This window comes from Notolepis coatsorum (assembly GCF_963971535.1).
Source record: "Notolepis coatsorum genome assembly, chromosome: 11".
In the NCBI taxonomy this organism is placed as follows: Eukaryota; Metazoa; Chordata; class Actinopteri; order Aulopiformes; family Paralepididae; genus Notolepis; species Notolepis coatsorum.
The window spans coordinates 4,494,718-4,638,896 of NC_140175.1; the positions used below are offsets into that span (position 1 = coordinate 4,494,718).

Here is a 144,179-nt window from a genome sequence, read left to right on the forward strand (position 1 = left end):
ACTCCTGCCACGGTGTGGGGTAGTAATGTCGTATGCGAAAGTTTAGCTTCCCAGTATAGTGCTTAGGGTACGTTTGAACCAAGAAGAAGACGTTCGACTGCCGGACTGTACTGTCGATATGCCACGCGCTGCGTTTAGGAATGTATAGGCGAAAGACTAGGGGGTCGCACTGACCACAGCTTAGCTTCAAGTATAGGACTAGTAACCTGGTTAGCTCCACGCGTCGCCACGCCGTTTCCAGCCCTCGAAGCAGACGCCGCCGCCCGACGACACGGGGCTCTACTCGCCTGCAGCCTGCACCTGTTTACCACCAGCCCAGCCAGCTCTCCTGTGTATCACGCGGGGGCGTTTGGCGGCCAACCCACGCCCCAAACATTCGTTGTGGGGACGGAACAGCACTCGGTTGGTACACTCACACCAGGTACTGTTTTAAGCGCTCCGAGCGCTCTGGAACATTATCGGCGGATATTCTCCTTTTCGAGAGCGTGCCCTCTAAGGGCGAAGAGAATAAATACATTGAACTGGCACGTGCACCAGTGACTAGGGGCACCCCGACGTTTGTTGTTTTGTGTAATGCCGGCTTAGATAGGCTTTTTGTTTCAACTGTGGGCCCACTGTATTTTCTGGTTACATGTGTTGTGTGGTTAAGTTGTGCAGACAGCACGTATGCTGGGTGCGAATCATGGGGGAGCTCGGTGAGCCATGGCTCCCTTAGATCAGACATCAGCTCCCCTGAAAACATGATTTGTGAATTTTTGGGGGGTCTCTAAAATACTGACAATAAATGCTATTTTTGCCATGCATTTCAAATTTTTCTGTAATTTTCGGTATCGTCATCATCGTGTATAATAATAAAATTAGGCTATTTTGATGTATTAATGATTTGCGCACAAATTCACCGTAATAGACAATAGCATAAATCTATGGGGTTGCGGCACTGCAGATATACCCTACTCGTAATACGCATGCAACATGCATGCTATTCTTGCGTTTACCATTCGGAGCGTGGCGGCGCTGCACTGCAGTCTGCACTCTGCAGGCACAAATAGACGCATACAGGATAATGTCGAAAGTTAAACGGAATATCAAAGAAGTAAGCCTTCTAACCAATTTTGATTTTACAAAGAAGGCGAAGCAACTTGCTGCGGGGACTACTTCTGTGACATGCAGATTTTGAGAATTGGGCAGACCATCAGGACAGGTGGGTGGCGATAATGTTGCATTTTTTTGCCTACTGGAGATGAGGAGTGACTTTTAATAAAACTGCAAGAAAAACAAATGTAATTCTCTCCGCGGCAGTGAGCTGGAGTCTCTCTCTCTCTCTCTCTCTCTCTCTCTCTCTCTCTCTCTCTCTCTCTCTCTCCGCGGCAGTGCAGTGAGCTGGAGTCTCTCTCTCTCTCTCTCTCTCTCTCTCTCTCTCTCTCTCTCTCTCTCTCTCTCTCGCGGGCGTCTCTCTCTCTCTCTCTCTCTCTCTCTCTCTCTCTCTCTCTCTCTCTCTCTCTCTCTCTCATGCGAGCCGCGGCAGTTGCGAGACTCAGGGAAACGCTCTGAGATTTTTATTTTTTTGCCCCCCCCCCCCCATAGAAGCATGTGAAACAGGAAGTGACAACTTTGAAGTCTTTTGGAGAACACAACACCAGAAACAGGCAAGTAGCTACCTCATTGTACTATGTTTTCAGTCATTTATCATGTAATATTATGGTAGTCAAGCATAATTACTCAACACCGTTACTTGAAAAAAATATAGCAAACTATTACTTGTGAATATGATCTTTGTTATAAAACATTTTTAGATGCTTTCTTAATATCATGCATGCCATGTGCTCTCCTGGTATTCACCACATGTGGAGTAGCAACCATTTTGTGCAAAAAATCACAACCCTGTTACACTCAACCCCGTTACGTTTGAATGTAATGTTTGAATGTAACAGGGTTGTGAGATTGTAACAGGGTTGTGATTTTAACACTGATTTTGAAGTTATACAATAATAGTTCAATTAATTATTGAGCTTTTTCAACATGCTTATGCCACATACATATTAATTGTAATGTGCATGTTGCTGTGTGTGTGTGCTCACGTGTTACCCTAGACTCAACCCTGTTACAGCTACATGTTTATTATTTTGTATTTTTTTTGTATTTTTGTATTTTTTTTATATACATAACATCAAATTAGACACACAAGCATTAACAGTAAACATCCAATGAAATCACCATTTGAATCATTATAAATGTAGTATACGTATATTAATTATTTCTTTAAGTTTATGAAAAACAAATTCAACTTTTGAATAATTTTGTCTGAAACATTTAGAGCAAACATAAGAATATCGAATATTTTAGTTCAAAATCTGAGGTCAAATCACATTTCTGATGAAAGAGCTTGTGGCCGCTGTCAAAAAAAGGCAAATTTCAGGGTTCAGAATAGCAAAAGTGTAGGATTTTACGTAATTTTTAGACGAGCAATTATAGAAATGGTGTGAAGGACATCTAATTATTATGGAAATGTTGACTTTAGCACAAATACATGTTTTTTTTTTTATTGGTCTTTTTCCCACTCCATTTTCCTCCGATTTTTTCTCCCATCCCAATGTTAGTCGTATGCCAATTCCCAGTCCCTTCCTGGTCGCTGCGCACTTACCCCCCACAGTCAGATCATCTGGGAGAGTGGAGGCTACCACGTGCTTCCTCCGACACACGTCCAGCCAATCACCGCTTCTTTTCACCTGGCAGCGCGGATTCTCATTGAGAGGGCGTAGCGTGTGGGAGGACCACACTATCCCCCTCACGTCCAATCCGCGCTTAGCAGGCGCCCCGACCGAACTGTAGGAGTCGCTGTTTACAACGACCCGGACCCACCCCGCCAGCTTCTCCCACCCTCTGATACAGCCAATTGTATCAGTGCAGACGGCCAGCCAAGCTGGTGACAACCCCGGAGCTGTGAGCTGGATTCGAACAGGCAAATCCAGCTCAGCTCCGGGGCTGGTGACGAACGCAATCTCCGCTCGGCCACCTAACCGCCTGTACAAATACATGTTTTAATCTTATTCAGAGAGCTTCCAGAGTGTCCGTAACGGGGTTGAAGAATAATGGTGTCCATATCATACAATAATGACCAAAAATAATAGAGATTTCATGCCTGAGATGGGAAAATATATTTTTCTGGAAGGTAAATATGTCATTCATCTTGAGGGGTGTTCAGAAAAGTAATACCTCTTGGTAAAAAAAAATCCCAAAGTCCAAATCGGACTGGATTGGTGGAATCAATAACTTATGTATATTAATAATCTTTCCCATTGAATAGCTCGCGGAGCTCGCCATTATCCCCTCTCTCTCCCTACGGGTGAATGAAAAGTATATTAACCCTTACGGGGACCTGTTTCATTACCGTAGAGTGTAAGATCTAAGTGCCATGCATTGTGCCGTGTATTGAATGCATGCCCAACTTATATAAAAGGAGAGGCGTACAAATGGGATCACTGTGTGTGTGTCAATTAATGTGCATTATTGTTTAACCCCTTTCTTTCGATTAATGTGCATTACTGCTTAACCCCTTCTTATCCACAGCCTATGTATCATTGGGGCAGGTGTTCTGGACAGGTCTCCGCTCGTTAACAAGGAAAGGTACTGCTTTGGGGAGAGATTATATCATCTATCACTACTGCCACCGGGTGTGAGAGGGTGTGGGAAGTATTAGGGGAAGTGTGGGTGTTTGGGGAATGACTGTAAGTCGCCCTGGAGGGCAAGAAGGACCAGCGCATCACCCCTAGGTTAGTAAACCCTAGGGCCCATTCGCTCCCTCTGCTAAATCCCAATTATAATACTCCTACACTACAGTCGGGGACTCAGCCGGACCCAGATCTGCTGTGTTCCCACTATCTGGTGACAGTTCACATCTACTCTCATGAAGTAGGGATAATCCACCCTTCTACATATGGAAATAGTCTTTGACTATTTACCTTTTTGTTTTTTAAACTTGTTGTTTTATGTTTCTATGTTCGAGACAAATAAAAAATCAAATAATGGAGAAACCCCGGTCTCTCTGGGAGACACGGTGGAGTAAAGGGAAGAAGCCCATCGCGTTCTTGGGTATGGTCTTTGTGGTGAACTCTCGTGGTGCGTTCAGGCGATCCTCGAGAACTTGGAGACTGTTGCCTGAACTTCCTGAGTGTACCACCACCGCGGTCGCGTTCAGTAGAACTGGGAAGAAAATGTCAGTGAAATGGGTGAAAACGTATTAAACGAGGGAACACTGAGCTCAGCCATTAGGTCAGAACCCTGTTTCCACTGGTCATGACATGTGTCATTTACTGCTAGTCAAACTAGCTGTACTACTATACTACTACTATTACTACTACTACTACTACTACTACTACTACTACTACTACTACTACTACTACTACTACTACTACTACTACTACTACTACTACTGCTACTGCTACTACTACTATTACTACTACTACTACTACTACTACTACTACTACTACTACTACTACTACTACTACTACTACTATTACTACTACTACTACTACTACTACTACTACTACTGCTACTACTACTACTACTACTACTACTACTACTACTACTACTACTACTACTACTACTACTACTGCTACTACTACTACTGCTACTACTACTACTGCTATTACTACTACTACTGCTACTACTACTGCTACTGCTACTACTGCTACTACTACTGCTACTGCTACTGCTACTACTACTGCTACTACTACTATTGCTACTACTACTACTACTACTACTACTACTACTACTACTACTACTACTACTACTACTACTACTACTACTACTATTACTATTACTACTACTACTACTACTACTACTACTACTACTACTACTATTACTACTACTACTACTACTACTACTACTACTACTACTACTACTACTACTACTACTACTACTACTACTCAATCAATCAGATTTATTTATAAAGCACATTTCACATGACGCGTGTCAACCAAAGTGCTGTACAGAGGGTATATGATACACAAGATACATATAGACAACAATCACACTCCGTTTTATGGGAGGGCACACAGGCAAACACATAGAAAAACAGGGCATGAGTCAGTGAACGGGAAAGGCTAGTAGGTAGAAGTGGGTTTTGAGCCTCGATTTGAAGGCATCTATCGAGGGGGCGAGCCTAATGGAGGTACTACTACTACTACTATTACTACTACTACTACTGAAGTGTTATCGAGACAATGAAGACACTTAGTTGTAGACTGGACTCAAGTTTACTCCCTTGACATAACCGCTTACATACATACATACATACATACATACATACATACATACATACATACATACATACATACATACATACATACATACATACATACATACATACATACATACATACATACATACTGGTGCACCCACATATACATACTGGTCTGGTGCACCCACATATATCGTCCGGGTTGTGCACCGGCATTATATAGTCCCTACTGCATATCACTACAACTACTACTACCACTATTATTAATACTACTACTACTAAGATAAGATAAGATAGGCGGCTGGGTGGCGCAGCGGACTAAGCGCTTGTCACCAACACAAGAGACACTGGTATCGAATCCGGCTGTCAGCGTTGCCTCCAGCTTGGCCGGCAGTCACACTGGCTCGATTGGCAGAGTGAGCGGGTGGGAAGCCGGTGAGGGTGGATCCTCCTGGTCGTTGTAAACAGCGACTCCTACAGTTCGGTCGGGGCGCCTGCACAGCAAGGGAAGGATCTGGGAGAGGTAGTGTGACCTTCCACACGTTACACTCTCCCAGTGAGAGTCCGCGCTGCCAGGTGAAAAGAAGCGGTGAACTGGCTACACATGTGTCGGAGGAAGCATGTGATAGTCTCCGCCCTCCCGGACCGACGGTAGGGGGTAGAGTGCGCAACGACCAGGAAGGGGATTGGGAATTGGCATAATGACTAACATTGGGAGGGGAGAAAAACTGAAAAAGAAGGGGGGAAAAGATCATTCAAGAAGATAAGATAAGATATTCCTTTATTGATTACTATTACTACTACTACTACTACTACTACTACTACTACTACTACTACTACTACTACTACTACTACTACTACTACTACTACTATTACTATTACTACTACTACTACTACTACTACTACTACTACTACTACTACTACTACTACTACTATTATTATTATTATTACTACTACTACTACTACTACTACTACTATTATTATTATTACTACTACTACTACTACTACTACTACTATTATTATTATTACTACTACTACTACTACTACTACTACTACTACTACTACTACTACTACTACTACTACTACTACCACTACTACTACTACTACTACTACTACTACTATTATTATTATTATTATTATTATTATTATTATTATTATTATTATTATTATTATTATTATTATTATTATTATTATTATTATTATTATATACTACTACTACTACCACCACCACTACTACTACTACTACTACTACTACTACTACTAATAATAATAATAATAATAATAATAATAATAATAATAATAATAATAATAATAATAATAATAATAATAATAATAATAATAATAATAATAATAACAATAATAATAATAATAATAATAATAATAATAATAATAATAATAATAATAATAATAATAATAATAATAATAATAATAATAATAATAATAATAATAATAATAATAATAATAATAATAATAATAATAATAATAATAATAATATACTACTACTGAGTAGCCTACTGAGCTGTATAATTGCACTAGGCTACATACCATTAAATTATATGCTTTCTATATATTTTCTACAAATGTCTTTTTGTGTGTATGTTTTCCCTATTTCCAAACTTCGGACATTGTGTGTATACAAACTGGATTCACCACTGACCAGTCAGAGAATAGAACCCTGATCTATGGTGCCATCCTGTGGTGGAGACTGGAGAGACATGCATTCAGCCAACAGCCCCAACTACTGTTCACTTGACGGACTGCATGACATCACTATTGGGTGAATGATCCAATTAAATCACCATGCAGTGGACAATTATGACATTCCCCCTCCGTGTTTTACAAAGGGGCATTCCGTCCGTCGTGTCGGACGGTAAGCAGCCTCCTTATACTACATCATTATTGTACAGCAGCGTACAGAGTACAGCAACTTGCAATGGGCCTGGTCTACAAGATACACTACACCACACAGGTAGGCCTACCCATGTACATGTCTAAATACTTCCCAAAGGTCAGTGAATACCACGCCCACAACACCAGAGGGAGTTCCACAAATCATGTGCAACCCAGATTCGGCACAAACAAGGGACATTTCGCAATTATGCCACAACAATGTGGAACGTACCCACAGCCGTAAAAAGATGTGAATCCCTACCCACTTTCAAAACCGCTCTTAAAGAGCACCTACGGGAGGCTGCAATTCGAAACTGGCCACCGTAAATGTCCAAACCCCACCCCCTCCTAATAGACAGTCTCCTCCCCACCGTATGTATAAATTCTCTCCCCACCGTATGTATATATTTTTCTCCCACCCCCCCCCCCCCTCCTAATGTACAGTCTCCTCCCCATCATATGTATATATTCTCTGTTAGGATCTATGGGTAACAGTACTGTATATTTGCATATCATATATATGTAACGGATGGTATCGTGAAGCGCAGTCAAGAAGGGCTGGGGTGAGTAGCGGTGCTATGGGTTAAACTCACTCTCACATCCTCAAAGACAGATAGACACGTTGCAAAGTAGTGAATTCACCTCTTGGTATAGCGGTCTGTGTTGCTGCCTGTGGTGTGGGAGACCGGGGTTCGACTCCCACTCGGGGCATCGAAGTTTGAGGTGACGTTGTCACAACCGTTACATATATCACAAATGTAACAGTACTATATACCTGTATGTCATGTATGTTGTGTATGTCATAAATGTCACAATTAATTGAAAATGGGGGACCCTGATGTAAACAAGACAAACGTCTTTCTCTGGTCTGCATCCCCTTAACAATTGTGTGTATTGAGCCGTACTGTATTGTACCCATTCTGCAATCTCTTAAATAAAGTTTTCATTCATTCAATCATTCATTCATTGTAATGGAATTTTGGAACCTATGGAACTTGTTCTAGTGACTGGCTGGTCCTTAAGGTCCCTCGAGTTTGCTCAGAACAGGGTAAATCTGCATTTAGCTATGATGCCTCTAGCTCATGGAATGAACTCCAACAGTCCTTAAAGCTTGAGATTCTCCCCTCTGTTGCAGAGTTTAAAACCTTTATCTTCAACCTTCAAAGTTTTTTTTTTTTAAATATGTTTTTGGTCGATTTTTATTGGCTTTTTACTACCGGGCAGTCCGGTAGAGAGAGAGAGAGAGGAAGAATAGGAGATAGACAGGGGGAAGACATTCGGCAAAGGTCGCCGGGTCCGGGAGTCGAACCCGGGACGGCCGTGTTGCGACGGAGGCAGTACGTGGTGTGCTACTTGAGCGCCCGTACGTGTTTTAATTGATTTGTTATCCTTTGCTTTTTGCCTCGTCTTGTTGTTTTATTGTTATGATTTTCTATGCTTTTTTTTGTGGCTTATTTCTGTATGTATACTCTATGTGAGTGACTGTAAATGAGGGAAACCTCTGTTGCCTTTCGAGTTTAAATAAAGGTTTGAGAGATAGAGGAAGGAAGCATACTAGGACCTTTACTGTTCCTAATTTATGCAAATGTCATGTCGTCAGCTTGTGTCATGTCGTCTATCAGTGAGCTGGATGCAATCCTACCTGGAGGGGAGAGAGCAGATGGTGGAGGTAAACGGTACCCTACCCCCCCCCCCCCCCCCCCCTCACAGTAAGCTGTGGTGTTCCACAAGGAAGCATACTAGGTCCGCTACTGTTCCTAATTTATGCAAATGACATGTCGTCAGCTTGTGACTGCAACTTGTTCCTGTTTGCGGACGACTCAGCCCTGCTGGTCTCTGACATGAACAAGTTACAGGTTGAAAAAACCCTCAGCACGGAACTAGGCAAAATCTGCATATGGCTCGCTGATAACTATCATTACACATGGGCAAAACAGAGTCCATTCTCTTCGGTTCAAATAACAAACTCAGCAAGACCGACGGCTTCTCAGTTGCAGTGGGTGACAATATTGTCACAAGGAAAGAAGATATTACCTACCTGGGTTCCATCCTAGAGGCAAATCTGTCCTGTGACAAAATGGCATCCAATGTAATAAAAAAAAAGTCAACCAACGAACTCGATTCTTGTACCGGATCTCCTCACTGGTAAACAAGAATACCCTGAAGACTCTGGCAGGAGCACTCATTCAAGGGTACTACGACTATGCTTGCACCTCATGGTACCAAAGCACCTCAAAGGCGCTAAAAACAAAATTACAAACATCTCAAAACAAACTGGTCAGACTACTGCTTGACCTTACTCCTAGAACCCACCTGAATGAATGAATGAATGAAAACTTTATTTAACAGATTGCAGAATGGGTACAATACAGTACGGCTCAATACATACAATTGTTAAGGGGATGCAGACCTGAGAAAGACGTTTGTCTTGTTTCCATCAGGGTCCCCCATTTTCAATTCATATAGACATATATGACATACATGACATACAGATAGTCAGTACTGCTACATCTATACATTTATGACATACCAGATTTGCAAATACAGTACTGTTTGTGATACAGAAGGAGTCAAGAAAAGGGAGTATATACATTTGACGTAGAAACTGTACATTGGAGGTTGGGTGGGGGGGGTTGGGTACATTGGGATATTGACAACCATACTGGGTAATTTACATTGGAGGTGGTTGGGGGGGGGGGGGGGGGGGCGGGGGGCACACTGTATAAACAAGTAACACTGTACATTGAGGGGGGGGGGGGAGGAGACACTGTACAAACAAACACAATTGTACATTGAACTATTGACAAAACCATACTAGGTAAATGACTGTACATTGGAGGGGGTTGGAATGATTGGGTTAGGATATTTACAGGGGCCAGTGTTGAATTGCAGTCTCCCGTAGGTGTCCCTTGAGAGAGGTTTTGAAAGTGGGTAGTGATCCACATTCCTTTACAGCTTTGGGTAGGGCGTTCCACATTGATGTGGCATAATTGCGAAACGTGTTTAGTCCCTTATTTGAGCCGAATCTGGGTTTGACATGATTTGTGGAGCTCCCTCTGGTGTTGTGATCGTGGTATTCACTGACCTTTGGGAAGTATTTTGACATGTACATGGGTACCTTGGTCGTGTAGTGTATCTTGTAGACCAGGCCCATTGCAAGTTGTTGTACTCTGTCGTCTACTCTAAGCCATCCTAGGTTGTCGAAGTGGGCAGGGGTGAGGTGGGTTCTAGGAGTAAGGTCAAGCAGTAGTCTGACCAGTTTGTTTTGAGATGTTTGTAATTTTGTTTTTAGCGCCTTTGAGGTGCTTTGGTACCATGAGGTGCAAGCATAGTCGTAGTACCCCTGAATGAGTGCTCCTGCCAGAGTCTTCAGGGTGTTCTTGTTTACCAGAGAGGAGATCCGGTACAAGAATCGAGTTCGTTGGTTGACTTTTTTTATTACATTGGATGCCATTTTGTCACAGGAGAGATTAGCCTCTAGGATGGACCCCAGGTAGGTAATTTCATCTTTCCTTGTGACAATATTGTCACCCACTGTAACTGAGAAGCCGTCGGTCTTGCTGAGTTTGTTATTTGAACCTCACGAGTAGACGACAGAGTACAGCAACTTGCAATGGGCCTGGTCTACAAGATACACTACACGACCAAGGTACCCATGTACATGTCAAAATACTTCCCAAAGGTCAGTGAATACCACAATCACAACACCAGAGGGAGCTCCACAAATCATGTTAAACCCAGATTCGGCTCAAACAAGGGACTAAACACGTTTCGCAATTATGCCACATCAATGTGTTCAATCAATCAATTCAATTCAATCAATCAATCAATCAATCACCTGTACATTGTATATTACTGTTGCATTTTATTGTTATAGTGTTTATTTGCACTCTGGTTGGATACACAAACAGAAACAAATAAAACAAAAATTAGGTAGGGTATAGCAATGGCAAAATAAATGCATTATGATACAGTAACAGTAAGCAGAGAGGGAGTTAGGTGATGTTGGCAGCAGTCACTTTAGACACTTTAACACACTTTATATATATTGGTAAAGACATTTGCACTACAACTCATACCTCATTGCACCTTACCCTAAGTTGTACCTCATCCCATTTCTGCATTGTACTGTATATATTTTTTTTTAGTTTTTTTATCCACCTTTTCTCCTCTTTTTCAATTTTTCTCCCATCCCAATGTAGCTGTGCCAATTCTCCCCTCCCCTGTCTTGAACGTTGCTTGCATGTGCCCCCCACTGGCCGGTTGTAGGGAGGATAGAAGTCCATCGCATGTCCCCTCCCGGTACACGAGGAGGCAGCCTGTCACATCTTTTCACCTGCCAGCGCGGACTCTCAGTGGCGAGGTGTAACGTGTGGGAGGCTCACACTACCCCCGCCATTTCCTGTCTCTGCTGTGCAGGCGCCCCAACCGACCGGTAGGAGTCGCTGTTTACAACGTCCAGATTACCACCCATCGACTTCCCACCCTCTGACTCTGCCAATGAGTTTGTATGACGGCCGGCCCAAGCCGGAGGCAACGCCGACAGCCGGATTCGATACCGGTGTCTCGTGCGTTGGTGACGAGCGCAATGCCCGCTGTGCCACCCAGCCGCCCTGCATTGTACTGTATATTGTAACTCAGTTACTTTTTCTCTACTCTGCATTGTATATTGTATGCATATTGAACACTTTGTTTTGTTTACACTTGTCTACGTACGTACTTGACTTTCTATTTTATACTTATTTTATACTTATCTATTTTGTATCTAGCACACTCTCGGGAGCAAAACAGAAAGAAGCATTTCATATAGAAGTATTTTGTATTTTTGTACGACAACTAAATAAAGAAACTTGAAACTTGAAACAGTTGGGCTAAACGCGCGCTCTCACTCAAAAGAATTGTCCCTCGTCGCGTCTCGTCGTTAAACCCGTACGTGGCAGTCGCACAGGGAGGCGTGATGACGCGGGGATGACGCGGTTGTGTGACGCGATGTGATGACGCGGCGGGCGCAGCGCTGCTGTTGTTGCTCAGTAGTGAGAGGTGGCTTAGGTTAGCTAGCTAAGCTCCCATTAAAAAGCAGCAGAGGTTACCTGTCACAAACACAGCTCCATAAACAACCAGGTGTACTTTATATACCTTACTTAATCTTTTTTTTGGACCAAGGAGACTCTAAACGAACTAACTATAAAGTCAATTATCACGTAATTAAAGCGAAAAACAGCCAAGAAAGCATGTTTCGCGGCGCCGCGGAGCTGTGCGTGCTGCTGGCCGCCCTGTCGGCCCCGGCGGCCGGCTACTTCGTCAGCATCGACGCCCACGCCGACGAGTGCTTCTACGAGCGGGTCAACAGCGGCACCAAGATGGGCCTGATGTTCGAGGTGGCCGAGGGGGGCTTCCTGGACATAGACGTGGAGGTACAATAAAAAACACAACTGTAATAAGAGGGCGAACTAGTCGTCTCTTACGTGGTGTATCTGTGGAATGATGATGACTGGGGCCTGGTTAGCTGCTAGCTAGCTGTTAGCTTAGCTGGCTTTGCTATTGATTGATTGAAAACTTTATTAAACAGGTTGCAGAATGGGTACAGTACAGCTCAATAGACACAATTGTTAAATGGGGGGACCTTGATGTAAACGAGATGAAAGTCTTTCTCTGGTCTGCATCCCCTTAACAATTGTGTGTGTATTGAGCTGTACTGTATTGTACTGTACCCATTCTGCAATCTGTTAATAAAGTTTTCAATCAATCAATTAATACAATACAGTACAGTTCAATACACACAATTGTTAAGGGGATGCAGGCCAGAGAAAGACTTTCGTCTTGTTTACATCAGGGTCCCCCCATTTTCAATTCATAGTAGTGACATATGTTTGTATGCAATGGCGTTTAAGTTGGCCCCATGTTAAAATGCACCTTATTGCTTTCAAATGTTTGGGTTTTTCATTAAACAGAATGTTGTATTGGTTTTTAGCTACATTTGGAGAAATGCTCTGCTAGATTTGACTGATTAGTTATTTCTCTCTGTAAGGTTGGACAGAAACAGGAAGTGGAGTGTAAGTGTCAGCAAGCTGTCAAACACCAGCTCAGCTTAATTATTCGAACCAGGAAAAGCCCGGGGTTTGTTGAGTTGCATTCAGTGTGAATGAATGAGAACTTTATGTAACAGATTGCAGAATGGGTACAATACAGTACGGCTCAATACATACAATTGTTAAGGGGATGCAGACCTGAGAAAGACGTTTGTCTTGTTTCCATCAGGGTCCCCCATTTTCAATTCATATAGACATTTATGACATACACAACATACATGACATTTATGGCATAGGGACATATAGGTATTTAGTACTGATACATTTGTGACATAAACGGTATTCAAATATACAGTACTGTTACCCCTAGATCCTGACAGAGTATATACATATGATGGGGAGGGGACTGTACATTAGGAGGGGGTGGGTGGGTGGGAGGGAAATATACATACGGCGGGGAGGGAATATATACATGCGGTGGGGAGGAGACTGTCTATTAGGAGGTGGTGGGGGTTTTCTCTTCCACTGTGTTTTCTCTTCCACTGGATATATAGGCTATATTCCAGAAATTAGCATGTTACATTATGCCATATGTTACCAACACACACTCGTGAAACGCACTGCTGCAATAACATTTGTATTCCATCAAATCAAATGTATTTGTAGGGCGGCTAGGTGGTGTAGTGGGCAAGGCACTCGCCACCAACGCAGGAGACGCTGGGTTCGAGCCCAGCTCTCTGCGTTGCTACCAGCTTGGCTGGTCGCTCATACTAACACAATTGGCTGTGTTAGGGGTGGGAAAGCAGTTGGGTGGGTCCTGGTCGTTGTAAACGGCGACTCCTACAGTTCGGTCGGGGCGCCTGCACAGCGAGGGTAGGATCTGGAGAAAGGTAGTGTGACCTTCCACACGTTACACTCTCCCGGTGAGAATCTGCGCTGCCAGGCTGGCTGCCGGCTGGCTGCACATGTGTCGGAGGAAAGCATGTGATAAGTCTCCGGCCTCCCGGACCAACAGTAGGGGGGGGGGGGGGGTGCGCAACAACCAGGAAGGGGGTTGGGAATTGGCATAACAACTAGTGGGATGGGAGAAAAATCGGAAAAAAGGAGGGGGGAAAAGATAATGGAAAGATTTTTTTTTTTTTTTTTTTTGTAGAGCCCCCAATCACATGGAACTGCCCCCCCCCCCCCCCCCCCCCCCCCCCATGGGCTTTACAAGTCAAGAAGAAACATCACAATAGATCCAGAACAAAAAACACCATAAAATCCACATATGCAACACCCCCAGACTTGAACAGATTTAAAACTGTGTCTGGCACTGAAATGTGTCTCCCCCCCCCGCCCCTACAGATAACGGGGCCTGACGGCAAGCAGATCTACAAGGGCGACAGGGAGTCCAGTGGGAAGTACTCTGTGGCGGCGCACATGGACGGAACCTACAAGTTCTGCTTCAGCAACAAGATGTCCACCATGACGCCCAAGATCGTCATGTTCACCATCGACATCGGAGAGGCGCCCAAAGGCCAGGACATGGAGACGGAAGGTAGGCGAGGCGGCGGGCACAAGTTATCGGCCTGTGTTTGAGAGAGAGAGAGAGAGAGAGAGAGAGAGAGAGGGAGGGGGGGGGGGAAGATGGAGCGTGAGTGAGTGAGACTTCACAATTCATACCCTGAAGCCTTTTGTACCCGTCTTCTTTAGAAGAGCACAGTTTTAGTTTTATATTATTCTCTTTCCCATCCTTCCGTTGGTTTGTGTTGATCTTCTCTCTTTTCCTGAACTCTGTTCCTTGGCTTCTCCTCCTCCTCCACCAGGTGGCGACAGCTGGGATGGTAAGGCCCTGAGCAGGCAACGCCAAAAGACTACTTGTTTTTGTTCCATAGACTTTGGGCGTGTGATGCACAGAGCTTTATCTAACCAGTGTTCAGTTCCATCACCTCTGAAACTAAAAGCGTGTCCCAGTTGTTATATCTGTATGTCGGCGTTAAGCCCACATGTTGTTGCCTGTGAATGATTTGAGTATCTTGATGGAGATGTGTGTGAACAGCAATGGCCTGGTTTTCTTTTCTTTTTTTTGCCTCCGATACATTAACTATTCCCCAGAGATGCATCTTTCACACTGCATGCATGGTACTCTGCATTATAACGTACTTTTGTTTTGAAGTGTGAGAACATGTGTGTACATATGCTTTGCACTTTTATCCGCATGTTAAGTTGTTTATTGCACTAAGTCGTTTGCCGTGGGGTGATTATTTTTGATCGTCGTCCTTATTATGTTCTCTTCCTCAGCCCACCAAAACAAGCTGGAGGAGATGATCAACGAGCTGGCCGTTTCCATGACAGCCGTTAAGCACGAGCAGGAGTACATGGAGGTCCGCGAGAGGATACACAGAGCCAGTGAGTGGTTTAGGAACAGAACCTTAGAGGATATACACAGAGTGAGTGAGTGGTTTAGGAACAGAACCTTAGAGGATACACAGAGCCAGTGAGTGGTTTAGGAACAGAACCTTAGAGGATACACAGAGCCAGTGAGTGGTTTAGGAACAGAACCTTAGAGGATACACAGAGCCAGTGAGTGGTTTAGGAACAGAACCTTAGAGGATACACAGAGCCAGTGAGTGGTTTAGGAACAGAACCTTAGAGGATACACAGAGCGAGTGAGTGGTTTAGGAACAGAACCTTAGAGGATACACACAGAGCGAGTGAGTGGTTTAGGAACAGAACCTTAGAGGATACACAGAGCGAGTGGGTGGTTTAGGAACAGAACCTTAGAGGATACACAGAGCGAGTGAGTGGTTTAGGAACAGAACCTTAGAGGATACACACAGAGCGAGTGGGTCGTTTAGGAACAGAACCTTAGAGGATATACACAGAGCGAGTGAGTGGTTTAGGAACAGAACCTTAGAGGATATACACAGAGTGAGTGAGTGGTTTAGGAACAGAACCTTAGAGGATACACAGAGCGAGTGAGTGGTTTAGGAACGGAACCTTAGAGGATACACAGAGCCAGTGAGTGGTTTAGGAACAGAACCTTAGAGGATACACAGAGCGAGTGAGTGGTTTAGGAACGGAACCTTAGAGGATACACACAGAGTGAGTGGTTTAGGAACAGAACCTTAGAGGATACACACAGAGTGAGTGAGTGGTTTAGGAACAGAACCTTAGAGGATACACACAGAGTGAGTGGGTCGTTTAGGAACAGAACCTTAGAGGATACACACAGAGTGAGTGGGTCGTTTAGGAACAGAACCTTAGAGGATACACACAGAGCGAGTGGTTTAGGAACAGAACCTTAGAGGATACACACAGAGCGAGTGGGTCGTTTAGGAACAGAACCTTAGAGGATACACAGAGTGAGTGAGTGGTTTAGGAACAGAACCTTAGAGGATACACAGAGCGAGTGGGTCGTTTAGGAACGGAACCTTAGAGGATACACACAGAGTGAGTGGGTCGTTTAGGAACAGAACCTTAGAGGATACACACAGAGCCAGTGAGTGGTTTAGGAACAGAACCTTAGAGGATACACACAGAGTGAGTGGGTCGTTTAGGAACAGAACCTTAGAGGATACACAGAGCGAGTGAGTGGTTTAGGAACAGAACCTTAGAGGATACACACAGAGCGAGTGGGTCGTTTAGGAACAGAACCTTAGAGGATACACACAGAGTGAGTGAGTGGTTTAGGAACAGAACCTTAGAGGATACACAGAGCCAGTGAGTGGTTTAGGAACAGAACCTTAGAGGATACACACAGAGCGAGTGGGTCGTTTAGGAACAGAACCTTAGAGGATACACACAGAGTGAGTGAGTGGTTTAGGAACAGAACCTTAGAGGATACACAGAGCCAGTGAGTGGTTTAGGAACAGAACCTTAGAGGATACACACAGAGCGAGTGAGTGGTTTAGGAACGGAACCTTAGAGGATACACACAGAGTGAGTGAGTGGTTTAGGAACAGAACCTTAGAGGATACACACAGAGTGAGTGGGTCGTTTAGGAACAGAACCTTAGAGGATACACACAGAGTGAGTGAGTGGTTTAGGAACAGAACCTTAGAGGATACACACAGAGCGAGTGAGTGGTTTAGGAACAGAACCTGAGAGGATACACACAGAGCGAGTGAGTGGTTTAGGAACAGAACCTGAGAGGATACACACAGAGCGAGTGGGTGGTTTAGGAACAGAACCTTAGAGGATACACACAGAGCGAGTGGTTTAGGAACAGAACCTTAGAGGATACACAGAGCCAGTGAGTGGTTTAGGAACAGAACCTTAGAGGATACACAGAGCGAGTGGGTCGTTTAGGAACAGAACCTTAGAGGATACACAGAGCGAGTGAGTGGTTTAGGAACAGAACCTTAGAGGATACACACAGAGCGAGTGGGTCGTTTAGGAACAGAACCTTAGAGGATACACAGAGCGAGTGAGTGGTTTAGGAACAGAACCTTAGAGGATACACACAGAGTGAGTGAGTGGTTTAGGAACAGAACCTTAGAGGATACACAGAGCGAGTGGGTCGTTTAGGAACAGAACCTTAGAGGATACACACAGAGTGAGTGGTTTAGGAACAGAACCTTAGAGGATACACACAGAGCGAGTGAGTGGTTTAGGAACAGAACCTTAGAGGATACACACAGAGTGAGTGAGTGGTTTAGGAACAGAACCTGAGAGGATACACACAGAGCGAGTGAGTGGTTTAGGAACAGAACCTTAGAGGATACACACAGAGTGAGTGAGTGGTTTAGGAACAGAACCTTAGAGGATACACACAGAGTGAGTGAGTGGTTTAGGAACAGAACCTTAGAGGATACACAGAGCGAGTGAGTCGTTACAAGTCCATATAGGAACGGAACCTGAGAAGCAGTTTGTAAGATAAGATATTCCTCTATTGGCAGCTGGGTGGCGCAGCGGACATTGCACTCGTCACCAACGCAAGAGACACCGGGTTCGACTCCGGCTGTCGGCGTTGCCTCCGGCTTGGGCCAGCCGTCATACTAACTCAATTGGCAGAGTTAGCGGGTGGGAAGTCGATGGGTGGTAATCTGGACGTTGTGGACAGCGACTCCTACAGGTCGCTTGGGGGATGCCTGCACAGCAGAGACAGGAAATGGCGGGGGTAGTGTGAGCCTCCCACACGTTACACCTCGCCAATGAGAGTCCGCGCTGGCAGGTGAAAAGATGTGACAGGCTGCCTCCTCGTGTACCGGAGGGGACACGTGATGCAAGGCTTCTATCCTCCCTACAACCGGCCAGTGGGGGGCATTTGCGAGCAACGTTCAAGACGGGGGAGGGGAGAATTGGCACATTGGAATTGGGATGGGAGAACATTTTTAAAAAGTGGATACAAAAAAAAGTTTTCCTCTATTGATCCCCTTGGGGGAAATCTCGGGGGGTCATAGCAGCATGGGGGGGGGGGGGGGGGGTGCAGGTATGGACTGGGTACTAGCAGTAGAAATTAGGGCTGACCTTCGATTTTTTTTTTTGGAATTCGAAGCTTCGGGGCCGAGATTCGATTTTAATTTGAAGCTTTGAAATAAAATGTAAATCTTTTTTTTTAATAAAATATATATATTTTTAATTTATTTGTTTTACATATTTTTTTTTATGTTGTGTGACTTGTACAGCACTTTGTTCAACTTTGTCAGTGCTGTAAAGTTTAAACCTTTTTAAATCTTAGACAAACAAAACACTTTGCTTTCATGAAATATTGTAAGCCGTCATTTGAGGCTTTATAAAAGCAGCACAATGAACACATCTGTCAGTGCCGAGTCCGACCTCATCTTAAATAACAGACAGCATTGCTTGTTGTAGTTAAAAGAGAGGCAGAGTTGATTTTGCAAAAAAATAAAAAATATTCATATTTCTTTTTAATAAAATTTTATTTTCATATTCGAATCCCATGCCCATCGAACGAAGCTTCAAAGTATTTAAGACAGCCCTAGTAGAAATACCTACATATAGGCAATACAATTGGCTCTGAATGTGAAAATATGAGAAAGATAAACTGTGTAAACAATATAATTAACTCTGAAAGTCTGAATATATAAAGATATGAGAAAAACCCTGTACCATAACTGGCATGTTATACGTGGCACGTTGTGGTCCGTGCACCCTTTCACTGCCACACCACAGACTGTTAACCCTTTACTAGTGTGATAGTAAAGGGTTAACCGTTTGGTAGTGCGGCAATGAAACGGTTAAGAGTCCCGACGTCCCTAGTGTCAGGTGTTTGACTCCTGTTCTCTCTGCCCTTCCCTCCCTCCTCCCAGTCAACGACAACACGAACAGCAGAGTGGTGCTGTGGTCCTTCTTCGAGGCGCTGGTCCTGGTCGCCATGACGCTCGGACAGATTTACTACCTGAAGAGGTTCTTCGAAGTGCGGCGGGTGGTGTAGCGAGCGAGCGACGCGGTGGTGCGACGTCGTCAGTGTTCCCCCTCTGTGTAGCTCTTTGCGCTCCACCATGTTCTCCAAAACACAGAGACAGTTATTTACACCTTGGAAACGAGACCGGCAGTTTTCAGGAAAACTTCCACGTACAGTTGGATCTCCAATATTTTCATTTTTTTTTTTTTTTTTTTTTTTTTCTCTCTGCGGTTACCCTATTTGTTACAGTCTTTCTCAATGTGCTTGTCATGGTTGTGTGACGCTATGAACCGAGGGCCAGAGGGTCCTTGGATTGATGTCGGATTTGATTTAGCTTTATTTGTTTCTATTCTTTGGTCATTTTACTCAATCATCCGGTTTGTTTTTTTCTACACAGTTTGATAAAACAGTTTATACTAGCCAATCGCTCGCCAGTGAAGTTTTCTGTCCGCTTTTGATGACTGTCAGGCTCATAATATAAAGTCAAGCTACTGAGATGGAAATACTGTACACACGCACTCTGGCGTCACGGGAGAATGTAGACCAGATTTACCTATTTATGGAAGCCTTGTCCAATAACTAAAAATAACAAAAAAAAAAAAAAAAAAAGCAGAATGCAGCAGCTTTAATAAGCGAGAGATGCCAGGGGGCGGGGCTTGTTCCTGAGAGGGCGGGGCTTGGTCCTGAGAGTACTGACTCCGGTCGGTCCTCGCCTGAAATTGATCACATGACCAAATGGTAAATACAAGGTGATGGCGTTCAGGTGGGCTAGTTGGGTCATGAAGTCGGGACCCATCTGATGCAGGGCAGCAGATTCAGACGGGATTATTCAACCTTTTGCTTTCTGGATGCAGGCGGGTTGAGCGGTTTTTACTTAGGCATTCCAGCATGTTGGTTGGTTTACCACTGGTATTTACCACTTGTTTAGTTTACCACTGGTATTTACCACTTGGTTAGTTTACCACTGGTATTTACCACTTGGTCGGCCATTTGAGTGCAAGCTTCCTGGTTGTAGACTCGGAAAAATGTCCGACTTTACGAGTGGTCGAGGACCGACCGAACGCACCATCGGTTGAACAATGTCCACCGACCTAATGAATGGCCATCTCTAGACAATGTATTTTGGTCTGCGACGTCTCAAATGAACCCATCTCAAACCCCGCCCCCTCTCTCCTTGATCCTCCAATGAAGAAAAGAGGGCGGGGTTTGAGGTGGGTCAGTTGCGCTCCTGATGAATAAGCCCCCAAATATCAGTATCTGAAGAATTCGAATGAGGGAGGGTCTTGAGAGGAATTTTGACGAGCTTCTTTGTTATTGATTCATAGCACGCCACGCCACGCTTCTGGATGTTTCTGTTGATGGGTAGTGCCGGGGGAAATGGACGCACGTACATCTGTGTTTTAGTTGAGATGGATAACGGTAGGTCTTCCAGCCAAGGCCTGAGAATACACAAGTTGATAAGATAAGATTCAGACACCGGTTTAACCATCGTCTTCAAGTCCTTGCGGAGTTAAAGCAGAATATTAGTATTGGGGTTGGAAGTTAAATCTGCACTACTTGTGTTTTGACTCTTTAGAGCCACTGTAGGGAAGAGTACCGCAAAACATGTCAACAGTGAGGGTCTGGGGCTGACATTTTATGATTGCTGGTGTGCTTCAGTTGCTTTAAACTAATATAATTTTAGTTTTTTTTTGTGTTGGGTTAGGGGCTTTTAAGTTATGTGATGGTAAGCCGTTTTGTACTGTCGTCCGTCCCCCCCTCCCTCCGGGTGCATATCCAGGTGGATGCAACATTTGGACATTGAGATGCCTTGAGAATGAATCTCTTAAAACAAGCTGAAGAATTGTGTCCCGATGCATCATCATCTACATCTACACGTTCACCACACATGTCTGCAACGTCCTGAGTGTTGCGTCTCGTTGGATATGCCCAGGTGTTTGTACTTCCTCTGGTGAGCTCAGGCGTAGATGCTCGCTACACACGGCCTCCTCCTCACCCACGATTAGCCCTTTCACTGCCACACTACTATCACTACAGATGCTTCCGTCTGTAGCGTGATAGTAAAGGGTTAACCCTTGGTCGTGTGGCAGTGAAAGGGTAAACCCGTATTGTCGCAGTGAAAGGGTTAGGGCAGGTCACAGGTGACTCCTTGGTGTCGTCAAAACCTCTGAAAACGTGGATCTGTACAAATGTAGAATGTTGTCTGTGGAAAATGACCCAGGTTTCATAATAAATACAATATTCTTTAACATTTCGGTGGCTTGTTTCCAAAATGTAGGCTTTTTGTGTTTTGTTTTAAGTTTTTTTTTACGTGTGTCATATTGTTAATATGTACCATGAATTAAGATGCATTAAATGATCACCTGACTTTTAACAAGGAGTATTAAAGTCTGACATGTTGGTTCATATCTAATGTAGACGCGATATCTTCTCGTGAGAAAAACACCATCTGTGTTGGAAAGCTGCCATCTTGGTTTGACCCCAAATATAAGGTGCCACATGTGGATGCTTTTGCTCCTCTATACGGGTCTCGGAGGGGGGGGGGGGGGGGTGTTGCTCCTGGCAGTGTTTCTACCTGAGGACGAGTGGCGGGCTGCTCCAACACTGTTCTACCTGTACAGCGTCCTCCTGGGGGTCAAAGGTCAGAAAGGTCTTTATTGCCAAGTAGTTTAAACACATACATGGAATTTGGTTTGGTGTGACATTAACCCGTTCACTACCACACTACAGAATGTTAACCCTTTACTATCACACTACAGACGGTAACCGTCTGTAGTGTGATAGTAAAGGGTTAACCTGTTGTGTGGCAGTGAAATGGTTAACCTTCCGTATTGTCGCGGTGAAAGGGTTAACCGTTTGGTAGTGCGGCAGTGAAAGGGTTAACAGACGGACAATTACGGTCGAATAAAATAGAAGTACAATAGAATAATGAAATAAAATGGGTCAGGGCTGTACACACGATGTGGTCAGTATATATACACTAATTAGAATAATGATAACAATATAGTGCGATGGAATATTTTAACAGGGCTGTGCAATTGAGCATTTATATATAGTGCTTTTATCCAAAATGCTTTACAATTTGTTCCTCACATTTAACCCGTTCACTCACACATTCACACACCAATGGCAGAGGCAACCATGCAAGGTGCCAACCTGCTCATCGGGTGCAATTAGGGGTTAAGTGTCTTGCTCAAGGACACTTCGACAAGCTGCCTGGGAGGAGCGGGAATCGAACCGGGAACCTCCGGATTACCAGGCGACTGCTCTACCTCCTGAGCCACTGTCTCCCCCTAATGTGCAAGGAGTACGAGTAATAGTTATAGCAATCTGAAATCTAATGGTTGTAGAAACAATGTTGGTTTATCACTGCTGCTAAAGGGGAATTCCACTCATTTTAAGTATTCACATTATGTTATTCCTGTGTCCCAGGACGGAACCTGCGATTTCACCTTGATGTGGAATCTGTTGCTGCTCCACAATGAATGCAGCACTGACGCCGGTCTCGTAGTTGTTTGTTAGTTCTTAAAATCATGGTTAAAGACCTGTTAGTAATACTAGAATAGGAACCTAATTTGGGTGTAGACCTCGCAACCACAAAAGGACCTTGCATAATCAGATTAAATTAGATTAGATTCAAATGTATTGTCATCATATACAGCACAAGTACAGTACAACAAAAATAAGTTTGGCATCCAGCCAGAGTGAAAATGTAATATACAATGTACAGGTGATTAAACCGGGTATAAAATATATAAATTAGTACTACTGAGTAATAGTGCTAAATGCTAATCAGATGTATGTACAGAGTTGTAATATTAATATGTACAGTGACACAGGTATACAGACACTATGGTAGTAGTAAGTCATACTGGCCAGCAGTGTAACTAGTAAGAGTAAGGGATATGTAGATAGTATCTACAGATATGTAAACAGGATTGTATGCAGGTATGTACAGATGTACAGATGTGGATCTATATATATGTATTAAAAAGTCATTTTCACAGGTATTCAATTTTTGGGGATTAATTGATTGATTGAAAACTTTATCAACAGATTGCAGAATGGGTACAATACAGTACGGCTCAATACACACAATTGTTAAGGGGATGCAGACCAGAGAAAAACGTTTGTCTTGTTTACATCAGGGTCCCCCATTTTCAATTCATCATAGTCCCACGTCTAGTTCTTTGGTTTTTGGCAAGTTGTTCATATTGACAAATATTTATTGAACTGTCCCAGACTGCAGAAATAACTGCAAACGGTAAGGCTAGCTTTAAAAAAAATAAAAGTAAAACGTGTATTTATAAGACACTGTTTTTCATATCAAGTATTGTATGTAAGTTGCGTTCGCTGTTCTATCTATGTTCAGCGTTATAAATAATAAGAGGTTCCTCTCCGTCTCTGTTATAATAATCCCTACTGTTATATTATTATTAGGGCTGTCAAAATTTATGCTTTAACTTTGGAGATTAATTTAAATTATTTAAAGCATTAAAATAAATTAATCTAGATTAATCTATGGAGTGAAAAATCTTCAATCTTACCGCCGCGGATATAAGAAAGAGGTCTAGCTGAGTCAATGTTGATGGTTTTGTTGAACATTTGTATTTCACAGGAGAGAAACTGTATTCAAAGAAAGCTATTAAAATAGTCTTTGAATCGAAATATACTTTCTTTGTGTTGATTTTACATTAATTCCATGATTTTACTCAAGTAAATATCTGTTACAAGCTTCGGTTTTAAGTAGAAACCAATGCTATTTTTAATCTAGATTAATCTAGATGAATTACAGAAATTGTGAGATTAATTACTTTAAAAAATAGTCTATTGACAGCACTAATTATTATTAGTTATATTAAAGGTAGGCCCGACACTGCCCGGTGCTGCCGTTTCCCCCCGGACTGTAAACACCGATGTACCGGAAGCAGGAAGCAGCAGCAGCGCCAGCGTGGATCCGCAGCGAAGCTCAACATGGAGGACAACACAACAACAGAAGGAACGTGGGGTAGTTTACCTGTCAAACTCAACGACAACATTATGCAAACGCTCAGCGAGTTGAAGTTTACACACATGACTCCGGTCCAGGTAACGGCATCGTGTTTCGTGTAGTTTCTCCCTCCCTTCTACAACTATTACTACTACTACTGTACCCACTGTGTGCTCTGCTGTAGCGTCCCATGCTAATGCTGCTGTCTCTCTCCTCCCACAGGCTGCCTGCATCCCTCTGTTCATGAGAAACAAAGACGTGGCTGCCGAGGCGGTATGTGTACAACATGCTTTCTATAAAGTAGTGATATATTATAGTATTGTTGACTTTCAGATTATGGCCATTGATTGGCCAAGACAGCTGCTAAAGCAAAGCTCATATGATGACTTGAAAATGGGGGACCCTGATGTAAACAAGACGAAAGAATGAATGAATGAAAATGTTATTAACAGATTGCAGAATGGGTACAATACAGTACGGCTCAATACACACAATTGTTAAGGGGATGCAGACCAGAGAGAGACTTTCGTCTTGTTTACATCAGGGTCCCCCATTTTCAATTCATAGTGACATTTATGACATACAGATATCATGACATTTATGACATAGGGACATACAGGTATATAGTACTGTTACATTTGTGACATATATACGATATGCAAATATACAGTACTGTTACCCATAGATCCTAACGAAAGTCTTTCTCTGACGTTACCCTGTGTCGTTGTAGGTGACAGGAAGTGGAAAGACTCTGGCCTTCATCATTCCTATAATAGAGATCCTGCTACGGTGTGAAGACAAGCTGAAGAAGAAGCAGGTCTGTATGGAATCCCTCAGACTCTCAGAGCCAAGACTGCTGCTCTTTGAAGCGGTTGTTCTCCTTTTCTTTGGATGAAATAGCATCCTTTTGGAGATATAAAACTCCGTCTTTTACTAGTATGCACTTTGTTACTAAGTAATCTACCTTCCCTATACTACTAGCTACTATGCTAATATGTCTATACTACTACCTACTATGCTACTATACCTACTAGTAGCATCGTAGGTAGTATAGACATAGTAGCTAGTAGTATAGACATTGTCTATACTACTAGCTACTATGCTACAATGTCTATACTAATATCTACTGTACTAATATGTCTATAGACCACCGCAACACTTCCGGGATTCTGAAATCGGGGAGGAGATAGCGGGGGGAGCATATGAATGAATGTGGATGAGAGCCGTGATGTAAGTGGTTGCAGATACGGCTGTGGGGGGCGCTAGAGACATGATCGAATAGACTTTTATGCGCCTCAATCTCCTGAACACGGCGTGACCCATTCCTAATCGATCAGAACTAAATCGGCAGAGAAAAAGCCCATTTTAAAGCACCTATTCCGCATGGACATGCGCAGATTGCCCATGGAGTCTGGACGACGCGAGATGACGCACGAATGAATGTGGACTGTTCCATCAGAGGGGCGGAGCTTCGGTGACCAGTGTCCTTTCAGCCGAACAGGATAATGAAACAATGATCCCACTAAATGGCCAGACGCGTCTTATGGCGACATCTACAATTACCTCATTGAGTCTCCAGGTAGCCACTCACGTTACCACCGAAGCTCCCCCCTCTGATGGAACAGTTCACATTCATTCGTGCGTCATCTCGCGTCGTCCAGACTCCATGGGCAATCTGCGCATGTGCATGGGAAATAGGTGCTTTAAAATTGGCTTTTTCTCTGCCGATTTAGTTCTGATCGATTAGGAATGGGTCGCGCCGTGTTCAGGAGATTGAGGCGCATAAACGTCTATTCGATCATGTCTCTAGCACCCCCACAGCCGTATCTGCAACCACTTACATCACGGCTCTCATCCACATTCATTCATTTGCTCCCCCCGCTATCTCCTCCCCGATTTCAATGTAACGCGGAAGTGTAGTGGTCTATACTACTATTCACTCAAAGACTGTAGCGCTCAAGTTCAACACTGTTTGACAAACAATCTTACAGTACTACTACTTACCCTTAGCTGCCAGAGTTGTAACCTTCCTGCTGACTTGTTGTACAGAATTTATAAGTCTCTTTGGATAAAAGCGTTCAGCTAAATGACTAAATGTAAATATAAGGTCTTGTATAGGTCTCTGTTGATCTATGACAAAACTATCTATCTATCAAAACTAGGGGAGATGGAGCCTTTGCTGCTGCTCTGGAACAGCCCCCCCCCCCACATAAGATCCGCCCAGAGCCTAGAGGCTTTTAAATCCTTGCTCGAAACACACCTCTTCTCCCCCCTGGCCTTTGACCAGAGCTATAGCCCAGCATCTATACATGACGTCCGCCGTCACTCTGCACTTTTTATCCAATTTTCCTGTCTCTTTTTATATTGCACGTTGCCCTTGTTTTCTTATATGTACTGTACTATACCTTTTTTGTTGTTGTAATTTTAGTGTATTTTATTGCATTGTATGTGTTTTTATCACGTGAAGCACTTTGGTTTGGCTTTTAGTCATAAATGTAAATGTGCTATATAAATAAAACTGACTGGACTTGACTGTGGATGATTTCCCTGCAGGTGGGTGCCCTGGTCATCACTCCCACCAGAGAGCTGGCCCATCAGATCAGTGAAGTGATGGACCTGTTCCTCTCTAAGTTCCCACAGTTCAGGTAGGCCGTGTCTCTGCAAGTAGTCTGACTCGGAGGGCAATTCAGATGATGGCGTCAGTACAACCGATGATGTCACACACATAATGTTTACTATAGTTACTCTGCGCTCGTCGTCATCATCATGGAACTCTGTGATTATTTTCAACCTGTGTCTTTTTCAGGCAGATTTTGTTGATTGGTGGAAGTAACCCCGTAGAGGATGTGGAGAAGTTCAAGGAGCAGGGGTAAATAATGTTCTCACCTGTTGGCCCCAGAACGCGTGATTACACAAACAAGCCGCATTTCTCGGAGACGCTCTCTGATTGGCCGACGCCTGTTTCTACACTGGTTGAGCTTAGGCGACTCTTTCGAAGTTGGTTAAGGTTAGAGTTTGTCTTAGAGCGTGATGGCGATAGAACACCAGGTAGTTTGCAGGCTGTTTGACGTGGAAATGGGCAAAGACACAGCTCGTCACGGATTGGGCAAACGCGTCAGTGGCCAATCAGAGAGCGTCAGTCAGTGCCAATCAGAGAGCGTCTCAGAGAAATGCTCAGTTACTCATTTTTTCTACACTGTATTTATTATTGTATATATGTATATTGACTGAACATTTTTGTTTTACACTTTGTTTACGTACTTTTGACTTTCTATTTTATACTTGATCTATTTTTATCTAGCACACTTTCGGGAGCATAACTGAGAGGAAAAAAAGCATTTCATATAAAAGTATTCTGTATTTTTGTACGACGACTAATAAAGAAACTTGAACCCTGAACGTGCCGCTCTCCTCCTCCTCCAGCGCCAACATCGTGATCGCCACGCCGGGCCGCCTGGAGGACATGTTCCGGAGGAAGGCCGACGGGCTGGACCTGGGCAGCGCCGTGAAGAGCCTGGAGGTTCTGGTTCTGGACGAGGCCGACAGGCTGCTGGACATGGGCTTCGAGGCCAGGTACCACACCGCTAGAGGCCACTGGATGGAAACACCAGGGAAAACCCCCATGCTAGATTAAACTGTTAAAGCGGAAACCCACCCTGAAACATAATTTGCATTGTGCCAGTAAAGGTGCTATAGGTAACATTCAGCCACTAGATGGCGCACTTAGAGCACCAGCACGTCAGACCAAAGCGGTGGTGTGCTTAGTACACAGGATTACCAGGGTACTATAATTATTGTAACTACGCCTCGTCAGATGTCTGTTTCCGGGGCACAAGCCCCCTTTGGCCTCAAACACCACTCCAGGTCAGTTGAAATGGGCGAGTACTGCGGTAATCAATTACTCGTGCTGTAACGTGTCTGGCTGTGTGACGTCAACTTGTCAGCATGAAAGTAACCGTACCAGGATAGCTTAGCCTTAGCGGATACCGGTAGCTTAGCAAGTAACTTACCAGACTTTGTCGCTTTTTGGGATTTGGTACAAACCCATTTATTGTTCGCAAAACATAACTAAGTTTAACCCTTAAGACCGTCTGTAGTGTGATAGTAAAGGGTTAACCTTCTGTAGTGTGGTAGTGAAAGGGTTAACCCTTTGTCGTGTGGCAGTGAAAGGGTCAACCTTCTGTGTTGTCGCAGTGAAAGGGTTAACCATTTGGTAGTGCAGCAGTGAAAGTTTTTTTTTTTTTTTTTTCCACTTTTTCTCCCATTTTCTATATTTTCTCCCATCCCAATTTCGTATCATCCAATTCAACCCTCCCCTGTCACGGACGCTGTTTCTTGCCTCCCACAAGCCGGCTGCAATGTGGACTAAGTCATACATAGCACAAGTCCCCTCCGGTACTTGAGGTAACAGCAGTCGCATCTTTTCACCTGCGCGGCTCGATCTTTCAGTGGCGAGGAGTAACGCGTGGGAGGCTCACGCTGCCCCCGACACTTCCTGATTCTACTGCGCAGGCGCACCAACCGACCTGTAGGAGTCGCTGTCCACAACGCCCGATCCCCACCCATCAGTTTCCCTCCCCCTAATACGGCCAATGTGTATTAGTACGGACGACCAGCTAAACTGAAAGCAATGTGGAGCGCTGGGCTCGAACAGGCAAGCCCAGCGTCTCCGCATTCGTGGCGAGCGCCTTGCCCACTACGCCACGTAGCCGCCCCACAGCAGTGAAAGGGTTAAACAAGTTGACGCTGCTGTCGGGCGGCAGGTGGAACAGGAAGTGAAGTGAGTCACTGCCTCAGGTCAAATCATATTAAACCTGTAGCTACATCGGGTACAAACAATGGAGCGCCACTTGGTGACCAAACATGGCACTGCAACTAAATAACACCACAAAAATACAACGGGCACATTTGTGACTTGTTACAACGGCCATCCCGAGCAAACACGGCAACAAACCCCACGCCTAGTCAGCCGTGTCGATGGGTACTATCGCCGAGCAACATGCTAAAAACACGCCATTGAAACTGTATATAATGTGCCTCTCGTCTGTGTGTGTGCGTCAGTCTGAACACCATCCTGGGTCACCTGCCCAAGCAGCGGCGCACGGGTCTGTTCTCCGCCACCCAGACCCAGGAGCTGGAGAAGCTGGTGCGGGCGGGCCTGCGGAACCCGGTGCGCATCACGGTGAAGGAGAAGGGCGTGGCCGCCACCAGCTGCCAGAAGACCCCGGCGCGACTCTGCAACTACTACACCGTGAGTCGGGGGAGGGACGCCGTGAGCCGGGGGAGGGGCGCTGTGAGAATAATAATATATATATATATATTAAACTAAATAAGACTCGTGCACATCTAGTTGGACCCTATAGCACCTGAGGAAGCGGAAGCGAAACGCGTTGTGCAATAAAAAAGCAAAAACCAGTCCTAGGAGTGTGCGGTCCCTTCTTTCTTTTTGAAGGTTTTCTCCTTTTAGTTATATATATATATATAAGGTTACTCTTGATCAGTGTTGTGCTAGTTACTGAAAAATAGTAACTCAGTTACTTTACTAGTTACTTCATTTCAAAGTAACTTCGTTACTGTACTAGTTACTTACACCCAAAAGTAATGAGTTACTGTGAAAAGTAACTATTTAGTTATTTAAAAAAAAAAAAATTGCTCAAGTCCCATGCCCCATATACTCAAAATCGGTTGATCAACTTGACAGTTTCCATTCACATCACCGAACTCTGCTAAGCAATGTGGTCTAGAGCGTTTCATTATATATTCCCTCCCCGCTGTATGTATATTTCTCTCCCACCCACCCACCCCCTCCTAATGTACAGTCCCCTCCCCATCATATGTATATACTCTGTCAGGATCTAGGGGTAACAGTACTGTATATTTGAATACCGCTTATGTCACAAATGTATCAGTACTAAATACCTATATGTCCCTATGCCATAAATGTCATGTATGTTGTGTATGTCATAAATATCTATATGAATTGAAAATGGGGGACCCTGATGGAAACAAGACAAACGTCTTTCTCAGGTCTGCATCCCCTTAACAATTGTATGTATTGAGCCGTACTGTATTGTACCCATTCTGCAATCTGTTAAATTAAGTTTTCATTCATTCATTCATTCATCCATTCATTAATTCATTCATAACCATCTTGCAGCGTTGTTATCAAAGCATTGCAACGTTAGAATAGTTAGGATATCAATTGTGCATGAAAGGACTATATTTATATTGTTTGATTAGTATTATGAGATTCCCTGGCAGTCAAAATCCGTTGATCTTGAGTTTCAGTGAACACATTGCACTCACCGTCACCAGTCTGCGGTGGTCGAGATGTAACGTTAGTCCAGTTGACTCCAGCAGCCCTTCAAACATGTTCTTTATCTCGTTTCCATGTTGTATATTAATTATCTCTCCAAGTAGTTGCTAAATGGTTTGTTAGTTCGTTATTATTACTGCGTTCTTATTATGTAGATTCATAGCGAGCGTCCTCTTGTTGTTTACTGTAGAGAGCGCCTATTTCTTTCAGAACGTCAGTGGCCAATCAGAAGTGCGAAACCAGAATGAGGCTACGGAAAGAAATAATAATAATAATAATACTTCGTTTTATATAGCGCCTTTCAGTCTACAGTAAACAAAACAAACGCAGGCGAAATAAGGACGCTCGCTATGAATCTACATAAAAAGAACGCAGTAACGAACTAACAAACCATTCAGTAACGTAAGTAGCGTTACTGAATTTCAAAAGTAATGCGTTAGAGTACTAGTTGCGGCAAAAAGTAACTTCGTTTCTGTAACGCGTTACTTTGTAACGCGTTAGTCCCAACACTGCTCTTGATCAAACAAAGATGAATGTCCCTATTGGGAATAATAGTGCAATAACTTTCTTTTACACCAAACTTCACTTAAGACGAATAAAAGGTGCCTCTTGATCATCAAACAAGAATGAATTTCACCAAACATCACTTTTTGTAAAATAAACTCTCGGGAAGATTTTTTTTTTTTTTTTTTCTTTTTTTTTTTTTAATCGATTTTAATTAAAAAGAAAAATCACCCTTTACTTTGACTGCCGGGAGCCGTCTTTAGACGTCTTTGCTGGCCATGCTAAAGTTGCCGGGGGACGCTGTACGTCGTCTTTATATCAATATTTCAAAAATCTGCGATCGGATTCATAATGTCCCTCCGCTGGCCTGAGATCCACCAGCAGGACCCACTGAGCTCTCTGGCGGTTCAGGACCGCCATCTGGTGGCCGATCGGCGCAAGCGCTTAACAGGAAGCGCATTAGAGGTTTTGCTAGACGTCCGTATTGCTTCCGGCCACTCCGTACATGTCCCGTGACTCTAGCTCGTCACTCTACATAGCGATCGATTGCCAATAACTCGATAAACAACATGATTTGGACGTATATACCATTATACAAGCTGGAGATGGACCGGGTAATAATATATCCCATAATGATAAAATTTCTACTCGACGATGATCGCCCAACGGCGCGCGGAGACTGGGGTGAGTTTCAGCGTGTAACGTTACCGTCTTCGATAATAACTGATATTATCAACATTTGACCCACATTAGATGATTGGTATAACGCTGCCCACGGAATTATAAACGCCCCCTCGCCCATCCGGTCAACATCAGATGACTTGTAGTAACTTCTAGAAGTACGTCTAGTTGGAATTTTTTATATCGCGCTGATTGCCATCAAACTGTATTTCATCATCAATATAATGCATTTGGGGCTATATATCACGTTCTGGAGAAAGCTGCAGAAAGAGATGAAAACATACTTATACATTAGACCATACTTTACTATGAATATGTGAATGAAAAAGTTTAACGTTGCTACACAATGAACAATACATATAGGACTTTGAATGGGCCCTAATAATGGCAATGTAGCAATAGAATTTAAAAAGTTATAGCCCTGCAAAGAAGGGGACTTTCTCCATAGACAAATAGCGCTGGCAACCTATGGTATATCATGAATTTAACCTTAGGCAACCAAAGTGTTAATCATTAATTCGAATTAATCGATGAAATCTATTAATCGCCCAGCCCTACTATCTATTCACCTTGTTGTTTTGTGTTCAGATCTGCAGGACGGAGAACAAGTTCAACAGCCTGGTGGCGTTCCTCCGGCAGCACAAGCACGAGAAGCAGCTGGTGTTCTTCAGGTAACACAACAAGCACCGCCACCCCGAACCCCACATCTAGACACCTGAACAGTAGAGCTGAGCCCAAACGTTCTAATGTTCCGACCTTCGTTCATTACGTTGGCATTCGAATTCTAAATCAACATTTGAATTTTATATTTTTTATAAAAAAATATATATTATATTTAATATATATATTTTTATGTTTCTATTCATTCTGTTTAAACTAATGGGGGTTTTCTTCACAGTTGCAGATAAAGATTAGGCTACACTAATATTATAGTATTAAAAACTGATGAGTTATGTTCATTAAAGTTGATTTAATAAAAAAAAGACATTTAATCACATGAATCACTTTATTCAAATTGAGGATTTAGTTTGAGGATATATATAAAAAAAAAAGTTTTTTTCAAAAAAGAAAAATTGAAATATTTTATTTTCATTTAAAAATGAAGGTTCGAACGTCCGTTCGAAAAACCCTGACGAAGTTCAAATCCCAAAAACAGGCTTTGGGGAAACAGCCTTACTGAACAGGGTGACTCACCGGTAGGTTTCTGTGGTCCCCAGCACGTGTGCGTGCGTGGAGTATTACGGCCGCGCTCTGGAGAGCCTGGTGAAGAACGTCCCCATCCACTGCATCCACGGCAAGATGAAGCACAAGCGCAACAAGATCTTCGCCGACTTTCGGGCCTGTGGGGGGTAAGTGCGCAGCGACCAGGAAGGGGATTGGGAATTGGCATAACGACTAACATTGGGATGGGAGAAAATCGGAGAAAAAAGGAGGGGGAAAAAGATCAATTAAAAAATAAATTCAACTGTACATGGTCCTAAACGTCATGCCTGGTCATCTGCTGGTGACCGGAGGGGGGGGGGGGGGGGTCGTTTATAATTCAATGACCGACGTTAAATGATTAATGTAGTATGGGTGATATATAGATCAGAGCAGTTTGTATGGATAATAATAATCAAAAACGCTGAAACTCACGGCAGCTTCCTCTTAGCGATGGGGGATGATACTGGAGCAAAAAGATTGCTATTATGGGATGTTGATCTAGGTGATCCAGTTCCGGTTTGTATAATACTAATATACGTCCAAATAATGTTGTTTATTGAGTTATGGCAACGGATCGATATCCACGGTGTCTGGATTGAGTCTTGGGAGCGATAGCGAGTGGCCGGACGGAATAGGGGACGGACTAAGCACTTCCGGCCACTTCCGGTTTTGGCAACTCGTCGATCGGCCACGAGGTGGCGGTATTGAAGCGTTGCAGAGTTGAGCGGAGTCCTACAGCACCAGCCAAGACTCCGTGGGTGAAACCCATTGTTAATGACATTGACGGATTGTGAATTTTGTGATTGACTCTAATTATATTTATTTGTAAAAATAAATAGTCACTTTTATTTGTCAAAACTGTTCTCTTGGCTTTGTTTTGTTCATAGTAGTAACGCTCATGTCATGATAAATCTGGTTAGGTCAAAACTACAGGAATATACATACCAAAAAAAAAATATAATACAATAAATATATATATATATCGGTTATCGGTATCGACCTTGAGGAGCAGAAAGTTATCGATATCGGAGTCAAAAAATCAATATCGTGCACCCCTAACTGCTATATAAATAAAAGTAATTCATTCAATTCACATTCACTTATCCGGTCTTCTTCCAAGGATGGGACTCTGCATTGTGTTGGTTTGTTGATGAAGAAAAGCCACTCGAATGTATTCTCCCCCTGAGAGACCAGATACAGGCTCCAGTGTTCTCCTCCTGAGAGACCAGATACAGGCTCCAGTGTTCTCCTCCTGAGAGACCAGATACAGGCTCCAGTGTTCTCCTCCTGAGAGACCAGATACAGGCTCCAGTATTCTCCCCCTGAGAGACCAGATACAGGCTCCAGTGTTCTCCTCCTGAGAGACCAGATACAGGCTCCAGTATTCTCCTCCTGAGAGACCAGATACAGGCTCCAGTGTTCTCCCCCTGAGAGACCAGATACAGGCTCCAGTATTCTCCTCCTGAGAGACCAGATACAGGCTCCAGTATTCTCCTCCTGAGAGACCAGATACAGGCTCCAGTGTTCTCCTCCTGAGAGACCAGATACAGGCTCCAGTGTTCTCCCCCTGAGAGACCAGATACAGGCTCCAGTGTTCTCTCCCTGAGAGACCAGATACAGGCTCCAGTATTCTCCCCCTGAGAGACCAGATACAGGCTCCAGTGTTCTCCTCCTGAGAGACCAGATACAGGCTCCAGTATTCTCTTTAGAACAGGTTGGTCCTGGCGGCTGGGTGGCGCAGCGGACATTGCGCTCGTCACTAGGGCTGACCTTCGATTTTTTTTGGAATTCGAAGCTTCGAAAAGAAAAGAAAAAGTATTTAAAAAATAAAATTTCCTTTTTTTTTTTTTTTTTATGTTGTGGGACTTGTACAGCACTTTGTTCAACTTTGTCAGTGCTGTAAAGTTAAATTTTTTTTAAATCTTAGACAAACTAAACACTTTGCTTTCATGAAATATTGTAAGCCGTCATTTGAGGCTTTATAAAAGCAGCACAATGAACACAAATCTGTCAGTGCCGAGTCCGACCTCATCTTAAATAACAAACAGCATTGCTTGTTGTAGTTAACAAAGAGAGGCAGAGTTGATTTAGCAAAAAAAAAAAAAACATTTTTTAATTTTATTTTTTTATAATCGAATTTTATTTTCATATTCGAATCCCATGCCCATCGAACGAAGCTTCGAAGTATTTAAGACAGCCCTACTCGTCACCAACGCAAGAGACACCGGGTTCGACTCCGGCTGTCGGCGTTGCCTCCGGCTTGGGCCGGCCGTCATACTGACTCAATTGGCAGAGCCAGCGGGAGGGAAGTCGATGGGTGGTAATCTGGACGTTGTGGACAGCGACTCCTACAGGTCGGTTGGGGGACGCCTGCACAGCAGAGACAGGAAATGGCGGGGGTAGTGTGAGCCTCCCACACGTTATACCTCGCCAATGAGAGTCCGCGCTGGCAGGTGAAAAGATGTGACAGGCTGCCTCCTGGTGTACCGGAGGGGACACGTGATGCAAGGCTTCTATCCTCCCTACAACCGGCCAGTGGGGGGCATATGCGAGCAACGTTCAAGACAGGGGAGGGGAGAATTGGCACAGTGGAATTGGGATGGGAGAAAAAGAGGATAAAAAGTGGATAAAAAAAAATAACAGGTTGGTCCTCTGTGGCTCCTCTCTGTGAGCTACCTTACAGACGAGCGCACTAACGCAGGTCCTCTCTGTCCACTGCGCTACCCCAGCCGCCACCTTAATTCATAAGTAAAACTGAATTGTACTGGAGTCAGCTGTTCACTTGGGTCTCTCTCTGTGTGGATGTGCAGCAGTGGGATCCTGGTGTGTACAGACGTCATGGCCAGAGGCATCGACATCCCCGAGGTCAACTGGGTGCTGCAGTACGACCCCCCCAGCAACGCCTGGTGAGTTCATCCTGCTGTCTATTCACTTAGTTATATTGTTTACACCGTTTATTTCCCCTCATATTTCCATATATTTAGATCAAATCTTATTGCCTATATTTATGTCTTTCTACTATTACCCTGCCCCCATACCTGTACCTCCCCTCCCCCCTGCTGCTGTGACACCTGCATGTCCCCAAGGGGATCAATAAAGGAATATCTTTTCTGATCTTAAAATGAAGTCAAGGCACTGTGAACAAAATAAGCCTGGACTATGTTTGTGTACAAAATTGTGATCCATGCCTTTTACAATTTATTTCTAGGGGTGTAAATATTTGACCCCCACAACGATTACCGTAGATGCGATTACGATTCTTCAGGCAACGATTCAATGCATCATGAAATCTCTTCATTTGACCACGATTCGATTAGATGCGATTCGATTAATTTCAGTTAATTCCCCAAAACATTTTGAATACACAAATGTGGCTGGGGGAACTGATTCACTCAGCATGAATGGACTATAGGTCAATAAAAAATCGACATATTAAAATTTTTTATAATAATAATAATAATTGAAAGAAAAATTATATAGATTCTAACATTTTAAAATCGATGCAGTTGAATCGTCACCTTAGGACCGATGCATTGTTACACCCCTAATTATTTCTAAGGTATCTTTCTACCTTCAAGCAGTGTTCCAGGCAGGAACCCAAGTTCCAGTTTGATTATTCCGTTATGAAAATACACCATCGGGTTTCTCTTCACCTTTCGGACTCTCCCAAAGCCACAGTGCACCCTGTAACCCTTTCACTACCACACTACAGAAGTCTAACCGAACCGTCTGTAGTGTGGCAGTGAAAGGGTTAACCCTCTGTAGTGTGGTAGTGAAAGGGTCGTTAACCCTTTGCCGTGTGGCAGTGGAATAATTAACCTTCTGTATTGTCGCAGTGAAAGGGTTGTTAACCCTTCGGTAGTGTGGTAGTGAAAGCGTTAACCCTTTCACTGCCACACGACAGAAGGTTAACCCTTTACTATCACACAACCGACGGCGATGCTCCATCATTAGCATCATTAGCTCCGCATCCGCGGAGCTACTGATGCTAATGATGGAGCATCGCCGTCGGTTGTGTGATAGTAAAGGGCTAACCTTCTGGTAGTGAAAGCGTTAGACGCGCGTGTTTGCTCAGCTGTAGTGTTCCCTCTCTCTCTCTCAGCGCCTTCGTGCATCGCTGTGGGCGCACGGCGCGCATCGGTAACCAAGGCAACGCCCTGGTCTTCCTGCTTCCAATGGAGGAAGCCTACGTCAACTTCCTGTCCATCAATCAGAAGGTAAATCAACATTATATATATACATCTACATTTATACTTACCACATGTATTTATCCACATCTGTCTGAATATACCTGCATATAATTCTTCTATATACCTACTTATACACCTATATAACCCATATAGCTCTATGATAGCATGTACAAGAATGCTGTATATACTATATATATATTTATTCTTACCATATATATATACCCACATCTGTCTGTACATACCTGCATATAATCCTTTTTACATATCTGTAGATACTATATCTATATCTGTACATATCCCTTACCTACTCTTACTAGTTACACTGCTGGCCAGTATGACTTACTTACTACCATAGTGTCTTTATACCTGTATCACTGTACATATTAACACTACAACTCTGTACATACATCTGATTAGCACCATTATCCAGTAGTACTAATCAATATATTTTATACCCGGTTTAATCACCTGTACATTGTATATTACTATTGCAGTTTACTGTTACATTTGCACTCTGGTTGGATGCCAAACTTATTTTCATTGTACTGTATGATGACAATACATTGTAATCTAATCTTACATTTCTTTTTAACAAATTGCTTTGAAATAGTGTCATATTGTCGGCTTTTTTCAGTTTTATATCCTATAAATAAAGGTTTCGTGTAGATTTCAAAAGTCAGAGCTAGGGATGCACCGATCCGATATTGATATCAGATCCGATACGACTAAAATAGCTGGATAAAAAATTTAAATCACATATTTTTAATAATAATATAATAAGAAATAAAATAAGAAATAACAATTCAGTACATTTATATCTGTGTTAATTTGTTACATTTTGTTTCACTAAGTTAGGACGGTAATGTTTTAAGTCAAGCCTGATGTTGCCTTGTTGCACAACAGAATGACCCCAGTCTCTTCCACACAGTGAGGCATACAGTTTATTAACCCTTTCACTGCCGCACTACCAAACGGTTAACCCTTTCTCTGCGACAAATAATACACATAAGGTTAACCCTTTCACGGCCACACAACAGCAGGTTAACCCTTTCACTGCCACACTACAGAAGGTTAACCCTTTACTATCATATGTGTGATAGTAAAGGGTTAACCTTGTGTGATAGTAAAGGGTTAACCTTCTGTAGTGTGGCAGTGAAAGGGTTAATTGAACAATGGGTATAGCCAAAGGCCTATCGGGACTGAAAAAGTCGGATTGGTGCGTCCCTAGTCAGAGCAGCGCCCTCTCTCTTGGTCTTTCTCCAATTCAACTTCGGTTGATTTAAATGTGCTATATAAATAAAGTTGACCTTGACCTTTCTCCAGTGTGCTATATAAATAAAGTTGACCTTGACCTCTCTCCAGTGTGCTATATAAATAAAGTTGACCTTGACCTCTCTCCAGTGTGCTATATAAATAAAGTTGACCTTGACCTCTCTCTCCAGTGTGCTATATAAATAAAGTTGACCTTGACCTCTCTCCAGTGTGCTATATAAATAAAGTTGACCTTGACCTCTCTCCAGTGTGCTATATAAATAAAGTTGACCTTGACCTCTCTCTCCAGTGTGCTATATAAATAAAGTTGACCTTGACCTCTCTCCAGTGTCCTCTGGAGAAGATGGCTCCCGTCAAGGACGTGGTGGACGTTCTGCCCAAGGTGAAGCTGCTGTCTCTGGCCGACCGCGCCATGTTTGAGAGAGGCATGAAGGCCTTCGTGTCCTACGTCCAGGCCTACGCCAAGCACGAGTGTAGCCTCATCTTCAGGGTCAAAGGTGAGTACGAGTGTAGCCTCATCTTCAGGGTCAAGGGTGAGTACGAGTGTAGCCTCATCTTCAGGGTCAAAGGTGAGTACGAGTGTAGCCTCATCTTCAGGGTCAAGGGTGAGTACGAGACGTGTAGCCTCATCTACAGGGTCAAGGGTCAGTACGAGTGTAGCCTCATCTTCAGGGTCAAGGGTCAGTACGAGTGTAGCCTCATCTTCAGGGTCAAGGGTGAGTACGAGTGTAGCCTCATCTTCAGGGTCAAGGGTCAGTACGAGTGTAGCCTCATCTTCAGGGTCAAGGGTCAGTACGAGTGTAGCCTCATCTACAGGGTCAAGGGTGAGTACGAGTGTAGCCTCATCTTCAGGGTCAAGGGTCAGTACGAGTGTAGCCTCATCTTCAGGGTCAAGGGTGAGTACGAGTGTAGCCTCATCTTCAGGGTCAAGGGTCAGTACGAGTGTAGCCTCATCTTCAGGGTCAAGGGTCAGTACGAGTGTAGCCTCATCTTCAGGGTCAAGGGTGAGTACGAGTGTAGCCTCATCTACAGGGTCAAGGGTGAGTACGAGACGTGTAGCCTCATCTACAGGGTCAAGGGTCAGTACGAGTGTAGCCTCATCTTCAGGGTCAAGGGTCAGTACGAGTGTAGCCTCATCTTCAGGGTCAAGGGTCAGTACGAGTGTAGCCTCATCTTCAGGGTCAAGGGTCAGTACGAGTGTAGCCTCATCTTCAGGGTCAAGGGTGAGTACGAGTGTAGCCTCATCTTCAGGGTCAAGGGTGAGTACGAGTGTAGCCTCATCTTCAGGGTCAAGGGTCAGTACGGTCACTCCAAAGTACAAGTACAATAACCCATATAACTCTGTACGGTGGCATGTGCAATAATGCTGTATTATATTGTATATATATATTTATTCTTACCATATATATATATATATAAAGGTGCATCTCAATCAATTTGAATATCGAGGAAAAGTTAATGTATTTCAGTAATTAAATTCAAAAAGTGAAAATCATATATTGTATAGATTCATGACACACAGAGTGAAATATTTCAAGCCTTTATTTCTTTAAATTGTGATGATTGTGGCTTACAACTAATGGAAACCCCCAAATTCAGTATCCGAGAAAATCTTTATATTACTTAAGACCAATACAAATATATATATATATTACAGAAATGTCGGCCTACTGAAAAGTATACACACTCAATACTTGGTCAGGGCTCCTTCTGCATTAATCAATGCGGTGCGGAGGCAACCAATATTATGTCCTCAAGATTATAATTTATTGAGATGCACCGTCCTGTATATGTATTTATTCTTACTATATATATATTATATATACACCTCTGTCTGTACATACCTGCATATAATGGTTGGATGCCAAACTTCTTTTCATCGTGCTGTACTTGTGCTGTATGGTGACGACGACACATGTGAGTCTAATCTAATTCCGCCCGACAACAAGTGACTGGTCTCTGCGGCGCGTGTCATTGGTCAGATCTGGACTTCGTGGCGGTGGCCCGCGGCTACGCCCTCCTGCGGATGCCCAAAATGCCGGAGCTGAAGGGGAAAAACTTCCCGGAGTTCGCGCAGACGCCGGTGGACACGGACACCATCCGCTTCCGGGACAAGAACCGGGAGAAGCTGAGGCAGAAGATGCTGGCTGAGCTGCGGGCCAAGCCCCGGGAGCCCCGCAAGAAGTTCGACAAGAACAAGTCCTGGTCCAAGCAGACGACCAGGAAGGTCCGCAGGAAGAAGAACGCTGCCAAGAGGAGCCGAGACGAGGTACAGAACCACCACGAGCCACACCGCCGGTGTTTTCAGCTCGTGGGAGAGCGCGGGGGGAGGACATAGGGCTGGGTGATATAATGATAATTATCACGATATATTTTAATAATCGATATCGAAGAATTTTTTTTTTTTTTATTATTATTATTTTTTTGTGACCTGCAACAGGGCAGTTTTAAAACCAGAGACAGTGGACAGACTTGTCTTTCTTGCCTGCAACTTAAAGTAATGGCTTTGCTTGTCCAAATGACAATACTGACCAAATTGAGATTTCTTTTTCTCTTGTCCATTTATTTTGTTTGCTTTCTAATGTAAAATACAGTTTGAACCGTCTGTACACAGTAGGCTATGTGTGCTAGCAGAACTAGACTCCAGTCACGAGTCACGGTGCACATGTGCGGTGGTTTGTCCACCAAAAAAGCACCAAAAGATAGAAAATAAACGAGCAGAGCCAGAACTGTTCAACTCCCCTGGAGCCACAGCCAGCAGAGAAGCCGGTTTACTTTCGCTTTTAAACCAGCTGCAGCCTGAGAACTGGAGTGTGAGGGGATGTAACACTAAAGATGGCGGCAATGACAAAGAATTGCTGCAAAATAAACATACATCTGTTGTTAAAAAAAAAGATATATATATTTTTTTTACTTATAACAAATTTTGATAATTATCGATATAGAGTGATATGATAACATTATCATATCGTTATCGCGATATCATTTTTTGCCATATCGCCCAGCCCTAGGAGGACATGAATGAATGTTGATGAGAGCCGTGACCTAAGTGGTCGTAGCTACGGCTGTGGGGGCGCCGGAGACGAGATCCAATAGACGTCTCCTGAACACGGAGAGACAAAACGCCAAGTCGATCGGCACTTTCCCGGCCGAGCTATTAGTCACACAAGGCTCTAATCAACATTCGTTCATTTAATTTGATCCCCCGCGCTCCTCTCCCATGAGCTCCGTGTAACACAGTGGTCCATTGGTTCAAAGAGAAGCTTTTTAAAACACCTTCTAGTCTAATCTTGACTTCTCCCCCGTTAGACAAAGTGAACCAAGGAGTTAATAATCCTCACTGAAATGTTTCTAAAAACCTCATCTTGAAGAAATGCATAGTTTCTTTACTCAAATGACTCGATTGTACTCGGTGAATTAAGTGTAGGATTAATCGTTTAGCGGTCGTCACTCTCGTTCAACCTCTGTCCATCCTCGGGGCTCGGACAGACGAGGGAGACATGATTGATTGATTGATTATCTGCTGTCCTCCTAACGCTCTGTCTGTCCTCAGACGTCATCGAGGGAGACATGATTGATTGATTGATTGATTGATTATCCGCTGTCCTCCTAACGCTCTCTCCTGGTCCTCAGGGTGACGACATCGACGACGCGGACCTGAAGGAGCTGCTGAGCGACACCCGCCTGCTGAAGAGGCTAAAGAAGGGACAGATCACAGAGGAGGACTTTGACGAACAGATAAACAACGTCGGACCGAACGTCAAGCGCAAGACCGCGGGACCGTCGCACGGCTCGGGAGGCGAGGACGCGTGACGGACGGGCAGCGCTGTTTTCATCTAGTCTTTTTGTATAAACGGATCAGGACGAACCCTTTTAGCTAGTAGTGCCCAGTGCCTTGTTCACCATCTGGAGAGGGAGACGCTGCGGAATTAAAGCAGCTGCAAGTGGTTTTCTTTTCGTTAAGATATGTGTTGAATAGCTCTACATTCCGACAGCCATCACTGATATAGAGTGTCTGGTCAGTAACATGGGTCTCCCAGTCCCTCCACTCTGCAGTAAACAGTCATCACTGATACAGAGTGTCTGGTCAGTAACATGGGTCTCTCAGTCCCTCCACTCTGCAGTAAACAGCCATCACTGATATAGAGTGTCTGGTCAGTAACATGGGTCTCTCCCAGTCCCTCCACTCTGCAGTAAACAGACATCACTGATATAGTGTCTGGTCAGTAACATGGGTCTCTCCCAGTCCCTCCACTCTGCAGTAAACAGACATTACTGATATATAGTGTCTGGTCAGTAACATGGGGTCTCCCAGTCCCTCCACTCTGCAGTAAACAGACATTACTGATATAGAGTGTCTGGTCAGTAACATGGGTCTCTCCCAGTCCCTCCACTCTGCAGTAAACAGACATTACTGATATAGAGTGTCTGGTCAGTAACATGGGTCTCCCAGTCCCTCCACTCTGCAGTAAACAGCCATCACTGATACAGAGTGTCTGGTCAGTAACATGGGTCTCCCAGTCCCTCCACTCTGCAGTAAACAGCCATCACTGATATAGAGTGTCTGGTCAGTAACATGGGTCTCCCAGTCCCTCCACTCTGCAGTAAACAGACATCACTGATATAGAGTGTCTGGTCAGTAACATGGGTCTCTCCCAGTCCCTCCACTCTGCAGTAAACAGACATTACTGATATAGAGTGTCTGGTCAGTAACATGGGGTCTCCCAGTCCCTCCACTCTGTACTAGTGATGGCTGTTTACTGCAGAGTGTCTGGTCAGTAACATGGGCCCAGCCCCTCCACTCTGCAGTAAACACTAAATGCATTTCCTGGTATCCTTTTTTTTTTTTATCTGCTTTTTCTCAATTTTTTTCTGTATTTTTCTCTCATCCCAATTTAGTCGTTATGCCAATTCCCCCCTCCCCTTCCTGGTCGTTGCGCGCATTTACCCCCCACTTGCCATTCTAGGGAGCCCTGAAGTCTATCACATGCTTCCTCCGATACATGTGGAGACAGCCAGCCGCCTCTTTTCACCTGACAGCGAGGACTCTCACTGGGAGAGTGTAACGTGTGGGAGGCTCACACTACCTTCCCCAATTCCCTCCCTCGCTGTGCAGGCGCCCTGACCGACCTGTAGGAGTCGCTGTTTACAACGACCAGATTACCACCCACCGGCTTCCCTCCCGCTGACTGCCAATCGTGTCAGTATGACGACCGACCAAGCCGGAGGCACCGCTGACAGTTGGATTCGATACCAGTGTCTCTGCGGTGGTAGACAGATGCTTAGTCCGCTGCGCTACCCGGCCGCCAGTATTTCCTGGTATCCTGTTCCCTCTTTGTCCAATCAGGAGAGAGAACTCTTGACAAAAATAAGAAAATAGAAACTTGGAAATATGCGCTTGAAACAAGTAAAATAATCTACCAGTGCAGTAAGCAAATTTGGCTTGGCAATATTTCTTGAAATAAGTAAGATATCTAGTTTTAGTTTCAAGTTTCTTTAATAGTTGTCATACAGAAGTACAGAATACTTTCATACAAAATGCTTCTTACTGTTACGCTCCAGAGACTGTGCTAGACAAGATAGTATCAAATAACATAGTATAGCATGTAATTTAGAAGAAGAAAATGAGGTCACAGTGTTCGGTATAGACATATGTACAATGTTCTGAGTTACCATATAATATACAATACTATGCAGTGTACTTAATGTACAGTACTATATAGTGCAAAGCAGAAATGGGATGAGGTACAATTTAGGTACAATTTACAGTAAGGTGTACGAGTTGTAGTGCAATCCTTCATCAATAAATATAAAGTGTGGGGAGTGGGTGCTACAGTGTGTTTGTTTAAAGTGGGTGTGTGCTATAAAGTGTGTGGAGTGGGTGCTACAGTGTGTTTGTTTAAAGTGAGTGTGTGCGTGTGGATGTGTGTGCTATGTGCGTTTGGTGGTTGTTGTTGTGTAGTGTTCATTGTTCGTTTAGCAGCCTGATGGCCTGGGGATAGAAGCTTCTTCTGAGTCTTTCTGTGCTCGCCTTGAGACTCCGGTATCGCTTGCCTGACCGCAGCAGTTCAAAGAGGCAGTTGTTCGGGTGACTGGAGTCTTTAATGATTCTCTTAGCCTTGCCCTTGCAACGCTTGTTGTAAATGTTCTGGAGGGTGGGGAGCCCCCCTCCAATTGTGCGTTCGGCTGAACGTGTCACTCTTTGTAGTCTGCTTCGGTCTTGTGCAGTGCTATTCCCAAACCAGGAGGTGATGTTGCCAGTCAAGATGCTCTCTATTGTACATGAGTAGAAGTTCTTAAGGATCTTCTGACTGACTTGGAACTTCCTTAGGCGCCTGAGGAAGTAGAGGCGTTGTCGTGCCTTCTTCACAACACTGTCAATGTGTGTGGTCCATGTCAAGTCCTCGGATATGTAGGCTCCGAGGTACTTAAAGCTGTTGACTCTCTCAACCGGTGCCCCGTCGATGCTGAGGGGGCTGTAGTCCTTGACCCCCGACCTCCTGAAGTCCACAATCATCTCCTTTGTTTTGCTGACGTTCAGGGAGAGGCTGTTTTCCTGGCACCATCCCGCCAGGACCTTGACCTCTTCCAGGTAGGCCCTCTCGTCGTTGGCAGAGATCAGGCCCACCACCACTGTGTCGTCAGCAAATTTGATGATTGTATTGCTACTCCGCTGAGCCACACAGTCGTGTGTGTACAGGGAGTAGAGGAGGGGACTCAGAACACAGCCCTGGGGGGCCCCTATGTTGAGGGTGATGGATGAGGAGGTGCAGTTGCCTGCTCTCACCACCTGGGGTCTGCCAGTCAGGAAGTCCAAGATCCACTGGCAGAGGTCATAGTTCAAGCCCAGGTCCCTGAGCTTGGCTATGAGTATGGAGGGGACTATGGTATTGAATGCCGAGCTGTAGTCGATGAATAGCATTCTCACATAGTTCCCCTGCCTCTTGTCCAGGTGTGATGCTGCTGTGTGCAGCACATGGGCTATGGCGTCCTCCGTGGACCTGTTGGGGCGGTATGCAAATTGCAGGGGGTCCATGTTGATGGGGAGGGAGGAGCAGATGTAGCCCTTTACTAGCTTCTCAAAGCACTTCTAGGGTTCTCTCTCCTGATTGAATAAAGTGGGAACAGGGTACCAGGAAATGTATTTTGTGTTTACTGCAGAGTGGAGACCCACGTTACTGACCAGACACTTTATATCAGTGATGGCTGTCGGAATGTAGCTATTTATCACTTATTTTAACCCTTTAATCGCCAAGGACTTAACACGTCATTCTCCCCCATGCGTAATCTGCCAATGACGTCGTACAGCGTCTTTGAGATCAATATTTCAAAAATCTGTCATGGCAATCATATTTCACCCACGGAGACTTGAGATCTCCTGTAGCTCTCCTCTCAACTCTCCAACGGTTCAAGACCGCCATCTGGTGGCCGATCGGCGAATCGCCAAAACCGGAAGTGATGCGCCGGAAGTGGTGCTCGCCCATATTTCGTCCGGGCACTCGCTATCGCTAGCGGGACTCCATCTTGATACACTGGACATCGATCGGTTGCAAATAACTCGATAAACATGATTTGGACACATATAGTATTATACAACCTGGAAATGGATTGCATATATCAACATCCCATAATAGCGATCTTTCTGCTCCACGCTGATCACCCAACGGTCAGAGGAAGCCGTGGTGAGTTTCAGCGTGTCTGATTATTATTAACCGTATAATCTGCTCTGATATATATATCGCCCATACTACATGAATCATTTAACGTCAGCCACGGACTTATAACCCCCCCCCCCCCCCCCCCTCCAGCAGATGATGAGGCATGACGTTTAGGACCTTGTACAATTGAAATTTTTTATCTGACGTCAATCGGTATCAAACTATATTTGATGATCTAATTATGTATTTGTGGCTATAACTCACATTCTATGGAATGCTGCAACGATAAAACATATTTATACTTTAGACCATATTTTAGTATGAATGTGTGAATGAAAAAGTAGAACGTTGCTACATCCTAAACGATAGATACTTGATGTTGAATGGGCCATAGTAATGTCAATTTAGCAATACAATTTAAAAAGTTATAGCCCTGCAAAGAAGGGGAACATCTCCATAGACAAATAGAGCTGGCAGAGGACGGTATAAGATCAGAATAATCCCTGGCAGATAAAGGGTTAACAAGGAAATGCCATTTAAATGCATCATTACAACATCAGTCAGCCAACACAGTTGTAGTACAGTTTTCTATACGTTGTAAAGTTATACCTTTGACTTGCAAATATTAAATGTACAAAGATTATCAAGTTCCTCTTATTTTTTTTTTCCAGTGGTGTTTTTATTTTATGTGTGAATTGCGAGGCACTTGTTATAAATAAAGTTTGATGAGTTCGTCGCTGACGGCCGACGGCGTGAGGACGCCCAGGTCTGTGAAGAGCAGCGTGATGAGGGAGGGCGGCGTGTAGTCGATCATGGGGTGCTCCTCAGACAGGTTCTGGGCCGAGCGCAGGGTGTCGGCCTTGTACTGCAGAGGAGGAGGAGGAGGAGGGGGAGGGGAAATTAGTGCGGTCAATGGATAATAATTTTTTTTACTAATCTCACAATTTTCTGTAATTAATCTAGATTAGAGATAGCATTTTTCTACTTAAGACCGAAGCTTGTAACAGATATTTAGTAAAATCATGGAATTAATGTAAAATCAACACAAAGTATATTTAGATTCATGTCTTGTATGAACTACCGGTAATATAAATCATTAACAACAAAAATGTGTTCCATCTTCATGTCAGACGTTCAGAACGTTGAAGATTTTTCACTCCATAGATTAATCTAGATTAATTTATTTTAATGCTTTAAATTATTTAAATTAATCTCAAGTTAATAAAAGAGCGACATCTATAGCAGCGGAAATACGTTTATTTTGTACATTATCTAACGTTACAACTAACCTAAATATAATGTACAAAATAAACGTATTTCCGCTGCTATAGACGTCGCCCTCGTTATTTGCTTTAGTGTCCGCCCGGTTCTGTTTGTTGGTTAGCTCCGTTAGCTAGCAGCATATCAACTGTTTTCTAAATTGGGGAGGCTTTTAATCGTCAAGGTAAGAGGATTTTAAGTCATGGTATCCATAAACTTCAAGCTGTTCGGATTCTTTGAATAAAATGAGAATGGAAACAAACACGGCGTCACGTTGAAATCACTGACTGCGCCCCGAGAGGAGTGGTTCGGGAATAAATAGTTCAGAGTATATTTGCTTAGAAAACGTAATTGTCGAATTCAATTATTTTTTATTTCTCCATGTGGTAAATACACAGGTCACAACATGTTTATAGGAACGTTTTGGAGTTGTATTTGGAGTGTATTTCGTGACTGTAGGGCACTGTAGGGAACGTCGGGGTACAAGTCTGACCCACTTCCAGTGATGAAGCTAAGCTACACTAACAGAGCGGCTGTTCCCTAAGCCTAATGCACTCACAGAGAAGAAAAAATTATCTGTCTAACTCCAGGGTAGATGGCAAATAAGCTAATTTCCCAAAATGTTGGAGTTTTCCTAGTACTAAAAAGTTAAAACGTTTAATTTTTTTTATTCCAGGGCAATGAAATGTTCCGTTTCATCCTCTCATCACTCGTGGCCATCTTCTGTAGCTCGTCACTCTGACTGTCTATTCTTCTGATAGCAGGTGTTTAATCAAAGATCCCCGCTTTCTAGTCTTGCACAAGGACCAATCAGCATGGGTATGGGCGGGTTAATTTTCCATTGATGGGGATTTGATTGGCTGTTTTTAAATAAAGTGCGGCCGCAGGATTAATAACGTTAACGTTAGTTTGGCCAGAGAAACAAATATACTAATTAAATGGTTGGACCTGCGAGATTTGTACTTTGTACTTTGTAGGTCTGCATTTAAAGTGTAAGGAGTAAAGTGTTTTTTTTTCTCTGAAATGTAATTGAGTAAAAGTACAAGTATACAAACCTAATAATACTTGAGTAAAGTACAAATCCCCAAAAACAGTACTTAAGTATTGTAACGAAGTACAATTGCTCAAGTACTTTACACCCCTTGAGTTTTCGACCGTGGTGATTTTTGATGATGTGCATTTCATCTACAAAACAAAGTCCTGTGAACGTAGTAGTAGTTAATTTTTTCAGTCATCATCTCACACAATACAATATACACCATCATTTATCAATATTTGATTTTTACAGTGACTGAAAAGGTACAGAATGTGCCTGTCCTATATTCTTACCAAAAAAATACAAAAATTTAGACTCTAACAGTATTCTAAAAAAGAAGTAAAAAAAATATCAAGATGAGAAGCACGTTCAGCCACAGACTTGAATCCAAAATTACAATGTGGTCAGAAGTGGTGGAGAGAATAAAAGCTAGCATATAATTGTAGTGCCTGGTTAGGAGCGAATGATATTGGATGGATTATCCAAGGGGGGGCCCGGGGGGGGGGGGGAGCGAGCGAGAGCATATGTGTGTAGGGTATTAGATAGCAGATATTAGGTGTATATCTTGTATAAGACATTTATTTAAAAATGGTGATTTAACTGGATGTGCACTGTTAATTAATGCTTGTATATCTAATTTTATGTTGTCATGTTTGTTTATATGTTTGTTTAAAAAATAATGAAATAAAATACAAAAAACAATACAATATACACCATCATTTATCAATATTTGATTTTTACAGTGACTGAAAAGGTAGTGACTGAAAAGGTACAGACTGAAGCATAGTGCTTATATGTGCCTGTCCTATATTCTTACCAAAAAGATTTACTCAAACGGTATTCTAAAAAAGAAGTAAAAAATAAAATCAAGATGAGAAGCACGTTCAGCCACAGACTCATTCCCCCCCGACACTCAACTAACCGCCTCGGCCAGTCCTTCATACCAGCGGCCATCAGTGGACAGGGACTGCTGCCAGACATCCAACTACAACTACTAGGAACCTAAAAAAGGACACTACCTTATGCATACTGCACCTTATGTGATACTGTATATTTCAGTTAGTTAGATATTCAGTTTGTTATATTGTTTACACTGCTTGTTTTTACTACATGTACCCCCCCCCCCCCTCCCCCATGCTGCTATGATGCCTGAATTTCCCCAAGGGGATCAATGAAGGAATATCTTATCTTATCTTATCTGATCATACCTTGAACTTGTCGGGGACGTCCTTTTGGTTCAGTGGGTAGAGCCGGACGAACTTGAAGCTCTCCGCCACGACGTAGAAGGGCTTGTTGTGGGCTTTAGAGCACACGGCCATCTGGTAGGTCCCGATCTGGGGGAGACGGAGGAGAGAGACGCCACGTTCAGACCAGCAGCACGAGCGGCGACGGCAGTTTCACTCTTCATCCACTCGCAGCGCGGTCTCGTCCTCACGATACGTACTTAATCGACCACAGGAAAACTGGTACATAATGTACGTTATGTTATAGCTCAGTGTTTCCTGCGGCTGACCCCTATTAGTCGAATAGTCAACTAATCGGTCGAAAGGAGCCGTAGCCAACCTCTTAGTCTAATACAATTTTCTTTTTTTTATTAATTATTAAAAAAAATATTTTGTATCATTCTTTCCAAAAGAAAAGAGGCCAACGCTATAATGGCACGCATACCAGAGGCTAACTGCCTACGAAAACAGGCACAGAGGCACTGAAAGAGGATTTCACCATCTAATGAACACACTAGACTAGACAAATATCAAGATGTATCCATCAGTGGACCAATTGCATGCTTTTGCAGAGGACAAGAAGCCTTCAGTCGACTCCTTCAGACATTAAGCACCCCCACAGCCCAAATGGAATGAAAAATATATATATTATACTTTTATTTTTATAGTCGACTAATGACAAATTTTGGCCAATCATAGTCGACTATCCAAATCCTTAGTCGGGGACAGCCCTAGTGTTTCCCATTAATTACCTAGACTGGGCCCTATTCCCCGTACCTGGTTCAACTAAGTCGATCAAGAGTCCCATTATCCAGATTCAGTTAACCCGATGTTTGAAGCCGGGATTTTCCTGTTCCTCGAACGCTGATTCAGTCTCGTTAACTCGAACCAGACTTGAGACTCTGGATAATTGCACGCGGCCGCTTCAGTTGAAAAGACAGCAGGTGTCGATAGCAGAAATCCTGATCTTCTAACGGCATTGATTGATTGATTGTTTTAAAACTTTATTAACAGATTGCAGGCGGCTCAATAGCCTCGCCGACAAGTTAAATGCATAATCTATAGGCTAATTTTAAATCCCTCATTACCCCAATCAATCAGATTATATTTCTTTAAACGTTCCTGCTGGCAGTAGGTTTATGGATTGAATAATCAAATGAGATCTTGCTAGCGAAAATAATTAGTTCAACTGTTTCAGAATAAGGATACGGCTCTCTTATCCATTGATTGATGTATGGTGGATGTTTTATTTATCTGCACTGTGGTGTGATGGTTTGTCCTTTTGCCTTTCACGCAGACGACCCGCGTTCGAATCCCCCTTCTAGTCATTTTCTTCTTTTTGCAATGTAAATACATCGATTTGGTGCACGTTGAGAGCTATATAAAGAATGACATCCTCAATGCATGTAGATTTATAATATTTTAACTTAAAACTAGGCTACTTTTGCGTATAATCATTAATATTATATTCCAAAAAAATTATATTGGAAATGCAGGGTTTCGAACTCGGGTCGCCTGGTTGACAGGATTGAGCACTAGCCGTTGGACCACTGTGCCAGACGGGATATATTCATTGTGTATCCATCAATGGACAAGAAACCCGTGTTTCGAATATTTTTCTTTTGAATGAAGTTTTATCTCTTTATTCTCAAATGCATTAATGTGACGTCAACGGCTCATTCAATTTCTCAAATCCGTCAAACAGCGCATCTCATCAGACATTTTAATCCCAGTTACAATATCACACAAAAACCACAATCCACGCATAGACACTTCAATTTTATGCTTGAATGAAACACAATCCGGGCGCTCCGTTAAGCAAATCTACAGCGGAGAATATATGAAACTAATCAGAGCCAAACGGCCGATAGGTTTCATTCATTAAAAATATCCCTGCGGGATTCACATTTGCAATGCGCCGTTATTAAAATAACCACATGCAGCGTGTATCGCGACTCCGAGCGCCGTATATGACGTGCATTATTTTATTTAGGACAAAGTAAATCTATAGGCTCAATATATAGATATATATAGAGCATTTAGTTCTATTATTATACATTTCAAAAGCCCCCTCTAGGAAAACGAAGCACAAAAACATAATTCAGAATGGTATAATGGTTCTAGACTGTGAGAAATATTTCAGGAAGCGAGCTGCCATTTCTTTGCGGGGGCGTGGCCATGGTTCATCCAGCTAACTGAACTTAACCCTGCTCTTGACCAGGCTCAAACTTTTTGATCTGTTGTCATGGTGATTTAGACAATCGAGCGTCGGGGAATGGAAAGGTCTGGCTTAAGTCAGGCTATGCTGGAGATTATCCGGCTAACTCAGTTAGCCAGGTACGGGGAACGGGGCCCTGGTGTCCCGAAAATATTTTTTTAATAAAAAATAAATAAATAAAATTTAATATAAAGTTTTCCAATAGGGATGTATCGGTAGTATTGGCATTGGTAGTAGTCGTAATAGTAATCCAGTATATTTATTTATTTTCTAAAAAATAAACCAGTTCAACACAGGTAACCACTTTTGCTTCATTTCTTTGGTGGCTCAAATGTACGCTCTAGTCGATTTTGTGTTTTGAGCACAAAGTTCATCATAGATCTGGCCTCTTTATTTTGCTCTCAAAGTGCACCAGATTGATGCATTTAACTTTAATTATTGATTGTGAACAAAGTTCAAATCAAACCAGTAAAAAAAGGTCTCAAGGTCTCAATACAATACAATTCAGGTTACACTTAGTCTGATTTCTTTCTTGATAACTGCTTTCTCCAAGTTTCCTTTTGAAGCCAGATTTGTTACCAGCTACAGTAAGATGTTGTGGGAGCTTATTCCAATGGCTCTATATAAGCGTACATATGACGTATGGCTATAACATACATAACGTACATTATGTACCTTTTTTTCCTGTGGTCGATTAAGTACTTTATTTACATATTTCAAGCGAGATCAGGCTGCCACTCGACAACGGTTGTCACGGCGAGTCTCTCCACCAGTGTGTGTCAGGTGACAACATTATACTCTCTCCCAGAATGCACCTTGTTGATGATCCCCCCGCTCTCCACGACCCCCTCTGCACCGACGATGACCAGGTCCACTTTCTCCAGGACGTACCTGACAGAGGAGACAAGAGGAGGAGACAGAGGAGGAGACAGAGGAGGAGACAAGAGGAGACAAGAGGAGGAGACAAGAGCTGTATAAACAACACCAAGGAACCTGCTGCGTGTCTCACTTCATCATGATCATAAATAACCCTTTCACTGCCACGCTACAGAAGTTTCACTGCCACGCTACAGAAGTTTCACTGCCACGCTACAGAAGTTTCACTGCCACGCTACAGAAGTTTCACTGCCACGCTACAGAAGTTTCACTGCCACGCTACAGAAGTTTCACTGCCACGCTACAGAAGTTTCACTGCCACGCTACAGAAGTTTCACTGCCACGCTACAGAAGTTTCACTGCCACGCTACAGAAGTTTCACTGCCACGCTACAGAAGTTTCACTGCCACGCTACAGAAGTTTCACTGCCACGCTACAGAAGGTTGACCCTTTCACTACCACACTACAGAAGTATTTTTTTTCTTTTTTACTATCTTTTTCCCCCCTCTTTTTTCGATTTTTCTCCCATCCCACTGTTAGTCGTTATGCCAATTCCCAACTCCCTTCCTGGTTGTTGCGCACCCCCCCCTACTGTTGGTCCGAGAGGCCAGAGACTGTCACATGTTTTCCTCCGACACATGTGCAGCCAGCCGGCAGCCAGCCTGGCAGCTCAGATTCTCACTGGGAGAGTGTAACGTGTGGAAGGTCACACTACCTCGCTCCAGATCCTTCCTTCGCTGAGCAGGCGCCCCCCCGACCGAACTGTAGGAGTATTTTTCTGTTTACAACGCCCAGGACCCACCCATCAGCTTTCCCACCCTCTAATACTGCCAATTGTATTAGTACGGACGACCAGCCAAACTGAAAACAATGTGGAGCGCTGGGATCGAACACGCGAACCCAGCGTCTCCAGCATTGGTGGTGAGTGCCTTGCCCACTGCACCACCTGGCCGCCCCACACTACAGAAGGTTGACCCTTTCACTACCACACTACAGAAGTTTCACTACCACGCTACAGAAGGTTGACCCTTTCACTACCACACTACAGAAGTTTCACTACCACGCTACAGAAGGTTGACCCTTTCACTACCACACTGCAGAAGTTTCACTGCCACGCTACAGAAGGTTGACCCTTTCACTACCACACTACAGAAGGTTGACCCTTTCACTACCACACTACAGAAGTTTCACTACCACACTACAGAAGGTTGACCCTTTCACTACCACGCTACAGAAGGTTGACCCTTTCACTACCACACTACAGAAGTTTCACTAGTACCACACTACAGAAGGTTAACCCTTTCACTATACAGAACCGGTTAACCCTTTGTGGTGTGGCAGTGAAAGGGTTAATAATATATCACATGATCTTTACCCCACAGCTGCGTCCAAGACGACGGTCACCGGAACGTTGAGTTTCCGCAGCGCTTCTGCCATCTGCCTCCTGGAGAACAGCACAGTGTTCAGTGTGTGTGTGTGTGCATGTGTGCGTGTGTGTGCGCGTGACGTGCATGTGTGCGTGTTTCTTCAGAATGAAGACCAATCAGCTTGTACACCCCGCCCACTTCACGTCACCGAACCTTTGTCAATCAAGTTGTATGTGTTTTAATTGATTTGTTATTCTTGCTTTATGCCTAGTCTTATTGTTCGGCTTTTATATGCCGCGTGATTTTATATTTTACATCGACGTGACGTGTAAATGAGGGAAACCTCAGTCGCCTTTCGAGTTTAAATAAAGGTTTGATGTGAAAATGAAACGTTGTGATGAAGATGCTAGCTATAGCTAGTGTGGAATATTCCCAAACTGAATACATAATGAATCTATGGGCAGAAAGCTGTTCATTGTCCTCCTTATGGCAAAGATAACAGTAAAGAGATGGACGGTAGGCCGGTGACGTCTCCGCCGCTCACCCTGCTGCGTCTGGCTGGGACTCCGTGACGTAGACGGAGAAACGCTTCTTCTCAGCCACGGCCTTCTCCAGAACCCGGAGGACCACCCTGGAGGACGAGTGGGTCAGGATGTTCTGATGGAGAGAGAGAGGGACAGACAGAGAGGGAGAGAGAGAGAGAGGGGGGGACAGAGAGAGGGGGGGGACAGAGAGAGGGGGGGCAGAGAGAGACAGGGAGAGAGAGAGGGGGACAGAGAGAGGGGTGGACAGAGAGAGAGAGAGAGGGGTGGACAGAGAGAGGGGGGACAGAGACAGAGAGAGAGACAGACAGAGAGAGGGACAACACAGGGTCAATGAGAGAGAACAGGAATCACCAAGTTGGCCTGGTCGTTAAAAGTAAATATTTACAGTATGGGGGCCACAGTGGCTCAGGAGGTAGAGCTGGTCGTCTGGTAATCGGAAAGGTTCCCTGTTTGATACCCGCTCCTCCCGGGCAGCGTGTCGAAGTTTTTTTTTATTCTTTCCAAAAGAAAAAGAGGCCTAGAAGCGTGGCTAACGCTAATAATGACACACATACCAGAGGCTAACTGCCTACGAAAACAGGCACAGAGGCACTGAAAGAGGATTTCACCATCTAATGAACACACTAATAACACACTGTAATGTGTACTATATGTATCTACTATGTATGTATGTAAATAAAAACAAATAAAAAAAAGAACATAAGTCTTCAGGGGTAGGGCCCGACAAGCCTAGTGCTTCAGCCCTTTTCGGACCATTGGACAATGCTGCAATAGCAGCTGGTAAAAGTTTGGTGATTTATGAAATGACCGTTGTTATGTGTCCAAAACCCGAAATAAAAAATAACTGAACTGAACTGAACACCAGACCAGACAAATATCAAGATGTATCCATCAGTGGACCAATTGCATGCTTTTGCAGAGGACAAGAAGCCTTCTGTCGACTCCTTCAGACATTAAGCACCCCCCACAGCCCAAATGGAATGATACAAAAAATAAAATAAAAAAGCACTGTGCCCAGCAGGGAGGAAGGGGGGCCTCGACAGCTGGGCATGAACTCACCGCTCCGTCCTTGATGAAGGTGTGGCAGAGCTTGGCCACCTTGGTCCGGGACAGCGAGATCTTCTCCAGGAACAGTTCCCCTCGCTCCTCCATCACCTTCTTACAGCGGGACAGGTCCTGAGACGAGACAACATGGAGGTGGTGATGATGAGGGACAAGCGCAGACTCAATTTCATCGGCGACCCAAAAAAAGAAATTGTTCATGTGTGTGTTCCTGTGTGTGTGTGTGTGTCACTGCATGACGAATAAAGACTTCTTCAAAGTCCAGTTATTATTATTATTATTATTATTATTATGATGATGATGATGTCACCAGACCTGGTGTTCCAGTGACGTGAGGCTGATGAAGCGCAGGAACAGCTCTCCGCCAGAGGACACGGCCACGGAGGAGTCCACGCCCTCGAGGCAGTGTGTGGCCCACTTCAGGCTCTCCCTCAGACCCAGGATGGTCTCCCCTGGAGAGGGAGGGAGGGAGGTTAGTGTGTGGCCCACTTCAGGCTCTCTCTCAGACCCAGGATGGTCTCCCCTGGAGAGGGAGGGAGGGAGGTTAGTGTGTGGCCCACTTCAGGCTCTCTCTCAGACCCAGGATGGTCTCCCCTGGAGAGGGAGGGGGGGAGGTTAGTGTGTGGCCCACTTCAGGCTCTCTCTCAGACCCAGGATGGTCTCCCCTGGAGAGGGAGGGAGGGAGGTTAGTGTGTGGCCCACTTCAGGCTCTCTCTCAGACCCAGGATGGTCTCCCCTGGAGAGGGAGGGAGGTTGGTTAGTGTGTGGCCCACTTCAGGCTCTCCCTCAGACCCAGGATGGTCTCCCCTGGAGAGGGAGGGAGGGAGGTTAGTTAGTGTGTGGCCCACTTCAGGCTCTCTCTCAGACCCAGGATGGTCTCCCCTGGAGAGGGAGGGAGGGAGGGAGGTTAGTTTGTGGCCCACTTCAGGCTCTCTCTCAGACCCAGGATGGTCTCCCCTGGAGAGGGAGGGAGGGAGGTTAGTGTGTGGCCCACTTCAGGCTCTCTCTCAGACCCAGGATGGTCTCCCCTGGAGAGGGAGGGAGGGAGGTTAGTGTGTGGCCCACTTCAGGCTCTCCCTCAGACCCAGGATGGTCTCCCCTGGAGAGGGAGGGAGGGAGGGAGGTTAGTTTGTGGCCCACTTCAGGCTCTCTCTCAGACCCAGGATGGTCTCCCCTGGAGAGGGAGGGAGGGAGGTTAGTGTGTGGCCCACTTCAGGCTCTCCCTCAGACCCAGGATGGTCTCCCCTGGAGAGGGAGGGAGGGAGGGAGGTTAGTGTGTGGCCCACTTCAGGCTCTCCCTCAGACCCAGGATGGTCTCCCCTGGAGAGGGAGGGGGGGAGGGAGGTTAGTTAGTGTGTGGCCCACTTCAGGCTCTCCCTCAGACCCAGGATGGTCTCCCCTGGAGAGGGAGGGAGGGAGGGAGGTTAGTGTGTGGCCCACTTCAGGCTCTCTCTCAGACCCAGGATGGTCTCCCCTGGAGAGGGAGGGAGGTTAGTGTGTGGCCCACTTCAGGCTCTCTCTCAGCCCCAGGATGGTCTCCCCTGGAGAGGGAGGGAGGGAGGGAGGTTAGTGTGTGGCCCACTTCAGGCTCTCCCTCAGACCCAGGATGGTCTCCCCTGGAGAGGGAGGGGGGAGGGAGGGAGGTTAGTGTGTGGCCCACTTCAGGCTCTCTCTCAGACCCAGGATGGTCTCCCCTGGAGAGGGAGGGGGGGAGGGAGGTTAGTGTGTGGCCCACTTCAGGCTCTCCCTCAGACCCAGGATGGTCTCCCCTGGAGAGGGAGGGAGGGAGGGAGGTTAGTTAGTGTGTGGCCCACTTCAGGCTCTCCCTCAGACCCAGGATGGTCTCCCCTGGAGAGGGAGGGAGGGAGGGAGGTTAGTGTGTGGCCCACTTCAGGCTCTCTCTCAGACCCAGGATGGTCTCCCCTGGAGAGGGAGGGAGGGAGGGAGGTTAGTGTGTGGCCCACTTCAGGCTCTCCCTCAGACCCAGGATGGTCTCCCCTGGAGAGGGAGGGGGGGAGGTTAGTGTGTGGCCCACTTCAGGCTCTCTCTCAGACCCAGGATGGTCTCCCCTGGAGAGGGAGGGAGGGAGGGAGGTTAGTGTGTGGCCCACTTCAGGCTCTCCCTCAGACCCAGGATGGTCTCCCCTGGAGAGGGAGGGAGGGAGGGAGGTTAGTTAGTGTGTGGCCCACTTCAGGCTCTCCCTCAGACCCAGGATGGTCTCCCCTGGAGAGGGAGGGAGGGAGGGAGGGAGGTTAGTGTGTGGCCCACTTCAGGCTCTCCCTCAGACCCAGGATGGTCTCCCCTGGAGAGGGAGGGAGGGAGGGAGGTTAGTTAGTGTGTGGCCCACTTCAGGCTCTCTCTCAGACCCAGGATGGTCTCCCCTGGGGAGGGAGGTTAGTTTGGAGTAGATTAGACTCAAATGTATCGTCATCATACTAGGACTGGGGGCGATATGGCCTAAAAATTTAATCTCAGATTTTTTCACACCACGTCCGATTTACATCGATTTTTTTTCTAGACTAAACTAGAAACGCCAAGGAAATCATTCAAATAAGCTTTGTTTTTATTTGACACAAAAAAAATCATCAAACCAAGATGAATTTCCCTATTGGGAATGAAGTGCAAACCTAACTTTCACCAATCATCACTTTTTTTTATATAAATATAGTTATATAAAAGGTTACTCTTGATCAAACAAAGATGAATGTCCCTATTGGGATTAATAGTGCAATAACTTGCTTTTTCACCAAACTTCACTTAAAACAAATAAAAGGTGCCTCTTCTTGATCATCAAACAAGAATGAATTTCCCTATTGGGATTAATAAAGTGCAAATTTAACTTTCACCAAACATCACTTTTTGTCAAATAAAAAGGTGACTCTTGAAATTATTATTTTCTTTTATTAAAAAAATTTATAAAACTTTTGTGAAAATCGATTTTCATTTTTAAACATCGTCCTAAATCATGAATTCGAATTCATCGATAACATCGATTTATCGCCCCGCCCTACATCCTACAGCACAGTACAAGTACAGTCCCATGAAAAGAAGTTTGACGTCCAACCATGAGTGCAAAGTAAGGTAAAGTGTGATAGTAATATACAATGTACAACAGGTGATTAAACTGGGTATAAAATATATTACTACTACTGTACTCAGTAGTACTACTATAGTATTACTGAGTAATAGTGCTAATCACTCAGATGTATGGACAGAGTTGTAGTATTAATAATATTGTAACCGAGAGATTGTGAACCCGTGACCATAGGGTCCACAGGCAGCCGCACTAACCAGGGTCAGACCCGTTAGCAGGTGCTGGTTGACTGCGACCGACTCATCCACTACATGCACCTCCGAGGCCTTGGATCAGTTATTCACCGCCGTCTGTCTGTGGTCCTGTCAACTGATTAACAGACTGTTAACAGATTAACAGTCAACGCGGTTTCATTGCTGGGTTAAGTACTTCTATTCTATTCACATAATACGCTTACTTCATATATCTACTCCATTCACATATCGCTGCTGTCGGGACAAAACCTCATAACTCCATTTTTTGAATTTTTTATTTTATTATATAAATCAACTCCGTAGATCATCCTCCATATGTGTGTGTGGGTTTTACAAAGTTTAAACAATGGGAAAGCATTAAACCGATCATCTGTCTAAACCTCTTAACTCTATTCACCCTCAAATCTGTGTTAGTTTTTTTCATCTGCTGAAAAGTTGGGTTTTTGGAGTTATGAGGTTTTGTCCCGACAGCAGCGATATATGCCTACCACTTGTATCTATTGCTATGTCCGCCTACTACAATCTCATGAGCTGTCTAACGCCTGTCCCGTCTCCCTGTCCTCCTATGACTTGCTGTCCTGGAGTGTTGACCGGAGTGTTGGACGTCCCGTGACGAAGGCCGGGAGATTGCGACCCCCTCTGCGTGCCCCCCTGTCTCCGGAGGTCTCGTAGTGGTGACCGGAGTGCCGGATGTCCCGCGATGATGTCGGGGAGTTCGCGACCCTCTCTGCGCCACCCCCTATCTCCCTGTCTCCGGCTGTCCCTGAGCAACGACCGGAGTGTTGAATGTCCCGTGACTAAGACGGGGAGGACGTGACCCTCTTTGCGCCGCCCCTGTGCCTCAAATAGATCTGCTATCAACTCTATCTTTAATCTTTCAAAATGTTCAGTTGCTATCGCTATTAGCTCTATCTTTAATTTTTCAAAATGTACAGTTGCTATTGCATGCACTCATCTGTGTTTCACCACACACATGAGTGCATGCTTACCAACTGTCCGTCTGCAACACTACTATCACCAACATCTAAGAAGGGAGATCCCCCCTTGAATGGCCCTTCTAAGGTTTCTCTCCTCCACACTGCCTGTGGAGCTTTTTTCCCTATTGTTAGGTTTTAGTGAGTTTTTCCTTACCTTCGCGTGGGGTATGTCTGGGAGTGCTTGCATTCTTTCATTTATTTGCATTCATCTAAAAAATGTTTGGACCCTATTGTGTTCTTGTTCTGTTCTTGACTTATTGTTATGTTGTCTTCTTGACTTGTTTAAAGAAGATCTGTACGGCCCATGGGGACATTAACGTGTGTTGTCGGGCCCTATAAATAAATTTGATTTGATTTGATTTGATTTAGTTTACAATATGTACAGTGATACAGGTATACAGACACTATGGTAATAAGTCATACTGGCCAGCAGTGTAACTAGTAAGAGTAGGTAAGGGATATGTACAGATATAGATATAGTATCTACAGATATATAACAAGGATTATATGCATGTATGTACAGACAGATGTGGATAGATATATATACAGTAAGAATAAATACATAAATGTATATACAACAGCATTACTCTACATGTTATCATACAGAGTTGGTTGTGTGCAGGTGTGTAAGAAGGTATATTAGGGGAGAATTATATGCAGGTATATTCAGACAGATATCTATATATAAAATATAAATATAAACATATAGTGTGTGTATATATATATGGCATATACCGCACTATTGTACATGCTATCATACAGAGTTATATGGGTAGACTAGACTATGGGTTAACTTATTACTACTACTGATGTGACAGTCTGGCTCAGATTCAGAAGAAGTCATGTAGTCGTGATGATAAACATTGATCATAACCGAGTTAGGAAGGACCATCAGATTCGGTGTGTAGTGTAGTGATGACGATGTGTGCGAGTGATCTTGTTGTCAGTACAGAGTACAACTGGTTTGGAGATGAATGGAGGAGGAGCAGCAAACCTTTGTCTCTCTTGAGGAACTCGAGCAGAGTGCGGATGGCAGCGACTGCAGACGCCATGTCTGGGTCTTTTCTCATCCATGTCCTGAAATACTCCACCAGTTCTGACACGGGAGAGACAGAGGAGAACACACATGATGTGGGACATGATCATAAGCGTAAACTCCATGATCAAAACTGCAAAAAAGAATTTCATCAATGACAAAACTGAGGAAAACAAAAACAAACCATGTGAACTTTGGAAATTACTCAATAATCAACTAGGATGCAGTAAAAAAACTTAAAACCAGATTCTCAAACATAAACATAAAAACGGACAACACGCTCATCACAGACAAGCTGGATGTAGCCAATTACTTAAACATTTTCTTCACAAACATAGCCACAACACTGGTAAACAAACTACCCTCCCACTCAGGGCTTTATGGGGTAGAACACATAGTAGCTTACTACAAAAACCTAGGGGTCCGCAAGGACGACTAAAAGCTGGAAATGGTAACAACAGATGAGGTACTCAATAAACTGAGCGCCCTCCAACCTAACAAGGCCACTGGCCACGACAACATCCCCTCCAAATTCCTCAGAGACTCAGCAGCCGCTATCACCCCAATCATCACACACATAATAAACCTCTCCATAAAACAGGGACACGTTCCCAAGGACTTCAAAATTGCGAGGGTGACCCCTCTGCACAAAAAGGGCAGCAAATTAGATCCAGGCAACTACCGCCCTGTTTCTATTCTCACCTCCATCTCGAAAGTCATGGGAAAAATAGTCTACGAACAGGTCGAAAAGTACCTAGCGGAAAAAAATCGAATCTACGAATTCCAATCTGGCTTCAGAACATCCCACTCCACTGACACATGCCTTCTCTATTTGAATGACCACATCAAACAAGAGGTGGACGCGGGCAAATACTGCGGCATGGTCATGCTGGACCTACAAAAGGCCTTTGACATAGTTAATCACTCCATTCTGATTGACAAGCTAAAAGCAATTGGTTTTGATAGTCTATCAGTGAGCTGGATGCAATCCTACCTTGAGGGGAGGGAACAGATGGTGGAGGTAAACGGTACCCTATCCCCCCCCCCCCTCACAGTGAGCTGTGGTGTTCCACAAGGAAGCATACTAGGACCGCTACTGTTCCTAATTTATGCAAATGACATGTCGTCAGCTTGTGACTGCAACTTGTTCCTGTTTGCGGACGACTCAGCCCTGCTGGTCTCTGACAAGAACAAGTTACAGGTTGAAAAAACCCTCAGCTCGGAACTAGGCAGAATCTGCATATGGCTCGCTGATAACAAACTATCATTACACATGGGCAAAACAGAGTCCATTCTCTTCGGTTCAAATAACAAACTCAGCAAGACCGACGGCTTCTCAGTTACAGTGGGTGACAATATTGTCACAAGGAAAGATGAAATTACCTACCTGGGTTCCATCCTAGAGGCTAATCTCTCCTGTGACAAAATGGCATCCAATGTAATAAAAAAAGTCAACCAACGAACTCGATTCTTGTACCGGATCTCCTCTCTGGTAAACAAGAATACCCTGAAGACTCTGGCAGGAGCACTCATTCAGGGGTACTACGACTATGCTTGCACCTCATGGTACCAAAGCACCTCAAAGGCGCTAAAAACAAAATTACAAACATCTCAAAACAAACTGGTCAGACTACTGCTTGACCTTACTCCTAGAACCCACCTCACCCCTGCCCACTTTGACAACCTAGGATGGCTTAGAGTAGACGACAGAGTACAGCAACTTGCAATGGGCCTGGTCTACAAGATACACTACACGACCAAGGTACCCATGTACATGTCAAAATACTTCCCAAAGGTCAGTGAATACCACGATCACAACACCAGAGGGAGCTCCACAAATCATGTTAAACCCAGATTCGGCTCAAATAAGGGACTAAACACGTTTCGCAATTATGCCACATCAATGTGGAACGCCCTACCCAAAGCTGTAAAGGAATGTGGATCACTACCCACTTTCAAAACCTCTCTCAAGGGACACCTACGGGAGACTGCAATTCAACACTGGCCCCTGTAAATATCCTAACCCAACCCCCTCCAATGTACAGTCATTTACCTAGTATGGTTTTGTCAATAGTCCAATGTACAATTTTGCTTGTTTGTACAGTGTCTCCCCCCCCCCCCCCCTCAATTGTACAATTTTGCTTGTTTATACATTGTTTCTCCCCCCCCCCCCCAAACACCTCCAATGTAAATTACCCAGTATGGTTGTCAATATCCCAATGTACCCAACCTCCTCCAATGTACAGTTTCTACGTCAAATGTATATACTCCCCTTTCTTGACTCCTTCTGTATCACAAACAGTACTGTATTTGCAAATCTGGTATGTCATAAATGTATAGATGTAGCAGTACTGACTATCTGTATGTCAAGTATGTCATATATGTCCTGATGAATTGAAAATGGGGGACCCTGATGTAAACAAGACGAAAGTCTTTCTCTGGTCTGCATCCCCTTAACAATTGTGTGTATTGAGCTGTACTGTGTATTGTACCCATTCTGCAATCTGTTAATAAAGTTTTCAATCAATCAATCAATCAATCAATCAAGCAAGATATCTATCTGTGATTGATTGATTGAACATGTTATTAACAGATTGCAGAATGGGTACAATACAGTACGGCTCAATACACACAATTGTTAAGGGGATGCAGACCAGAGAAAGACTTTCGTCTTGTTTACATCAGGGTCCCCCATTTTCAATTCATCAGGACATAATATGACAGATATATGAGTCATATGACAGTACTGCTACATCTATACATTTGATGGCCAACGTCAGGGTAATGTAATAGAAATAAGCCGAGATATAACGTACCTTCTTCATTCATTTTGATCAGTTAAGAGATGTTGTTATTAGCTCGGTTTGAAATGGATCTATTTAAATGTATCGAACTCAAACCAGACACATGCGATGGCTTGTTGTTATAGCTCAAAGCCAGGGCTGCAGTCTCTTAATTTAGTCTATATACCGCCTGGAAACACTGCCTAAAGTAGGACGATTCACAATAACAGAATATTAGAGGATCAGAATTGTTTAAAAGGGTGCGTCTCGTCTATAATCGAAAGGTGTGCTCGCATCATGCATCATGTATCATACTACGGGGTGTGTCATCATCCTGCAAAGTGTCACGTGTCGCGCGTTGATGACGTAGAGGACAATTGAATCTACTGTAAATGCAGCAGAGGTTTTGAGGCAGGTTATTCCAAAGAGTTAATGCTCTAAAAATAAAAGATCTCCTTAAAGAATTGTATATAGTCATCTTTATATTTGATCTTATTTTATTTTATTCTATTTTATTTTATTTTATTTTGGATGCTGCTACGGTCGAGGAACCACAACTAAGTGAATTTCAAATTTGTTTGCTGTAAAGGGTACCAAATGATCTGACAATAAAAGGAATCTGAATCTGAATTCAGAAAATATTATAGCCATTTGTAGAACACAACGCAGCACCGCCACCTAGTGGTCCGGCTGGTGTACTGCAACCCACGCGTTGGCCTGACGTGGAAGTATGTCGGTCTAACTTCCACAGCAACTGCTGTGAGGACAGTGAGGGAAACATATAGTTTGGCGGTTCAGCCTCTGGGTTGATTCATTGCTGGCCGCTCCATCTCCTGTTTGCTGCAGATTCCACTTATGTCAGAACGAGTGGGTGAAGTATACGTGCATAAAGTGTATATGTATACACTTGAAGTACAGGCCTATATGTGTAACATGAGAGTACCCTGACAACCATGCAGTATCGTTGTTTCGACACAGATATCAAACAAAATATCAGCCTTATATTCCTAAACCCGTTACATATTCAAGTTAATATTGTGCTGTTGGGCGCGGCCGGGGAAGCGCAGCGGACTAAGCGTCTGTCTACCACCACAGAGACAGTGGGATCGAATCCAGCTGTGGTGCTTCCGGGTTGGCCGACCGTCCATACTAACACAATTGGCAGTGTTAGCGGGTGGGAAGTCGGTGGGTGGGTCCTGGTCGTTGTAAACAGCGACTCCTACAGTTCGGTCGGGGCGCCTGCACAGCAAGGGAAGGATCTGGGAGAGGTAGTGTGACCCTTCCACACGTTACACTCCCCCAGTGAGAGTCCGCGCTGCCAGGTGAGAAGAAGTGGTGGGCTGGCTACACATGTGTCGGAGGAAGCACGTGATAGTCTCCACCCTCCCAGACCGACGGTAGGGGGTAGAGTGCGCAACGACCAGGAAGGGGATTGGGAATTGGCATAACGACTAACATTGGGAGGGGAGAAAAACGGAAAAAGAAGGGGGAAAAAGATCATTAAAAAAAGAAAAAGAAATTGGGCTGTTTATGATTGTGTCAATTTTTTTAATTCAAATTTGAAATAGATTAGATTAAAATGTATTGTCGTTATACAGCACAGTACAGTACAACGAAAAGACGTTTGACATCTACATTTAGTCATTTAGCTGAACGCTTCTATCCTAACTGACTTACAAGTTCTGTACGACAAGTCAGCAGTCTAACTGCAGCCTCTGAGTAACAATGTTCATAGTATAAGACAGTAAGGAGGTTAGTGGATTTATTTATATATTTTTTTCCTCTTCAGATATTGATTGAAGATAAGTGTGTGGGTTTCGGCCGTCCATACGGGAGCTGCGTACGGGAGCTCTGCGTTACGGCTGTATCCAGGTTCCCAGACAACGTTGGGTCTCGTTTACTGGAGCGAGTCAGAGATTCAAGATTCAAGAGTTTATTCATCACATACATACCAGGGCATACAGTGAAATGCGGTTGGCCATGCCCACTACGATTGTGCAATAAAACAATAGTAATAGTAGTAATAATAATAAGATAACTACACACTAGAATAGACATGGTAAATAGACTAGATGTTAATAAATCACTTAAAGGCACTGGATCCTATGTACACACTCCTATACAGTTTTACTTCTATGTCCCTGTGTTATACTTGCTGTTACTAATGCAACAATCACATCAAGTTATTTTCTTAATTAAAGTGTCCTTTTCCCCTTCCTTTAAAGTGACCTTTTCTTGTGTGTGTGGGGGGGGTGTGTCTCGGATGGGGATGTGGTGGGGATTCATGTGTGGGGTGTTTGGGGGACTGGCTGTTCCGGGGGGGGGGGGGGGGGGTTCACATGCCTTCGAGCAACACTGTACTTATTGTACTTATTTTATGCCTATTCTTATGTCTGCACTTTCTACATTGCACTACTTTTGCCTATGTTCATTTTATGCTATTTGCTGTGAAGCACTTTGAGCTGCAATCCATGTATGAATGAATCAGAATCAGAAAGGTCTTTATTGCCAAGTATACTTTTCACACACAAGGAATTTGCTTTGGACGTTACTGGTGCGACATTAGCGGACAGACATCAACAGACGGATAATACAATAAAGTGTTGGAGTAAAGTAAAATGAAATATGAACTAAGAATAATAATATATTTATGTGGGTGGCTACGTGGTGCAGTGGGCAAGTCCAATCCAATCCACTTTATTTATATAGCACATTTAAAACAACAAAGTTGACCAAAGTGCTGTACAAGTCCACAAACATAGGATAAAACATAAAACATAAAAATGTAATAAAAACACATCGAATGCTGGAGACGCTGGGTTCGATCCCAGTTCAGTTTAGCTGGTCGTCCACATTAATACACATTGGCTGTATTAGGGGGTGGGAAACTGATGGGTGGGGATCGGGCGTTGTGGACAGCGACTCCTACAGGTCGGTTGGTGCGCCTGCGCAGTAGAATCAAGAAGCGACGGGGGCGGGGCCCCTCCAAAGCCCAGACCCCTGACGCTGAAAGATCGAGCCGCGCAGGTGGAAAGATGCGACTGCTGTTACCTCAAGTACCGGAGGGGACTCGTGCTATGTATGACTTAGTCCACATTGCAGCCGGCCTGTGGGAGGCAAGAAACAGCGTTCGTGACAGGGGAGGGTTGAATTGGGCGATACGAAATTTGGGATGGGAGAAAAATAGAATATGGGAGAAAAAGTGGATAAAAAAAAAAGAATAATATATTTATGAAATAAAATATAGACCACGGCTGTACAAGAGGTTGAATAAAATGATGTGGGATATAAACTAAATTAGATATAGCTCAATAGATAGATATAGTACAATTTTAAGTAAAAATGTCAGATGTGGTCAATTATATACACTAATTAGAATGAAGTAACAATACAGTGGTTATAAAGGTGCTATATAAATAAAGTTATTATTATAAAATATGTTTCCCCTAATTTTTTATATCCAAATCTAATTGTATTTCCTATATTCATGTCTTTCTGTAACCCCCCCCCCCCCCCTATGCTGCTATGATGTCTGAATTCCCCCAAGGGATCAATAAAGAAATATCTTATGTTATCTTAAGAGATATGTGACTCCCTGTTTAGTGCTATGGAACTATATTAATCCGTTTTTATATTAACCTGTATTATTTCAAGCATTTTCCCCAATTCAACCATGTTATTCTTGTCATGCCTTATTTAAAGAATAATTGTTTTATGGGGTTAACTTTAACATAAACTTGTACTATGTATACATCCACATATAACCCATACATCTGTATGACAGCATGTACAATAACGCTGTATATACCATATATATATATTTATTCTTACCGTATATATATCTATCCACATCTGTTTGTACATAACTGCATATAATGCTTTTTACATATCTGTAGATATTTTATACATGTCCCTTACCTACTCTTATAGTTACACTGCTGGCCAGTATGACTTACTAATGTCTTAATACCTGTATCACTGTACATCGGCACAAACAAGGGTCTAAACAAACACGTTTAGCAATTATGCCACAATAATGTGGAACGCCCTACCCACAGCCGTAAAAAGATGTGAATCCCTACCCACCTTCAAAACCGCTCTCAAAGAGCACCTACGGGAAGCCATTCGAAACTGGCCCCCGTAAATGATCAACCCCCCCCCTCCCAATGTACAGTTTCCTCCCCCTCGCATGTATATATTTACTGTTAGGATCTCTGTTGAACAGTACTGTATATTTGCATATCTTGTATGTCACAAAAATGTAACAGTACTGTATATCTGTATGTCATGTATGTCATGATTAGTTTAGATTAGATGATTAGATTTTTATATCTGTATATTCTGTATGTCATAAGTTTCAAGTTTCAAGTTTCAAGTTTCTTTAATAGTTGTCATACAGAAGTACAGAATACTTTTGTACAAAATGCTTCTTACTGTTGCGCTCCAGAGACTGTGCATGACAAGATAAGTATGAAATAAAAACATAGTAAAAATTAGAAGGAAAAAAAAAGAGGTCACAGTGTTCAGTTTAGACATATGTACAATGTTCGTAGACGTAGTTACCATACAATATACAATACTGTGCAGTGTACTAATATACAATACTATATAGTGCAAGGCATAAATGGACGAGGTGCAGTTTAGGTACAATTCACAGTAGGTGTACGAGTTGTAGTGCAAATCCTTTATCAATAAATATAAAGTGTAAGTGTGTTTGTGTGATCTAAAGTGTGGAGAGTGGGTGCTGCAGTGTGTTGTTTGTTTGAGTGAGTGTGTGTGTGCGTGTGGGTGTGTGTGCTGTGTGCATTTGATGGTTGTTGCATAGTGATTATTGTTCGTTTAGCGATTATTGTTCGTTTAGCAGCCTGATGGCCTGGGGATAAATGTCATGATGAATTGAAAATGGGGGACCCTGATGTAAACAAGACTAAAGTCTTTCTCTGGTACTAAATACCTATATGTCCCTATGCCATAAATGTCATGTATGTTGTGTGTATGTCATAAATGTCTATATGAATTGAAAATGGGGGACCCTGATGGAAACAAGACAAACGTCTTTCTCTGGTCTGCATCCCCTTAACAATTGTGTGTATTGAGCCGTACTGTATTGTACCCATTCTGCAATCTGTTAAATAAAGTTTTCATTCATTCATGGTCTGCATCCCCTTAACAATTGTGTGTATTGAGCCGTACTGTATTATTGTACCCATTCTGTACAATCTGTTAATAAAGTTTTCAATCAATCAAAACAACCCACAACAACAACAAAAACACAGAATAATAATAACAGCTGCCATATAGCAGCTCAGTCAGGCTACAACACAGTCAAGTTTCAAACAAAAGTTTTTCTTGGATGACTAGTAGTACAGAGAGAGAGAGAGAGCCTATTCCCAGAGTCTCTTTGTTCTGAGGGAACAGAGCCTCTCTCTCTCTCTCTCTCTCTCTCTCTCACAGTGCAGCTGCCCCCCCCCCCCCCTCCCTCCCTCCCTCCCCTGCGCAGGCGCACTTCCCCTCTCCCAGTGCTCAGTGTTTGCATTGTGTCAGACCCGCCGGGCGCCGCCGCTGAGCTTCAGATCGGATCCCCGGTACCGCGGTGTTGTAATGTCGGGCAGGTCGGTCCGGGCGGAGACCCGCAGCAGGGCCAAGGATGACATCAAGCGCGTTATGGCCGCGATCGAGAAAGTACGCAAATGGTAAGAAGAGAGAGAGAGAGAGAGAGAGGGAAGAGCCTCGTTACCTAACAGGAGGAGGGGGGGAGGAGAGAGAGAGAGAGAGAACGAATGGAGATGAAATTGAAAGACAGGTCATTTTCGAACGGGATGATCGTCGGGGAGGCAGATGTAGTTTTTTTGGACTCCTCGGGTCGGTGCGCCTTTTACGCGCGGCTGGTTTCTTCTAGAGCCGCTGGATCGATGCGTGTTTCCACTCGGGCTGTAGCAGCAGGGTTGAACCCAGAAGCCATTTCGTTGCAGAGTCACATGAAGCCATTCCTTTCTCTCCCTCTCTCTCTCTCTCTCTCTCTCTCTCTCTCTCTCTCTCTCCTGCCGCTCAGAGTCCAGGCGGAGCGGCGGCAGGAGGACGAACAGAAAACATTCAATAAACTCCAATAAACTTGGATCAGGCGCGCTGCCGGAGAGGGATCACTTGTTTTGTTTCGTTTGTTGCGCCTGTGGAGTTTAGATGAAGAAGCGCTCGGAGCGTTTCTCGGGTCGGGGGGGGGGGGGGGGGGGGGGGGGGGGCGCGCCTGGTGGGGGGGGGGGGGGGCTGGTGGGGGGGGGGGGAGAAGCGCGCCTGGTGGGGGGGGGAGCCTGGTGGGGGGGGGGGGGAAGCGCGCCTGGTGGGGGGGGGGGGAGAAGCCGCCGGGGGGGGGGGGGGGGGGGGGGAGAAGCGCGCCTGGGGGGGGGGGGGGGCTGGTGGTGGGGGGGGGGGGGGGAAGCGCGCCGGGTGGGGGGGGGGGGGAAGCCTGGTGCATGGTGGGGGGGGGGCTGGTGGTGGGGGGGGGGGGCCTGATGGGGGGGGGGGGAGAGAAGCGTGCCTGGTGGGGGGGGGGGGAAGCCTGGTGCATGGTGGGGGGGGGAGGAGGCTGGTGGTGGGGGGGGGGAGGGAAGCCTGGTGCATGGTGGGGGGGGGAGGAGGCTGGTGGTGGGGGGGGGGAGGGAAGCCTGGTGCATGGTGGTGGGGGGGGGGGCTCGTGGCCTGTATATTTCCCCTAACGGAGTTGCAGCACTTCCGCGTTCGGTTTGCGCGATCTGATTGGCCACTGATGTTTTTTTCAGCGCCAATCGCGTTACTTCTAACAATCAGGCTGTTACCCTAACCTTAACCAACTAATCCTAATCTTAACCGACTAACCCTAACCTTAACCGACTTCGAAAGCGAGCGACTTCGAAAAGAGTCGCCAAGCTTAACCAGTTTGTTAGGAGTAACGCGATTGGCGCTGAAAAAAACCGTCAGTGGCCAATCAGATCGCGCAAACCGAACGCGGAAGTGCAACTCCGTTAGGGAAAATAATATACAGGCAGCCTGGTAGGGGGGGGGGGGGGGGGGGGGTTGGGAGGGAAGCCTGGTGCATGGCTGAACAGTGTGACTCAGTCTGGAGAGATGAAATAATAAATACGATTAGCTTTTATAGTTTATTATGAACACGTGCGATTCATAATAAAAGTGACGTTTATTATTAAGTGCGAATATATATGCGGCGGTTATATTTGGTTATATATGTTTTTATACATTTACATGTGTTTTATTGATCCGAATCGACGACAACAAAAAAAAAAGTTTTTGGTCCCTCGCTCTCTCTTGTTGTTGGACCTCTCGAATGAGAGACTATAATAAACAAATGCCGGTGATGATGATGATGATGATGATGATGATGATGATGATGATGAACACATTTGATTTAATAATCGTATATATCTTCCACACACTTCTTTAGGCGACATGGACTCTCATTATTACGCCGCCTCTTTGTTTACAGAAATTCGAGACTAAACTTGTTGAACGCGTTATTTTTGCGTTACGTCTTTTGTTTCCAGGGTTATATTAATCTGAGCGCGCTTCTCACTTAAAAGGGTGTTGTTTTTATATGAATATAAAGTATCGTTAACCCCTTTACTGCCGCACCACCAAAACGGTTAACCCTTTCACTGCGACAATTCACAACAGAAGGTTAACCCTTTCACTGCCACACACACAACAGCCGGTTAACCCTTTCACTGCCACACGACAGAAGGTTAACCCCTTTCACTGCGACAATTCACAGAAGGTTAACCCTTTCACTGCGACAATTCACAGAAGGTTAACCCTTTCACTGCGACAATTCACAGAAGGTTAACCTTTTCACTGCCACACAACAGCCGGTTAACCCTTTCACTGCCACACGACAGAAGGTTAACCCCTTTCACTGCGACAATTCACAGAAGGTTAACCCTTTCACTGCGACAATTCACATAAGGTTAACGCTTTCACTGCGACAATTCACAGAAGGTTATAACCCTTTCACCGCCACACACACAACAGCCGGTTAACCCTTTCACTGGCACACGACAGAAGGTTAACCCCTTTACTAAATCGCGTGGCGGTGAAAGGGTTATTAACGACGGAGTCGGGTGTCTCGTTGTCGCCCCCTGCAGGGAGAAGAAGTGGGTGACCGTCGGCGACACGTCTCTCCGTGTCTACAAGTGGGTCCCGGTGACCGAGCCCAAGTCAGCAGAGGAGGTGAGTTCAAAGTTCATCGCCTCGTGTTTCCAGCGAGGACGCCTATTAGAAGCGTCTGCCCACCATGACGCGTCTATTCGAATACCAACCGTTTTGTGCGTTTTTGCGAATCTGATTGGCCACTGACGTTTCTGGTCATGTGACATGTGCGCCCAATCGCGGGCCGGCGCGCCCATTTCCGCCCCCGACCAGCAGCAAACTACCTAACGCCTAATTTATCACTGGTTAAGCTTAGCTGGAAGAGGTCAAGGTCCTGGCGGGATGGTGCCAGGAAAACAGCCTCTCCCTGAACGTCAGCAAAACAAAGGAGATGATTGTGGACTTCAGGAGGTCGGGGGTCAAGGACTACAGCCCCCTCAGCATCGACGGGGCACCGGTTGAGAGAGTCAACAGCTTCAAGTACCTCGGAGCCTACATATCCGAGGACTTGACATGGACCATACACATTAACAGTGTGGTGAAGAAGGCACGACAACGCCTCTACTTCCTCAGGCGCCTAAGGAAGTTCCAAGTCAGCCAGAAGATCCTTAAGAACTTCTACTCATGTACAATAGAGAGCATCTTGACCGGCAACATCACCTCCTGGTTTGGGAATAGCACTGCAAAAGACCAAAGCAGACTACAAAGAGTGACACGTTCAGCCGAACGCACAATTGGAGGGGGGCTCCCCACCCTCCAGAACATTTACTACAAGCGTTGCAAGGGGAAGGCTAAGAGAATTATTAAGGACTCGAGCCACCCGAACAACTGCCTCTTTGAACTGCTGCCGTCAGGCAAGCGATACCGGAGTCTCAAGGCGAGCACAGAAAGACTCAGAAGTAGCTTCTATCCCCAGGCCATCAGGCTGCTAAACGAACAATGAATGAACACTACACAACAACAACCACCAAACACACATAGCACACACATCCACACGCACACACTCACTTTAAACAAACACACTGTAGCACCCACTACACACACTTTATAGCACACACCCACTTTAAACAAACACACTGTAGCACCCACTCCCCACACTTTATATTTATGGATGAAGGATTGCACTACAACTCGTACACCTTACTGTAAATTGTACCTAAAATTGTACCTCATCCCATTTCTGCTTTGCACTAGATAGTACTGTACATTAGTACACTGCATAGTATTGTGTATTGTATATTATATGGTAACTCAGAACATTGTACATATGTCTATACCGAACAACTGTGACCTCATTTTCTTCTTCTAAATTCATGCTATATTATGTTATTATGTTATTTGATACTATCTTGTCTAGCACAGTCTCTGGAGCGTAACAGTAAGAAGCATTTTGTATGAAAGTATTCTGTACTTCTGTATGACAACTATTAAAGAAACTTGAACTTGAACTTGAACTATTAGGCGACTTTTTCGAAGTTGGTTAAGGTTAGAGTTTGGAATCAGGGCTGGTGTTCTATCGCCCTGCTCTAAGACAAACTCTAACCTTAACCAACTTCGAAAGAGTCGCCTAAGCTTAACCGGCGAAAGAACTTGCCGTCACACGATTGGTGCACATGTCTGTCACATGACCAGAAACGACTCAGTGGCCAATCGGATTCGCAAAACGCACAAAACGGTTGGTATTCGAATATAGGCGCCCATGACGCCCCTGGCTTTCAGACACGTTGACTACAGCCGTGTTGGACTCTCAACATCTTTATATTCGCAGTTAGTTATATTGTGTTTATACACTGTTTCTTTTTCTCATATTCTTTTATATTCATATCTAATTTGATTGCCTATATATTTATCTCTTTCTTCTACTATGACCCTGCCCATCATACCTGTACCGCCCCCCCCTCCCCCCATGCTACTATGATGCTTGGATTTCCCCCCCAAGCAGATCAATAAAAGATATATCTTATCTTAAACAATTGAGTGAAAAACGCCACAACTATCCCTTTCTTTGGTTCTTCTATGTGCAGTCTTCCAACCCGATACAGGCCAGTCTTTACTGACGAAGACCAGTCTGTAAACGTGGCAGAGAATATACCCTGAACGGACGACCGTTCCAATATCTCATCGTTTTCTATCATTTTCCACATCTTTCAGGCTTTATCTGTTTTGTATTTTTCTTTTTTTTATTCCATTGTTTTAAACTTGGTTTTAATTTATATATCTGGGTCTTCTGCTGCCTTTTTGATTTTAATGTATTTTGATTTATTGTATTCGCTTTTGCTCACTAAGCACTTTGTATAGCGCCGTTTTTGAAATGTGCTATAAATGAACCCTTTCGCCCAAGAACCATATAACTCCGTTTTTAACGTATTAATATTATTACTACTACCGTTACTATTGGGATTATTTCGGCCTTAACTCTCGTCGTCACTTCTTGACGATGTTAATGTGACGTTCACGACGTTCCCCGGCTGCTGCTGTATTCTAACTTGTTTTCCCTCCTGCATGGTTTTAGAAAAACAAGAATAAGAAGAAGGGCAAGGATGAGAAGTACGGCTCGGAGGTCACGACCCCGGAGAACAGCTCCTCCCCCGGGATGATGGACATGCACGGTGAGCACCGCCTCCTTTTGGAGAGGCACTACGCCCACTTTCACGTTCCTTACAAGCTGCTCCTCTGATCTTAAAGGGGACATGCATTGCTATTCCATTCACTAGTTGGGCAACTTTACACAATTCCTGTGTGTCTATGGAACACATCTGTAAAGTTTTTTTTCAAAGAAATTCATTGTTTTGTATTTCTAATCAAGTACTCCTAAAGCAGCATTTTTCCACTTCAAGATTTCAAGCTGTTTTCGGCTGGGCTCCAGCTTTGAGTGACAGTCACCCACAGTCTGCACTGGCAGACCGAGAGAGACATAGAGAGATTGAGGGGGATGCTAATTAATTTCGCCGCAGGGGGCATAATCCCACGGGACAATGCATTGGTAACTTGTTTCAAATGACAATATATACCCCTGTGAATATTATTGCACGGATCGGAATATGGGGCGAGTGCGCAACGATATTTTGACAGTGATATGCAAGTGGAGAAGCTCCATCCCCGCGCGCACACACATTTACACACACACTCCTGCGCGTGGGGTGGGAGGTTGTGTGTAAATGCTCTTGTCCCTCCCTCTCTATCTCTCTCTCTATCCCTCTCTATCTCTTTTTATCCCTCTCTCTCTCTCGCTCGCTCATTCTCTGCTGTCTCTGTCGGCACCCGTGCACGTCAACCCGTTTGAGGAAGTAATTCCACTCGCTCTGTTGTTGAGCGAATTGTTGATTGTGGGCGGTGACTACAACCAGTGTCTTACTCACGTCAGCAAAACAGTAAAATCAGAATGGCTTAGTTGAGTGAGGGAGGATCTCGTGAACTCGAGACTAGACTGATGAGCCAAAATGATAATTAACGACACAGACCCCATTAATATAAACCCCCATTGCTAGGAAATAATGCTAAACACTGGAAAAGGCCATTTATAAGACACGGGACCTTTAAGACAATGTAAACATATTGGTGAAAAGGAGCAACTCTTTCCCCAAATCCCAAAACTAGAGTTGGCATTACAACTGGAGTTGGTCTCTTGACCAAGGTACTGTCATTACAACTGGAGTTGGTCTCTTGACCAAGGTACTGGCATTACAACTGGAGTTGGTCTCTTGACCAAGGTACTGGTCATTACAACTGGAGTTGGTCTCTTGACCAAGGTACTGGTCATTACAACTGGAGTTGGTCTCTTGACCAAGGTACTGGTCATTACAACTGGAGTTGGTCTCTTGACCAAGGTACTGGTCATTACAACTGGAGTTGGTCTCTTGACCAAGGTACTGGTCATTACAACTGGAGTTGGGTCTCTTGACCAAGGTACTGTCATTACAACTGGAGTTGGTCTCTTGACCAAGGTACTGGCATTACAACTGGAGTTGGTCTCTTGACCAAGGTACTGGTCATTACAACTGGAGTTGGTCTCTTGACCAAGGTACTGGTCATTACAACTGGAGTTGGTCTCTTGACCAAGGTACTGGTCATTACAACTGGAGTTGGTCTCTTGACCAAGGTACTGGTCATTACAACTGGAGTTGGTCTCTTGACCAAGGTACTGGTCATTACAACTGGAGTTGGGTCTCTTGACCAAGGTACTGGTCATTACAACTGGAGTTGGTCTCTTGACTAAGGTACTGGCATTACAACTGGAGTTGGTCTCTTGACCAAGGTACTGGCATTACAACTGGAGTTGGTCTCTTGACCAAGGTACTGGTCATTACAACTGGAGTTGGTCTCTTGACCAAGGTACTGGTCATTACAACTGGAGTTGGTCTCTTGACCAAGGTACTGGTCATTACAACTGGAGTTGGTCTCTTGACCAAGGTACTGGTCATTACAACTGGAGTTGGGTCTCTTGACCAAGGTACTGGTCATTACAACTGGAGTTGGTCTCTTGACTAAGGTACTGGCATTACAACTGGAGTTGGTCTCTTGACCAAGGTACTGACATTACAACTGGAGTTGGTCTCTTGACCAAGGTACTGACATTACAACTGGAGTTGGTCTCTTGACCAAGGTACTGGTCATTACAACTGGAGTTGGTCTCTTGACTAAGGTACTGGCATTACAACTGGAGTTGGTCTCTTGACCAAGGTACTGGCATTACAACTGGAGTTGGGTCTCTTGACCAAGGTACTGGTCATTACAACTGGAGTTGGTCTCTTGACTAAGGTACTGGCATTACAACTGGAGTTGGTCTCTTGACCAAGGTACTGGTCATTACAACTGGAGTTGGTCTCTTGACTAAGGTACTGGTCATTACAACTGGAGTTGGTCTCTTGACTAAGGTACTGGCATTACAACTGGAGTTGGTCTCTTGACCAAGGTACTGGTCATTACAACTGGAGTTGGTCTCTTGACTAAGGTACTGGCATTACAACTGGAGTTGGTCTCTTGACCAAGGTACTGGTCATTACAACTGGAGTTGGTCTCTTGACTAAGGTACTGGCATTACAACTGGAGTTGGCTGAACCACTGCTCCTAAATAGTTAGGACGGGTCAAATGCAGAGGATGAATTTCCCCAAGAGGATTAATAAAGGTTCAACTTAAGTATAAAGTCTGAAGCTTCTCCATAGACAATAGGTTGGGAATTATTTTATAGATGACATTGAGAGACACCCAGGAGAATGTTCTGAGTATATGATGGTATATCAGTGGTTCTCAACTGGTCTAGCCTCGGGACCCAACATTTTCCTTAGTCATTAAGTTGCGACCCAAAATTTCGAACCACTATGATTTATGTAAAATAAAAAAATTGCAGTAATACGCAATCTTTCAAAACATGAAATAAACACAAAAAAGTGTAACAAAAGTGCAACTATTGCTAAAAACCCAATGAAATAAAATAATAATAAATATGCTTCTTAGCAGATTTCTTAGCTTAACATAACAGACCTAAGTTTGGGGGAACTAATGGGATAACTGGGGTTGCAACAAAAGTGCAACTAAGGGCTAAAAACACAATGAAATAAAATAATAATAATAATAAATAATATATCCTTCTTAGCAGACTTCTTAGCTTAACATCCCAGGGAACTAATGGGATAACTGGGGATGTTGTTTGCTCCTGACAAGAGTCTCAAAGTCTGGGGTGATGGTAGACAAAGCAACTCTGAGGTCATGCTCAATGTCCAATCTGTTCCTCCGCTTTGTCTTCAGCTGGACCAGAGCTGAGAAGCCACTTTCACAAAGATAGGTAGTGGGAAAAAAAATGTAAGATTATTATTTTATTTTTTTCACACACATCCGCGACCCACTCAAAATGGCCCCGCGACCCACTTTTGGGTCGCGACCCACCAGTTGAGAAACACTGGATGACACAGAGACACACAGGAGAATGTTCTGAGTATATGATGGTATACTATAGGTGACACTGAGAGACACCCAGGAGAATGTTCTGAGTATATGATGGTATAGATGACACTGAGAGACACCCAGGAGAATGTTCTGAGTATATGATGGTATAGATGACACTGAGAGACACACAGGAGAATGTTCTGAGTATATGATGGTATAGATGACACTGAGAGACACCCAGGAGAATGTTCTGAGTATATGATGGTATAGATGACACTGAGAGACACCCAGGAGAATGTTCTGAGTTCATGATGGTATAGATGACACTGAGAGACACCCAGGAGAATGTTCTGAGTATATGATGGTATAGATGACACTGAGAGACACCCAGGAGAATGTTCTGAGTATATGATGGTATAGATGACACTGAGAGACACCCAGGAGAATGTTCTGAGTATATGATGGAGGTATAGATGACACTGAGAGACACCCAGGAGAATGTTCTGAGTATATGATGGTATAGATGACACTGAGAGACACCCAGGAGAATGTTCTGAGTATATGATGGTATAGATGACACTGAGAGACACCCAGGAGAATGTTCTGAGTTCATAGGTACATGTTCTGTTTCAGAACTGAGACACTACTAGTAAACTAAAGACTAGTAGACTAAACGAATAGAAATTTGGATATAAAAAATAAAACAAACATTCTGTCGTTCCACAAAATCAGTCTTCATTGTGTCTATGGAGCAGCTCCAGACTTTATACGCGATGATGTCACAGGTTTGATTCCCACTTCTCACGTTTCTTATCTTGGGGAGAGAGAGTAGCTTATGTTCACAGATATTGATTGAACTGTCTTAGGCCATGGTAGGCCTGCCACGATAACACATTTTGCTGGGCGATTAATTGCCCCCGAAAATATCGCGATAAGCGATATTATTGCGACAGGTTAGAGAATTTTTTTTTGAGAAATGTATTTCCCAAAACTTTTATTTTGAAGCCCACCGCTCCGTCTTTTCCGGTTTTAGACTTTTATTTTGAAGCCCACCGACCGGAGCGGAAGTATTGTTGTTATTATCCTAGCAGCATCTCGTCCGGTTCTGAGCTAATGATAAAACAAATGTTGAGATTGTTGGTGAGCAACTAACTTTAGGTTAGTTTTAACGTTAGCTACTAACGTTAGATGCAGCTACTACAGGCAATCAACGATGAGGAGGAAGCGTCAAAGCCGTATAGAATAGAATAGCCCTGTGGTGCGTAGGCACGGGAGCGCAACTCGATTACCTGTTATAATAAATGTATTCATGTTTAACTTGTCCCCGTGTCCAGTCCTTTGACTAGTCCCACCCGTTCATTGTAAACAATGATGCATGTAATTGTATTAACGTTATTCTGTGTTGTAGCTATGCTATACGTTGTATTTTGTTTGTTAGCTATTTAGCTAATGTTGTTGGCATTGAATGAGCATCAACACTAGATCTTTATTCTTTATTTAGCAGTCCAGTTTCTCCGGGCAGTAGCGAGTAACTACTTGGGTCTAAAAATAGCTAACGTTACACTACAAAGAACGCTATTTGGTTAAAAGGAGCAACACTATTGAGAAATGTAGTTAAGCTATATGTGGCGTTGCTAGTGCCCCACGGAGCTCCCGTGCTGTGCTCTGTAGTAAGGCCAGCGGCCCCCCACACGGAGTGACTGACGAGGGGTACTGGACTGGTTCCGCCTCATTAAAACAAACGCGCAAATAGCAATTAATCGCGCCCGTCAAAATCATTGCATTAATTTTAATTATCGCGGCAATTAATCGATTTATTGCTTATCGCGGCAGGCCTAGGCCATGGAAACATATACATATATACTGTTTAATTCGAGTGCGTTCCCCTTTAAATAGTTAATGAACCAATAGCTGCTGAACTGGTCATTTTGATCAGTCAGTTTCAACGACACAATTTACTGCTGATTGTATAGTTGGATCTGAAATCTCTTTTTGAAGGAGCACAATGTTTAATAGCTGTGATCACCGTAACAGTAGTTGTCCTCAGTGTTATTGGACAAAATGTTGACTCTTAAAGGAACTCTTAAACTTCCAACATTTGGGGAAATGAGCTTATCATCTTCTCCAGAGAGAGACGAGAAGATAGATACCACAGTTTCCTCTCTGTGTGCGTTCAGTAGAAAGCTATCTGACTGCACGTTAGCCTAGCTTAGCACAATGAATGGAAGCGGACATGGCCGGTTAGCCTAGGCATTGTCCAACTAACACCTCTCTCCCGAAGGCTAACCGGCCCATGTCCGCTTCCTTTCATTTTCCATTCAGTTTATTTAATAAAGTATTTCTATTTCTGCTGACTGAAGTATGATTTTTATGAACAATCTGCATTGTAAGGTTCACATAATTAAAACAACATTATCAACAATCCATCAGGATAAGTGGAAGGTGGAGATATGGAAAAAATATGCCAATTGAGATAGTATGACGACTGGCCCAAGCCGCAGGCAACGCCGACTCGGGGAGTCGAGACCGGGGAGTCTCTTGCATTGGTGACGAGCGCAATCTCCGCTACGCCACCCAGCCGCCCCGACCTTGTGTAATGTTAAACTTAAAGAGAAGACGGAGGTCTCCGTTGTGCCCAGTTGAGGTCTGGCACCCTGCCATTGGCTGTGGAAGTGGGTAGATTCCAAGGTAAACCTGAGGAGGAGCGGTTGTGTGTTCTCTTGTGATCTGGGAGTGGTGGAGGATGAATATTTAATTTATTTTATTGCCCCTTGTACACCGATTTGTTGTATGTTGAGTTGGTTTTTTGTGGAGGAGATTTTCAGTTTTGCAGGATTTGTGGAGAAAGCACGGCACTTGAGACAAAACACACTATATCCTATATAATCATTTGATATGAATTCCTCTTGTTTCTCAAGTTTCAAGTTTCTTTAATAGTTGTCATACAGAAGAAGTACAGAATACTTTTATACAAAAGGCTTCTTTCTGTTACGCTCCAGAGACTGTGCTAGACAAGATAAGTATGAAATAAAATAGTATAGCATGTAAAAATAGAAGTAAAAAAATAGAAGTCACGTACATAGACACAGTGTTCAGTATAGACATATGTACAATGTTCGATGCAGAATAGAAGTAACTGAGTTACCGTACAATATACAATATACTATGCAATACTAATATACAATATACTATATATAGTGCAAAGCAGAAATGGGATGAGGTACAATTTAGGTACAATTTACAGTAAGGTGTACTGAGGTATGGGTTGTAGTGCAAATCCTTTACCGATAAATATAAAGTGTGTTTAGGTGTTCTAAAGTGTGGAGAGTGGGTGCTGCAGTGTGTTGTTTGTTTACATACATTGTTTACAGCTTGTTGTTATATTACGTTTTATTTTTTTATTTTTTGTGGCCATCTTGGTCTATATAACTTATTGTCAAGTATACTATTATATACTTATTGTTTATGTGTCTTGTAGGGCTGACCCCTATTAATCGATTAGTCGACTTATTGGTCGAAAGGGGCCGTAGTCGACTGGCCAACCTCTTAGTCGAATATAAAAAAATAAATAAAAGAAAATTAATATATATATTTTTGTATCATTTTTTTATCATTCTTTCCAAAAGAAAAGAGGCCTAGAAGCGTGGCTAACGCTAATGGCACGCATACCAGAGGCTAACTGCCTAAGAAAACAGGCACAGAGGCACTGAAAGAGGATTTCACCATCTAATGAACACACTAGACTAGACAAATATCAACATGTATCCATCAGTGGACCAATTGCATGCTTTTGCAGAGGACAAGAAGCCTTCAGTCGACTCCTTCAGACATTAAGCACCCCCACAGCCCAAATGGAATGATAAAATAAAAATTAAAAATTATAATTTTTTTTTTTTTTTTATAAGTCGACCAATAGTCGACTAACGGCACATTTTGGCCAATCATAGTCGACCATCCAAATCCTTAGTCGGGGACAGCCCTATTGTCAAGTATACTATTATACTTATTGTTTTATGTGTCTTGTTGTAAGCCCATATGGGCTGGGCACACACCTGTATATAAAGACACGGAAATAAAAAAAACATCAATCAATCTGTTTCTATTTCTCTTCCTGTTTCTCTTCAGACGACAACAGCAACCAGAGCTCCATCGCCGACTCGTCCCCCGTGAAGCAGGAGAACAGCTGCAGTACCAGTCCTGCTCCGGAGGGGGCAGCAGACACACGCTCCACCACCGGGGGCGAGGCCAAGAGCGAGCGCAGCCCCGAGGGCAAGAGGGGTCAGTGGGCAGCAGACACACGCTCCACCACCACCGGGGATGGGCACCGAATCGCGTCGGTACTACCGAGTAGGGCTGCACGATTATAATCGGGAAAAAAAATCGCGATCTCGATTCATAGACCGATGCGATCTCATTTCTAAATTATGAAGATTTTTTTTATTAAAAAAGCTTTGGGTATCGGCCGATACTGATCCGATACCAGTGCATACATTAAAAAATAAAAAATACAAAATTTTATAAAACTTTATTTTTATTTTTTTATACAGCTACTGTTTTATATATATACTGTTTTTTAGTAATAACTATAAAGTAATGGTATTTATTCAACAACAGGTGATTGTATAGATTAGTATTAGTATCAGTAATTGAAAACTATCTCAATGAGTTCACCCACGGAATGGTTGTTGGAACATTAGTTCCACACGGTCATTATTCGTTGCTGCACTTGCTTCCACAAGGCTCCGTTTAAGTAGCAGAGGATCTGTTGTGATTTTTGCACAATAAATATTCAACATTCTCTTTTGAGACTCCGCCTCAGACTCTTATCATTTGGCACTAAAATCTAAACATTGTCACAGATATGGCTGTCCGCAACATGTCATTAATTGTGTACGCGAGGTGGTCTATCAATGACGACGTTAACGTGAGCTAGGTTAGCTAGCATGAGCTACCGGTAGATGGAAAGACTAACTTTACTGGTGAAAATGTGATTTAACTTGGAATACTCCTTTGTCAACTTGATGTACTTTGGTAGGCAGGTCTGCAGCCATTATTGCTGGATTATGAATAGCCCCAACTTTAGCCAAGGTAACGCTAAAGCTAAAACTTTAACGTTAGTTAACGCTAGCTTTCGGTTAGCTGTTCAATGCTAATAACACCACCAAGCGAACGCATCAGAGCTCCCCGTCAACACCGCTCTGTCGGGAGGATGGCATTTAAGAAAGTATTTGCTGTTAAAATGACAAACAGCATTGACACTTTAATTCACGGTCGGTTAAAAACACGTTTGTTTTATAATGCTCACTCAGCAGACCGCATTGTTGTTGATAAATTACGTCATATGGTATCGGAGCGCAGAATTAGAGGGTACTCGCCGATGGACATAAACAATGCAAATGTAATCTGATATTCAGAGACCTTTTCGGTATTGGAGCGTACAACATAACAGATACAGGAACACAGGATATCTACAGTGTTTAAGACCTCCTTATGAAGCTACATACAGTGTTTAAGACCTCCTTATGAAGCTACATACAGTGTTTAAGACCTCCTTATGAGGCTACATACAGTGTTTAAGACCTCCTTATGAGGCTACATACAGTGTTTAAGACCTCCTTATGAGGCTACATACAGTGTTTAAGACCTTCTTATGAGGCTACATACAGTGTTTAATACCTCCTTATGAGGCGACATACAGTGTTTAAGACCTTCTTATGAGGCTACATACAGTGTTTAAGACCTCCTTATGAGGCTACATACAGTGTTTAAGACCTCCTTATGAGGCTACATTCAGTGTTTAAGACCTCCTTATGAGGCTACATACAGTGTTTAAGACCTCCTTATGAGGCTACATACAGTGTTTAAGACCTCATTATGAGGCTACATACAGTGTTTAAGACCTCCTTATGAGGCTACATACAGTGTTTAAGACCTTATGAGGCTACATACAGTGTTTAAGACCTCCTTATGAGGCTACATACAGTGTTTAAGACCTTCTTATGAGGCTACATACAGTGTTTAAGACCTCCTTATGAGGCTACATACAGTGTTTAAGACCTCCTTATGAGGCTACATACAGTGTTTAAGACCTTATGAGGCTACATACAGTGTTTAAGACCTCCTTATGAGGCGACATACAGTGTTTAAGACCTCCTTATGAGGCTACATACAGTGTTTAAGACCTTATGAGGCTACATACAGTGTTTAAGACCTTATGAGGCTACATACAGTGTTTAAGACCTTATGAGGCGACATACAGTGTTTAAGACCTCCTTATGAGGCGACATACAGTGTTTAAGACCTCCTTATGAGGCGACATACAGTGTTTAACTCATTCAGCGTCTCATTCAAGACTCATTCAAGTCTAGGGATACGTCTATGGCTGAACGTGCTCCTCATCCTAGCTAGCTCCTCATAGAGGGGTGGGAGGGGTTTTCCAGTATAGCATCCAGCTTTTTCCACATCCTCCTCTCTGCCACCACCTTCCAGTCTTCCTCACCAGCTTGTTCAGTTTGACTCACTACAGAGCTAGTCTTCCTCACCAGCTTGTTCAGTTTGACTACAGAGCTAGCCTTCCTCACCAGCTTGTTCAGTTTGACTACAGAGCTAGTCTTCCTCACCAGCTTGTTCAGTTTGACTACAGAGCTAGTCTTCCTCACCAGCTTGTTCAGTTTGACTACAGAGCTAGTCTTCCTCACCAGCTTGTTCAGTTTGACTACAGAGCTAGTCTTCCTCACCAGCTTGTTCAGTTTGACTACAGAGCTAGCCTTCCTCACCAGCTTGTTCAGTTTGACTACAGAGCTAGTCTTCCTCACCAGCTTGTTCAGTTTGACTACAGAGCTAGCTTTCCTCACCAGCTTGTTCAGTTTGACTACAGAGCTAGTCTTCCTCACCAGCTTGTTCAGTTTGATTACAGAGCTAGTCTTCCTCACCAGCTTGTTCAGTTTGACTACAGAGCTAGTCTTCCTCACCAGCTTGTTCAGTTTGACTACAGAGCTAGTCTTCCTCACCAGCTTGTTCAGTTTGACTACAGAGCTAGCCTTCCTCACCAGCTTGTTCAGTTTGACGACACTACAGAGTTCTGTTCTGGAACTCTGTGTATATTCTTGGTCATGACTCCCACTTTCCTTTTTCTGGAGTTTCAACAAGACGGGCGCAGTTACCCTTTACAGCCACACGGTGGCACTGTCGCGTCAACAATGCCCTTGTTCCTTGACTTTGAGAATCATGTCGTCAACACATGGCGCCTCAGTGTGTAGTACACTGTGTTCTTTGCTGATATAAAGTGACACCGTGAGGTCTAGCCTCGTGTGAAAATACCATAATATATAGCGGCTGTCGGATCACAACTTCATATTAAAAAAAGTCAGTTTTTCAGGAAGAAAAACATCCTTATTTTGAGATAAAGGTCCGTTCATTCTCCATACGGTTCTGAATGATTTTGTGTGGGGGGTCATGAAACGTAAAATTTGTAAATTGAGATTTTGAAGTCCGTCCGACAACAGTGGTTTTGTTTGTACAGCAGCGGGGGTTCCAAGGTCTCTGGTTTCCTGTGTTTGGTTTCCCGTGTGTGTGTGTGTGTGTGTCTCTGTGTGTGTGTGTGTGTCTCTGTGTGTGTGTGTCTGACGCTGTGATGCTGGTGTCTCCTCAGGAAAGAGCGCCTCCCCCTCAGAGTCCTTGGAGAGAGAGAGACCAGCGAGCGCCAAGCGAGAGCGAGACGGCCAGTCCTCTTCCTCGGAGAGACCAGCGAGCGCCAAGCGCGACCGAGACGGCCAGTCCTCTTCCTCGGAGAGACCAGCGAGCGCCAAGCGCGACCGAGACGGCCAGTCCTCCTCGGAGAGAGAGAGACCAGCGAGCGCCAAGCGGGAGCGCGACGGCCAGCGATCCTCCTCCTCGGAGAGACCAGCGAGCGCCAAGCGGGACGGCCATTCCTCCTCCTCCTCGGGGGACAAGGACGGTCTGAGAGACAGACCGTCTTCGGGGGACAAAGACTCCTCAGACAGCAAAGCCACTCAGGTACGGGGGGGGGGGGGGGGGGGTCAAGGGTCACAGAAGGATTTCTGTAAAGGCCATATGAGTGTTTTGGTTATTAATATTATATAGTATAGTGTCTTATTTATGTTTGAACACTAGAGGGCTCACCGCCTCCATTATAGCCCCTCTTCTATAAATAGCCTAGCTAATTACCGTAATCCCATGCACCTGTGATGAGGATACATTTTCTTACCTGTCTCACCGTTTGGAACTGACCATGGAGCAATTGACAACTGTTCTGATTTAACCCTTCATTCACCATCATTCACCTTTGGACAACAATAAACTCTGTAAACAGCAGCAACTTGGGACATTCCATATTTACATTACAAACTTTGGGACTGAGTAAGATAATTAATTGCGGGTGCATCGTGGACGCTTGTCGATTCATTGGGGAGCGACAAGCGGCCACTACAATTTCTATAGGGAGGTGTAGTGGTTACGTCATTGCTGTTTCTGGCCCGGTCCACCATCTTGAAAAACGCAATGTATTCCCCCCCATTGCCCCCATTTCTAAATCGTCTCGTTTAAAACAAATAAAGCATCAACATTGGCACGGTGTACCTTTCTGTGTTGCGTATTCATCCACAATCTATAGCTCGACGTGGAAAAAATTCGCGATTAATCAAAAAAATTATTCGCCAAAAACAATGCTTAACCCTTTCACTGGCGCACACGGCAGCCGGTTAACCCTTTCACTGTGACAATACAGAAGGTTAGCCCTTTACTATCATCACACAACCGACGGCGATGCTCCATCATTAGCATCATTAGCTCCGCGGATGATGCTGCTAATGATGGAGCATCGCCGCCGTCGGTTGTGTGATAGTAAAGGGCTAACCTTCTGTCGTGTGGCAGTGAAAGAGTTAAACAATAATGTTAGTGATAGAAGGGAACTAATTTTTTTGCAAAAATGGAAAGCTTTCCAATGTTCATCAGGCAGAATTGTTACAATAGCCGATAATCCATTTTCCCAATGCTAAATCCCTATACGGGTGGACCTCGCGGGCGGTCCAGAGTGACGTCAGACTACACCTCCCTGTGTAGATCAGATTAGATTCTAATGTATTGTCATCATCATACAGCACAACCAAAAGAAGTGTGGCATCCAACCAGAGTGCAAATGTAACAGTAAAGTGCAACAGTAATATACAATGTACAGGACAGGTGATTAAACTGGATATAAAATATATAAATTAGTACTACCGAGTAATGGTGCTAATCAGATGTATCTACAGAGTTGTAGTGTTAATATGTACAGTGATACAGGTATAAAGACACTATGGTAGTAAGTCATACTGGCCAGCAGTGTAACTAGTAAGAGTAGGTAAGGGATATGTACAGATATAGATACAGCATCTACATATATGTAAAAAGGATTATATGCAGGTATGTAGACAGATGTCGATAGATATATACTATATATATATGGTAAGAATATATATATATAATATATATATACACGGCCATACAGAAAAAAGCATTTCATGATAAAGTATTCTGTATTTTTTACTATGACAATTAATAAACAAACTTGAAACTTGAAAAACGACAGCATTATTGTACATATTTACCACCACCGTTTTGTTTTGCTTAGCGATAAAGTAGCGGCGGTGTGTAATAAATAATAAAGCCTCGATTCTAATCGACGGGTCAACGATTGATTGCTTTGTGGTTGAAACCTGCACGGTAACCACGGTAACCCGGTGTTGTTGTTGTTGTCGTCGTCAACAGGACCAGGACGAGGAGGAGGCGGCCCCGCCCAGCAAGAAGAGCAAACCGGAACCGTCACCTCAGGACTTTGAGGAGAGCTAAACCTGCTGAGTCATGCCTCTCCTCTCCTCCCCCTCCTCCTCCTCTCCTTCCCTCTCCTCCTCCTGTACCCTCCCTCCATTGACCCACGATAACCTTGGAAGGACAATGGACATCCCAGTGGCGCCCCCCCCCCCCCCCCCCCCTTTGAGCTCCCGCTCCCTGTTAGAACCAGAGGGAGAAAGGTCGTCTCCCTCCTCCTCCTCCTCCTTCTAACCACCACCCGACCCGACCCAGTTGCCACCATATTGCCCCCCCCCCCCCTCACGCTCCTCCTCCTCTGCCACGACGGGACACCAGGATGTCACCTCTACTCACTAACCCCCCCCCCCCTTCCTGCCTTCCTTCCTGTGCTCCCTCTAAAAAGTTCTCCACACTTCTTCTCACTCACCAAAGCCAAGATATGCTCTGAAAACCCCTTTCCACCCACTCCACTAGGCTGCAATCCCCTCCCATGACCACCAGGGGGTGGTAGCGCTGCCAGCCCAGAAGAAGAAAAACACTGACCTGCACCTGTGACGAAAAGGGTAAAAAAAATAATAATAAAAAAAATAAACACTGGGGATTTTTTTTGAGGCTGGTGACCACATCAGTCGAGAGGTTGATCTTAGAGACACTGGTCTGTTTGAAACGCTCTCCTCCTCTTCATGGGTTTAGCTCAGGATACAGAGGCTAAGCTGGTCCTGGGTCAGTCCCCCCCCCCCCCCCCCCCCCGAGACCACATCACTCCTCCCGCAGTCTCTCAACTCGCCTCCCTCTAGACCGATGTTTTATGCTCCCGTTAGACCGATGTTCTACGTTCCCTCTAGACCGATGTTCTACGTTCCCTCTAGACCGATGTGCTACGTTCCCTCTAGACCGATGTGCTACGTTCCCTCTAGACCGATGTTCTACGTTCGTTTAGGAAACTGTCTGGGTTTGGTTTTCTCAGGAGGGTCAATGCACTGTTATGGTGAATATCACATTCACAATCCATCTGTAGTGGATGTCTCTCTCTCTCTCTCTCCTTCCTCTTCCTCTCTCTTCCTCTCTCTCCTTCCTCTCTCTCTTCTTTCCTCCTATCTCCTTCCTCTCTCTCTCTCTTCCTCTCTCTCCTTCCCCTCTCTCTTCTCTCCTTCCTCTATTTCTTCCTCTCTCTCCGTGACAGTCTTTCATTCACTTGTGTTTGATAAGTTAGCTCTTGTGTGCGTAGAGGAAGAACACGATGGTACTGGTCATGTGACCCAGTAGTTCCACGATAGTGAATGCAGGCATTGGGTAGCGTATAGGTCTCAGCAGGTGTGCCTTGTGTTGCTATGGTAACCATTGCTCGTTAGGTCAAGCATCTTTCTTTGTTTTTGTTTTTATTACACTTTTTGGTGCCATTCTCTCCTTTTTTCTTTGCCTTTCGGTCATTTTTCAAGTGACATTTATTCAATCTTTCTTTCTTTTATTTCTTTTATTTTTTTTTACATCCAACTACAACTGTTCCAGGTTGACATTATTTACTGAAAAATCGACGATGGAATTCAAAACGAAACGCTAAAACGACTCTTGTTTTTAAAAGTCTGCATTTACAGCCGTAACCCACGTCTCTGGAGTTCGTAGCCCCTTTCTGGGACTGTGACGCGCCGAGTGAATACACCGTCCCTTATACCTTCATAGAAGAATCCCATCATTAACTCTCCGTCTCGCTTTTCTCAATAGAAAATGCTCGTCGTACAAGTATCGCAGAGACATTTTCAAAGGTACTCACAGTTGCACGAGGGTTCCGTTTCGGACAGACAAACGCTAGGGGGTTTGAAAGCTCGGCGTTGCTAATAAACATTTTAAATAATTTTTATAAACTGGTCAACGCGGCCAGTTTAGCTGCCTGATGCGCCTGGCGCTGTGATCAGGCACCCGGAAATAAAGCCGCGTTGACCAGTTTATAAACACGATTTTAAATGTTTATTAGCAACGCCGAGCTTTCAAAACCCTAGCGTTTGTCTGTCCGAAACCCTCGTGCAACTGTGAGTACCTTTGAATTGTCTCTGCGATACCGTCTCGTTTTGATAGAGAAAAGCGAGACGGAGAGTTAATGATGGGATTCTTCTATGGAGGTATAAGGGACCCGGTGTATTCACTCGGCGCGTCACGGTCCCCGAAAAAGGGGCTGGGGAGTTGAGTTTCTCTCCCGGGTTACTGAGCTGTTTCAGGGTTAAAGTGACGGGGTCTGGGGATGAAACGGACCGGTAGTTCACAGCTGGCTTCCTGTCGCTCCGAGCACGACGTGCATGTTGTTGCAAACCATCACTGTTCAATGTCCTGTGTGTCACTACTTTATATTAACCTGTGGCCCGCGGTGGTCGTCTCCCTCGAAACAGAGGGTCCAGTCTTCTAGCTCAAGCATTGGTTCTGATCCTCATCCAAGGTGCTGTCGTAAAACATCGAGCTCTCGTTTTTTTTTTAGTTTTTTTTGTTGCGCGACATTTTCCATCGACGTCGATGACGTGTGATTTCTACTTGAAGTTCAGAGCCAGGATAGACCTCTTAAAAAAATAACTCAAAAACCTGTATGATATTTTTCTTTTTTTTTAATGTTGCAAAAGTGAATATTTACTTGTGACTCAATCAAATCAATGGAATCACAGTAAACCAATGGCTTCACACGATGGCAGGCACAGAGATAGGAGTACTGTATTGTCACAATGTTACTTGATCAGATGACTTCAGCAAAACATAAAAAATAAAAGGTGGACGTAGAGAAACGTTGAAGAAAAGGAAACTTTGTGTCAGTTTTAGAGGACGGATTAGCATATACCTCATTCCCAGTCCAGCACTGCTGGTACTTAAGATGCTATGTATTGACATTAACCATTATAAACCACATTATCTACACTCAGTTAAAGAAAAAACAAACAAAAAAAACTCTTCACTTATGTTGTAGCTTTTCACCTGATCGAGCCGATTGCTTATAGTTTTAACTCATAACTTGTGTGTATAAAAAAAAAAAAAAAAAAAATGAAAATAACTGAAAAAAAAGAAGCTGTGATACTTGTATGTTTGTTTTTCTTGGGACCATGTTTCAGTTTAGAATGATCTTGTACAGATTTATGGTTTGGTTTGACTTTTATTTATTCCATCAGTAGTGGTTGGTTTTTATCATGTCCAATGGTTTTGTTTTATTAATAAAAAGTCACAAAACATTTAACCCTTGGCTGTGTGCTTCTTGGTGTGGGAACCACTTCCGTTTAGCATTTTCAGTATAGGCCTCATAAAAACAATATAAAATATATAACTATGATAGCATGTACAATGCTGTATGTACTGTATATATATATATATTTATTACCATATATATACAGTATGTGTAGATACCTGCATATAATCCTTATACATATCTGTAGATACTATATCTGTAGATATATATTTACATATCCCTTACCTACTCTTACTAGTTACATTACTGAGCACCTGCCTTTTTGAGCCTCATAAAAAAGTGCCCTTTCTGAAAAAAAAATATAAATCGTTATGCATATAGACTGCCCTTCCAACTGAAAAATGTCAAGATACAATCAAAATATTAGGTAAAGAGAGAGATGCCCCATATTCCATTGCAGTTTGCACGGCCTCCTCAGCGTGCCTCTCCGCGGACCTATATATTTTATGCATAGCGTGGGTGGTGATGATGATGATGATGATAGAAACCGCTGTGGCGCATACAGTTGAATGCTGGTATTATACTCACTGAGGGACACGAAGAAGTCAAGTCCGATGGGATTTGGGAATCTCAAATACAAATCGGGATTGGAATAAAAAATGCATTTATATTAAACAATACAGAATATACAGCACTTCTTGGGGTCTGTAGGGTAAGCACTTATTCCCTCCCCCCTGAACATTTATGGAGATGTATGGGCCTTTTAAGTCAGTGATAAAAGTGTCTTTCAAGGATAAGTGAGCTCCTGCACTGATTATTATAGTTCAATATTCAATATTTGATCACCAAAACCCCCCAAAAAGCATAAAAAGGGGGCCCCCCTGCCCGAAAAGGGCCCTTAAAAATCAGGCTTGTGCGCAACACGCGCTCGGTTAAAACACACACAGGTATAGTGCCCTTTTCTACCTTTGAGCACCTGCCCCTCTAAAGTCCTGTGCACGTCCCTGAGTGGGTGTATATCTGTTAGTGGCTTGATGTGATGGAAATTTGTCAAAAGGATTACGACAAACATCTGTATCTCCAGTATGCACCCTCCCAAGTGATGATGTTTGGAGGGCGTGGAGGAGATGTATTATAGGACACGAGTGTCAGCTTCCACATGTTGCATTGATCCATTGGTGGACCGTTTCCAACATGGTGGACTTGATCACCTGCAGTGATGTAGACATCCTTGTCATCTGGGAACTGTCCATCTATTAACAACTTATTTGACAGGAATGAGAAATGTCTTGTTACACCTGGCGCAACTAACTCCTCGTCAACAGAAATATCTCTACTTGACGTGTATTGTGTCTAGCACAATAAAAGCTTTCCCATAGAGCTCTGCATGATGTTTGAAGTGCTGCATTCTCAGCTTATTTGCTGTCTTCTTCTGTGTTTTCTTCTCATGGAACAACAGTAAGTTATTTCGCTTGATCGGTGCTGTCAGAAGTCTGTCATTTGATTCAAGCACTGTTCCTGAAATTGTTGTACTGCTCTTGTCCCGTAGACTTGAGTTGATGGACAGATACGGCAGCAGCCGCAGACTCACACACCGTATTGTCTAATGTAACCAGGTCTTTACTGCCCTCCTCAAAGGGATTCCCATTGCTCAGCAACACCTCCATCAGGTCTTTGGCATGGCGTTGACATTGGTGCTGAGATGCAGATCCTTTCTTGTGATGAGGACGTTCTTCACAATCATCGTTTGTTCTTCACAATCAACTGTTGTTTACAGTTCTCATATCTAACTCTAGTTCTCCACATATTTATTGTCTCATTGTGTGAAATATCATATAAGATATGCTCCAATCATGTTTATTTTATTTTTATTCAATTACTCATTCATGAAAACCTAGGTACAGGCACCAACATCACCATTCTAGGTTCAATAGAATAAAAGTTATGAATTGTAATTCGAAATAAATACAGAAATTGCAGCCATCTTTGCAGCCATCTTTGCATTTATATGTCCAGTGATACAGGTATAAAGCCACTATGGTCAGGCTCTCTACTACTGGCCCCTGAGCAGCTAACACTGGAGCGGTTAAAGCTGAGGTGCCTTGCTCAAGGGCACAGCTAGCAAGCACGTGCACACATAGAGCCCGACGGGTAAAAACCGATATTGTCTGAATTACTAGAAGAAAGAAATGCACCACCTTTGGCTGATAGTAATTTATTAATTTCTTAGGATTTCTTTTGGTCTAATAAATGTGTAAGGTTCTTAGATGGATCCCCTGCTGCTGCCTCCTCTTCCTCTTCCTCCTCCTCCTCATCCTCTCCCTCCTCTTCCTCCTCCTCCTCCTCCTCCTCCTCCTCCTCCTCCAGGGTTCACTGCAGGGCACCACGGGGAGCAGCGTACTGGCTCATGTTAGGCAGGCCATGCATTATGCAGCAGCTTAGGCCTCTGCGCGGGAACTTCATGTCCTCGGCTACAGTCCACTTGTCGCTGCTCTGGTCGTAGCGCTCCACTTTGGAGATATCATCATTGGAGGAGCCTCCGCCTCCGACCACGAAGAGCAGGTCGTCCAGCACCACGATGCCAAAGAAGAAGCGGCGCGTGAGCATGTTGGGCAGGGTGCGCCAGGAGTCAGTCAAGGGGCTGTAGGCCTCCGCGGTATGCATGGCGTTTCCACGGTAACACCCTCCCACCTGAGGACAGGACACATGAGAAGAATGTTTTAGTGTGTGGTTAAGGCAGGCAGGCAGGCAGACACTGTATTAATCCATTTAGGGAAATGAGGGCATCACAGAAGCATTGCAAGTCAAATGATACGTATCTGTATACAAAATATCTAGTATAAAGCATTTGTCTCTGTGTGCACATACCACATAGACTTGTCCTCCGTACGCAGCGACTCCCACTGCCCAGCGCCTTTTGCTCATGGGGGCGATCAGAGTCCACTGGTTAGTTTCTGGGCTGTAGCACTCAGCTGTGAGCAGACACTTCGCCCCGTTGTCGCCACCACAGATGTAAACCTGTAATAAGAAAGAATATTCTAATTTAGTTTATATATTCCATTTGATTTCATTCTACTTTAATTGTCTGTTAATGTTGATGCACCAAAGGACCCAGCCACATCTTTTGTATGTCCAAGGTTACTTGGCAATAAAGCCATTTATGATTTCTGATCTAACGTTCCTTGGGTTCATCTACCACCCTGTGTCCCTCAGTTCCACCCACCTTGCCCTGGAGGGCTGCTGCCCCGGCCCAGCCCCTGTGCTCCAGCATGGGTGAGATCACTGTCCACTGGTCGGTTTCAGGCTTGTATCGCTCGGCGGTGTTCAGTACCACGCGTCTGTCTCTCCCTCCCATGGCGTAGATACAGCCGCCCAACGCGACCACGCTGGGCTCCCAGCGGTGTGAGTGCATGGGAGCCGCCTGCAGCCAGCTGCGAGTGACAGGGTTGAACCTGCGCACACTGTTGAGAACCCGTACGCCGTCCAAGCCACCGACGCAGTAGACCAGACCGTGGAGATAAGCGGTGCCGTGGAAGGCCCGGGGACTCTCCCCCTCAACGCTCACGTCCATCCATCCACCGGCTCGAATATCATAAGCCTCCATGGTCAGGATGCCGCCACCGCAGCCTCCGATGGCCAATAGGACCTCCTGGGGCAGGCGTGGGCGGCTCAGGGGGTTTGGGAGCCTGTCGGAGCCAGGGGGGTTCAGGACGCTGAGGATGAGGGGCCTGCAGTCGTGGCTGTCCCTCACCACAGGGTTGTTCTGGACGTTGTTCAGCAAGTAGTCAGGCCTCATCAAGCCCATGCGAACCTGGGAAGAGACAAGCAGACAGCGGGTACAACTTAGACATCGGTTGTAGACGGTTTCTGTTGCTAGGGAACAGTTTGGACCCAAATGTTTGAGAACCACTGTACTAGGGAACCTAGTGTTGTTTTAATGTAATGCACAGTAATACAATTAGTTACCTTGGGCAGCAGCAAAGGGATGTGTGTTTTACGCTCCTCACAGGAGTGGTCGATCCAACGGAGGACGGCCTCGAACACCGTCTCCTCGCTCTTCACGTTCAGATCATCCCTCTCGATGATGTCCACCAGTTGCTGCAGGGACAGCTCCACAAACTCCTGTGAGACGTGCAACATCTCCTCAAAGTGGCACACGATGAAGAGATGGGCCTTGCGCCTCAGGTCAGGGCAGCAGTAGATGTCCGTGAACCTCCAGATGCCGACACAGTTTTCCAGAGACAGCTGGCCTTCTAGGAAGTCAGAGCACGCTCCTACTATGCCAGTGACGAGAAGCTGGTCTGCAGCCACCAGAAGCTCTTTCACGTTCTCTGCTGTCACTAGCACAAAGCGTGTGTAGGCGTACTCTATGATGAGCTGCATCATACCCGGGGACACCCCAGGGATACTGTAGACTGCTTTCTCTGAGTCGCTCCAGCGAGTGAAGAGGGCTCTGTGGGATGCAGAGTATAGAGATATCTGATGAGTAAACAGTAAGCAACATTCTGTCCTGTGTAGTAATATATTTTCACTGTAGAAGTATAGGGTCTTAGCACAGTAGAAGTATAGTATATGTTTACAGTAGAAGTACAGTATAGTATCTGTTTACAGTATAAGTACAGTATAGTATCTGTTTACAGTATAAGTACAGTATAGTATCATTTTACAGTAGAAGTACAGTATAGTATCTGTTTACAGTAGAAATACAGTATATTATCTGTTTACAGTATGAGTACAGTCTATTATATGTTTACAGTAGAAGTACAGTATATTATCTTGTTTACAGTATAGTATATTTTTACAGTAGAAGTACAGTATAGTATCTGTTTACAGTAGAAGTACAGTATATTATATGTTTACAGTAAAAGTACAGTATGGTATCTTTTTACAGCAGAAGTACAGTATAGTATCTGTTTACAGTATAAGTACAGTATATTATATGTTTACAGTAAAAGTACAGTATAGTATTTTTTTACAGCAGAAGTACAGTATAGTATCTGTTTACAGTAGAAGTACAGTATATTATATGTTTACAGTAAACGTACAGTATAGTATCTTTTTACAGCAGAAGTACAGTATAGTATCTGTTTACAGTAAAAGTACAGTATGATATCTGTTTACTAACCAAGCTAACCTGAACCAAGCTAACCTAAACCAAGCTAAGCTGAAGCAAGCTAACCTGAACCAAGCTAACCTGAACCAAGCTAAACTTACCTGAAATAGTCGCTGCAGTCACACAGGAGGGCCTTGTGGGCATTCAACTCAGTGCTGTTGACTTTAATAACCACATCACAGAACCTTCCCTCCAGACACAGCTCATTAAGGATTGTACAGGACATTGTTTCCTTTTCCATGTGGTGATTTTAAAATGGTATCTACAGAATATATTCAAGCTTACAGAGAAGTAGCCGGAAACAACAAGTGAGATCTTCACTTGTCTTCTGAGATCTGAGATCCTCTTCTTCTTCTTCTTATTTGAATTTCCGGCAGAGTAGACGCATCGAGGCGTATTACTGCCCTCCGCAATTCTTTTTATGGGCTCTTCTTCTTCTCCTTCTTATCCTTCTTCACCTTCTTTTTCTTCTTCTACTGGACCCCGTCATCAACTACATTGTCCATTGGAGTGCAGCTACTGCTGCTACTTCCTGTCTGAGCCCCCCTCCGCGGGACCCTCCTTGCCCCCTGCTATCTTATCCTGGGCTGCTTTGTCCTCTAAGAGAATTGTTGAATATATACTGTACACAAATGTCCTAGAATGTTCTATTATGACATCATACTGTGACATCACAAATGTTCTAGAATGTTATATTATGACATCATACTGTGACATCACAAATGTTCTAGAATGTTCTATTATGACATCATACTGTAACATCACAAATGTCCTAGAATGTTCTATTATGACATCATACTGTGACATCACAAATGTTCTACAATGTTATATTATGACATCATACTGTGACATCACAAATGTTCTAGAATGTTCTATTATGACATCATACTGTGACATCATAAATGTTCTAGAATGTTTGATTATGACATCATACTGTGACATCACAAATGTTCTAGAATGTTCTATTATGACATCATACTGTAACATCACAAATGTTCTAGAATGTTTGATTATGACATCATACTGTGACATCACAAATGTCTAGAATGTTTGATTATGACATCATACTGTGACATCCAGTGATGGGAATAACGGCGTTATAAATAGCGGCGTTACTAACAGCGTTAGTTTTTTCAGTAACAAGTAATCTAACGGATTACTCTTCCAATCTTAATAACGCTGTTACCGTTACTGCCAAAAAATGCGGCACGTGACTATAATTGAAGCTGTTTTTTCATCAGACAGATCTCTGCGCCGAGAAGCAATACTTTTTTTCCTTGGTTAGTGGGCAGTGCGCGATTGGCTGAGGTTGAGTAAAATGTCATGGTAAGCCAATCAGAGGTAGAGGTGGGCGGGTGTTCGAAAGAACCCAGAGTCTGACACACAGCGACAACACAACTCAGTCAACGACAGACCGCGGTTCTGTGTACGTTTTGATAGTTTGTTTGGCAAGCCCAAATAATCCAAAACTAATCCAACACAAGTGAGCAGTCAACGATTCTTATATCTGTATGTTGTGTATGTCATAAATGTCATGAATTGAAAATGGGGGACCCTGATGTAGACAAGACGAAAGGCTCTCTGGTCTGCATCCCCATAACAATAGACCTATCTCTAAGCCACGCCCCCTTTGAAAAGTCGGACAAACCAAGTTGACCGTGAATGACTGTTGAAGATGGCCGCAGGTAGCCCCTTTCCTGACTGTGATGCAAGCCTTGCTTCACAGTCACGAAAGGGGCTAGGCCGCGGGGGGAGCTCAAGTTCAATTGTCAGATTTACCACAGCAGGTAATAGACCCGTTTTTTAAAGATAACACAAATATTTCATCTAGAAGCAGACAGACGGTTACAATATGCAGTGGAAAAGTACATTCATGAGATACACATTTACCTTAGACCTCCATGGTGATGCAAGCATTAGCTATATACAGTATAACGTTAGCTAGCTACTCTAAAGCATTACTTACAGTTGACTTGATTGAAGATTACAAGAACTATGACGATAATCCATGATTACTACTATTGCTGATACATTTTAGTTTAGGCTAGTGGTCCAACGCAGTATACGAGCTCTCTCACTCACCCGGTATACTGAGTGGGTGGGGCAGGGCTAAAGTCAGGCAGACATTGGATTTGCATATATGTCAAAGCCACTGTGTAGGCCAGTAGCTAGACCCGACAGCTGTGTCATTTATGTAACTCTAGTGACAGGCAGGCTACTACATCTATTCAATGAGTAGCATTGGTGGCAAAAGCCAAACTGAACCGCAAAAACGGAGACCAGTGATCCCCACCTACACACCTAACATGTAGTTTCAAAGCACAATAAAAACACAGATACATTTTGTAATAAAGGCAAAATGGAGCTCATTCACAGTTTATTGGAAAATAAATTGGCACCGTCATGCAGTTTGATATGAAAGAATAATAGCCTAGTTACAACATCCGATACATTTCTACAGTGAATAGTTAATACTATGCATAACACAGTTAACCGTAACATGTATCTTTCTGCCTTTAGGAAAGAGTCAGGAATCAGTGAGGAAATATATAAGACACTGAGAGGAATGAGAGGCACACATATAAGCTACATCGTTAACCAGACCCCTATACTGGTAGCAGTAGGTGGAAAGGACTACCCGTGTACTGATGACACAACATTATACAGTGCAGCTACATCTGAGCAAGATGTAACTGACACCTTAAACAGGGCCATAACAGACATTTATGAATGGATTGAGTGCAACAAGTTGGTGTTAAATATCTCTAAGACAAACGCCATTGTGCTTGGATCTAGACACATGTTGGGCATGCATCCTCAGTTAAAACTGTCAATTGGCACCACACAAATTGAACAAGTGAACACAATAAAACTTCTCGTAGTTACTATTGATAGCTCCTTATCTTGGTCTAAACATATAAATAATATTGTCATTAAAATGGGAAGAGGAATTTTTATGACTAGGAAATGTTCTGCTTTTATCACTCATCATAATGAAATCCGTTATTCATTCTTTGGTTTTGTCTCATTTAGAATACTGCCCTGTTATCTGGTCGTCGGCTACAAAATCGAATTAAAAAAAGTTGCAGGTTGCTCAGAATAAAGCGGCTCATCTGGTACTAGGCTGTTCATACAGGACAAGTATTGGTTTTATGCATGAACATCTGGCATGGCTGATGGTTGAAGATAAAGTATCGATGAGTCTTCTAATGCTACTGCGGAACATTATTAGCACTGGTAAGCCATCTAGCTTGGCTCAGCAGTTAGAAATGACTTCTGAACATGGTTACAACACTAGAGGGGCCGCTGCTGGTAACATCAGAACAAAATCAGCACCAAAATCAAATTTTCTCAAACTCACTGGCATATATAGGTCAATAGCACTCTGGAATGCTCTGCCGAAAAACATCTCATCCACAATACATAATACAATTACTTTCAAAACAGAGATAGAGATATCTCGCAAACATGTCAAGTATGTAACTGTTATCTGTGTATTATCTTTTTTTTTGTTTGACTGGAATGTTAGATTTTATAATGTGAATTTGTATATTTGTATTACATTTTAATTTGTGTTTTGTTTTAATTTTTTATTCGTATTTGTTGTTGTTCATTTGTATTGTATTTGTTTTGTCCAGGACCCCAGGAAGACTAGAGGCTCTTTCATGAGTCTCTAATGGGGATCCTTTAATAAACATAAACATAAACATACCCCATTGGTTGTGGCTTGAGCTATCAGGTAATGGTATTCTTGGCTGGAAGTTAGACAGCGTGCTCACTGGTTGATGTTTGTCAACCTTGTGTTAGGGATCCTCTCTGACACAATTTGAAATGTATTTATCTTTGATATAGCACGTTCAACATGTATCCTGTGTGCAGCCACTTTTGTCAGGCAGACATCTGTAGAGGGCATCTGCCTTTTTCCTCTGACGAAGGGTGGGATGCAGGCACGTGCACACATAGAGCCCAAGGGGTGCTTGAGCACCTGCCTTTTTGAGCCTCATAAAAAAAGTGCCCTTTCTGAAAAAAATATATATAATTTTTTTCCCCGTTATGCATAGACTGCCCTTCCAACTGAAAAATGTCAGGATAGAATAAAAATATTAGGTAAAGAGAGATGTCCCATATTCCATTGCAGTTTGCACGGCCTCCTCAGCGTGCTTCTCCGCGGACCTATATATTTTATGCATAGCGTGGGTGGTGAATGAATGAAAACTTTATTTAACAGATTGCAGAATGGGTACAATACAGTACGGCTCAATACATACAATTGTTAAGGGGATGCAGACCTGAGAAAGACGTTTGTCTTGTTTCCATCAGGGTCCCCCATTTTCAATTCATATAGACATTTATGACATACACAACATACATGACATTTATGGCATAGGGACATATAGGTATTTAGTACTGATACATTTGTGACATAGGCGGTATTCAAATATACAGTACTGTTACCCCTAGATCCTGACAGAGTATATACATATGATGGGGAGGGGACTGTACATTAGGAGGGGGTGGGTGGGTGGGAGGGAAATATACATACGGCGGGGACTCGGGGAGGGAATATATACATGCGGTGGGGAGGAGACTGTCTATTAGGAGGTGGTGGGGGTTTTGGGCATTTACGGTGGCCAGTTTCGAATTGCAGCCTCCCGTAGGTGCTCTTTAAGATGGTGATGATGATGATGATAGAAACCGCTGTGGCCCATACAGTTGAATGCTGGTATTACACTCACTGAGGGACACGAAGAAGTCAAGTCCGATGGGATTTGGGAATCTCAAATACAAATCGGGATTGGAATAAAAAATGCATTTATATTAAACAATACAGAATATACAGCACTTCTTGGGGTCTGTAGGGTAAGCACTTATTCCCTCCCCCCTGAACATTTATGGAGATGTATGGGCCTTTTAAGTCAGTGATAAAAGTGTCTTTCAAGGATAAGTGAGCCCCTGCACTGATTATTATAGTTCAATATTAAATATTTGATCACCAAAACCCCCCAAAAAACATAAAAAGGGGGCCCCCCCGCCCGAAAAGGGCCCTTAAAAACCGGGTTAAAACACACACAGGTATAGTGCCCTTTTCAGCCTTTGAGCCCCTCTAAAGTCCTGTGCACGGCCCTGGTACATTGTATATTACTATTGCACTTTGGTTGGATGCCAGACTTATTTTGGTTATACTGTACTTGTCCTGCATGATGATGATACATTTTAATCTAATCTAATATAAATAATATATATTTATCTTGCTTCCTTTCTGGTCCCGGAGGTTATTTAACAGTCATGTTGTATCTTTCGGTGTTCTCATGAAATATGGAGCGGTTTAGTGCCGCTGACTGTCCCTGTCGCAGGTAATGGATCTGGAGATTAAATAATCATGAGCAGCGATAATGTTGAGCGAAGTTAAAATTGTTAGCGTAGCGCTGGATGGTGTTAGTGTAGCGATGGAAGGTGTTAGCGTAGCGATGGAAGGTGTTAGCGTAGCGCTGGATGCTGTTAGCGTAGCGCTGGAAGCTGTTAGTGTAGCGCTGGAAGCTGTTAGCGTAGCGATGGAAGCTGTTAGTGTAGCGCTGGAAGCTGTTAGCGTAGCGATGGATGCTGTTAGCGGAGCGCTGGATGCTGTTAGCGCAGCGATGGACACTGTTAGCGTAGCGATGGACACTGTTAGCGTAGCGCTGGATGCTGTTAGCGTAGCGCTGGATGGTGTTAGCGTAGCGATGGACGCTCTTAGCGGAGCGCTGGATGCTGTTAGCGTAGCGCTGGACACTTAGCGTAGCGCTGGAAGCTGTTAGCGTAGCGATGGATGCTGTTAGCGTAGCGCTGGACACTGTTAGCGCTGGATGCTGTTAGCGTAGCGATGGAAGCTGTTAGCGTAGCGCTGGATGGTGTTAGCGTAGCGCTGGATGCTGTTAGCGGAGCGCTGGATGCTGTTAGCGTAGCGCTGGACACTGTTAGCGCTGGATGCTGTTAGCGTAGCGATGGAAGCTGTTAGCGTAGCGCTGGATGGTGTTAGCGTAGCGATGGACGCTCTTAGCGGAGCGCTGGATGGTGTTAGCGTAGCGCTGGAAGCTGTTAGCGTAGCGATGGACACTGTTAGCGTAGCGCTGGATGCTGTTAGCGTAGCGCTGGATGCTGTTAGCGTAGTGCTGGATGCTGTTAGCGTAGCGATGGATGCTGTTAGCGGAGCGCTGGATGCTGTTAGCGTAGCGCTGGATGGTGTTAGCGTAGCGATGGACGCTGTTAGCGTAGCGCTGGATGCTGTTAGCGTAGCGCTGGATGGTGTTAGCGTAGCGATGGACGCTCTTAGCGGAGCGCTGGATGCTGTTAGCGTAGCGCTGGAAGCTGTTAGCGTAGCGCTGGATGCTGTTAGCGTAGCGATGGATGCTGTTAGTGTAGCGCTGGATGCTGTTAGCGTAGCGATGGAAGCTGTTAGCGTAGCGCTGGATGGTGTTAGCGTAGCGATGGACGCTCTTAGCGGAGCGCTGGATGCTGTTAGCGTAGTGCTGGATGGTGTTAGCGTAGCGCTGGAAGCTGTTAGCGGAGCACTGGATGCTGTTAGCGTAGCGCTGGACGCTGTTAGCGCTGGAAGCTGTTAGCGTAGCGATGGACACTTAGCGTAGCGCTGGATGCTGTTAGCGTAGCGCTGGACACTGTTAGCGTAGCGATGGAAGCTGTTAGCGTAGCGCTGGATGCTGTTAGCGTAGCGCTGGATGCTGTTAGCGTAGCGCTGGACACTGTTAGCGTAGCGATGGAAGCTGTTAGCGTAGCGCTGGATGCTGTTAGCGTAGCGCTGGATGCTGTTAGCGTAGCGCTGGACGCTGTTAGCGCTGGAAGCTGTTAGTGTAGCGCTGGAAGCTGTTAGCGTAGCGCTGGATGCTGTTAGCGTAGCGCTGGAAGCTGTTAGCGTAGCGCTGGAAGCTGTTAGCGTAGTGCTGGATGGTGTTAGCGTAGCGATGGACACTTAGCGTAGCGCTGGATGCTGTTAGCGGAGCGCTGGATGCTGTTAGCGTAGCGATGGATGCTGTTAGCGTAGCGATGGACACTGTTAGCGTAGTGCTGGATGCTGTTAGCGTAGCGATGGACACTGTTAGCGTAGCGCTGGAAGCTGTTAGCGTAGCGATGGAAGCTGTTAGCGTAGCGCTGGACGCTGTTAGCGTAGCGATGGACGCTGTTAGCGTAGCGCTGGATGCTGTTAGCGTAGCGATGGAAGCTGTTAGCGTAGTGCTGGACACTGTTAGCGTAGCAATGGACACTGTTAGCGTAGCGCTGGATGCTGTTAGCGTAGCGCTGGAAGCTGTTAGCGTAGCGCTGGATGCTGTTAGCGTAGCGCTGGAAGCTGTTAGCGTAGCGCTGGAAGCTGTTAGCGTAGCGCTGGATGCTGTTAGCGTAGCGCTGGAAGCTGTTAGCGTAGCGCTGGAAGCTGTTAGCGTAGCGCTGGATGTTGTTAGCGTAGCGCTGGAAGCTGTTAGCGTAGCGCTGGATGCTGTTAGCGTAGCGCTGGATGGTGTTAACGTAGCGATGGATGCTGTTAGCGTAGCGATGGATGCTGTTAGCGTAGCGCTGGATGGTGTTAGCGTAGCGCTGGATGGTGTTAGCGTAGCGATGGATGCTGTTAGCGTAGCGATGGATGCTGTTAGCGTAGCGCTGGATGGTGTTAGCGTAGCGCTGGATGCTGTTAGCGTAGCGATGGATGCTGTTAGCGTAGCGCTGGATGGTGTTAGCGTAGCGCTGGATGGTGTTAGCGTAGCGCTGGATGGTGTTAGCGTAGCGCTGGATGGTGTTAGCGTAGCGCTGGAAGCTGTTAGCGTAGCGCTGGATGCTGTTAGCGCTGGAAGCTGTTAGCGTAGCGCTGGAAGCTGTTAGCGGAGCGCTGGATGCTGTTAGCGTAGCGATGGATGCTGTTAGCGTAGCGCTGGACACTGTTAGCGATGGATGCTGTTAGCGTAGCGATGGAAGCTGTTAGCGTAGCGCTGGATGCTGTTAGCGTAGCGCTGGACGCTGTTAGCGCTGGAAGCTGTTAGTGTAGCGCTGGAAGCTGTTAGCGTAGCGCTGGATGCTGTTAGCGTAGCGCTGGAAGCTGTTAGCGTAGCGCTGGAAGCTGTTAGCGTAGCGCTGGATGGTGTTAGCGTAGCGATGGACACTTAGCGTAGCGCTGGATGCTGTTAGCGGAGCGCTGGATGCTGTTAGCGTAGCGATGGATGCTGTTAGCGTAGTGCTGGATGCTGTTAGCGTAGCGATGGACACTGTTAGCGTAGCGCTGGAAGCTGTTAGCGTAGCGCTGGATGGTGTTAGCGTAGCGCTGGAAGCTGTTAGCGGAGCGCTGGATGCTGTTAGCGTAGCGATGGATGCTGTTAGCGTAGTGCTGGATGCTGTTAGCGTAGCGATGGACACTGTTAGCGTAGCGCTGGATGGTGTTAGCGTAGCGCTGGATGGTGTTAGCGTAGCGCTGGATGGTGTTAGCGTAGTGCTGGAAGCTGTTAGCGTAGCGCTGGATGCTGTTAGCGTAGCGCTGGACGCTGTTAGCGCTGGAAGCTGTTAGCGTAGCGCTGGATGCTGTTAGCGTAGCGATGGACACTTAGCGTAGCGATGGATGCTGTTAGCGTAGCGATGGAAGCTGTTAGCGTAGCGCTGGACGCTGTTAGCGTAGCGGTGGACGCTGTTAGCGTAGCGCTGGATGCTGTTAGCGTAGCGATGGACGCTCTTAGCGGAGCGCTGGATGGTGTTAGGCTGGAGTATAAAAGGGCTTGTTTGAGATTACTTTAGGCTCGCCTTGGAAACAAGCGAGAGTAGCCGATTACAGCCAGGATTCAGAAAAGATGGCAGATATCGCGTTCACGCTCAAAAAAACGTTTCTGAGCCATTGGGCGCTTTGCGCAGACCAGAGCAAGTAATTTGCCATCATGCATGGCGTCGAGCAGTCGGCTGAGAGGTACTGCGTCGCCTAGCCCTGAAGACTGCAAGTGCCTTGCTCCCGTGAGATTTCCTGCGACCCGCGCAGTCAGATTTCTGTAGAGCAAGTCGGACGACATTCTAACCGTCATGCAACGCACTTGGCATCCTTTTTTCTTTTTTTTCGAATTTCCGATTCTAAACACTCGCGCGGACCTGCCTATGTCTCCCTGGCACCGCTGCCTACATTATAATTGCAATGATGATTGAATCCCGACAGGTGGCAGTATCACCTACCTTTTGAACTGGGTCTCTCAGTTGTCTTTCAGTGCCTCGGGCTGCAGGAATCCCCTCCCCCTCAAAGTGAGCAGCACACAGCCATCTGTCGTCGATTTGCTCGCCTGAAACCTATTGTTTTCCGTATTATAGCCAGGCCCAATGCACACCACATTATTCATTTTGGAGTACCTTCTGACAAAGGTAAGGTCTATTTTACCAAACCTAAAACATGCTTTTGTATTGATCACAGCGTCGTATTTTACTGAACCTAAACATGCTTTTGTATTGATCACAGCGTCGTATTTTACTGAACCTAAACATGCTTTTGGTAACGATCGCAGCTTCGTAAAACGACCCCCCCCCCCCCCCTTGATGACTTTGTGAAGACACATCTATATGGTATATACCTTTGATTTGGAAATAATATAGGTTTCAGGCGAGCAACCCGAACGATTTGCGCATATGCATATAACACGTCATATCTCACGATCTAGGAAAACGAGACTGGATTATTTCGAAACGGGGCGATGTTTAGCGTGGAATAGCGCATAAACGAAAGTATGTAGAAATGAACTGTTTTGTCCCTGTTGGCCTATAAATAGTGCCTGTCAAATGAGCCATACTATTGTCTCCATAGCTATAATATAGAATATACGATGGGTCCGCAAACATCGTGAGAATGGTCAATAACGCTGGCGCCAGGGAGTAAAGATGGGAAAACAGCGTGGCAGTCAATGAGTTAATGTATTGCGTAATTTCAATGTGGAATTAAGGAATATCAAAATAAAAGCACACGTTGTTGAACTTGATCATGCATATTTATTAGAAAATGTAATTACAGCACTATGTTATCAATACACATTTATAAAACAAGGCATATTTAGCCAAAATATGTTGCCAGAACATAAAAAAAAAGAAAACGTTTTTTCTTTTAATTGTTTTTACTTGCCATTTGCGCTACCTACCCACGACCCCACTTTGGGTCGCAACCCATAGTTTGAGAACCGCTGCTTTAAAGGAACAACCCGTCCGCTCCCTCACATGCCTTCTTTAAAGGAACACTCCACCAAAAAAATAAAGCAAATTTATTATGCCCCATAATCTCAAGAACATATCCCAAAACTATAAACCTATTTTGTGGAAATTAATTTATATTGAGTTTATAGTATGTTTTGTGTTATGGAGGTGGAACGTGTGATGTCATAATATACCCACTTATACACCTGCATATAACCCATATAACTCTGTATGATAGCATGTACAATAATGCTGTGTATATATATATATATTTATTCTTACCTATCCAGATCTGTCTGTACATACCTGCATGTAATCCTTTTTTATTAATACTACATCTATATCTGTACATATCCTTTACATACTCTTACTAGTTACGCTGCTGGCCAGTATGACTTACTACCATAGTGTCTTTATACCTGTATCACTGTACATATTAATACTACAACTCTGTACATGCATCTGATTAGCACTATTACTCAGTAGTACTCATTTATATATTTGATATCCAGTTTAACCACCTGTACATTGTATATATCACTATTGCACTTTACTGCTACATTTGCACTCTGGTTGGATGCAAAACTTATTTTGGTTGTACTGTACTTGTGCTGTATGACAATACATTTGATATCTAATCTAAAAGTTGGAATGTGTGATGTCATTATGATGTCACATACAATACAACTCATGCCATGTTGATATTCAGAGTTCTCTTCCTATATACGGCAGGACACAGCGAAACACAACCAGTAGAGATGAGTATTCGTTTCATAGTACTTGTATTGAACCGAGTAATGTATACAGTACATACAAAAACAGTGACATGATTTTACCATCCAGGCCCGTCTGTAAAGGGTCTCAACACGTTCACTCAGGGTTCCCACAGACTTTTCAAAATGAAATTCAAGGACTTTCAAGTACTTTTCCAAGCACTATTTTTCATTTTAAAAGGGCATTTAAAAGGATACAATTAACTTTGAAATGCTGTTTTTTTTTTTATAGAGAAAAGAAAATCTGATTCAATATGTATGGCTTAAAACCAATTTCCGACAACTAGTTAGTTAAAAAAAATAAAATAAAAAAAGACATTTCTTGATTCTGAAATTTTTGTATCACGGATGAACAAAACGTTCAATACAAACGGTTGTTTTGAATTTCAAGGACTTTTTAAGCACCTTGTTAAAAAATTGGCTGTTTTCAAGGAATTCCAGGCCTTGACTTTTCTTTTTCAAAAATCAAGCACTTTAAAAGCACTTCAAGGACCTCGTGCGAACCCTGTTTCCTGAACGTTACCCAGAAGCCCTTTGTAGACGGCGACCCGGACAAGAGCGTACGTAGAAAACATTGCACTGATCAGACGCGGGACACGTATCTCGAGTAGAAACATAATGTGCTTCAGTCGACGTCTATATACAAGTGCGTTCCCTTCCCCCGGACTGCCCTACAGTATTACAGTATATTGACATCATCATACAACGTCAATCTTCAAAAATAAAATAAAGTACACGTGAGATATTTGTAGCTGAGTTTTGTTCGACGGCACCACGAGCGGCTCTATGACCAGTATTTACAAAGACACGCGGTCAGTCGCATTTGTTACGGTGCGGGCGGCACGGTGATGTAGGGGTTAACACTGTCGCCTCACAGCTAGCAGACTCAATTTCATCGGCGACACAAACGAAACGTTGCATGCGTGTGTTCCTGTGTGTGTGTGCCGCCAATCGCATGTGTGTCACTGTGTGATAAATAAAGACTTTCTTCAAAAGTCCAGTTTATGTTATGTTTATGTTATGCATCTATTATACACGGTTACACGACGGGGAGATTCAATATGATCCACACTTGTGCTTAAGAGCATGATACACTAATACACGTCTCTGTACAGGTACACTTTCGGACAATATGAAACCCACAGTCGTCGGTACATTAAAATAGGACAGTAAGTACTAATCTGTGTCGACCTTTTTGCTTTGGAAGGACAGTTGTTCTAAGTGTCTTTAATTCTAAAAAGATGAATCTTTAAAGTGAACAGTGCAAATATACTAAGCTACAAGAGCTTCTGGAACACTAGCATGTATCTGTACTGACTACTAAAGTACTACAGTAGTACTACGTATCATGTATCTGTACTGACTAGGGATGTCCGATATTATCGGCCGACCGATATTATCGGCCGATATCGGCAGTAAAATGTGATATCGGAAAATATCGGTATAAAAATATAAAAATAAAAAACCTTTATTTACCCAGGCAAGCAAGTAAGAACCAATTATTATTTTATTTATTGTCAAAAGTATGCATGTTGGTTTAATTCAACAACAAGAGATATGTAATGTTAATTTTAACTTTTTTAATTATCATATTTTGCACAGATAATGCTTACATTTAGAAAGCCTTTTGAATGCATCCAGTGAAATTATTAATTACCTGAAATTATTCAGTTTTTTGGGGGGGAAACCCTGCATATATCGGTATCGGTTGATATCGGTATCGGTATCGGTATCGAAATTAAGAGTTGGACAATATCGGAATATCGGTATCGGTAAAAAAGCCAATATCGAGCATCCCTAGTACTGACTACTAAAGTACTACAGTAGTACTATGTATCATGTATGAAGCTATAGCCAAACATCAAGGCTACTTCTCTCTCTCTCTCTCTCTCTCCCTCTCTCTCTCCCTCCCTCCGTCTCTCCCTCTCTCTCTCTCCCTCCGTCTCTCTCTCCCTCTCTCTCTCTCTCCGAGAGGTGTCAGTTAGATTTCCATGCTGTCACTTCCCACCCCCCCCCCCCCCCCTTCAAAGCCTCATGTAACTAATCTCAATGTTCCCCGAGCTGAAGAACCATATAACCATATAACTATATCCACATAACCATATAACTATAACCATATAACCATATAACCATTTAACCATATAACCACATAACCACATAACCATATAACAGGAGAGAGAGAGAGAGAGAGGAGAGAGATGAGAGAGAGAGGAGAGAAGAGAGGTGTGCAGAGAGGTGTGTGCGTGTGTGAGCGCCTCGAGTCGCGAGTGTGTGTGTAAAAGCACAGCCCCGCTCCTCGTGCAGACAGAGAGAGAGAGAGAGAGAGACGAGAGAGGAGCGATAGAGAAAACAGCAAACAAGATTAGTTTGCGATGTTTAAATTCCTCGAAAAAAAAAAAATATATATATATAATTTCTCGAGTACCGATAGCAGAACGGTTAAGTTAAAATAGTTTTAATATTTTTTTTTAAACGTGGACATTGGTGTCTAGGGCACGCACCCGCGCCCGACTACGGCAACGACTCGCGTGAGGTTAGATGGCACCGTTCCAAGGGACTTTTGACAACGAAAACACCTTTTGAGCGTTTGCCGTAGTCGGGCGCTAAATGCCAGCTAAAACGTCGTTGCCATACGACTCAAACGAAATCATTCGAAGAAAATGCAACGTTGTTGTTTTCCTCTGGTGTAGCCCTGGCATCAGAGACACTGGAATGTGATCAGAAAGATCTGGAATGTATCAGAGAGCAGAGCGCGCTGTTAGAAAGTGTCTTGTTGGAAGTGAGTTAGTCTGGTGCTTAGAATTCCCTTCATTCCTTCTTCGTATGTTGCTAAGCAACACGTGAAACAAGCAAGAAATAGTCATAAAAAAACAAGCATATAATAAAAAAACACAAGTGACAAGTGCAGAGGACGGAGCGCCTTTCCTTCTCGACGTCAATATGTCAACGTCAATATGTCAACATCAATACGTCAACATCAATACGTCAACATCAATATTGCACCAAAGTAGCAGAGTTGTCGTGTGTCCAGATCGTGTCTATTCCTTTCCTAACGCATTTATGCTTCCGCGTTCGCGTTTTTTGCGAATCTGATTGGCCACTGCCGTTTCTGGTGCGATCCGATTGGCCACTGACGTTTCTGGTCAGGTGATATGTGCGCCCAATCGCGTGACGCGCCCATTTCCGCCTCGACCAGCAGCAAACGACCTAACGCCTAGTTTATCACTGGTTAAGCTTATAGGCGACTCTTTCGAAGTTGGTTAAGGTTAGAGTTTGGAATCAGGGCTGGCGTTCTATCGCCCTGCTCTAAGACAAACTCTAACCTTAACCAACTTCGAAAGAGTCGCCTAAGCTTAACCGGCGAAAGAACTTGCCGTCACACGATTGGTGCGACCAGAAACAGCAGTGGCCAATCAGAGACGCGAACGATGAAGCATAAATGCGCTAGGAAACGAATAGACACGTCCTCCAGATCAGTTAGGAGTCTTTAGTGGGAGACAGTATTTAGCTTAGGACGGCAGGTGATGTACATAAATATACGATATAAAAATACATAATAGGATATCTGTTGTTGTTGTGCGGCTGCTTCGTGTGCCTATAAGCGTCAGTCACGCTGGACCTCGGCGAGCAGCAGGAGGTGAAGTTACAGATCAGAGATCAGTATCGTGGGTTGGTGAGATAAACGCAGGGGGGGGGGGGGGGGTTCAATGCAGACGTGGTTCCAGAAGGTCCTAGAAGGTCCGGTCTTCGTTGCAGGAGTCCGTGGGGTGTGTCCATTCAGACGTGGCTCTAGAAGGTCCTAGAAGGTCTGGTCGTCGTTGCAGGTGGCGGTGGCGTGTCCGAAGGCCTCGCAGATGTCGCAGTAGGGCCGCTCGGCGGTGGGGTTGCCGTGGTAGGCGGTGTGGGGCACGGGGTCGGGGCTCTGGGCCTGCGTGGGGCAGTCCTCCGTGTCGTGGAGGTCAAAGCAGTCGCAGATGTCACAGAAGAGACGCAGCTTCTTCTTCTCCTGCTTTGACGACACGCCCTCCTCCTCCAACCTGGAGAGAGAGAGAGGGGGGGGAGAGGAGAGAGGAGAGGAGAGAGGAGAGGGAGAGAGGGGGGGAGGAGAGAGGAGAGAGGAGAGGGAGAGAGGGGGGGGGAGAGGAGAGGGAGAGAGGGGGGGGGGAGAGGAGAGGGAGAGAGGGGGGGGGGAGAGAGGAGATAGGAGAGATGGAGAGAGAGAGAGAGAGAGAGGAGAGAGAGGAGATAGGAGAGATGGAGAGAGCGAGAGAGAGGAGAGGGAGGAGAGGGAGGAGAGAGAGGAGAGGGAGGAGAGAGAGGAGAGAGAGGAGATAGAGAGGGAGGAGAGAGATGAGAGAGAGAGGAGAGAAGAGAGAGAGGAGGGAGAGAGAGAAGAGAGAGAGAGGGTGAGAGAGATAGAGAGACAGAGAGAGGAGAGAGAGGAGAGAGATGAGAGAGATAGGGGAGAGAGAGGGGAGAGAGGAGAGAGGAGAGAGAGGAGAGGGAAGAGAGAGAGGAGAGAGGAGAGAGAGAGGGGAGAGAGAAGAGAGAGAGAGGGGAGAGAGGAGAGAGAGAGAGAGGAGAGGGAAGAGAGAGGAGAGAAGAGAGAGAGGAGAGAGAGGAGAGAGAGGGGAGAGAGGAGAGAGAGAGAGGGGAGAGAGGAGAGAGAGAGGAGAGGGAAGAGAGAGGAGAGAAGAGAGAGGAGAGAGAGAGGAGAGAGAGAGGGGAGAGAGGAGAGAGGAGAGAGAGAGAGGAGAGAGAGGAGAGAGAGAGGAGAGAGAGAGAGAGAGGAGAGAGAGGAGAGGGAAGAGAGGGGAGAGAGGGGAGAGAGGAGAGAGAGGGGAGAGGAGAGAGAGGAGAGAGAGGGGAGAGGGGAGAGAGGAGAGAGGAGAGAGAGAGGGGAGAGAGGGGAGAGAGAGGGGAGAGGAGAGGAGAGAGGAGAGAGGGGAGAGAGAGGGGAGAGAGGAGAGAGAAAGAGGGGAGAGAGTGGAGGAGAGAGAGGGGAGAGAGAGGAGATAGAGGAGAGAGAGAGGGGAGAGAGAGAGAGAGAGAGAGAGAGAGAGAGAGAGAGAGAGAGAGAGAGAGAGAGAGAGAGAGAGAGAGAGAGGAGAGAGAGGAGAGGGAAGAGAGAGGAGAGAGGAGATAGAGGAGAGAGAGAGGAGTCCAAAAGGAATAATGAGCGATGCATTGGTTAGATTAACAGCACATTATTAGTTGAAGTGCAGCGTCCCTGTAGCATTTTTTGGGGTTCAGTAACTTGCTCAAGGGCACTTAGATGTAATACCAGCATCTATGTAATACCTTCAGTCACCAGCTCACAACTGGAATACACCCTGCTGTCGAGGGGCGGGGATCGAACCGGCGACGTTTGAGTTGAGAGTATTAGACGCAGCAGACGTGAGGAGAGTTGATACACAGACAGTACAGTGTGGACAGTGGTCACCAACTGTGTTGTGGTGTAAAATATGGTGAGCTGTAATCCTGTGAGCTGTAATGAGCTGTAATGCTGTGAGCTGTAATGAGCTGTAATGCTGTGAGCTGTAATGAGCTGTAATGAGCTGTAATCCTGTGAGCTGTAATGAGCTGTAATGCTGTGAGCTGTAATGAGCTGTAATGAGCTGTAATGCTGTGAGCTGTAATGAGCTGTAATGCTGTGAGCTGTAATGAGCTGTAATGCAGTGAGCTGTAATGAGCTGTAATGCAGTGAGCTGTAATGAGCTGTAATGCAGTGAGCTGTAATGAGCTGTAATGCAGTGAGCTGTAATGAGCTGTAATGAGCTGTAAAGCCCTTCCCATAGTCGAGCGCACCGTACACGGAGCAGACTCCCGCGGGCTCAAAGCGGACCCAAAGGGTACTCAAAGCAGACCCAAAGCAGAGTCCAAGTGCGAAGCTCCTATTTTTTTTTTTTTTTTTTTTATTGATCTTTTCCCCCTCCATTTTCCTCAGATTTTCTCCCCATCCCAATGTTAGTCGTTATGCGAATTCCCAATCCCTTCCTGGTCGCTGCGCACTTACCCCCCACAGTCAGATCATCTGGGAGAGTGGAGGCTACCACGTGCTTCCTCCGACACACGTCCAGCCAATCAACCGCTTCTTTTCACCTGGCAGCGCGGATATTCTCCGAGAGGGCGTAGCGTGTGGGAGGACCACACTATCCCCCTCAAGTCCCATCCGCGCTCAGCAGGCGCCCCGACCGAACTGTAGGAGTCGCTGTTTACAACGACCCGGACCCACCCCGCCAGCTTCTCCCACCCTCTAATACAGCCAATTGTATTAGTGCAGACGGCCAGCCAAGCTGGTGACAACCCCGGAGCTGTGAGCTGGATTCGAACAGGCGAATCCAGCTCACAGCTCCGGGGTTGGTGACGAACGCAATCTCCGCTACGCCACCTAACCGCCCTGAAGCTCCTATTTTCTGACGCGCGGACATCCGCGGCGCCCACTTGTGTGTGTCACACAAAATGCCGCTCGGGGGTTTTGGTTGACATCGACGAACTGCATTTAACGTGACGCCGATCTGCATTTTATTCTGAACACTCGCTCCGTGCCAAGAGAGAGTAGTAGGGCTTGAGATGTTTGAATGGCTTTTCTAAATGAAGTGTGTAAAACTGCCCCCGTTTTATTATCGAAATATTGGAAACGGAGATAACATACTCTTTATTTTGACATCGGATGACGACGACGACATGACAGAAGTTGAACAGCGTGGGGGAAAATTGTGTAAACTGGCGCGAGACATGTGGGAAATTGGTCCGCGGAGGTCCGCTCGACTATGGGAGCACCTTAATGCTGTGAGCTGTAATGCTGTGAGCTGTAATGCTGTGAGCTGTAATGCTGTGAGCTGTAATGCTGTGAGCTGTAATGCTGTGAGCTGTAATGCTGTGAGCTGTAATGAGCTGTAATGCAGTGAGCTGTGATCCTGTGTCTCTCACCCGTCCGCGGCCTCGTTGCCGTTGAACTCAGCCAGGACCATCTTCTTCAGCTTGATCTTCAGCTCCTCGTTCTTCCTCTGAAGGTCCACGATCACACTGTTCAGGAAGTTGATCTGATGGAGAGGGACGACCAGAGTCAGACCACCGACTCACAGGGCTGAGAGCCGAAACGTTGTGACCTTCGTTCGCTACGTTGGCATTCGAATTCTAAATCAACATTCCAATTTTTTATTTTTAATAAAATTTTTATATATATATATATTTTTTTTTTAAATATTTTTTTTATATATTCTGTTTAAACCAATGGGGTTTTTCTTCACAGTTGCAGATAAAGATTAGGCTACACTAATATTATAGTATTAAAACTGATGAGTTATATTCATTAAAGAAAGTTGATTTAATAAAAAAAGAAAATACTCGTTTAATCAGATGAATCACTTTATTCAAATTGAGGATTTAGTTTGAGGATATTTAGTAAAATTATTATTAACTTATTATAAATAAATTATAAATTCTTTTGAATTTTTTGAATTTTTCTTTTTCATCCGTTCGAAAAACCCAGACGAAGATCGAAGCCCAAAAACAGACTTCGGGGACGGACAGCTCTACCACTGACCACGCTGTCTGTGGTTCACAGAAGCCAAATGAGGAGCTTGAGTATTACAGAAAGGGACATAGGACGTCAGGTTTGGTAGAGAAGAGAAGATATTTTGTCCACTGGGAGACTCAGTACAGAGAGACTCAGAAGGAGCTTCTATCCCCAGGCCATCAGGATGCTCAACGACAATAACACTATGTGACAACCCATCCTCTATCTACACTCACTGCACACACATCCACACGTACACACTCACTTTAAACAAACACTCACCGTACCACTCACTTTAGACACTTTAACACACTTTATATGTATCTATTATTTTGCACTACATTCATACCTCAAGTTTTGTAGCTCATCTCATTTCTGCATTGTACCTCACTGTTACTCATTTTACTCTGTATTGTTACTGTATTGTATATTGACTGAACATTCCTTTACTTTTTACTTACTTCTTAATTACTTTTTTTTTTACTGTATGTAGCACACTCTCTGGGGCTCATACAGATACAAGCATTTCATCATAAAGTATTCTGTATTTTGTAGGGATGTTCGATATTGGCTTTTTTACCGATATCCGATATACCGATATTGTCCAACTCTTAATTTCCGATACCGATATATGCGGGGTCCCCCCCCCAAAACTGAATAATTTCAGGTAATTAACATTACATATCTCTTGTCGTGGAATTAACACAACATTATGCATACTTTTTTATTTTTATTTTTTATCTTTTTCCCCTCCTTTTTCCTCAGATTTTCTCCCATCCCAATGTTAGTCGTTATGCCAATTCCCAATCCCTTCCTGGTCGCTGCGCACTTACCCCCCACAGTCGGTCTGGGAGAGTGGAGGCTATCACGTGCTTCCTCCGACACACGTCCAGCCAATCAACCGCTTCTTTTCACCTGGCAGCGCGGACTCTCACTGAGAGGGCGTAGCGTGTGGAAGGATCACACTACCCCCCTTAGATCCTATCCGCGCTGAGCAGGCGCCCCGACCGAACTGTAGGAGTCGCTGTTTACAACGACCCGGACCCACCCCGCCAGCTTCTCCCACCCTCTAATACTGCCAATTGTATTAGTGTGAACGGCCAGCCAAGCTGGTGACAACCCCGGAGCTGTGAGCTGAACAGGCGAATCTAGCGTCTCCGGCGTTTGGTGACGAACGCAATCTCCGCTACGCCACCTGACCGCCCCCCATTATGCATACTTTTGACAATAAATAAAATAAGAATTTGTTCTTACTTGCTTGCCTGGGTAAATAAAGGTTAAATAAATGTAAAAACCAATACCGATCATTTCCGATATTACATTTTAATGCCAATATCGGACATCCCTAGTATTTTGTTGTGACAAATAATAAACAAACTTGAAACTTGAAACTTGGTAGGACGTAAGACGTCAGGTCTGGCAGGAAATACATATTCCTACCACTGGTGAACTACAAACATGGTGAACTACAAACATGATGAACTACAAACATGGTGTCCTACCTGTCCTTCTGCAAACTCCTTCTCATCCCTCAGCTGGTCCAGCGCCGCGTCTCCTGAGGGACAGAGCAGAGCAGAACACGTCACGGAACAGGCAGACAGACATTTCCACCGCTAACTCTGGCTGGATGCAAGCTTCTTTTTGTTGTACTGTACAGTACTGTACTGCTGTATGATGACAATACACTTCTAATCTAATCTCACTTGGTCTGTCGTTACTTTCCCTCCCCATAGCCTAAAAGCTCCTCACTAAGCAGAATACTAGTCATAGTGATGTAACTGCAGTCTGCAGAATATAACATATATATATATATATAAATACTAGTGCTGTCAGGCGATTACATTTTTTATCTAATTAATTACAGGATTTGTAATTAATTAATCTAATTAATCGCATTTTAATCGCATAACCATTTTATGCCTGATATTCTATATTCTATAATCATATTTCAAATTGCATGTGTCCGGATGGCAGAATTCAGTACTGTATCTACAAAACCTTCTGTTTAATCATCTTCCATTTATTAATTTGCTTAGATTTTTCAGGTCTGGTCAATTTTAGCATGGTGTTATTCACAGTCAAAGATAAAAAAAATTTATTGATATTCTCATTTGGTTCATTACAATGTACTCAAGCCTAGTAACAGACACAGTATTTCTGACACTGGGAATACATTCCCTGAGATCCATAGATGTCCCTAGAATCAGATACCAAGAACATGCAAATGGACCATATTAAAAAAAAAGTCTGTAAATGTGCATTCTACGTTCTTATGGAATGAATGAGATAAAAAAAAGATATATATATATTTTTTTATAAATCTTTTGCAAATTACATTTGTTGTGTAATTAATTAAAGGGGAACTATCTTATAAATGGCCTTTTTGAGTGTTTAGCATTGTTTCCTAGCTATGTGAACTTATATTAATATGATCTATGTCTCAAAATTCTCATATTGGCGCATTCTTCCAATTCTCCTCTCACAATATTCACCCTCACTGAACTGAGTCGTTTGAAAATGTGCCTATATGTGATGTCATATAGTCACTGCTGCATGTTAATGTTCAGGCGAACACGACGCTCTGCAGTGGTTTAGGTGGCACCTGCAGCCCAGACTCAAAACAGCTCGAAATCTTGAGGTAGAAAAATGCTGTTTTTGAGGACTTGATTAGAAATACAAAACAATGAATAAAAAAAAAATATATATTACAGAGGTGTTCCATAGACTCACAGGAATTGTGTAAAAGTGCCCAAATAGTGAAAGAAATAGTAAAATAGTTCCCCTTTAATCTAATTAATGTGATAAACTGACAGCCCTAATAAATACTAGTCATAGTGATGTAACTGCAGAATATAACATATATAAATATATATATAAATACTAGTCAGTTATGTAACGGCAGAATTTAACATATATATATAAATACTAGTCATAGTGATGGAACTGCAGAATATAACATATATATATATATATATATATATATATATATATATATATAAATTAAATACTAGTCATAGTGATGTAACTGCAGAATATAACATATATATATATATATAAATTAAATACTAGTCATAGTGATGGAACTGCAGAATATAACATATATAAATATATATATAAATACTAGTCAGTTATGTAACGGCAGAATTTAACATATATATATAAATACTAGTCATAGTGATGGAACTGCAGAATATAACATATATAAATAAATTAAATACTAGTCATAGTGATGTAACTGCAGAATATAACATATATATATATATATAAATTAAATACTAGTCATAGTGATGGAACTGCAGAATATAACATATATATATATAAATTAAATACTAGTCATAGTGATGGAACTGCAGAATATAACATATATATATATATAAATTAAATACTAGTCATAGTGATGGAACTGCAGAATATAACATATATAAATAAATTAAATACTAGTCATAGTGATGTAACTGCAGAATATAACATATATATATATATATAAATTAAATACTAGTCATAGTGATGGAACTGCAGAATATAACATATATATATATATAAATTAAATACTAGTCATAGTGATGGAACTGCAGAATATACCAGTGAATTAAGAACATAAATAAAGTCACGATGTCGAGCGTCGATGGTCCAACCCCAGTAGAAATGTTACACATAATATACATAATATGCTTTCATGAGAACAAAGAAAAGCATTGGAAATGGTAGTGGGTTCGACCCCCCCCGACCCCCGACCCCCGACCTGACCCTATGAAGGACAAGCGCTGATCTCCTCACCTGAGGACGGACCACTGTCTCCTCCCTCCGAGGCCTGCCTTCCCATGAGCCTCTGCTCCAGGCTGTGGACGCGGCTCTGCAGCTGAGCCTTGTCTCGCTCCAGCGTCTCCACGGCCGCCTGCAGGCTCTTGGCCACGGCGTTCTCCCCGCGTAGCGCTGTGATCTGCGGAGTTTGTAGTTCATCATGTTTGTAGTTCATACTGTTTGTAGTTCATCATGTTTGTAGTCCATGTTTGTAGTTCACCATGTTTGTAGTTCATCATGTTTGTAGTTCATCATGTTTGTAGTTCATAATGCTCATGATGTTCATAATGTTCATGAATAATGTTTGTAGTTCATAATGTTCATGATGTTCATGTTTGTAGTTCATAATGTTCATGATGTCCATGTTTGTAGTTCATAATGCTCATGATGTTCATAATGTTCATGAATAATGTTTGTAGTTCATAATGTTCATGATGTCCATGTTTGTAGTTCATAATGTTCATGATGTCCATGTTTGTAGTTCATACTGTTCATGATGTTCATGATGTTCATAATGTTCATGATGTCCATGTTTGTAGTTCATAATGTTCATGATGTCCATGTTTGTAGTTCATAATGTTCATGATGTTCATGATGTTCATGATGTTCATGATGTTCATGATGTCCATGTTTGTAGTTCATAATGTTCATGATGTCCATGTTTGTAGTTCATAATGTTCATGATGTTCATGATGTCCATGTTTGTAGTTCATAATGTTCATGATGTTCATGTTTGTAGTTCATAATGTTCATGATGTTCATGATGTCCATGTTTGTAGTTCATAATGTTCATGATGTTCATGTTTGTAGTTCATGATGTTCATGATGTCCATGTTTGTAGTTCATAATGTTCATGATGTTCATGTTTGTAGTTCATAATGTTCATGATGTTCATGATGTTCATGATGTTCATAATGTCCATGTTTGTAGTTCATAATGTTCATGATGTCCATGTTTGTAGTTCATAATGTTCATGATGTTCATGATGTCCATGTGTGTAGTTCATAATGTTCATGATGTTCATGATGTCCATGTTTGTAGTTCATAATGTTCATAATGTCCATGTTTGTAGTTCATAATGTCCATGTTTGTAGTTCATGATGTCCATGTTTGTAGTTCATAATGTTCATGATGTCCATGTTTGTAGTTCATAATGTTCATGATGTCCATGTTTGTAGTTCATAATGTTCATGATGTCCATGTTTGTAGTTCATAATGTTCATGATGTTCATGATGTCCATGTTTGTAGTTCATAATGTTCATAATGTCCATGTTTGTAGTTCATAATGTCCATGTTTGTAGTTCATGATGTCCATGTTTGTAGTTCATAATGTTCATGATGTTCATGATGTTCATGATGTCCATGTTTGTAGTTCATAATGTTCATAATGTCCATGTTTGTAGTTCATAATGTCCATGTTTGTAGTTCATGATGTCCATGTTTGTAGTTCATAAGCTCCATAACGCTTCACGCACCTCGCTCCTCAGGGCTCCCAGCTCACGGTCCTCATCGGAGAGTAAAGCTCCAGTAGAGTTCTGGAAGTTTCTCTCCCCGTCTGTTTCCTGATTAGAGAGAATCTCCCTGTGGGAGGAGTCACAGAAGAGTTCTACATCAAAACACAGTATTCCACCTCTCTCTGTGTGTGCGTGCGTGTGTGTGTGTGTGTGTGTGTGTGTGTGTGTGTGTGTGTGTGTGTGTGTGTGTGTGTGTGTGTGTGTGTGTGTGTGTGTGTGTGTGTGTGTGTGTGTGTGTGTGTGTGTGTGTGTGTGTGTGTGTGTGTGTGTGTGTGTGTGTATCTGAAAGCTTATTGTGAGAAACTTCAAAATAGACTTGAGCGTATTTGGAGGAGCTGCACTGTACTTGTAAAATGTGCTGCACTCACACTAAACACTGCATGGGAGGAGAAATAAACCCAAATATTTAACAGGGTTTTGTTTTGTAAAAAGACCTGCCCTCTTTTCTCCATCCTCCAATCAGGGCGGGGAAGCAACAGTTGCGATTGGAGGACCAAAAAAAGAGGGCAGGTTTGAGATACTCCAATGAGCAATAGTTTCAATATTTACCCCTTTGCAATATGTCCACTTTTACAGGTTAGTCCTTATATCTTGAGCTCGGCCAATCAGAAAACACGTCTCCATTCCTGGTTATATCTTGAGCTCGGCCAATCAGAAAACACGTCTCCATTCCTGGTTATATCTTGAGCTCGGCCAATCAGAAAACACGTCTCCATTCCTGGTTATATCTTGAGCTCGGCCAATCAGAAAACACGTCTCCATTCCTGGTTATATCTTGAGCTCGGCCAATCAGAAAACACGTCTCCATTCCTGGTTATATCTTGAGCTCGGCCAATCAGAAAACACGTCTCCATTCCTGGTTATATCTTGGTAAATGACAGTGGCTAAAGAGGTAGAGCAGTCGTCTGGAAATCCGGAGGTTCCCGGTTCGATTCCCGCTCCTCCTGGGCAGCGTGTCGATGTGTCCTTGAGCAAGACACTTAACTCCTAATTGCTCCCGATGAGCAGGTTGGCACCTTGCATGGTTGCCTCCGCCGTCGGTGAGTGAATGGGTAATATGTAAGTAACAAATTGTAAAGCGCTTTGGATAAAAGCGCTATATAAAAAAGCAGCCATTTATATCTTGAGCTCGGCCAATCAGAAAACACGTCTCTATTCCTGGTTATATCTTGAGCTTGGCCAATCAGAAAACACGTCTCCATTCCTGGTTATATCTTGATCTTGGCCAATCAGAAAACACGTCTTTAACACAGAATGAGCAGAAACACACTAGTCTTCTGTTGATTGGTTCATTCCAACAGATCAGGGGCTTTAAACACGACACACTTCACTCCCTCAAACAAAGCGTATATGAGCCAGAATCAGCTTAGCTGTGACTAAGTGGATCTTCTGTATAACCCGTCTAGACACTAAACAGGACACTGATTGAGCGTTTGACATCTTTCCCTGAGCAAAGGCTACCTGTATATTACATATCTGTCTTTTTACATATCTGTAGATACTATATCTGTACATATCCCTTACCTACTCTTACTAGTTACACTGCTCGCCAGTATGACTTACTACCATAGTGTCTTTATACCTGTATCACTGTACATATTAACACTTTGAGTGCCAGCAGGAGGCGCCAGAATTAGCGCTTGAATGCCAACCTTTTTGGGCTGATTTTCCGATATTTCATGATTTTCGTGGAGCTATTTCTATATTCTATATTATGGCTATATGTGTCTAATACGCCTGTCGCTTATCAATGACTTGCTTGCAGTCAACATGTACGAAACGGATAGTTTTTTCATCGGTACATTTCCGTTTTATACCGTTTTGAAAAACGGACGTTTTTGGAAATTTCCAGAAAATAAAAAAGATTCTGTGATAATTTCCCTTTAGTGGAATACACAAAACACGTTGTCATTTTTCAGCCTATTTATGAATCGTTTTCAAATAAATGCTAGATTATCGATAGTATATGTGTACTTATGCACGCTAGAGAAGCGGGCTGAAAAATCTATTATCTATTTCCTGGTCAGCAGACACACATACACACACACACACACATACACACATAGGGGACAGGTTGAGATATATGTGAAAAAAAACTCTGATTACCCCAAGACTGGTAAAATAGATTCCTTACCTCACATCAGATGTTCTGCAAAAAGATTATTCCAATTCCTGATTGCCATTCCAAATATCGATCGCTTTTATTGATCCAACGCTGGGTACTCGAAACACATAATCCACGCTGTTCTGAGGGTCGGCGATGACTGCAGTAGGCTCGGGTTACATGCCTGAGAAGTAAAATGTGGATTCCGGATTTTTCTTTTCTCATCCATTTTCATTGAGCCTAATCCAATGCGTGCATTACCATCCGGGAGACGATAGGGGGCGGTATTTTCCCTGTTCGAGCTCAGAGACAGTCCCAATGGTAACGTGAGGCTAGATTGATGAAAAATGAATGGAAATCGCTAATAAAAGAAATAACGATTAAATAACGAGATTTCTCGTCCTTGGCACTCAACGCATGGCATGAACTAACGAGATTTCTCGTGGCTGGCACTCAAAGTGTTAATACTACAACTCTGTACATGCATCTGATTAGCACTATCACTCAGTAGTACTAATTTATATATTTTATACCCGGTTTAATCACTTGTACATTGTATATTACTATTGCACTTTACTGTTACATTTGCACTCTGGTTGGATGCCAAACTTATTTCCGTTGTACTGTACTTGTGCTGTATGATGACAATTAGGGATGTCCGATATTATCGGCCTACCGATATTTCCGGCCGATATTGGCATTAAAATGTAATATTGGAAAATATCTGTATCGGTTTTCAAAATAAAATAAAATAAATCTTTTCTTTTTTTAAATAATTTTTTACATTTATTTAACCTTTATTTACCCAGGCAAGCAAGTGAGAACACATTTCTTATTTTATTTATTGTCAAAAGTATGCATAATGTTGTGTTAATTCCACAACAAGAGATATGTAATGTTAATTACCTGAAATTATTCCGTTTTTTTGGGGGGGAAACCCTGCATATATCAGTATCGGTTGATATCGGAAGTTAAGACTTGGACAATATCGGTATATCGGTTATCGGTAAAAAAGCCAATATCGAACATCCCTAATGACAATACATTTTAATCTAATCGAAGCTGTATAAAACAGATAACCAGATAACATTCCGACAGTATCTAGTATCTAAACATAGACTTAGAGGAGCTTCATGTTAGTGATAGAAGGGAACTCATTTTGTGCAAAAAATGGAAGGAAAGCTTGCCAATGTTCACAAGGCAGAATTGTTACAATAGCCGATAACACATTTTCCCAATGATCCCTATACGGGTGGACCGCGCGGGAAACTAAAGTGACGTCAGACTACACCTCCCTATAAATATAGGCAATAAATAATTTGTATCTGAATGTCTGCTATGAGTACGAGTAAAAGTAAACAGTATACAATGTTGTTTACCGCATTGGATGATACTCAACGAGCACTAACAGAAACAGCTTCATGACATGTCCTGTATGTCATGTATTGTCATAAATGTCATGATATATATCTGTATATCTGTATGCCCCCCCCCCGGTAAATGTACAAACCCCCCCCCTCCCACCCACCCACAGTACTGTATATTTGCATATCTTGTATGTCACAAATGTAACAGTACTGTATATCTGTATCATGTATGTCAGAAATGGGGGACCCTGATGTAAACAAGATGAAAGTCTTTCTCTGGTCTGCATCCCCTTAACAATTGTGTGTATTGAGCTGTACTGTACTGTACCCCTCTGTAATCTGTTAATAAAGTTTTCAATCAATCAAACCTGCATGCATACGGCAGGGTCACGAGGGTTCAGAGGTCAGATGGTATATCCCCCCCGAACTGTGAACCCTAAAGACACAATAACTGCTGCAATGACCCAGTGTCACCTCCATATATTTAGATTCGTAAACTACTTGATCCTATATCTATGAATAATATCAATGTTACTCACTCGTGCCTAGTAATATATCGTCTACCATTTATTTTTTTAAGATCTCCTTATTTTAAGCATTTAACATTTGCTTGTATTTAAGTTGTTCATTCTATTGTGTGATCTGTGTGATGTTGTGTGAAGGGCGGACTAGCAAAATAAGTTTTTCATTGTACGGCAAACTGTCTGTTTAACTGTGTGCACGTGGCAATAAACAAACTGTCTGTTTAACTGTGTGCACAATGACAATAAACAAACTGTCTGTTTAACTGTGTGCACAATGACAATAAACAAACTGTCTGTTTAACTGTGTGCACGTGACAATAAACAAACTGTCTGTTTAACTGTGTGCACGTGACAATAAACAAACTGTCTGTTTAACTGTGTGCACGTGACAATAAACAAACTGTCTGTTTAACTGTGTGCACAATGACAATAAACAAACTGTCTGTTTAACTGTGTGCACATGACAATAAACAAACTGTCTGTTTAACTGTGTGCACGTGACAATAAACAAACTGTCTGTTTAACTGTGTGCACAATGACAATAAACAAACTGTCTGTTTAACTGTGTGCACATGACAATAAACAAACTGTCTGTTTAACTGTGTGCACATGACAATAAACAAACTGTCTGTTTAACTGTGTGCACGTGACAATAAACAAACTGTCTGTTTAACTGTGTGCACATGACAATAAACAAACTGTCTGTTTAACTGTGTGTGCACGTGGCAATAAACAAACTGTCTGTTTAACTGTGTGCACGTGACAATAAACAAACTGTCTGTTTAACTGTGTGCACATGACAATAAACAAACTGTCTGTTTAACTGTGTGTGCACATGACAATAAACAAACTGTCTGTTTAACTGTGCGCACATGACAATAAACAAACTGTCTGTTTAACTGTGTGCACATGACAATAAACAAACTGTCTGTTTAACTGTGCGCACATGACAATAGACAATAAATCATCTTGAATCTGGAATATCTGGAAGAGTCTCCTACCTGTCCTTCATGTCTGACGGCTGACTGTTACGCTCCTCGTTATTCTGGAAAAGGACGGCGAGACGAGCGTTAAAACCACTAAGACCGACGACTAAAACGGTCTCAGCTTAAACACTCCCCTCCCCGCAGGGGGCCCCTCCCCCACGCAGGACCTCGTCATAACACCAAGGGCCTCTGGCTCAATAATCTGTTGCTTGTTGGAAAAAATGGGAATTTACACAAAATATATATATATTTGTTAAAAAAAAAACTCTCAGTTGACTAAGACCTTAACAACCAATTATTGAACTAAATGGACCAAGAGGTCAAAGGTCAGTACCTCCTCTGGACGCCTCTGCGTGGCCAGCTTCAGGTCCTCCCTGATAGGACGAGGGAGAGAAGAGAAGAAGTCAATCGTGGAGGAAGGGACGATGACATCACATCACAAGACAACATATTATTATCAATACATCATCAACATTCAATACATCATCTGGATTCCGACGCGGAGACGGACATTAATCATTTATAGGTTATATAATTTATTACGTTAATAATAAAGGTTGTCATCAGAGCGGTTAGAAGGCACGAAGGCACTCTCCCTCTCCCTCTCCGCACTGAGCACTGTAATCCAGCCAGTCACATGGGGCTCTGACGTCACATGGAGCTCTGATGTCACAGCCCAGGGCTTTGATGACTCATGAGGGGGCGTGGCAGTGGCAGCACGGTGACAGGGAGTCATAACAAACACACATGTACATCAAGCACAAGTGGGCACACACACATGCACACACACGTGTGCACACACACACACACTACATACAAACCACCAAGAGGCGCACACCCACCCAGCTACACACTCACACTGGTCTATAAATAGACCCCGACATCAGATGCACGACAACAACAACAACAACAACAGCAGTGCTTCTCTTTTCTTCTTGTGCCATAAGTGCACCTCCTCAAACCCTCAAGGTCTTCTCCCGTTGGAAAGAAAAACAGATTCGGAATATATATTTTTTATTACTTGTGTGTATAATATCATATTGTAGAGAGTATTGTGACATTGTCTCTTTTTTATTACTTGTGTGATTTTATGCTTATTTCCCATTACCAGCACCTCGGGTTCGAGTCCCTGATCTCGTTGTAGTATAATGACAATAAAGTATATTCTATTCTATTCTATTCTATTCCTTGATCCTCCAATCACGACCATTGCCTCCCTGTCAATTCACAGAGCTGGAACCAAATCTGCAGTTTGCCGACTACAGTCACGTTTGGTTTGGGTCGGACTCGGCCGATACCAGCAAACCTCCACAGAACAGGAAACAAGACCAACAAAACCTCCACAGAACAGGAAACAAGACCAACAAACCTCCACAGAACAAGAAACAAGACCAGCAAACCTCCACAGAACAAGAAACAAGACCAGCAAACCTCCACAGAACAGGAGACAAGACCAGCAAACCTCCACAGAACAGGAAACAAGACCAACAAACCTCCACAGAACAGGAAACAAGACCAGCAAACCTCCACAGAACAGGAAACAAGACCAACAAACCTCCACAGAACAAGAAACAAGACCAACAAACCTCCACAGAACAGGAAACAAGACCAGCAAACCTCCACAGAACAGGAAACAAGACCAACAAACCTCCACAGAACAGGAAACAAGACCAGCAAACCTCCACAGAACAAGAAACAAGACCAGCAAACCTCCACAGAACAAGAAACAAGACCAACAAACCTCCACAGAACAAGAAACAAGACCAGCAAACCTCCACAGAACAAGAAACAAGACCAGCAAACCTCCACAGAACAAGAAACAAGACCAGCAAACCTCCACAGAACAAGAAACAAGACCAGCAAACCTCCACAGAACAAGAAACAAGACCAGCAAACCTCCACAGAACAAGAAACAAGACCAGCAAACCTCCACAGAACAAGAAACAAGACCAGCAAACCTCCACAGAACAAGAAACAAGACCAGCAAACCTCCACAGAACAAGAAACAAGACCAACAAACCTCCACAGAACAAGAAACAAGACCAGCAAACCTCCACAGAACAAGAAACAAGACCAACAAACCTCCACAGAACAGGAAACAAGACCAGCAAACCTCCACAGAACAGGAAACAAGACCAGCAAACCTCCACAGGAAACAGAACCAACCGCCAGGCTGAATAAAAGTACTCACACTGGGCGGCCGGGGAGCGCAGCGGACTAAGCATCTGTCTACCACCGCAGAGACAGTGGGATCGAATCCAGCTGCAGTGCCTCCGGCTTGGTCGGTGTCAGCGGGTGGGAAAGCCGGTGGGGTGGGGTGGGTCCTGGTCGTTGTAAAACAGTGACTCCTACAGTTCGGTCGGGGGGCGCCTGCACAGCGAGGGAAGGATCTGGAGGAGGTAGTGTGATCCTTCCCCACGTTACACTCTCCCAGTGAGAGTCCACGCTGCCAGGTGAAAAGAAGCGGTGGGCTGACTACACATGTGTCGGAGGAAGCATGTGATAGTCTCCGCCCTCCCAGACCGACGGTAGGGGGTAGAGTGCGCAACGACCAGGAAGGGGATTGGGAATTGGCCTAACGACTAACATTGGGAGGGGAGAAAAACGGAAAAAGGAGGGGGGGGGGGAAAAAGATAATATATAAAAAAAAAAAAAAAAGTACTCACACTTCCTTGCAGAGGCTTCCGATGCGCTGGTTCTGCGAGCCGCTGCGCTCCCGAGAGAGACGGAGGTCCTGCTGGTGTCCGAGGTTCTGATGCTGCAGGGTCTCGAGCTGCCGGGGGGGGGGGGGAAGACCATGTAGTGAAGACTGACTGACTGAAGACTGTTGCAAACAGGAAGTAGGGATGCACCGACCCGATATCACTCAAATAGCTGGATCGGTTATCGGTAAAAAAAATATATATATATCGGAATATTTCTTTAATTTTTAATTTTTATATAGTATAATAAGAAATAAAATAAGAAATAACAATTCAGTACATTTATATCTATGTGTTCATTTGTTACATTTAGTTTCACTAAGTTAGGAAAGTAATGTTTTAAGTCGAGCCTGATGTTGCCTTGTTGCACAAAAGAATGATCCCAGTCTCTTCCACACAGTGAGGCGTACAGTTTATTAATTGAACAATGGGTATTTACATTAACATTTAGCTGACTCTTTTATCCAAATCGACTTACAAGTTCTGTACGACAAGTCATCAGGAAGGGTACAACTCTATGAGCTGAGTAACAATGTTCATCAAAGTGTTGAGTGCTACAGTGTAGGTTAGTTTATAAGTGCATGACAGTAAGGTTAGTTCGTTTTTTTCCCATTTCAGATAATGGTATCGGATCGGTACTCGGTATCGGCCGATACCCAAAGCCAGGTATCGGTATCGTATAGGGACTGAAAAAGTCGGATTGGTGCATCCGACTTTTGGGATGAATGAATGAATGAATGAATGAATGAATGAATGAATGAATGAATGAATGAATGAATGACCTTTATTTATATAGCACCCTTCACAGCACGAATGCACAGGGTGCTTTACACTACAGCATAACATATAAAACAAAAACAAAAAATTGAAATAAATGACAACAACAACAACAACAGACAGCAGTTAAAAACAGTGAACCAAATAAAATAATAGAATAAAAAGAATTTAAATAAAATCATCAGTCAATAACTAAAAACTATAGGAACAGTGAGGACAAAGGATGCCTATATATGACCAAAAGCCTGTCTGAACATATGTGTTTTTACTAGCTGTTTTTTTAAAGGAGTTTTCTGAGGGGGCAGTTTGCAGGTCCAGGGGGAGAGCGTTCCAGAGCCTTGGTGCCGTCACCTCGAAGGCTCGATCACCCCTTGTTTTCAGCCTGGACCTGGGGACCTGTAAACAGTATGTAAAACTGACTATATAGACTGACTGTATAAAGACTAAGGTAGACTGTTGGGATGTAAACAGTAAGTATTGACTATATAGGCCGACCCTCAGTAATACTTACTGAGTCAGTATGTACCGACTATGTATTTTTAAATTCCATATACACCACAAAGAAAAAGCTAAATATCACATATTCCCAAATTCCCTTGTGAGACTTAACATGGTCCACGAAGGCGTCAAAGATCCTGGCAGGGGCGGGGCTAGGGGGTGGCTACTTGGGCTCAAGCCCCGAATGTTTTATGAAAAGCCCCGAATCTACTTAAAAAAATAAAAATAAAAAACGTTGTTTTGTTTTGACAATTAATCATTGTTACATGAAAATATGTTTGCACCAGATTTAGCAGAAACTAATTTCCATCTGTAGTCTATCCAGATGCTAACTGTATTTGAGTGAGTTAAGTCTTGGTGTTATGGTAGACTCAGACCTAAGCTTTAAATCACAATCAACAAGTTGACAAAAACATAATTCTTCCACCTTAGAAACATAGCTAAAGTACGGCCATTTATAAATCAAAAGGACGCTGAAAACCAGATCCATGCCTTTATCTCAAGCCGACTCGACTACTGTAATGCACTCCTTACCGGCCTCCCGAAAAAATACGATGATAGCTATTTTATTGCAATGCACTATTGCATTATTTTATTCTATTTTACTAACTATTTTATTGCATTGCACTATTTTACTTTGTATCAGTGATAATCAAACCGTAAACAAAAGAGGCCTATTAACACTTTCAGCGCCAGATGGCGCTGTTTACTGTTACTGTTGAAAGGCCAGCGCCTTTTAACATGGGGATACGTGGCTGTGTTTGCAGGCCTAAAGCTATATTATATATTATAGCTATGGATCTAATAATATGGTCGATTGTCATTGAGTTTCTTCCGGTCAAGATGCAAAAAACAGATAATTTTCCATCCATACATTTCCATTTTATACCGTCGTGAATATGAGTGTAGTTTCAGGGCGGTCTGGTGTAATTTCCAAAATGCTCCTTAATGGCCGGCAACGTGTATTCTAGTAAACGCGTTATCGTTTCTTACCTGGACTAGCTACTGTTCTCAAATCAAATTTAGATGATCGGTATTATGTTTCATCATGGATGCATGAAGGGGGGGGGGGGGCGCCCCTCCGTGCTTTGATCGCAACCTATCTGGGCTAATTTTTTTTTTAATCCCAATTTCTCACATTACATTCACTGAATGTTGACGTTATCCAGGTGAAAAGTTAACTTCATTCAAGCAAGGCATTGCAATCCTTGACATAAATCATTTGATGTATAATTAAATCAAAGGAAATGCATTTGGGTCTGAGAGTGTGGCTGGTCTGCCGTTCTGCAGCTGGATACTATTGGTTTGTTTTGGCAAAATTCTTCTGCTCTGTGTGACAATAAATTAATTAATGATGATATGCAATTTAAAACCAAAACTAAGGCCTCAGTATGAGTTTAAGACGTGAACATGGTCATGTTTGTTGAATAATAATAAAAAAAATAATAATATAAAAAAAAAAAAAAAAATACAGATTATTTTATTTATTTTTTGCCGATCCCGATCTTCGGAAAATCACGTGATCGGCCCCGATCCCAATCACGTGATCGGATCGGGACATCCCTACTAGAGACTTGCGGGTTGTGCTATTGTACTCAGTAGAGATATCCTCTTTCATTGGTCTATGTTGACCACGCCCCCATAGTTCGGCTCCTCCCCCTTCAGGGGATTACCCCTTGATCATTAGGCCACACCCCCTTTTGTATCTTTTGAACCGTTTGTCGTAGCGACTTGCGGGTTGTGGGCATTGTACTCAGTAGGGATATCCTCTTTCATTGGTCTATGTTGACCACTCCCCCGATCCTTAGGCCACACCCCCCCTTTTTGTATCTTTTGAACCGTTTGTCGTAGAGACTTGCGGGTTGTAGCATTGTACTCAGTAGGGATATCCTCTTTCATTGGTCTATGTTGACCACTCCCCCTATAATTAGGCCACGCCCCCATTTTGTATCTTTTAAACCGTTTGTCGTAGAGACTTGCGGGTTGTGCCATTGTACTCAGTAGGGATATCCTCTTTCATTGGTCTATGTTGACCACTCCCCGATCCTTAGGCCACACCCCCTTTTTGTATCTTTTGAACCGTTTGTCATAGAGACTTGCGGGTTGGGCATTGTACTCAGTAGGGATACCCTCTTTCATTAGTCTATGTTGATCACTCCCCTGAGCCTTAGGCCACACCCCCTTATGCCATGCCCCCTTTTTGTATCTTTTGAACCGTTTGTCGTAGAAACGTGCGGGTTGTGCCATTGTACTCAGTAGGGATATCCTCTTTCATTGGTCTATGTTGACCACTCCCCGATCCTTAGGCCACACCCATTTTTGTATCTTTTGAACCGCTTGTCATAGATACTTGCGGGTTGTGCCATTGTACTCAGTAGGGATGTCCTCTTTCATTGGTCTATGTTGACCACTCCCCTGATCCTTAGGCCACACCCCCTTTTTGTATCTTTTGAACCGTTTGTCGTAGAGACTTGCGGGTTGTGCTATTGTACTCAGTAGGGATGTCCTCTTTCATTGGTCTATGTTGACCACTCCCCCAATCCTTAGGCCGCACCCCCTTTTTGTATCTTTTTAACCGTTTGTCGTAGAGACTTGCGGGTTGTACCATTGTACTCAGTAGGGATATCCTCTTTCATTGGTCTATATTGATGACGTCCTTAGGCCACGCCCCCCTTTTTGTATCTTTTGAACCGTTTGTCATAGATAGTTGGGGTACCGGTCGAGGTTACAGTAGAGCAGCTGGTGGAAGAGCTAAAGGAGGACAGGCGTAATGGCATAGTTAAGAGTGCAGCAAGGATGAAGAGGGGAGCGGAGAGGGCAGTGACGGGGACGGTAGTGATTACGTTTGAGGGTGGGGTTGTTCCTAGCGAGGTATTAGTAGGGCGTAGGATGTATAGGGTTAGGGAATTTGTTCATAATCCTCTTAGGTGCTATAGGTGCCAGGGGTTTGGCCATATAGCTACCACGTGTATGAAGGGGATGAGGTGCGCTAGGTGTGGCGGGGAACATGAATATGGGAAATGTGGAGAGGGAGTGAAGCCGAGGTGCTGTAGTTGTGGTGGGGAGCACAGTGTAGCGTTTCGGGGGTGCGAGGTGATGATGAAGCAGGTCGCGGATCGGAGAGAGAGAAGGGAAAGAGACAGGGGAAGGGAGGAGAAATTAGGTATTGTGGCCTTCGTGGCAGGGGTAGTTACTGGTATGGCAGAGGTTACGGGTAGAACAGAGATGGTGAAGATGATTGTTAGGATAGCGGTTCAACATCTGGGATTGGAAGGTCTGGACTGGAGGGAGGTGTGTGAAGAGTTGGCTGAGGGGGCTGCGAGGGACAGGGCTGCGAGGGACAAAGCGGCCCAGGATAAGATAGCAGGGGGCAAGGAGGGTCCCGCGGAGGGGGGCTCAGACAGGAAGTAGCAGCAGTAGAGGCACTCCAATGGACAATGTAGTTGATGACGGGGTCCAGTAGAAGAAGAAAAAGAAGGTGAAGAAGGAGAAGAAGGAGAAGAAGAAGAGCCCATAAAAAGAATTGCGGAGGGCAGTAATACGCCTCGATGCGTCTACTCTGCCGGAAATTCAAATAAGAAGAAGAAGAAGAGACAATACAGACCCTCTCCCGTTGGCCGGCGGGGGACAGGCATCACCCACACTTTCACAATTTCCCCATGCGGAATTGTCTATTTTTTGTCTATTTGTCTAATTGTCTATTTTTTTTATTAAATTTTTTTAATTAAAAACGAAGGTTCGAACGTCCGTTCGAAAAACCCTGACGAAGTTTGAATCACTTTATTCAAATTGAGGATTTAGTTTGAGGATATAAAAAAAAAAAATTATATAAAAAGAAAATTTATTAAACATTTTTAATTAAAAACAAAGGTTCGAACGTCCGTTCGAAAAACCCTGACGAAGTTTGAATCCCAAAAACAGGCTTCGGGGACAGCCTTACCAAACATTATTTATATTATTCAAATGGACCTCAAACATGCTCCGTTGTGATGTCACAGTATGATGTCATAATAGAACATTCTAGAACATGTCATTTGTGTATCTATTCAACAATTCTCTCAGAAGAGCTCATTGTGCATCTTGAAACAGGACTGAACAGATAGACTAAACAACATAGATTGAAGCCTGCATTTCTCAACCAAGGTGCCTTGCCGACCGTTTTTGCTGTGGAAAGAGACAATACAGAGACAATACAGACCCTCTCCCGTTGGCCGGCGGTGCACAGGAGGCATCACCCACACTTTCACAATTTCCCCCGCGCGGAATTGTCTAGTTATTTATTTAACTACATCTCAAAGGGGTTCTCCATGAGGGTGTTCCCCCTCTCTGTGCCAGCGCTGCTAAGCCTACTGGGCCTGCTGGCCTGTGTTCCAGACGTTAGGGGTTGTCTGCAGTGTGCCCGCAGAATAAGGAGTCTACAAGAGGACTTCATCTCTCGCCAGATTGATCCAGATCTGAAATCCAAACTGATAATGATTCAAAGATTCGCTTATGCCAGGTACCAAGAGGAAAGCGAAGACGTTATTGGTGAGGAGAAGATGGCACAGTGGAGCCAGCGGCGGCCTAAATGTTCGCAGCAATTCTTTTTATGTAACGTTATCATTTAATGTGTATGCACACCCCGACCCAACAGCCAACATATATGTCTAATATTATGATATATTATTGGCTGTTGGCTCACCATGTGCATATAAATTAACGTGTGTCTAAAGTCAGTTTTATACCAATATCATTGATTTCAACGTTGTTTACATTTAGATTAGATAAAAACTGACACTTATTCAAATGGTTAGTGTGATAAGAATACAACACACTCAATCTTCAACATTTTACTTAAAGCCTTCCTATGTCAGAGTTTACATTTGAGTTGAATGGAAGGCTAATTTATTAATGTCAAGTTGTAATGGAATGTCATTTGGCCCCAACTCAGGTCTGCCGATGTTCGCTGGGTTAGATACGCCGGCTTGTGACTCTGGAAGGTCATCGGTTTGAATCCCTTGACCAGCAGGGAAACCTGGGTTGGGAAAGTGAGCAATATCACCCTTCCCTCTCTGAACAAATACCCCCAATGTGCCTTTGAGCAAGCTGTTTAACTCCAAGCTGCTTTAATAGAGCTGTTCAGTGGCCAACGGTAGAAGACTAGTTGTACTACAAGTAGTAGGCAGTTCCCTGGTGTGAATGTGTGTAACTGTAAACATGTGTACAACAAACTCTACAGTCAAATAATGCAATAAGCCAAATTAATGTAATAGTAGTGGTGGAAGAAGTACACAGTTCCTTTACTTAAGTAAAAGTAGAAATGCCCAGATAAATTACTCTGGTAAAAGTGAAAGTCCTCCATTCAAATTCTACTTGAGTAAAAGTAGAGAAGTATTTGCCATTGAATGTACGTCTCTAAAGTGAAAGTATGCATTCTACATGACGTTTGTGTATTCCAGTGCTGGGGAACATTCAGTCCTCAACCCATTGACCTCTATAGGTTATGTTAAAGTGCTATGTGTCCTTCATTCCAACAGCCATCAGACTATACAATGCATCACTGTGCCTCACTGCATCACTGAGCACAGAGTGGCAGCTCAATAGTGGCAGGAGGACGCGACTAGCGGCCTCCAGGCTCCACAACAGGGGGCAGCAACGGCTGCCAGACATTGATCTAGGACTTATAGGAACCCAAGGAGGACAATACACTACCTAAAGCATACTGCACCTAGTTACACTGAATACTGGAATATATATTTCATATTTCATTTAGTTAGACTTAAATTATAATTATATTGACAATTGTTTACCCCATGCTCAGTATGCTCAGTATATTCTTACTGTATTTATTTCTGTATATTTTATTTCATTTCATTTTATCCTATTTTATTTTACTCTACTCTTATCCTAGGCAACTTGATTTGATTTGTGTTATTATTCTAATTTGTGACCTGTCCTGTCTAAATGTTTAAATGTTGAGCGATTTGCAGTGTCTAATTTCCCACGGGATAATACAAGTATTTCTATTCTATTCTATTCTATTCTATTCTATGCTGCTCTTTCAAATGTGAAAAAAACATCATCTTCATACAGTACATTTTTGCCATGTTTTTTTTGCGCCATTTTACAATCATTTTAATAAGAGTGAAAGTATAAAGTTCCCTAAAATGAAAATACTCACGTAAAGTACAAGTAGCTTGAAATTCTACTTAAGTACAGTACTTGAGTAAAAATACCTATTTACTTTCCACCACTGTGCAATAGTCCTAGTAGGCCCATGTAAAGCCTAATTAGAGAGGTTTCGTCACCTGTAGACTATAAGATGACGGTCTGTTCTCCCCGTCCCAGACGCAGCCACCATGTACAGAGTCAGCACGGAGTATCAGAATGAATTTTATCGTTTCCTGAAGAAGCACCGCAAAAGTGAGTTGTAGAGAACAACAACTCAGTGATGCAGTAATGACCAACACAGTGAGGATTGAACCGATATGTATTTGACTTTAATGCAACACTGATTGTCAGTTGATACAGGTGTAGGACGAGTGGGTTTCGTTCGGTTAATGAGGGGGAAAAAATGGCTCCGTCTACAGTCAGACCTGAGATGGGATTTCCTTAAGATCATGGACAAAGGCGCGGAGATCTTAGAGAAACACTTGAAAGTGTTTCGCCACGAAGGTAATGAATTGAGGCTGATGTGTTATTATTATAATATGAAACCAGCTCTTTATTATAATCACGTGTTGTTTTCATCGCGGGGCGTGTGCACGATGCCTTCCTCTCTAACCGTGTATTCCTCTATTCCTCCAGGTCGTTGTCCTAACAAGTGTGGTAAGAAGCCCTCTAATGCTAATCCTTTTTCTGGTTGTATACATTTCTTCAACAAATGAGCTCTTAATATCAACTAATCGTGCAATATCCATCATCAGTGTACAGGACATGGCATGTGCGTGTGTGTGTGTGTGTGTGTGTGTGCGTGTGTGTGCGTGTGCGTGTGTGTCTGTGTGTGTGTGTGTGTGTGTGTGTGTGTGTGTGTGTGTGTGTGTGCGTGTGTGCGTGTGTGTGTGTGTGTGTCTGTGTGTGTGTGTGTGTGTGTGTGTGTGTGTGTGTGTGTGTGTGTTGGTTCTCAGGGCTGCTATATCAGAGAGTGATGGACTGCTTGTCCTGCGAGTATAAGGACCTGACCTGCACCAAGTCACCTCACTGCGGCGGTGTGTACGTGTGTATGTGTGTACTGTGTGCCTGTGTGTATCTGTGTGCTTGTGTGTATGTGTATGTTTGTGTGTATCTGTGTGCTTGTGTGTACGTGTATGTTTGTGTGTATCTGTGTGCTTGTGTGTATGTGTATGTTTGTGTGTATCTGTGTGCTTGTGTGTATGTATGTGCTTGTGTGTATGTGTATGTTTGTGTGTATCTGTGTGCTTGTGTGTATGTGTGTATGTTTGTGTGTATCTGTGTGCTTGTGTGTATGTGTATGTTTGTGTGTATCTGTGTGCTTGTGTGTATGTGTATGTTTGTGTGTATCTGTGTGCTTGTGTGTATGTTTGTGTGTATCTGTGTGCTTGTGTGTATGTGTGTATGTTTGTGTGTATCTGTGTGCTTGTGTGTATGTGTATGTTTGTGTGTATCTGTGTGCTTGTGTGTATGTGTATGTTTGTGTGTATCTGTGTGCTTGTGTGTATGTGTATGTTTGTGTGTATGTGTATGTTTGTGTGTATCTGTGTGCTTGTGTGTATGTGTATGTTTGTGTGTATCTGTGTGCTTGTGTATGTGTATGTTTGTGTGTATCTGTGTGCTTGTGTATGTGCTGCCTGTGAAAGTGTACGTCGCCTCCTCCTCCTCCTCCTCAGTCACTAGTGTGTGAATGTGTGTTGTTCCCTTATGAGGCGCGGCTGCTGCCTGTCCGTGTCTATATTAATCCCAGCCGAAGAGTGCGTCGCGTTCTCTGATTGGCCATGACACCCATGTGACCGCGGCAGCGCGAGAGAGCGGCAGTGCAGAAATAGGCTGCATCCTCCACGTCAAGAAAGACAGACAGGCATTCTCTGTGACAAACCCTAACCTTAACCAACTCCGAAAGAATGCCTAACCTTAACCCTCCCTAACCAACTCCGAAAGAATGCCTAACCTTAACCCTCCCTAACCAACTCCGAAAGAATGCCTAACCTTAACCCTCCCTAACCTTAACCAACTCCGAAAGAATGCCTAACCTTAACTTAACCCTAACCTTAACCAACTCCGAAATAATGCCTAACCTTAACTTAACCCTAACCTTAACCAATTCCGAAATAATGCCTAACCTTAACTTAACCCTAACCTTAACCAACTCCGAAATAATGCCTAACCTTAACTTAACCCTAACCTTAACTTAACCCTAACCTTAACCAACTCCGAAAGAATGCCTAACCTTAACTTAACCCTAACCTTAACCAACTCCAAAAGAATGCCTAACCTTAACTTAACCCTAACCAACTCCGAAAGAATGCCTAACCTTAACCAGCGGAAGAATACACGTTTATAGCGAGAGATGATAAACGTAAAAAAGAAAGAAAAAAAAATTGAAGTGATTCGAACTTGTGACCAACCGCACCGCAGGCTCCACAGCACGGCGGCATACCAGTTGAGCTAAGCGTCGATGGAAAAACAGCGGGGATTACGGCTACATAATGCCGCAAGCTCTGCCGCTCCGCTCCGCTCTGCCGCTCTGCCGCGGGGCGTGTCGCAGCCAATCAGGGAAAACGCGGAAGCACTCGGCAGCACTCTTCGGCTCCAATTAAAGAATAGGCTGCCTGTCCATGTGCTGCTGGGCTAATGAAAAAGATTATTCAAGTAATCCCGATGCCAATGAATGAAACTGCTCTCTCTCTCTCTCTCTCTCTCTCTCTCTCTCTCTCTCTCTCTCTCTCTCTCTCTCTCTCTCTCTCTCTCTCTCTCTCTCTCTCTCTCTCTCTCTCTCTCTCTCTCTCTCTCTCTCTCTCTCTCTCTCTCTCTCTCTCTCTCGATCCCCCACCCCTCTCTCTGATCCCCTCCCCTCCCTCCCATAGTGCACCCAGTGCGGGCCGAGGAGGGTGACCAGGCCGTGTTGGACTGTTTCCTCCCCTGGCACAGTCTGGTGCGAGGCAGGCCAGAGTACCACTACTCCTGGTCCCCTGGACGACCCGGGACTAACACAGTACTTACCAAATCACTGACACACTCTCAACAGAAATAAATCAGAATCAGGACTCAGATCAGAATAATAAATTGGGGGCGGCTAGGTGGTGCAGTGGGCAAGGTGCTCCTCCCCACCAATGCAGGAGACGCTGGGTTCGAGCCCAGCTCTCCGCATTGCTATCAGCTTGGCTGGTCGTTCATACTAATACATTTGGCAGTGTTAGGGGGGTGGGAAGCTGATGGGTGGGGATCGGACGTTGTAGACAGCGACTCCTACAGGTCGGTTGGTGCGCCTGCGCAGTAGAATCAGGAAGCGACGGGGGCGGCGTCCCTCCAAAGCGCAGACTCCTCGACGCTGAAAGATCGCGCCGCGCAGGTGAAAAGATGCAACGGCTGCTACCTCGAGTACCGGAGGGGACTCGTGCTATGTATGACTTAGTCCACATTACGGCCGGCTTGTGGGAGGCATGGTCTAACAGCGTTCGAGACAGGGGAGGGTAGAATTGGACGATACGAAATTGGGATGGGAGAAAAATTGAAAATGGGAGAAAAAGTAGATTAAAGAAAATAATAATAAATTGGGAAAAATTGGAATTTATTTTGGTGACATTGGTAAAGCGACGTTTTTCACGGTACACGCTGACAGTCACACATCATGGTGCAAGAACGGTAGGACCTCACAGCATCAGGAAGTCATACATAATAGGATGAGTAGCAAGTAGTATTTTTGAATTGATGTCAATCCAGTTAAAAAAAATTTAAATAAAAATAAAAAGCTATTCCTGAGCTAAATCATAACCATTGTTTGTTTGGTCGAATGGCCAGAATCATGTATTTACCGAGGAAGTGGCAGATTCTTTTCATCTGCGACCAGTAAGTCACTCCTCCGTCACTCACTGCTCCATGCATGTTGCAGCAGCAGGTGGAGGCTGCCTCCAGAGTGCTGGTCGTGACGGAGGCCTCGTCTCTGGTGCTGAACCAGCTCCGGGTGGATGAACAGGGAACATACCGCTGTTCACTGCAGGACAGACGTGGAACCGTCTTCTACTCCCGAGTCACCTTCCTGCTCTACGGTAGTCAGACACAGCTGCTCCTAATCTCTGATGTTTCAATAGATATAGATCTATTGCAGAGTGTGTTTGCGTGTGTGTGTGCGTGTGTGTGCGTGTGCGTGTGCGTGTGCGTGTGCGTGTGTGTGTGTGTGTGTGTGTGTGTGTGTGTGCGTGTGACCTATTCTCATTAGAATGTTAAACAGACTGCCTATAGGTTTCAATCGGATTTTCTTTTACTGCCGTTGAATACATTTCTTTAAATGTTTGTTTTGTTTGTTTCTGTTTTTTGTTTGTTAAAGTTCACATAGAAGAATATCAGAAAATATTGTTTACATTCTGATCAATTGGGCTGAAGACCCATTGAAACCCATCTAAAGCCCATTGTATGTTACAAAGTAGTTGGCTGGCAACGTTATCAAATGTTTATTTTTTGACTTACATTTTTTTATTCTTACTTAATTTCCAAAAAGTTTAGGTTTTAGAGATACTACATTAGGTTTCCATTTGACAGGGGCGGTCAGGTGGCGTGGCGGTCAGGTGGCGTAGCGGAGATTGCACCAATGCAAGAGGCTGCAGTCTCGACTCCCGGAATCAGCATTGCCTGCGGCTTGGGCTGATCGCTATACTAACTCGTTTGGCTGAGTTAGGGGGAGGGGAGCCGTGGGTGGGAAACTGGCGTTGTGGACAGCGACGCCTACAGGTCAGGTCTGGGCGCTTGCTCAGCGGAGGCAGGACTTGAGGAAGGCAGCGTGACCTCCCACGCGTTACACTTCACCAATGAGAGCCCTCGCTGCCAGGTGAGAAGAGAGCCACTGGCTGTCGCCGCACGTGTCGGAGGAAGCGTGCGGATACTTCAAGGTTCCCCTGTACCGACCAGTAGGAGAACATGCGCACAACAACCAGGTAGGGGAGGGGAGGGGGGGGGGGGGGGATTGGCACAACAACTAAATTGGGACGGGGAGAAAACAGAGAAAAATCGGAGAAAGAGAGATACTACATTCGGTTTCCATTTGACAGCAGCAATTTGCTCAAGGCTACATCCTATCCTCCTCCCCTCTCTCTACACAGTCACCCCTCTGCCCGTCCAGACACACAGACCCCGCCTCACGCTGCCCGCCCTGCCTCCCGGATATTCCTCCCAGATGACCAAACACCTTCTCCGGTCATCCATCGCCATGGTGACGGCTCTGATTCTGATTGCCAGCGGGGGCGTCACAGTGGCGCTCTGGTGCGGGTAAGAGGGACGGGGAGCACATCTCATACGTCTCTTGCAGAGAGGAGGGTGACAGGAAGTGGTTCAGGTCGGGGGCGTCGAAGAGTCACAGAGGATGAGAAACAGGGCGAAAGATGATTTGACAGAAGGATGGAGGCATAGAGAGTATTGACAAATCAACTGATGCAAGAAATAGGAAGTGATCTCGTCATTACCAATTATTGAGATGACACTTATTTGGCTCAGGTGTATAGTAGTGCCTCTTAGAGCCCAAGTAAAATATATTTATATCTTATCAAATATATTTTCTGAAAGTATACTTTATATACTTTTTATATATTATATATAAGAAAAGTATACTAAAGTTGTGTTAAATAGAAACCAAGTACTTAATTAACCTGCAATGGCCATTTTGGCCATTTTCGTTTTCGTTTTTGAGGACTGCATACTTTTTTTTGCAAACCAAAACAACATACTTTATAACTTATAGCACATGCATGAGCCTGGTCTCTTTTGAAAGATGACATTCTGAAGTTTCTGATTCCAGAAAGAGAATTCACTTTTAGTGCTAATGCGTAATAGAGTAACATAGGTCTGAGCTTGAGTTGTAGAAAAACTTGTTACTCAAGTTTTTCTGTAGTAGTTAGTAGTCAGAGGTAGTATTTCCCCAGAAGGTGGTTTGGCTTACAAATCCAGACAGAGCCATAGCCTGAAGCCTTATGTAGTACATATCCGAATTTCATAAAGATCCATTCAATAGAAAAAAGCAGGAGGAAGCCGGACCAGCACTCTCAGATTCAAAAATGTTTTAATCGCAGCCTTGAACAAACATGTTTCGAAGCAAAAGCTCCTTCGTCAGTGTTAGTGGCTAGCCACTAACTTGACTTTCATAAAGATCCATTCGGAAATGAGTGATTAGGAGTGATTTTGGTAAACTGTGTACAAAGAAAAACTCAGTTTTCTCATAGACTTCAATTCATTTGGCTTCCTGTTAAAGAATTTCGTTTTTCACCTAGATCCCTGATTCATACATCCCCACATGGGGTATCATTGGAAGCCACACTCATTGGCTACAACGATCCACAATCATTTTCGAGATCGGATCTAGATTGACGGAACTACTGCAGCCTGAGTCGGAGTGGTATTTTGCGCAATACCGTGTACTTTGCACAAGCCTCAAATACCGGCATGTAACTCGAGAACCGCTCAATGGATTTTGTCACCTGAAAGGGCTATCCACAGGCAACAAATGGGGCTTTAATTCGATATATATATTGTATTACAAAATATGCACACCCGAGCCACTAGGGGTCGCCAAAGTGCCGGTGGGCAAATCGTCCTAAAAAGGTCCCTGATATGGGCTGTCGCAGGCTAAGAGGTTGGGGCACACCACCCATTTATATTTGGTGATTTATTTTCGCACATAATCTCACACATACCCCAATGTGTGAAATGATGTAGATGAAAAAATGGCAATCCCTATTGCAGTCCTTATCTCTATTTTTTCATTTAATTGAGCTGTAATTAACACAACACAAGGATTTAGTGTCCTCTGATGACATCACTGGAGGAGATATTCAAACTCATTAACTCAATAACTCAAACTAAACGAATGTGTGCAAAACAGTTTGGGATATGTGTGAGATTATGTGCAAAATAAATCAGTGATATTTCTCCGTGAAATGCCCCTTTAAATGATTACACTTACAGCATATTAATGACTATTATACTAAACGTATAATGTGTTTTGAATTAGTACATGAAAGTACATACAGTAAGAAGTACCAATAACACATTGCAAGGACTCTCAGAAAAGTACATATGGGAAGAAATATACTTTGAGCACACTTAATATACTAAAAATATACTTTCAGTATAGGAAAATACAAACATTATTAGGATGTCTGACTGTATATGACTATATGTAGTAGATTAATTGATTAAGTTGCTGGTCTGTTGAGAGAGGGAAAGCTAATCTTTTCCCACCCCCAAATATATATATATTTCTTTTTATTGCAGTTAGCTTACTTCAGCGCACTTTTAACTCAGACATTAAGGGACACTCAGGAGACATACCATGTCAGTTTTATGATTATGTCTTATCATTCATGTCTCAATATGTATGATTTCTGTTTTCTTACGTGACTATTTGCCATCATTCCTGTAGGCTGATGAAAAGAAAGCACCAGAGACTTGTGGAGGTGGCGAAGAGAGGGATGATGGAGACGTCCGTGTGGTGTGATGATGACAGTGAGCGCTGAAGAGAGGGATGATGGAGACGTCCGTGTGGTGTGATGATGACAGTGAGCGCTGAAGAGAGGGATGATGGAGACGTCCGTGTGGTGTGATGATGACAGTGAGCACTGAAGAGAGGGATGATGGAGACGTCCGTGTGGTGTGATGATGACAGTGAGCGCTGAAGAGAGGGATGATGGAGACGTCCGTGTGGTGTGATGATGACAGTGAGCGCTGAAGAGAGGGATGATGGAGACGTCCGTGTGGTGTGATGATGACAGTGAGCACGCTGAACCGTTCCTGAATCACTCAAACTAATTAAATCTCACACACAGTCCAAAGAATTGTGGCATTTATGTGGCTTTGTTAGAAAATAACAAGAAGTGGAAGTGAGTAATAGATGCACGTACGCAGAACATTAACGGATAAGAGTTATATCTATTTGGTTGTTATTAACCTCTGTGTCACGTATACAAAAGCTGGTAGCTCAATGAGCTGGGTATAGCTGGTAGCACAATGACTTAATGATGTCAATCTCAATGATTCAGAATGTATCAAATTTAGAGATCTGAGTCATAATACCACACACACACACACACACACACACACGTTGAAAGTCCTCTGAATTCACTCAACTTTCCACAACATCAGCAGCCACCTCGACAGAGTCCATCAATGAGTCGACCCAGGAGAGGACACATTAAGGCCACCGTAAATGTCCAAACCCCCCCACCCCCTCCTAATGTACAGTCTCCTCCCCACCGTATGTATATGAATTCAAATCGCTAATAAAAAAAGAAGCGAGATCTCTCGTTGTTGGCAATGAACGGTCGGCATGAACAAACGACATATCTCGTCGTTGGCATTGAAAGTGTTAACATGGGGATACGTGGCTGTGTTTGCAGGCCTAAAGCTATATTATATATTATAGCTATGGATCTAATAATATGGTCGATTGTCATTGAGTTTCTTCCGGTCAAGATGCAAAAAACAGATCATTTTTCCATCCATACATTTCCGTTTTATACCGTCGTGAATATGAGTGTAGTTTCAGGCAACGTGTATTCTAGTAAACGCATTATCGTTTCTTTCCCAGGACTAGCTACTGTTCTCAAATCAAATTTAGATGATCGGTATTATGTTTCATCATGGATGCATGAAGGGGGGGGGGGGGGCGCCCCTCCGTGCTTTGATCGCAACCAACGGAACACGCCACACACACACACCACACACACGGCATGAAGGAATTTTTGGATCAACGCAATATTGATACCATATAGTCCTTACCTTGACCAGGATCTGTCCCGAAAAGAATATTCCAATTATCTGATCGCCATTCCAAGTACTGATGTCGATCAAGGTGCCAACGTAATCCAGCATTGAACATGAACCCGACCCTTGTCGATTGCATGCGTTATAAGCGTTTGGCTTGACCGAGTAGTTAGGACTCCGCCCCCAGGCCGCAGCTCGGCCCAGACACCAAGCCACATCGTTTCAAATGGAGTGCAATAGCGGCCGCAAGGCGTTAGGCGGCGGTATTGGACTTTTGCGATCTCAGACCCATCCCCAGTGATAACACAGGCTGCCGGCATGTCTTTATGAATGGAAATATCGAATAAAAGAAACAACGATGACAACCCGACTATTTTCGGGGGTCCTGGCGCTCAACGTTCGGCGAGTTAACCCTAGATCTTAGAT

At 43.8% G+C, this 144,179-nt stretch overlaps 5 protein-coding genes across 6 annotated transcripts in view; 3 read left to right on the plus strand and 2 right to left on the minus strand.

Moving 5' to 3' along the window:
• The first annotated feature begins 12,142 nt into the window (after positions 1 to 12,142).
• Positions 12,143 to 21,887, plus strand: tmed2 (transmembrane p24 trafficking protein 2). The gene is made up of 4 exons (XM_084324433.1): positions 12,143 to 12,543; positions 14,506 to 14,698; positions 15,442 to 15,549; positions 19,416 to 21,887. The coding sequence occupies exons 1-4, from the start codon at positions 12,361 to 12,363 to the stop codon at positions 19,538 to 19,540; spliced, it is 609 nt and encodes a 202-aa protein (XP_084180559.1). The 5' UTR covers positions 12,143 to 12,360; the 3' UTR covers positions 19,541 to 21,887.
• A 2,579-nt stretch (positions 21,888 to 24,466) lies between these two features.
• Positions 24,467 to 44,595, plus strand: ddx55 (DEAD (Asp-Glu-Ala-Asp) box polypeptide 55). The gene is made up of 14 exons (XM_084324609.1): positions 24,467 to 24,598; positions 24,723 to 24,773; positions 25,231 to 25,317; positions 27,054 to 27,145; positions 27,307 to 27,369; positions 27,924 to 28,073; positions 29,562 to 29,751; positions 32,590 to 32,672; positions 33,219 to 33,350; positions 36,015 to 36,110; positions 37,307 to 37,421; positions 38,995 to 39,163; positions 40,649 to 40,935; positions 42,300 to 44,595. The coding sequence occupies exons 1-14, from the start codon at positions 24,485 to 24,487 to the stop codon at positions 42,477 to 42,479; spliced, it is 1,809 nt and encodes a 602-aa protein (XP_084180735.1). The 5' UTR covers positions 24,467 to 24,484; the 3' UTR covers positions 42,480 to 44,595.
• A 704-nt stretch (positions 44,596 to 45,299) lies between these two features.
• Positions 45,300 to 64,323, minus strand: eif2b1 (eukaryotic translation initiation factor 2B, subunit 1 alpha). The gene is made up of 9 exons (XM_084324629.1): positions 64,029 to 64,323; positions 61,171 to 61,272; positions 56,227 to 56,363; positions 55,909 to 56,025; positions 54,849 to 54,961; positions 54,313 to 54,381; positions 52,877 to 52,952; positions 49,829 to 49,954; positions 45,300 to 47,189 (listed from the first exon to the last, which is right to left on the minus strand). Exons 1-9 carry the CDS (start codon positions 64,039 to 64,041, stop codon positions 47,034 to 47,036), a joined length of 909 nt encoding a protein of 302 aa, XP_084180755.1. The 5' UTR covers positions 64,042 to 64,323; the 3' UTR covers positions 45,300 to 47,033.
• A 5,238-nt stretch (positions 64,324 to 69,561) lies between these two features.
• On the plus strand, positions 69,562 to 90,867 carry bcl7a (BAF chromatin remodeling complex subunit BCL7A). Its single transcript, XM_084324622.1, has 6 exons — positions 69,562 to 69,688; positions 72,128 to 72,212; positions 74,644 to 74,740; positions 82,141 to 82,293; positions 85,667 to 86,031; positions 87,784 to 90,867. Exons 1-6 carry the CDS (start codon positions 69,597 to 69,599, stop codon positions 87,862 to 87,864), a joined length of 873 nt encoding a protein of 290 aa, XP_084180748.1. The 5' UTR covers positions 69,562 to 69,596; the 3' UTR covers positions 87,865 to 90,867.
• A 19,482-nt stretch (positions 90,868 to 110,349) lies between these two features.
• clip1b (CAP-GLY domain containing linker protein 1b) overlaps positions 110,350 to 144,179 on the minus strand; it is a 92,700-nt gene continuing 58,870 nt past the window's right edge. For both annotated transcript variants that reach the window (XM_084324228.1, XM_084324227.1), the window contains 8 exons: positions 127,542 to 127,648; positions 125,210 to 125,249; positions 124,891 to 124,934; positions 119,856 to 119,961; positions 118,356 to 118,518; positions 116,081 to 116,133; positions 113,990 to 114,102; positions 110,350 to 111,093 (listed from right to left, as the gene is read on the minus strand). In XM_084324228.1, the coding sequence (XP_084180354.1) occupies positions 110,856 to 111,093; positions 113,990 to 114,102; positions 116,081 to 116,133; positions 118,356 to 118,518; positions 119,856 to 119,961; positions 124,891 to 124,934; positions 125,210 to 125,249; positions 127,542 to 127,648 (864 nt within the window). In that variant the 3' untranslated portion in view covers positions 110,350 to 110,855. The remainder of the gene's footprint in view (positions 111,094 to 113,989; positions 114,103 to 116,080; positions 116,134 to 118,355; positions 118,519 to 119,855; positions 119,962 to 124,890; positions 124,935 to 125,209; positions 125,250 to 127,541; positions 127,649 to 144,179) is intronic.

Bases quoted from the DNA above. Each gene is read 5' to 3' on its own strand.
- bcl7a (XM_084324622.1), top strand. From the start codon at position 69,597: ATGTCGGGCAGGTCGGTCCGGGCGGAGACCCGCAGCAGGGCCAAGGAT. The intron at 69,689-72,127 runs GTAAGAAGAGAG...CGCCCCCTGCAG, and splicing joins ATCGAGAAAGTACGCAAATG to GGAGAAGAAGTGGGTGACCG. The intron at 82,294-85,666 runs GTCAGTGGGCAG...GTGTCTCCTCAG, and splicing joins CAGCCCCGAGGGCAAGAGGG to GAAAGAGCGCCTCCCCCTCA.
- tmed2 (XM_084324433.1), top strand. From the start codon at position 12,361: ATGTTTCGCGGCGCCGCGGAGCTGTGCGTGCTGCTGGCCGCCCTGTCG. The intron at 14,699-15,441 runs GTAGGCGAGGCG...TCTCTTCCTCAG, and splicing joins CCAGGACATGGAGACGGAAG to CCCACCAAAACAAGCTGGAG. The intron at 15,550-19,415 runs GTGAGTGGTTTA...CCCTCCTCCCAG, and splicing joins CGAGAGGATACACAGAGCCA to TCAACGACAACACGAACAGC.
- ddx55 (XM_084324609.1), top strand. From the start codon at position 24,485: ATGGAGGACAACACAACAACAGAAGGAACGTGGGGTAGTTTACCTGTC. The intron at 27,370-27,923 runs GTAAATAATGTT...CTCCTCCTCCAG, and splicing joins GAGAAGTTCAAGGAGCAGGG to CGCCAACATCGTGATCGCCA. The intron at 33,351-36,014 runs GTAAGTGCGCAG...GTGGATGTGCAG, and splicing joins GACTTTCGGGCCTGTGGGGG to CAGTGGGATCCTGGTGTGTA.
- eif2b1 (XM_084324629.1), bottom strand. The intron at 56,026-56,226 runs GTCTGGTGACAT...GTCTCGTCTCAG, and splicing joins TCACGTCACTGGAACACCAG to GACCTGTCCCGCTGTAAGAA. The intron at 49,955-52,876 runs GTGCATTCTGGG...CGTCTCCCCCAG, and splicing joins GCGGGGGGATCATCAACAAG to ATCGGGACCTACCAGATGGC.